The 144179-nt window shown below is 42.2% G+C and overlaps 5 protein-coding genes across 6 annotated transcripts in view; 1 reads left to right on the top strand and 4 right to left on the bottom strand.

Moving 5' to 3' along the window:
- Positions 1–20776, bottom strand: part of pitpnc1a (phosphatidylinositol transfer protein cytoplasmic 1a) — an 82351-nt gene extending 61575 nt beyond the window's left edge. Inside the window, exon 1 of the mRNA XM_072693131.1 lies at positions 20108–20776. Within this exon, the coding sequence (XP_072549232.1) occupies positions 20108–20155 (48 nt within the window). The 5' untranslated portion in view covers positions 20156–20776. The remainder of the gene's footprint in view (positions 1–20107) is intronic.
- Positions 20777–28067: 7291 nt separating this feature from the next.
- helz (helicase with zinc finger) lies at positions 28068–76679 on the top strand. The gene is made up of 31 exons (XM_072692881.1): positions 28068–28154; positions 31425–31631; positions 32129–32165; positions 32946–33070; positions 33500–33556; positions 33823–33871; positions 34084–34159; positions 37046–37244; positions 37608–37715; positions 40496–40796; positions 41848–42115; positions 43408–43747; positions 46197–46327; positions 46718–46897; positions 47084–47185; positions 47790–47968; positions 50714–50832; positions 52824–52969; positions 53973–54120; positions 54339–54522; positions 55893–56121; positions 60948–61152; positions 65339–65390; positions 68187–68371; positions 70586–70793; positions 71530–71612; positions 72983–73451; positions 73625–73874; positions 74099–74618; positions 75029–75272; positions 75739–76679. The coding sequence occupies exons 2-31, from the start codon at positions 31443–31445 to the stop codon at positions 76092–76094; spliced, it is 5739 nt and encodes a 1912-aa protein (XP_072548982.1). The 5' UTR covers positions 28068–28154; positions 31425–31442; the 3' UTR covers positions 76095–76679.
- A 4925-nt stretch (positions 76680–81604) lies between these two features.
- On the bottom strand, positions 81605–96850 carry cacng1b (calcium channel, voltage-dependent, gamma subunit 1b). Its single transcript, XM_072694075.1, has 4 exons — positions 96610–96850; positions 86157–86231; positions 83660–83797; positions 81605–82361 (listed from the first exon to the last, which is right to left on the bottom strand). The coding sequence occupies exons 1-4, from the start codon at positions 96848–96850 to the stop codon at positions 82129–82131; spliced, it is 687 nt and encodes a 228-aa protein (XP_072550176.1). The 3' UTR covers positions 81605–82128.
- Positions 96851–104112: 7262 nt separating this feature from the next.
- On the bottom strand, positions 104113–116034 carry cacng4b (calcium channel, voltage-dependent, gamma subunit 4b). The gene is made up of 4 exons (XM_072693643.1): positions 115278–116034; positions 106663–106746; positions 106406–106546; positions 104113–106141 (listed from the first exon to the last, which is right to left on the bottom strand). Exons 1-4 carry the CDS (start codon positions 115498–115500, stop codon positions 105621–105623), a joined length of 969 nt encoding a protein of 322 aa, XP_072549744.1. The 5' UTR covers positions 115501–116034; the 3' UTR covers positions 104113–105620.
- Positions 116035–124939: 8905 nt separating this feature from the next.
- aimp2 (aminoacyl tRNA synthetase complex interacting multifunctional protein 2) lies at positions 124940–130625 on the bottom strand. Of its 2 annotated transcripts, none has more exons than XM_072693469.1 (4): positions 130413–130625; positions 128555–128761; positions 127019–127253; positions 124940–125936 (listed from the first exon to the last, which is right to left on the bottom strand). In XM_072693469.1, the coding sequence occupies exons 1-4, from the start codon at positions 130425–130427 to the stop codon at positions 125548–125550; spliced, it is 846 nt and encodes a 281-aa protein (XP_072549570.1). In that variant the 5' UTR covers positions 130428–130625; the 3' UTR covers positions 124940–125547. The 2 variants fall into 2 exon arrangements, with proteins under 2 accessions (XP_072549570.1, XP_072549569.1); XM_072693468.1 differs by having other exon boundaries at positions 130305–130623.
- Between the last annotated feature and the right edge of the window lie 13554 nt (positions 130626–144179).

Raw genomic sequence — 144179 nt, 5'->3', positions numbered from 1 at the left:
AGAAGGAGAAAAATGAAATAGAAACACAGAGTGAAAGCATGAGAGAGTGCAAGCATTCAAAAAATGGAAATAGAAACAGAAAGAGATAAAGTGTGAGAGAGAGAGAGAGAGAGAGAGAGAGAGAGCGAGAGAGTGAGACAGACACAATAAATGACAGGTTCAATAAAACTCCTTATCCTATGAGCCAGTTTTAGTCACCTGATCACACACAGTTCTGTTATCAGGCCATTTCTTCACACACTCTCCACCGGTTGACTTTAATAAGGTACTGATAACCAACTGATTCATTTTTAAAGAGAATAAGGGGAATTTGCTGGAAAGAGTCAGAGAGACTGCATTCCTATCGCGAGAGCTTGTGCTCAGACCACCAATTAGGAATTAGAGCATTCACAACTTTATTAGATTGTTCTCTCCGTGATCAAATGCGACCCTCATTTTGTCTTGATTAAAGAACACTTTGGGTGTTTACAGCGCCCCCCCCTCCCCAGGGAGCTGCCAATTCTCCACTCAATTTCATTCAGTGCAGGAGAGAGAGTCTGTCAGCAGTCAAGTTCAGCTTCCACCAGTGAGTTAAAACAGTTTGACCCGTTGTGTCTATAATGAGCCTCACTATATAAGCAGACTGAAGTGAACAGCTGCAGAGAGAGAGAGAGACCAAGTGGGGAATATGGTGAAAAGCTCCCTGGACATTTTGGCATGAAGGCTGTCTAAAATAACTTGCCCCTGAACTTGTCAAGAAAATGACTTGAGATTAGCCCTACAATCAGCCAAAAAGGTAGCCCGCTATGTAGTACTGGAAAGGTGTCTTGTAGTCATGCTTCTATACTGCTGGAACTAGAGTCAATAATAAAAACAAACAAACAAAAAAAAAACTTTAATAATGTTGGCTTATTTACTATTTTTAAGACTCATTCACCAACTACTATAATTTATTAATTGATTAACTGATATTACCTAATAAGTACTGTGCATTTTTATTAGCATTATAAAGCATTATAATAAAGATTTCTTCTACTAATTACTGTGAATTTAGTAAATACTATGACTTATTTAGCAACTACAATCCATTATTCAGAAAGTACTGTAAATTATTTAGTAACTACACAATGGTCAGTAGCTACAATATACATCATTCAATAGCTACTATACATTTAGTAATTATATATTGTTCAGTAGCTACTATGCATTGTTCAGTAGCTACTATGCATTTAGTAATTATATATTGTTCAGTAGCTACTATACGTTTTTAAACTATATTATTTAGCTGCTATTATACACTGTTCAGTAACCTTAATTAATCAGAAAGTGTTATAAATTTGTATAAATAAAAATAAATAAATAAATAAATAAATAAATAAAAGATGGAATTTAGTATGGTTCGATATCTGACGTCAAGATTTGACAGTTTTTTCTTGTGTTAACAAAGCCTTGTTTCTATACAGCATTAACTCAAATTTCACACATTTTCTATCCAAGACTCAAAGCCCAATAATTAAGAGTTCAGGAGTTTGACCACTGCACTGCCAGAGCAGCACATGGTCGGGGTTCCAAGAAAGCCAATGTCAACATCTGTTAGTGGACAAAGCAGAACTGGTCCTTTTCCTGAAGCCATCATGGCGGTGATCAGTGCACTGCGGTTACCTGGCCTGGAGAGAAGCATGTCTTCAGGTGGAGTTTTGTTCAAATGTTACTCTTCTGCTTTGTACCCAGTTTAGTTTTGTTTAAATGAAAAATGACTAAAGTTACACTTCACAACTGAATTTCCCAAAAGCTTTAATTACCACAATAGTATCAGGGCTCAAGTACCGTGATAAAACTGTACTGCGGGACTCCAGTAAGTCTTGCTGTACCAAACGTGTCCAAATGGCCTGAGCTCCCAGCTGTGACAATAACGACAACAGAAGCACTACTGCGTAGGGTTTGTATGCTAAACAATGTTCTGTCTTTATGGATCAGGCAGCAGCATGAGCTGAAGCAGACTGGCATCTGGGCTGCTCCACTGGGACAGCATTAGCTCCTAGGCCAGCGAGCCTTGCGTCATGCTCGTTGTGTTTCCGAAACACGGTCAGTTTCCCGGCAAAGGCAGACATGGAGAAGCGAGAGGTGCAAATATAGCGCAGCCTGTCTGTCAAATGGAGATCCACTGAAATCCTACAGGAATGCTTGTTACAAAGGGAAGGGAATTACCACCAATGGTCTACAGTCACTCTTGACTGCCTGGTTGCATTTAAAGGCTGGCCACCAAGACTGATCCAGGACTGGTTCGCTCTGCAAAGCTTCTGCCTACCAGCATCAAAAGGCAATTGGAATAAGGCGACGGTTCGAATCCTGGTCATGCTGCAAGCCATCGGCAGCCAGGGCCCAGAGGGAGCACTATTGGCCTTGCCCTCTCCCTAAATCACTCAAATTCAATGCTAGCTGGTCGTGGCGTCTGCTGACCGATACATTAGAGGCGGGTACACAATGCTTTCCTCAGAGTGTGCCTTTTCCCCCTGACGTTGGATTGGAGACAGTTGTGTCTGTCTTCACTTTCCCAGTTGTAACGACTGGAAGTATGGTGTTAGGTGGGTGCTCTCGTGGAGAGGGGAATACTTAGCTCCATTAAGAGACACGCAGGGAACACGTCGTGCAGGGGTTTCAGAGACGGTTTTAATGAGCAATGAGAGCACCTCCACTTCACTCGTCACAACTTCCCAGACAACACCAGCTGGAGAACCCAGGCTACAACCCAGCACAGTTCACCATACGCACACACTCTCCCGCGCTTTCCTCCAAACTCTCCATGCACATGCGCACTGTACCCCACCTTAAAGTGACCGTTACACAGTGTTGAGAGCATTGCATGTGATAGGGGGAGAATATGTATGGGTTGGGTAATTGGTGTTTCTTCAATTTGGGGAGAAAAGAAGTAGAAACAAGGGACAACATGGCAAACACATGGCAACATGTTCAGAACAGGGCTGTAGATATGAACATACCCCACACTGCAACTGCTATATACACTGCAGTATGTCTCATGCTATACTTCAAATGGTTCTTTGAGCAATGCCATAGAAGAACCAGGTTTGGTTCCATAAAGAACCATAATTTGCTTCTATGAACCACTTGAATATACTTGAGTATACTACAAGTATATCAGTAAACCCTGGACCGGACAAGCTGATCAGTTTCAAAGTTAAAAAAATACAAATCAATCAAATCAATCAAAATACAGGAAAGTACTATAATATAAAATATTATTTTGGACCATTAAAGCCTTTCTGGGTCTAATTAGTGTAATCAACATGTTAATGAAAATTTTGACTAATTTACTGTGTTTACCAACCAACCCCCACCTCCCCACCTCCGTACTTTGAGGTGATTAAGCATGCACCAGGTCATTTTGACCGGGGAACATTATTGCTGTTCCGTACAACTGAAAAGAACACCAGGATTAAAAGATGGGCCTTTTCTGAGATCAATCTTGCAAAGGCCTTTACCACAATAACATGGTAACCAACTCTATACTGTATGGCCCCCCTCCCCTAGCTGATTCCAGATCAGCAGAAAATGGCATTTAAAAAATGAACATGGAAGCTGCACCGCTGAGAGGCTTATGACTTGGGTCAGGGCCGAATGCCATTTTCCTGTCTATAATGTAGTATTATCAGCACGCAACTCCCTCAGCCATGAAACAGCCTGCTATTTCTGTCCTGCTCTGACCCAGTTCCTGACCGTGACCCCGACTATAATCTCCTGCTGACACATAAAAAAAAAATGGATGGAAAACTCGTGCACGGTGCGCTGTAGGACTTCACCAACGCACCTTGTGAAAATGACTCTCGACAGGGGAATGATCCAAAGCGATGGCTCAATTTAGTTCTACAAGGCCGTTCAGAACTTTGAATGTCGTGCTCTTCAAGTCTTCAAAGGCATTTCGGATTCACGACAACAGAAATAATATACAAGTCGGATGGTTTCATGCCTGTGGACACATACAGCGATCATGCCCTGTAAAGCAAGGACGTTTATCGGAGATGATATTTAATGCAAACTTCCCGGGCATTTAAACGATCATGATACTCTGAAGGGAATTCATGCCACAGTTGTGAACCCAGTTTAATTTAATCATAGCCTCATGACACCCCTTATGGCAGCGTCATCAAAACGCCAGTTACTATGGTTACATCTGCATCTTTTTGCCTTTTGTTTAGCAGGACGAGCTAGTGTGAGAGGGCACACCGTGAAAACCAAGAAACCTGGTGCTACAGAGGAAAGAGGAAAAAGAATGGATAATCAAAAATCAGGCTTTTTAAAGGATATTGTGAAAGAGAAAAGCTTTTTCAGAAGTCCACAGTTTGTTTTTCCAGTACATTTCTCCTTATGTGCGTTTGTCTGCATTGTAAAGGCTACAGTAACTCAAGACAGCCATTTTGCACAACTGTGGTGAGCAGAAGAAGCATCTCAGAATTCACAACGCCTTCAACCAACAACAGCAGCAGATTGATCATGTATCATGTTCCATCCATCAGTCAAGAACAGAAGGCTGAGGCTGCAGTGGGCACAGACTTGCCAAAGCCAGACTGCTGAAAACTGGAGAAACGTGGCCTGGTCTGATGAATCTCGATTTCTGCTCACGGAGGCACACTGATGGTAGTGTCAACAATTGGTGTCACCAGCATAAATCCATGGACCCAGCCTACCTTGTGTCAATGGTCCAGGATGGTGGAGGGGGTATAATTCTGTGGTTAATGTTTCCTTGGCACATTTTGGGTTTGTTAATACCAATCATTGTTCGAATACCACAGCCTGTTTGAGTAGTGCCGTTTACCCATCTTCTAAAGGCCATTCTTCAGGTGTGTGACTTCATGGACCAGAATCTCAAATAATTGCTTCCAACATCTTGTGAAATACAACCCACAAAGAAGTGAAGCTGTTCTCGGAGCAAAAGGAGGCCAGTGCTCCAGTGCACCAGCGGCTGGTGAGTGTACATTGCTCTTGCGGTTCTGCAGGATTTACTTGTAGCTAGAACGCAGACTTTAAAGCAAAACCGCTAGTGAGTGCTCTTTGTTGGTTGCAGATTTCAACTACCCTCGAGTGCTTTACTGATTACAGTGCTTTCTCATGTGCACACACACACATACACACCAGCTGTGGTAACATATGCATAGAATAATTAGGGGCCAATGGCAGGAACCCAATCAATGCTAATGACAACAATCACTTTGTACCTCACAGCACGAGGTCTGAATGTAAAGCTCTATGGACACGACTCTGGTGGATGCTGTGCAATAAAAAGAAGCCAGCGCTTCACCAGTGTTCCTGATGCTCCTATGGCTCTCAATTCCCATTTATCACTCGACCCTTTTATATATATATATATATATATATATATATATATATAAAAAGTACACAACATGGCAGAGCGAAACACCATGAACTCCCAGATGAGGATGAATATTCATAAAGGTAGTCAGAGCTTTTCATCAGGTGCAAACAAGCTTCTAATAAAATCCACTTATCAAACAAAGTGGCTGCTCAACACAGGCTAAGGACACAAGCTATTACTGTGACTAATTGGGCAGCTGAGAGACAAATCATTAGACAGCTTTGACTGGCTGGGGACCGGGAGAGCGTAGAGATGGTTAGCAGGAGCATGCCGATTGGACGCAATTTTGTCAGGAGGCAATTCAGATTTTTAGATAGTGATAGGAACTGGTTAGATGCCTATGTAATACTGTAATAAAGTTCCATGCTTGATATACAGTTAACTTTGGAAATTCAAGTATTAAAAAGCAATAACCAATTTCTAATTGTTTTGGGTGCCAAGTTAAAGGCCCTCTGTAGGATCAGTATCTGGGAGGTCCATATGAGCAACGCCCATAAACAAACAATATATTGTGCAGGGCTAACCTTTAGCCTAGGTTCTTTGCGTAGCTCAGGGAGCTCTCATTTTACAGAGCAGCTGCAACATATGACATAACACACCAAGATAGCCACCCCCATATATCATTTCTGAATGACCATCAGCACTGCCCTGGTCATCCACCTAGAGCCCCGGGGCTGAGCTGGGCAGCTGTGGGTCAGGTGATTGGTGGTGAGCCATTTGCTCAGTGCTTTACTGAGGAAAAAGTTCTCGAGCAGCAGCGGCAGCAGCAGCAGCATCTGTGTGCGGTCACCAGTCCCACTGTCTCTCCCAACAGCTGACAAATCGATTTCAATTACCCTCGCGTCACACCTCGCTAGGCATCACTCCGGCTGCTGGGCGCACGCTGCTCGGCAAGAGCTGTTCCGTGTCACTTTAGCATGAACTCTGGATTGAAATGCTCCATGACCCATGAGGAGAAGCTGCCAAACGGCAAAGCGCTCTCTGGGGGGTTTTGTGCAACTAAAGGGAGGCAGGTTTTGTTTGAAATTTGCAATGGCACTCTCCACTGTGAGGTCAGTGGAGATGGAATATTATTAGGGATACAAGCCTCTGACCATACGATTCACTTTAATTATAGTTCTTTATAAACGACTCCGCTCATCTTAACATTTCCTTCCATGACTGGTACAGCATGTAGTAGTACTAAGAGTAAAGCACAGGGATTCGGACCAAAACAACCACACTGAGACCCTTTGAGAAGAGGCGGTCTCAGTCTGGTCTCAAACCAACTAAGTAAGAGAATCACAGACCTCAGATAAATAAATGGCTTAAATATTACACTTGAAACTGTCTGTATGTTTAAGAACATGTGAACGAATAACAAGAAAAGAGGAGATCAGACCATGATCTGATCTCTTCCAGCGGAGTTGCATACCCTGCCAATCACAGAGGCTCAGCACACCCTCCATCCTGCATCCTCTGCTACAGCACTCAATTTTACTAAGGACCAGTCGTGTGCTCTTTCGTTTGAAGTAGAGGGTATACTGGGACTAGCTGCACAGAGGCAGTAAGACCAGCATCTCCTTTATTTCTTTGTTTTGTAGAACTTTGCATTCACTTAAATCATGTCACTGGGAATCTTTAAGCAGGCATATATACAGTCACCAAACAGCCAATCATGTGGCAACAGTGCAAAGCATAAAATCGTGCAGATACAGGCCAGCAGTCTAATGTAATCACATCAACAGTCAGAATGTATTGGACACTTCGTGTCAACAGCATGAATCCATGGACCCAGCAGACTGTGTGTCAACAGCCCAGGCTGCTGGAGGTGGTGCAATGATGTGGGAAATGTTTTCATGGCACACTTTGAGCCTGTTAATACCAATCAATCGTTGCTTAAATGCCATAGTCCATTTGAGTACTGTTGCTGACCATGTGAGTCCCTTGATGGCCAGGATGTACTGATCTTCTAATGCCTCAATTCACAATGCAAAAGTCGTCTCAAATTGGTATCATAAACGTGAACAATGGGTTCGGTGTTCTGATATGGCCTTCCCAGTCACCAGATCCGAAGCCAGTAATATAGCAGCACTGGCAGCATGAGTGAACTCCTGAAAAATCTAGAGTGACTCAATCATGTCAACATGGACTCAAAGGAATGCTTCCAACATCTTGTGGAATCCATTCCATGAAGACTCGAAGCTGTTCTGAGAGCACAGGGACTCCCTACTCAGAATTAGTATTCTAAGCAGTAACTGCAAATCCCAGTGGAGTCTACTTGCAGTAAGGGCATAGACTACACCTCTGATATAGTCACGTTTTATCCTCTTGCTCCTCTCTACTCAGAAGCAGCCTCACCTTTGTACCGGACTCCCGCTGGAGCGTCGGTGTTGAAACCCTTCCTACCCGAGCTCAGTTAAGGGCTGGTGGCCGAGGCCTCGCTCCGCAATCCCGCTGCCTCCTGGAAGAGCCGCCTTGCACAGGTGGTGCTGTCAGCATGGTGTTTTCATCACCGACTGCATCTCGCCTACTCAGACATCTGTTGCTTTTGTCTGTAGGGAGATGATGTCCATCCTGGCTGACAAAACAGTGATAATGAAGGCTGGCTTGACCTTGTTCCTGTGGTCAGGCTGATTGAGTGAGCTCTGCGTTCCCTCCGGGCCGGCAGGAAGAAAGGAAGGGGACCAGCGGCCTTTAATGTTCTTTGAAAATATGCCACCATCTCCTTCCATCTGCTTTGACTTCGCCTCACGACTCGGAAGTACGTAGCTCAGAAAAAAGGCGCAATACTAGGCAGCCAATCAGAACAGAGGTCATTAACATACATCAATCTTAAAGGCACAGTAACAAAACCAGTGTGTTTTGCAAGTTGTGAGCCATAAAGGAACTAAACTACTCAGACATCGGGTTCCCATGACTGCCAACAGGTCCGGTCTCCTTCAGATTCTCTATTGCAGTTCCTCCTCATTGACACAAGGAGTTTGGGGGTGAGGGGGGGGTTAATTGTGACTTTATTTTAATATATCTTAAATATTCCAAATTCCATGGGAAAGGAGTCTTTTGTGGATTTTCTCAAGAACTGAGACGCTTACAGAGGCATTACAGGCATCTCTGGTCGACCAAGTTTGTGGCAAACGTCAGGTACAACACTCAAATCTAAGGTGGTGATTGAAGTGCAGAATTTAAGTAGCCGGCACACCTTAGTCGTTTATGCTGAGCTTCCTTATCCTGTGCGAATCGGTCAGAAAGTTTACAGACAAAAACTTTTGCCGGTAGCAAAAAGACATTTTCCCACCTCCCCACGTAAAACTAATCCCATCCAAAAATGGCTTTGGCCTCTCTTCTGGGCTTCTGGGCTTCTGGGCTGTCCTGCTCTCAGAAATCTACATTGACTTGATCACTCTTCCGTCCAAGGGGGTCATCTTACAACCTTCACTTAAGCTAATAAAGTAATGGAACAGATGGAGTTTGAGGTTTCGCCTAAGAAGAAAGGTGGAGGAAAGTCAATAACAGCCTGTTAAAACCAGCATTGAAACGGAGAGAGCTGCTCTTTATTCCTTTCAGGATCACGAGTCGGCGTGACCAAACATAGCAACATCTCTTGAGTATACCAAGAAGTGAGTCACGCACTACCGAAGGAACACACTAACAAGCTGGTCTGTGTGACACAGAGCAACACGATGGCACTTGTCTAGTTTAGCAAGAGTCAACTCTGCAGCTCACTTCTGCAAGACCAGAACAGCACATTCCCAGGGCTGCCCCTCAGGTTGAAGCCTCCGCCAAGGACGAGCCCACTTGGAAAGGAAAGGCTTTCTCTCAATCAGTCCAGTCTTAATTAAGCCTCCAAAAAAAAAAAAAAAAAAAAAAAAAAAGCCCTAGGACTCCCCACTGGGCACGCTGATGCCATCAGCAGGGCTCCCCTTGAAGGACACTACCTACCCTTAGCATCACGTTAACGAAGAATCAAGATCAAGTGTGAGAGAGAAGAACAAGGGCAATCACTAGGCTACGATTTCCCCACACTACGAAGCTCCGGATTTGATGCCAATAATTTGGCATGAGTCGACTCCCTGATTGAGACACTTCATTAGCAGGCCTTGTATGGGAGACCATACACAAGACCCTCAAGAACGTGCCAAGAATAGGCTGACTCATCACCTGGAGAAAGGGAACACTCCGTCGACCTTAGGCCAGCCTGATTCGGTCAGCCCAGCATACTGAGATGAGTAAGGAAGTGCTGCTGCTTTGGGCTGATTAGTCATGAACTTCAGGTATAAATGTTAATCTGCTGCCTGAAGAACAACAACAACACAGGGTGGTGATGGGAAATAGGCCTATTGCTCTCAATCATGGGTCTAGCCATAAGCTGCCTGTCCTGAAATCAGCAACAACATTAATTCTTAGTCTGGCGTTAATTGTTATACTTCCATACATTTATTTAACGTTACAAAATTACTAACAAGTAACAATCTATTGTGTTAAAAACAATTTAAGGACCCTGTGGATATTGACAGTGTTTAAACAAGTTACAGTGTAATTAGCCCTGTTAAACTGGATGTTGTGCAGAATATTAATATAATAATAATATAAAATAATAATTTTTACCATATTACCCAGCCCTACAGTCACACAGTGAATTACATTTGCATCAAATATGATTTGGACAGGTTAGAGGCTGCACTTCAGACCACCCCCTGTGAGCTCTACTGCAAAGTCAGTTTGTCATCTTTGAGAAGGAAGAAGTGCTACCTGTTAGATGTTTTACTTATAAAGACGTGTCGAAGCAGCTTCCAGCCTACATCTCATCTCTACATCAGATTAATGTCAGAACACATGAAATTTGCATTACACAAAATGATTGGCTAGTTCTGAAATGTTCTCATCAACATAATTAAGAGAGAAAGTAGTTTGATCCAGGGCCTCTTTAGTGAGGAATAATTTCTAACTGAGTGCCAGAATGAAAACATTTTTATATTTCATTTACATATTTCATTTTTCATATTTTCATTTTTTTGTTTTTTTTTAACTGCTCAGAATTGTTTCACACTTTATTTTTTAATAGAAAATCAAAATTTTCTTTCAAACAATTTTTCTACCCAATTTGGTACTGTCAATTAACACACCCATTCATAACTCCCCTCACCCAGAGACAGCAGGCCTGTTGTGCCATTTCAGACTCTGGCCGCTGATGGCAAAATGGCATGGCTTGGGATTCAAACTAGCAACCCCTGCATTAGACCGCTTAACCACCGGTAATCTTAGTGTTAATAAAACCTTTTGATAATAAAATATTATGTGAGTAAGGTCTGGCTTATTTTATTATCAAATTCACTAGAAAATATCTCCTCCTCTACTTCCACTCCTTCAGCAGAATATCTAGTCAAATAGCACATAAGAGGCATTGCCCTAAGGGAGGGGAACGTAGGGCCGGCAGCCTTTATAACCCCAAGGCACGAAACAAGACATACATGCCACGCTGGCAGAGCGTCATAGTGACAGTAAGCAATTTTGTTGATACATTTTTCTGTGAAATTCCTCTAGAACATACATACCACCAAAACAACATACAATTTCCAATGACAGAAAGGACCGCACATTTCCCTGGGGCCCTCAATAATCTATTCCCACATCAAATGATGTCAGGTGAACCACAATCTACTCACAGGAGCTACAGGCAATATACAGCCTACAAGGGGACACACCACTCAAACTGAACAGGAGAGTGTGTTTAGGTGTTGCAGACATGCCATTAGCACAAAACCACGAAAGGTTGACCAGCTGCTCCTGCTGCTCGTCGAGCTGTGCTGTACAGCGTAAAAGAAATTGACCATGACCATTTAGGGTTCTTTCACAGCTTGTTTGGTCTAAAACGTCGGGTTTTTCAGTTTGGCCCAAAACAAAATAGCAGGTAGCTATATATATAGTAGCAGGTACCCGAAGCCCAGTCTAGCACAAAGGATCAAAATTTGGTGCAACCAAAAGAGGTTATGAGGCAGGCTATGTGGAAGCACGTTGCCCAACTGAAACGGGGATGTGCAGGCGCTGCCAACCTAATACTCTCAATTACTTACCGATTTTCAATTGAGAGAGCACCATACGGATGAAACCACCTCTCCTCCTCCACTCCTCCGCTATCAATTTCTGCAGTGTTACAACACATATTTGCATAGTCAGATCTGAGACAGTCTCTGTGAAGTACTTGTCTTGCAGTAATAAGCAAAGAGCAGCTTTCTGGGGCTTTGTCTAGGCCTGCGTTATTAGACCGAAGTGTAGCCATGGCTACAAAGTGATACAAGCTGCCTTTCCTCTCCCTCTCAACAGGGACCGCAATTAGGAGAAGAACAGAGTAAAGTTAATTCAAGCTGTGGTCCAGTTCAGGTAAAGTGAAACCCATCTGCCAGGCTGATGGCCCTTTTCATCGGAGACCCTTATTAGTGACCTCATCTCTGCTGAATAGGATCTGGATCAGGAAAATATGAAGATCATGTGACATTTTCAAAAGGTCTTCAACGTCCCTGTCAAGGCAATCAGGTTTTGTTGTATTCCTTCGGATCCTGGAACGTTTTCATACACTCACACAAACCGAAAAAGCAATCACAGAACAGTCTCTTGGTAATTTAATAAAAACATTAGTTGAAGGGTTTTAAGTACAGCATCCTGCACACCTGGAAGCAAGGGCAAAAGGTATGTTTTGGGAGGAAAAAAAAAAAAAAGGTGCCTAATTTCATGAAAAGAACACTTCTCCAACTGTTAACCACTGGGGTGGATCAGTCATGCTTTGGGCTTGTGTTGCAGGAAATTTAAAATGAAATGAAATTAAATTAAATACTTGCAAACATTCTGTATAAAAGAGAAAATGGGAAAATGGAAAATAAGGTGTAAACTAAAGATTTTGCCAAATCTGTGGGAAGACCTAAAAAGGGCTGTGCAAGATGGCCCAAGAATCTCACAGAACTAGAAACCTTGAGCAACAAAAGAATGGGCAATATCCCCTCTGTAGACCCCGTTTACACCAGGTCACTTCATGTGACCAGTATCTGGATTGCGTCCAGATAAGACTGTAACCACATGCTTTTACACCGGGCAGTCAAATTCGTCTCTATTATGCGTCTCTATTATTCTATTATGCGTCAGACTGGAATCTGACGCTGCGTGGGACCAAATATGTAAATTTGCTCATTGCATGGCAATCATCACTGGTGTTTTAGTAGTAGTGGGAGGGGTTTAGGTTGTGGAATGTGTCTTGGAGAGACTGAGGTGTTCACACTGCTATAACATGTGACCCAAATCACCTCCTGAAGTGGTTTGAGCGATCAGATTTGTATTTGGTTTGAATGAGTGTTTACGTTGGCTTGGCCTTTTACAGATATAATCCTGAACATCAAGACGCATTAAGTGACCAGGTCTAAATGGTGTACCAGACCCTCATTACCTTTTTTATTATTTTATTATAGTCATTAACATTTTTAAATAAATGTGTGATCTTTAAGTTTAACACCCTTTGCATGCCACTTTATACAAAGGGTACTGTTTACCTGGGTAAGTAAGTATTACAAAGACAGACAACGGAAAAACTCCAGAACCAAGGTTTACAGACAGCTGAAGTAATGCATTATACCCCGCACCCTGCTGAGTGAAGACTTAACCTTGGTGGTACAAAACCACAGAAAAGCTGCACGATGTGCAGACATCAAGTTACACAACACAAAGCGACAGCAAGAGCTACAGTTACTTAAAGTCCTTGGCCAGGCTTTCCATTATAATTAAAAGGCACTACACACAAGGTTGCTGGCTTTAACCATGTTTTCAACTCACTTGACCTGAGAGGCCACACGCTGTGCTACTTCTGAAGGCTCACGTTTTGAAATGCACGCCACTCAGGCCTGAAAAATGTGACAAACATATACAAAAAAAAGTGTGTGTGTATATATATATATATATATATATATATATATATATATATATATACACACACACACACACACACACACACACACACAATATATATATATATATATATGTAACAATATTAATGCATGGGCATAGACACATTGGCCTTAATTCATAATTAAATTCATTAATTACATAATGTCATAACCAATTACCGAAATGCTTAGGTCTCAATCCACAATATTTCTGGTTTCTTTCTAGTGACACCAAGGTTTCACTGGGTCAGTGGATCACACGCTTACCCTGCAATGGGAATATTGGGACTTCAAGCTCACCTTTCAGGAAGCATAACATACCAAAATGAGCAAGGGGAGCAACTCTCCTTACACCACATTTACCAGCTATTGCAAACTTGCTCTGGATAAGTCCAATTCGTTAAGAGTCCATTTACACCTGGTCACTTCATCTGTCTTGAGTATCAGGATTATATCTGGATAAGGCCTCGCCAGTGTAAACGCAAGCAAGAGATACAAATCCGATCACTCAAAGTACTTCAGGAGGTGTTTTCTATGATGCAATTGAGCGTTACAGCAGTCTAAACACACCCGTCTCTCCACGACGCATTCAACAACCAAAACCCCTCCCAGTACAACTGCAACTCCTCCCCATGCAGAGTTAATAAGGTTTAAACAGTGGCTCTCATCAGCATGGACCACAGAACCCCCAGTGTAAAGAAAGGCTGGACGGCATGTAAAATTGTGAATTTCGATGCAGCAATCATCTTTAGACAATCTTGTTACATGGTACACAGCCAGATTTGCATATTCTGTCTCCCACAGCAATCAGGTTTCAGTCTGACTAACCGGAGACGCTTGTGGCTAAGATCTTAGACAATCCAGATAAAAATAAATAAATAAACAAACAAATAAATAAATAAATACACAAACAAAACGTCACAAGTGAAGTGAACATGTGTAAATAGAGCAAAAGTTACAGTGGCAGTTCTCTGTCCAGGGTGCCACTTGTTTTTAAAAAAAAAAAAAATAAAATAAATAAATCGTAGTGTTTTTACATGTGACCTCAGTAACAGCCAACTTTGGGTGCCAAAAAGGACCAAAACAAATTTCAGAATCAAAACCACATATCACTAATAAAAGACTAAAGAGATACTACAAAATGAAGCAACAAATAAAACACCAGACAAAAATAGATCAAAATATTTGCTAAAAAAAATACAAAAAAAAATACAAAAAAAAAAAAACAGGTAAATATGGCATTTCATGAAGCAGTACATTCCAACCAGAGTGAACAGCAGTCACAAAAACAGTGAAAGTAAAAGTATCCAGATATACAGGTAGTTTCAGTGCTCAACAACATTTGCGGATGTGCCACAGTTAACTAAAGGTAGACTTCAGTTGTTTTCAGTCCTCACAGTTTTCAAAATCTTCAGTCTTATTTGAACAAATTGGCTGAGCCTCAGTCAGAGCCATAAAACACCTCAATTCTGTACAAATTCACACTCAAGAAAGTTAGGTTCCCCTGACAGTTAAGATTTTCACTCACTGAGGCTTAAAAGAACAGTTACTGCAGTCCAGGTTGGACATTCTGTCCCTGCTATTGTATATCCACTGCTCACACACACGCTCACACACACGCTCACACACACGCTCACACACACGCTCACACACACGCTCACACACACGCTCACACACACGCTCACACACACGCTCACACACACGCTCACACTCCACAGTACTGTTGCCAGGCAGGTCAGGCCTCCATAAAATCTACAAATGGCCTGTCCTGGCAATCATGCATTAGACCTATCCACGACATTCACACACCACACACTATAAACATGGTAATTGTTTTATAATGACTCCATTAGATCTCAGCCTCATGGGATTTCAGGCTCAGGATGCATTAAACATCTGAGGGACAACAATATAAGCTAACCCTAATCCTATTTACATGATGCTTAAAAAAAAAGGGGGGGGGTAATTAACCACACACAGACACACTACATTTAGACCACACTCAAGCTCTATACACTATCTGAGAAATGCTAAACTTTTACATTTAAGAAACTAAAAGTCCTTGGGCCTTTTTTTTTTTTTTTTTTAAACCAACCGTCCTTAAGAAGAAATGTCCCCGTTTTTTTCTGACAAAAGGACAATGGGATCAATTACTACAAGAGCAGAGCTTCAAATCAGTCAGCTTTAATTCCACCAGTTCATCTAATTGTGCTCTCTCAGACTCCAGCCACTGATGGCAAAGCAGTATGGCTCGGGATTCGAGCAGTGGTAGTGCAAGTTTCAAGTTTAAGTTTCAGGTTTATTTTTTATTTGTACAACATGTCAGGACATTTATGCATTGAAATGCTTGTGGTGAGACTCAGGTTGATACTCTACAGGAGGACAAAACTATATACATACTAAACATATTAAAATAAAAAGTTATATAAAAATGATATTAAATACAAAATACACACAAAATACAGAATATACAAAGACATTTATGAGACAGGTATAGTCAGGGAGAGTGGAGCTAAGTATAAATATGTATGTTTATGTCTATTCCTGTTGTATAAAGTGACTTAGTGCATAAGGCCGCTGACCACCTTCCCAACCACCCAACGATTTTATTCAAAGTCATTTAGGAGCATTTCTATTGGTCCGTCCACCATGAAATATTGACAAAACATTAATAACAACTGCCAGATTCAAGTTATATCAAGAAGTAAGAAACAGCAGAAAAAGAGGTACAGGTTACAAGTTAAATAGGTCAATTCCTTGACTTTCTTTTATAAATGTACAAAAGTTAATACAGATTTGAAAGGTGAACCCATCACCTTCACCTTCACACACTCCATCGTCAGTAACTGCTTTAATCATTTAAAATGATGCGTTTTAGCAGGATACACACCCACCACAAAACGGCTGTACATCTGTGGTGTCACTCAACAGATGGCTTGCAAAAGAACAAAGCTATTGTAATTCTGAAACGGCTGCCAGTTCTGGTCGTTTTAAGAGAAGAGTTGCGGGAGATTTGTTGCAATCACAGACTTTCATTTCACAGCAAAAGAGCAGCCAAGTCATCTTTATTTGAAAGAGAAAATACTGCCTTTACTGAAGCCAAAAACAACTAAGAAGTTTGAAGTCAAACGTCCCTCGAAGAGAACCGCGTTCACTCTTTCAAACACTTTCGTCCTGGCAGAGAACAACACAGGTACATCAGATCAGATAGAGCGCTAATGAAGCTAATGGTGACAGATAAGCAACAAATCAATCAGGTAATACAATTAACCTCAGCTTCATCAGGCTTTAATTGGCATTTACACGATTAGTTTTATATTCAGACTACAGTTTATGGGAAGATGATGTGGTTGGAAAGAAACGGAACAGCTTCATTAAAGGTCATGTACAACGCCCCTGTTCAAGCTCGCCCGTGCAGCAGTTGGCACAGGCCTTGCTTTTTACAGTCTTGACTGGTTGAAACCTAATGTGATGGGACTTGACTGTTGCTACCTGGGTGGGAGCTCCTCATATTTCGGATGCAGGTATTTACAATTACCATTAACCAGGTACACCCTTAAAGAAGAACCTTTTAAAAGGTCTACAGAACCTTTGCATAGCTAAAACTGATCTTCTGTGGCATCAATCAATCAAAGAACCATTTGTAGCGGTCTTTATTTTTGAGTGGCAAAATATTACGAACCATCTTAATCCTATAAGATACATTGAAATAATTTCGCCCATGTAAAAGGTAAGCAAACTTAAGAGAACCTTAGAAAAAGGTCCTGGGGACAGTTTCTAAAGAAACTTTCCAAGATGTAAAAAGGTCACAACAAACGATTACATTTACATTTACGGCATTTAGCAGACGCTCTTATCCAGAGCGACTTACAAAGTGCTTTGCTATTTACCAAAAAAACCCTTAGCTAGTTAGAATAGACTAATAGTTCAAAGATACCTCTAAGCTTTAGACATTACTAAGCACAAGTCAACAAGGTGACCATAGTACTCTGCTATTCGTCCAAGTATTCTCTGAAGAGGAGGGTCTTCAGTCTGAGTTTGAAGACTGCGCTCGACTCGGCCGTTCGGACACCCAGGGGAAGCTCGTTCCACCACTTTGGTGCAGGACAGAAAAAAGCCTGGATGCCGGTCTTCCGTGGATTTTGAGGGATGGCGGGTCGAGCCGAGCCGTACTTGAAGCTCGAAGGGCTCTTGGTGCGGATCGGCTTTTGACCATTGCCATAAAGTATGGAGGGGCTGGTCCGTTCTTGGCTTTGCAGGCCAGCGTCAGGGTTTTGAATCTAATGCGGTCAGCTACAGGAAGCCAGTGAAGAGATTAAGAGAAAAACCCCTGAATCTTCAGCAATGCCATGGGATGTTTGTTAAAGAGCCTGTGACACAGTTTCCACAACTTAACACAGTTCTCTGTGTCTTAATGAAATACCTGAGACATGCTTTGGTCAAAATAAACAACCCAAGGGTCCACAACCACAGTTAAATTGACCTACCAACCTATGCCACAACACGAACCACAGGAGAGTATAAACCAGCGGCATCCGAAAACACGTAGACCTCATGTTGGTGCGTTAGCGTCCTTCACACCATTATCTTGAAAAGCAAATGCTAATGCTAAAAAGACACTGGCCCTAAAAAGACCCAGTAGGACCTTGTATAAGGGCACCAAGACAGCCACAGCTAGGCCCTTTGGTAAATCGGTTGGCGTGCAGGTTTTTGCTGACTGTAGCTGCAACACTGCCATTACAAATGAACTTCAACCGCTCAGCTCGGGGCACAATGTAGCGATTTCTGCTGTGCTTAGCTCTTAGGTTTGACATAAGGCTAGCAGGTCTGGCACTTGCAAAAAAAAAAAAAAAAAAAAGACCATATTCAGCAATTTTAATAGTGCGGGTTTGTACACAATATTAATGTACTGACTAACAGGAAGTGATAAAGCATTACTATGCCGAAATACGTCACTGCACATAGCTGCACTTTATTGTTGTCCACCACTACTTTCCTAATTTTTCCAGATGTGAAGAACCTCCCTTTACGTTTCACATTGCACTGTGGGATAACTGCGCCCATCAAAACCACACTTCAAAACCGAGTAGTTCCAAGTACGCATTGTGAATATTTAAATACACTCAATTTTGACACTTAAATCTATATTCTATACTCAAAAACTGACTCGTTTCACTTATTAGTATGCAATTGGGACACACCCTAAGAGTCATTTCAATCCAGGGGTGGAATAATTCTGACGTGACCCCCTGTGACGATGGACAGGGAGCCATATCTGCACGCCAAATTTGAGCTTTAGGGTTTAGAGTTAGTGATAGGATTAGTACAGCCAGGGGATTGAGTTTATGATTGTGAGACTCTTAGGGTTTGGAGCTAGGGATAGGATTAGTATAGGCTTAAGGGTTGTATCTAGGGTTAGGGTTGTGAGACTCTTAGGGTTTGGAGCTAGGGATAGGATTAGTATAGGCTTAAGGGTTGTATCTAGGGTTAGGGTTGTGAGACCCCTAGGATTGAAAATAGCATCGGTTTAAGGTCTGGAACTGTGGGGATTAAGCAGGGGTTAGGGAAGTAATAGCCTTAAGGTTTGGAGCTACATTTAGGGTTGTGGAAGCTTTTGAGTTTGGAGATAGTGTTTGGGTTAGTACAGCCTTAGGGGATTAAGCTAGGGTTAGGATTGGGAGAGCCATATGACTTGGAGCTAGGGTTAGGATAGGCTTAAGGGTTGTATCTAGGGTTAGGGTTGTGAGACCCTTAGGATTTGGAGCGAGGGTTAAGGTTAACATAGGCTTAAGGGTTGTATCTAGGGTTAGGGTTGTGAGACTCTTAGGGTTTGGAGCTAGGGATAGGATTAGTATAGGCTTAAGGGTTGTATCTAGGGTTAGGGTTGTGAGACCCTTAGGGTTTGGAGCTAGGGATAGGATTAGTATAGGCTTAAGGGTTGTATCTAGGGTTAGGATTGTGAGACCCTTAGGATTTGGAGTGAGGGTTAAGGTTAACATAGGTTTAAGGACTGTAACTAGGGTCAGGGTAAAGAAAGCAATATGACTGAGCTAGGTGTAGTACAGCCTAAAGGGATCAAGCTAGGGTTAGGGTTCTGAGACCTATAGGGTTAAGGTTAGCACAGCTTTAAGGAGTGGAACTATGGTTAGGATTGGGAGAGCCATATGACTTGGAGCTAGGGTAAGGGGTGGGAGCCTTAGGGTTTGAGGTTAGGGCTAGTGCAGCCTTAGGGGGAGTGTAGTAATAGCCTTTCAGAAACACACATATGCTACTAAAGTCCTACAAACAGACCTGACTGTTTGCCAGAGCTGTGTTTTCCAGCTCACTGGAGGGGCCAGACCAGCATCCTGAACAGACACTGAAGTTTCTTACTTTCAGCCAAACCTGCACTAGATACCGTATGAAATTCCAACAGCACCACCATGTGGATTTCAGTCTGGCTGAGCAGCTCGATCACAAGTCACAAAGTTAAGCCTGAAACCGAGGTATTTGCCTCGTATGAACTGAGATAGCTAGATAACGGTTAATGTGGGTCTGTGCTGCGACCTGCGGTGAAGGCAGGGGAGGGGATATAGGAGCCGGAGCGTTAAAGCCTATAATCACCACAGTCTCCCACCCCATTACCTTAATGCAGAGACAGCCCAGGCAAACACATAGGATGATACACACACACACACACACACACACACACACAGTCTTCCCTTTTTCTGAGTTATTATGTAGTACAGGACCACTCAAGCTAATAAATACACTAAAATGAGTTCAGTCTTACACATATAGGGTTTCAGAGCAGTGCTTTCACCGTCAGTTAGGAACATAAACAGTGGCTTACCTCCTCCACCGTGAGTGGCATACATATCCTGTACTCCTTCATCAACATGGTCCTCCACCGCACGTTTTCTGCACTTTGTAAAGGAAAGGACTTCGCTCGCTGGCTGGATGGTTGATTGTGCTTTCTTTTAAAACAGTTCGGACATTTACTGATCAAAATAAAGAAATAAAAAAAACTAAGAAAATCAGAAAAGTGCTGAATCCTCACCCTGCTGCTGTCTAAGCTGGAGTCCCCTCATTAGAGCCCCCGCAGGCACAAACACGTTCACCTCCAGTTGATTAGGGGAGGGGGGTTCAGCGATATCCCTTTTCACACAGCACACAAGACTGGCCTTGCTTGATGGAGGAACAGTTTCTGCTCTCATCCCGTACTCCACTTCGCGCACCTTCGCATGACTATGAGCGAGACTAGCCTGCTACCTGTCCCAATCCGGACCCAGCGACGGTGTTGACAACATTGCAGAGTACAAAACACACACTCGAACTCGGTGGCAAGCGAGGTTTCGTCTCAAATCGAGCCAGCTGAGTCCCTTTCGCCGTCCTCCAGAGAGTGGACGTGGAAAAAGCAGTCCTTCCTTCTCGGACGTGTGGTGGGATGCTCGGTGTGTGGATGGGAGAGCAGGGAGCTCTTCTGGCACTACACGCTGCTTCCCGCTGCAGTCTCGCCAGTCGACGCAAGGCGACGCCAAACAGCCCGTTGTCCGCTGCAGCGGAGCGCCCTGTGCCCCCCTGCACTGCAGAGTGGGGTGTGTCTCTTTCTAACACACCCATATCACGCCCGTTTTAAAGGGCCCATACCATGAAGCGAATCATGGCGAAGACCGTTCCATCGATATAAAAAGATAAACAAATGTTCCCATGATTTAAAAATATACCTCAGTCTTTTTAATTTAATAAATAATTCCGTCAATTTAACATTTTTATTTAACATTTAAAAAAGTTTTGTTCCGGCCGTGACCATATTCACCTTATTTTCCATCAAACAATGTGGGGTGGCCATCTTTGTTTACGTTGTGTTGAACTTCCGGTGCGGAAGCGGATCCACTGGTACAGATTACAACCGCAGCACAAATGAACACCCAAAAGATCGTAGTGTTGTGAGGCCCCACATAACTAATGACCACCATCTCCAAAAGAAGTCAAAAGGACATTTGGACATTTGTGTGGATGTTTTACATTTAACCCCTTCAACCACAGATGCAGGTCCTCCTCTTTTGATAGGGTGCCCTGCATAGCTAGCAGCCTTATGATCAGTGTCCACAGCAGTCGTCTACTGTTCACTGCATTTACTTCAAATATGACACAACCATAAACAATTTCATGCAAAATGTCCGGAAATTCTGCACAAAAACGGAAGAAACAAACACTAGTAGTAACCCCACTTGTTTATGTTGAAGTTATAAAAGCTCTGTCTGAAATGGAAGGCTGTGCCTCAATGCCTTGCTCCCTATGCTGTCTCAAAAGTTCCCCTCGAAGGCAGCATTGTGAGGGGACGCACTTCGAAGGGAGCAGTAGGCAATGTTGTGAGGTTACTGACAACAAAAATCATAAGACATAAAAAGACAAAATTCACCTATTATGCTGATTATTTTCTAATTTATGTTCAAGAAAATAATAGTAAATAGCTTTTAACATGTGTACACATTGCTGCTTAAATCCGCCATGCTGCTTTTTCTCTCAAGTGGAGCCAGTGCTAACCCAGAGGATCATGGAATATGTAAAGCAGTGAATGATGCATCTACGCTGCCTTCACAAACTGGCAAGATGAAGGTACCTTAGCAGGCAGTATTTTATACAAAGATACAATTCAGACGTGATTCTGTACCTTCCTGTCTTTGAATCCTGCCTGAAAAAAACTAAAAGCAAGAACTTATTGTGTCTGGTTAGGAACTGTGGGTTTGGATGAAAACCTAATTCTTGCTTTGTTTATTATTTTTCTTATTATAGATGGATGTTGTACATTCATTTTGCCCAATGAAAAGGTTTTAACAGTTTTAAAAAATTGTGCAAAGCTCAATATTGCCAAGTCTGCTCATGATTGGATGCTGCTGCCTGCCTACTCCCTGGACCAGGCTCTCTGGCTGTGTTAACTCACCAATATTTGTTACAATCCTCATACCTCCTTTGTTTTTCCTTCTTTCTGTATCTCTTTTGAGATGCCCTGTTCTGACTGTTCTGTCCCTGTACCGCCCAACCTGAGATGCTGTCCTGCTCTGGATCCTCGCATTGATGCATTCACACCACTCTAGATACTATATAGCTGTACATATGACTGTTCACCAGCATAGACTTTCACATGGTCACTGAGCATGTGTGATAGGCTCACAACCCACTGTCACATTAGCCAAAGCTCTTCATTATCTCACTCTTTCCTGCCCAGTTGTTCTTGTTCTTCTGTTATTTGTTGTGCTACCCAGTGTTGACCAGAGGAGGATGGGTTCCCCTGTTAAATCTGAAAAAAAAAAAAAAGGTAAATACATAGATATGAATAAACTTGAACTGAATGATGACTGAATGTCTGTAAACCTCTGACCACAAATGTAAGATTTATTTTGATAAGCATTTATATTTTTGGCTAGCAATATATTTTACGCTCTGCTATCCTTCCCTGGATCCCATTTTTGCCTAGTGTTTTTCTAATGGTTGCCTAATGAAACTGGGAAAAGCTGAGGCAATAAAGGCCTACAGTTCTTTAGATGTTGTTAGATGTTAGTTCTTTAGATGATGGCTTTGATTGTAGTAACCAACAATGTTTTCTGAGGTTTTCAGGAGTCTATCTTTTCTGTGGCATGATGTGTCTGACTGGACAACCTCTGTGCTGCCAAATTCATTCTGATTTAAACACCTAAGATTGAAACACCTAGATTTAGCCTGGACAGGGCAGGCCCAAATTGCAGACCTGGTTGGACAGAATCTATCTACAGTATATACTACGACAATCCACTGCAAAATCAGGCCTTTTTTCACAGCAAATATGTGACAACGTGAAGATGTAGTCATTGTGGAGAGCTTAGATCAATTATTAACAACAAAAGGATTTAACAGTCAAGAACTACGACTCAGATTGTCACTCAGCAGAACAGGATAAAAGAGCTTGAATCTTCAAGGGTAATGACTTGCCTCTAAAAAGATCAGAGTTGTCCAGGCTGTGCTCCTTTTTGTGATTCTTCATAAATGTAAAAAAGCAGGCCAGGAAAAGCACTAATGCCTTTGAACTTCTGAGTTGGCGAAAACCTTTACAAGCACCATGGATGGCAAAGAAAGCAAAGAAAATGCATCCTTAACCAAATCAAACCTTAGCTCTCACTCCAAGCTCAGATAACCAAACCGAAGCTCTGATTCTGGACATTTTATGAGAAACTTTAATTCAGTGGTGAACATATTTATGGTGGGAAAAGTTTAAGTTAAACGAGAAGGATGACAGCCAGCAGCAAGATGGATGCATACAATCTGAGGAAATTATGGAGCAATTAAAAAGCCTAAAGACCCAAACAGAAGACAGAATATTCTGCAGTTCCCACCATCCAGATGAGTTGAGTCCACATACTGGATGGGAAACATGGTTTGATCATGAATGTCACATTTCACAGTGCATTATGTTTCATTACTGGTGATGGACCTTAAATTCACCTTAAGGTGTACTACTTTACAGTGGGCTGGTCATTGCCTTACATAAGATGTATTTCTTATGGTAGATATTACATAATATTTACAATTGTCACAGCAGCGCACTGCATAACCTACATTAGAGTTCTAAATGTGCAAATCCCAGGTCATGCCGTTTTGCCAGCCAATATGTCCATGTGGGGCCTATATGTGTAGCCCAACTGGGAAGCAGAAAGTTTCCTACTCAGGTTTCACATTGGATGACCACCAGGGGAGGCTAACCATAGGCCCCATCTGGGTTGTACACTGCATACAGGGCTTAGATGGGATCCATGTGAGGTTAAGGTGGGCTGTTACGATAGGGCCCATTTAGGAGCCCACGCCCTAGAACCCACCTAGACCATGTTCAATGCTCCTGTGCTTTAAAAATGATGTTCGGCTGGGTGCAAAAGTCTGGAGCATTGCTAGTGCTAGGGGGAACTACGAATAGGTGGGTCAAATGGCAGTACCAAAGTGGGAGAAAATGGGAAAAATTTGACAGAAAAAAATGCATAATTGTGTTGCAATTTGTGATATTTAAATGTTCTACCTTTTTGGAGAATAACTGTGATTCATTATTCATACACACTAACAGGATCTCACAATACCATAAAAGATCCATGTGAAACTCTGGAAATGGCATCACAAAGAAGTTTTGGAATTTGTGATTGGACTTTCATACACAGACATAAACAACTTTGTTCTAAAATAAAAAAAGATTCCCAAATTTGGCAAAATAGAGATTTTTTCTTAAAATGTAAAACCATTTTTTTTGGGATTGCAATCGCTGTTTCTGCAGGCACTGAATCTAAACATCATTTTGATGTACCAGCTTAAATATTTCCATACCAACATTTAAAAAAAAAGTGCCCCCAAAAAGAAAATCCAAAAAACAACTATAATTCTTTTCTAATTAATTAATTCATCCTTTGGGATCTTTTTTTCAAAGGTTCTGACAAAGTGATTCCACTTCAGTAATTATAAAACAAGATTTCTTCTAGAAGTGACTGTCTTGTTGGAATATCATATGAAAGCATTGAATAATGTCTTGGATGTCCAATGATTTTAATGTATAGGAATTCTCATCTACTATTAGATCCTATTTTCAAATGTATGATAAAGTACTTAATATAATTGAATATATATATATTGTATTTCTTCTCTGTGAGGTATGAGTGTTGTGTGCTTTCTATATTATTCTTTTATCTTCAGAATTCCAGAGCTCTCAGAGAGCAATTGTTAATTAGTTAAAAAGAAAAAAAAAGTCACGGGAATAAGATAAGGAGTTATACCCGGCTCCAAACTACACAGTCATGGCGACACACCCCAAGGTCATGAAATTATGTGAAATAGTGAGTTTTTTGAGACAATGTAAGACCATGGAGAGGGGAATCCCACCATTTAAAAAAAACAAAATAAACGTACCAGTGTTTTTGTTTTAAGTGTTTTCTAAAAGACACTTACCTTCCCAGATTTTCTTTAGGAAACAAAATCCATAATATTTACAAAATAAACACAATGTCTTGTGCCATTGTGCCAATTTGCCATTCAAACATACCAGCAATACTATATTTAATATTGATGAATGCAAAATGTGGTAAATTGGTAGACTTTTCTTTGGGTGCTATTTGGTTTTATAACCCAGTGCCTCTCCACCAAACTACTAAAAATAGTTTCTTGGCTAAAACTTTATATTAAAGTTATTGAAAAGTTACTGTCTCCAACATCAGGCAACTTTCCTATAACATTTCCAGGTAGATTTAAGGAGGCATCATTGTGAATGAGCGCATTGTGAGTCTGAACTTAACCAAAAGACCACTGAATTTCCATATCCATATTAGATGGAAGCTGGATTTCTCTATAAAATAGATATCATTTTCGATACAAATACATTTTAGTTTTAACTGCTGTCGCGCCCGGTGGTAAACAAACTTTACAAACGAAATGTTTTACCCTGTGTCCAAATGTCAATAGATCTTCTGAAATATGAGGCTGAAAGGAGTCTAAATATGAATAATGCTATAAGTCAAGTCAAGTCAGATTTATTTGTATAGCGCTTTTTACAACTGTTGTCGTCACAAAGCAGCTTTACATAATTAGAACTTAATAAAGGACAGAGACAGAGAAGAAAGAAGAAATAACATGAAGCGTCAAAGACCCCCGTGAGCAAGCCAACGGCGACAGTGGCAAGGAAAAACTCCCTCAGAGCTGGAGGAAGAAACCTTGGGAGGAATCAAGACTCACAAGGGGGACCCATCCTCCTCTGGCCAGACTATTTAAACATTAATGATAAAAATTACCAAAGCAGATACAACAGAAAGTTGATAGTGGTGCTATTAATAGTGTCAGACAGACACGAGTCCATATAGGTTTCAACACGGCCACCAAACAGGCAGCAGCGGCAGGCGGGTGAGCCATGGGTGGTGGCGGGTTGGGGGGGACCCGCTACCCGGACTGGTAGGTGGCAGCTGGTTAGACGCAGGTAGAGGGGACCTCAGCGGGCAATCTTCCAGCAGGTCGGGCTGGGTGGCCATTTACTCGAAGAAGGTAAAGAGAGAAAAGTTAGTTCTAAGAGGAATTTTATGGAGGGCAGAGAATGTTGAGCATCAGCATCAGGGTATGTCTGATGACTCCGGCAGGTCTGATTATCACAGCATAATTAAAATGAGAGAGCCAGAAGGTATAAGTAAGCCAACACTTCTTTTTGTGAACAGTTTCAATAATATCTTTAGTAGCTAGGACTGGGTAGCTAGAATGGGAGTTCTTGCAATGCTCAACATGTCGTCCGTTTACAAATAAAGTCCTGCTTTTCAGCAAAATGAACAAATCAGGCCGCTGGTTACACTGTGAGCGGAGGAACCCCCTCTGACTGGGTCATGCAGATTTCTTCTTTTCAACATCCGGAGAATTCGACCCTTCCTCTTTAAAGAGGCCACCCAGATGCTTGTGCAGTCTGTTGTTGATTACTGCAAGTCCTTCTGGCTGGTCTCCCTTTGCACACCATCAGGCTCCTACACTTGATCGAGAATGCAGCGGCACAGGTCGTCTACAACGTTTCTAAGTTCTACCATATAACTGCATATCGCTGTTTCCCGCATCAGATTCAAAACCCTGATGCTGACCTACAAGGCCAAGAATGGACCAGGCCCTCCGTACTTGATGGCAATGGTCAAAAGCCGATCTGCACCAAGAGCCTTTCGAGCACGGCTCGGCTCGACCCGCCATCCTTTAAAATCTTTACAGTTTCTTCTATCCTGGCCCCGAAGTGGTGGAACGAACTTCTCCTGGGTGTCCAAACGGCAGATTCACTCGCTGTCTTTAAACGCAGACTGAAGACCCACCTGATCCGAGAGTACTTGGGTGAAGCGTAGTGCACAGTATTGTGGCCGCCATACTGGCTTTTGTGTTTAGTAGTATCTATGCTCAGAGGTATATTCTGTCTAGTCTATACAGACTAGCTAAGGGTGTTTTCTGAGAAATCAGTGAAGCACTTTTGTAAGTCGATCTGGATAAGAGCGTCTGCTAAATGCCTTAAATATAAACTGTCCCCCGCCCCATGTGGAGATCTGCGCAAGCACATTAACCAGAACAGGCTGAGAAAGGTTGTTCGACCTTCAGTTTTCAGTATTGTGGTGTATCTTCATTCACAGGGACCGAAGCCTTGGCTCATATGATGGAAATAACTGCCTGGTGGCGTTGCAAACACGGCAGCCAAGTTAACAGACTTGCTTCACTCCTGGGCCAGGGATGGCTGTCAAACCACCCCTGAAACTTCCACTGATAGGGCCAACACTTCTACATGCTAGAATGAAGTGAATCAATATGAATATTATTTTTTATTATTATTTTAGATGCTCTAATTGTTTTTTATTGAACTACTAACATAAAGCACCACTCATTTTTGCTGTCTTACGTCGCCCCTGATCCCGGTAGAAAAGTAGCTAGCTAGCTAATATTCAGGGTCTCTGATCGTCCCCCCTGCAGAAGAAGTAGAAACAAGAAGCAAGAAGCTTAATAAAGAAATGATGGCTGCTCTTGAGAGAGCGGAGGAAACGTGGTGTTTCTATGGTGTGTTTATGTGTCCAACAAACCAGGATCTCTGCTCTCGGAAGAGACCCACCAGTCCACCACAACAACCCCTTAATCATGAAGTCTACATTTTTATTCATTTATTTTTTTTACATCTTCCACAAGGGATTTTTTTTTTATTTTTTTAAACTAAGCAGCTTCTCTAGTACAGAGCACAGCCCTCTGCCACGCTTCAGGCCACGGCGTTGTTGAAACCCTCTGCTGCTCTGTTGTGTCGGTAGCAGTTCCAGGAAGCCGGGCGCAGAACTATTTGACCATCATGCCGTGCGATAGGCTGACAAGTGGATCCAAGATGGCGTAGAAAGTAAAGCTAGGTAAGCGCAGACTTCCTCCTACACCTTTTTATTCGTGCGCCTCTCGAACGTGCGGAACCGCTGACTCGCCTCGGTTCTGGGGCGAAATTACGGACGGTAGCTCGCTCTGGTGCTGTGAAACCCGAACGGGTGCTGCTCTCCTGCGCAGCAGCTTTCGCTGCACAATAAGGGCCTCAGCCGCGACCCTCCGAGCAGGCTAGCTAGCTACATGTACAGCGTTAGCTCACCCGCTAGCACTGCTAGCTGGCTCGTCTCCCCGACAAGCTCTGAGCCAACGTTGCTGTTTTGTTGATTATTATTTCCCCCCACACACACACAAAAAAATGGCGTGTGTACAGTTGTGTACAGAGTGCGCGCTTGTGAGTATATCGTGGACGTTGTGGGGCTTGGTGCACGGCGCTGTGTGAACTCGGCTTACGGGGGCGTCGGTGGCTCAAGGCCGTGAGAAGCGGCCAGCTTCAGCCCGCAGACCGACCGGCGACGTCGCGGTTAAGCCGAAGCGGAGCTGGAAAGGCTGCAGGGCTGCTTAATCGGGGGCTCCTAGGGGAAGCAGGTGAAGTGGAGGAGCTGTGACGGTTGTGTGGGGTTTTTTCGCCTTCGTTTTTGTTTATGTGCCGCTTTCTGCAACAGACAAGACATTGTCCCAAATCAGCCCTGCTGTTTCCGAATCCGGGTCCAGACCCCCAGTGAGCTGGGCGAGATAGATAGGTAGCTAGCTAGCTAGCTGGCTGCCTGGCTGCCTGGCTGGCTATAGTGGAAAGGGGAAAACAAGCCAAAAGCGTGAGGGAGAGAGCAACACGAGAAGAGGCCAGACTCAAAAGGGGAAGCCATCCTCCTGTGGGCCGCCCTTGATGTTAAGCTAAAGTTAAAACACACAGTCAGAATAGAGCAAGTTTAGGAGTGAGTGGCTCAGCAGGCTGCGCTCGGGGGTTGGTGAACGTTAGGCGTCCATCTCTCGATCGGTTCCTGATCTGTGCGGTGGATTCCCCTTTTCTGTGCCCTGCTACAACACAGCTAGCTAACTGTAGTTGGTGTTTTTTTTGTTGTGTTTTTTTTTCCCTCTGTTTTTTTTCTCTTCTGACTTGACGGACGTGCAACACACACTCGCACGCCCACGCGGACACACACACACACACATACATACACTCAGACGGGACATCTATTATTAACTGACCCGGAATCCAAAGATAGGCTGTTTATATTTTTCTAAGTCTCTTGTGTTGCCTTTTTTGGTGTGATCGGCGTTGATTAGATGGCCACGTTATAGCTTGTTGATGTTGTAGTCGTGGACGATGCACGGTCGGTATCGGTGTACCGTGATATTGACACACTGTGATTCTGGCGATCAGTGTACAGGTGTTGATCAGTGATGAAGGTCATATTCATATGTGTGTATTTTTCATAAAATAGAGAGATCCAGTTTGGTTATTTATTTATTGATTTTTTTAGTTTTGTATACTTTGTATACAAGAAATGACTGTAAACAGTACTTCCTCAGGACTTCAGACAGCTCAAAATGCACAACAATGATCATAATAATAATGTATGTACGTTGTACATACATACAAACATTTCTGCCTGATTAACCTTCGCAATTCAAAAGATTTTAAGATAAGCAAACATATCATGCATGTTTTTCTGCGTTTAGTTTTACCATAGATTGGTCAGGGCCCATTTACTCTGTTCATGTACACTTTAATATTATTTGATACTGTATATATATATATATATATATATATATATATATATATATATATATATATATATATATGAAATACTGATATTAAATTCTGTCCATGTCAGCTGCCTTGCTTTTTGATAACCCACAGCTCTGTTCTAACAGTCAGCTTGGCAGAGCTTTGAATTCTTTGTATGACGGAAGAGGGTGTCCCCCCTTAAAAGCACTGGCCTTGTGTTTATGCGAGTGTGCTTGATCAAACAATAGGATGTCACATGACTTGTTTTAGCATGGTTTTTGAGTTGCCGTCTTGTTGCCGTATAAATTATTCGTATGCAATCCAGTCGTTACACAAACGTGTATAGAGAACTGTTACTCCTGCCCTTTACAGGAGTGATGCTCTGCTGTTGTGTTCGACGGGAATTGGTGTGGTTTGTAAAAGCATTCCTGATTTATCTGTTTCAAATGGGAAAATGTGGAAGAGGCTGGAAAGGCATGGCTACACTCTAACTCCCGACTGAAACGCCAACGGAAAATCGACTTCAATCTTTCCGAGCCAACTACTATGAGGTCTCATGACTTCTCATCAGTTGCTCCACTGCAGATGTAGCAATGGCATGAATACCAGAATTATGAGGGGAAAAATATTTGATATGCAGATCTTGTCTTTAGTGGCTTAAGATCCTTTTCTTACAAAAACAACAAATTCTAATAGTTTTACAGCTAGTTTATAAGATGTCACCACATTTTTGTTTCTGTAGTGTTTAAGTCAAACAAGTGCCCTCATGTCAAGTTTCAGTCAAATGGCCTGTCCCAAAGTCCTCACTTTCTGACTGTTTCTCACAGGCTGATGCTTTGGTTGTGCTTTGTTGGGGAAAATCAGGGGGGGAAAGGTAGTATCACAGGAATGTCCGCAGCTAGCTTTAGCCCTTTCTGTGGATAAATCCAGGGATGTTACCAGGTTCATTTGACTGGTATTGTTTGGAATTTCAGGCGTTCACACATGTAGCTTTTAAAAGTTAGTTTGCCGGTATACACGTGTTCTTACTTGCCATTAAAGTCCTGTTAAACAGGGTATGATCTCATCTGTATGAGAAACCAACAGAGCTTTTGGTTATGAATCACGTATACAATGAACTCTGCGACATTTGTCCCTCACAAGAACTGATTTCTGCATCATGTGCACAATATAGTCTTGCAATGTTTTTAAAACAAAATAATGAAGCAAGTTGTACAATCTAGGTGTCACGGTCATACCTGTTTAATTTACATTAAGCTTTACTGGGATATCCACTCAGATACAGCTGCCTTAAAAACCCAGGCAAACGTGCATGTGCAAAGAGAGTTTCTGATTAAAGACTAGATCTTCGCACTTGAAGTCTTGACCAAGTGCTTGAATGTAAATTTTGATATACGTTTTATAAAAGGAGTCCATGAACTGCTAATGTGAGCGCGGTCACACCTAAATTGCCTTTTGTAGAGTTTGGAGAAACATCTCCAAACTGTGCAGGTCTGTGGCATTGCTATGCTGAATTTAGACTCTTTTTTTTTTTTCGTCCTTTCTCCCCTCTAACCTATAATCTCTTCCTCAGACACTCTGTCCCAGAGTCATGGAGGACAGGAGGCCGCAGAAGTCATGTGAAGAAGCCATTGGATCATTAGTGAGGCGGGAGTATGAGGCGGTGGTGGCCCACAGCACGGAGGCCCTGCTGGCCTTGGGGCCGTGTCCCCCCACCCCCAACACGGCCCTCCTCCGCAAGCGCGCTCTGCTCTACCGGATTGCAGGCCTGCTCCAGCTGGTGAGCTCCATGGCCCAAGATTACTACCATGGATTTTTCTTTGGGTGAAGAAAGCGCTGTGTGCTTTTGAGGAATGCCTTTAATGTTCAATAGTTTGCTGTTCGCGGTGCCTTGGGTTGCACCCAATTTTCACAGTTTGAATTCACATTAATAAATAGTTCATAAAAAAAAAAAACGTAACAAGTAGCAATTGACATTTTGAATTCTTGTTTACTTATTTATTTATTAATGTATAACCAAGCAGCTGGTAATGGTTTAGATGCAGAACGTTTCCTTATGTTGGCTGAGTGAGCCAGAGCCTTGACTTGGCATCCGTTCTTGGAGGGCCAGAACCCAGTCTGAAGGTTTCTTCTTCCAGTGCTTGATAATTAAGATGATGGATTGAGTCAGCTTTGTTAAAGAATGGTAAACACTAGGTAGGGTAGAACTGTGGAATATAAATGGAGTTGCCCATTCCTGAGCTGGAACGTAACTTTTGGTGTCTCTTACTTTTACAGAAGGACTATGATCAAGCTGATGAGGACTGTAAGCACGGTGAGTGCCCATTTCCAAGAAACCTGCGTCTGTACCAACAAAGAAGATAAAAATAATCAACCAGATGCTTAACCAGACAGCGGTGGTTGGTGTGGCACAACAGAGAACACAACTACCTGCCAGTGAGCTGCCACACCATGTGGGAGATTGGGGTTTGGTTCCCGATCTGAGTGACTATTCTGTGCTGCACCAGTATAGTGCAGTCCTTTAAATGTCATCAGTGTGTACTGGTCACACTGGACCATAGAAAAGTACAAGTTCCTTGAGGAGCTTTTTAAAGGTTCTTCAATTTAAAACTGTGGATGATGCTCTTAAGGTTCTTTGAGGAAAGTTTTTAAAAAGAAAAAGGTTCCTTGAAGGTTCTCCTTAAGAGCTTCCTCCACAGTTTCAAATTGAAGAACCCCCAAAAGTTCCTCAAGAAACTAATACTTTAAACAGTGTACTAGGTACTTCCTACGTTCTGAAGGACGTTTGATGATGGGCATCTTTAACATTGGACTAGCATGTAATCCCTTTATTCATTAAATTCCATTGTCCAGGACGTTTGTCCCTCAAACATCAGGCAGCATTTCAGGGAGCAAGGACATTCATTTGAAACTGCGTTTTCAGGACAAATTGAACAAATCCCAGCTCAGTTTTTCTAGAACATGCAACTGACATCAGCCAAGAATAAGATCTGATATTACATCAGTGGTTTAATAAAGATGATAAATATTACCACCAGAAATTCAATGCCAGATTTGTTCATGTGTAGTTCTCTGTCTTTGTGTTTGCGTGTAGTGCTTGCTGAAGAGTTGGGGAAGGGAGAAGGGAGTTTCCGGGTTGGACTTCAGAACATGTTGCTGGATGGAAGCCTACAGGAGGTGTTCAGCATTCTCTCCAAAGCTCTGTATGGAGAACCACTGGTAAATGAATATATCTTGCTATCAGAGCTGTACTACCACACACACACATTTGAAATGAATAAAGTCAGTGTGATTGCAGTTAAATGTGTAAAATGTTTCCCAAATGTCAGTCTTTCACTTCTCAAGCTTCAAATAATTCATAGTAAGCTCAGAAGATAAATAAGTAAAATGGTTTCACAGCTCTAAATAGGATTTAAAAGTGGCAGAGAAAGCTCAATAGCATCACCAATGAAGTTGAACTAAAATGAATTCATGTTAATGTCTAGAATGCCTCATTTAACTAGTAGAAGTTAGAACTAGTGATCCAATCTCAAGCCAGACAAAAATGATTGTAGATTCTCTCATGTTTCAGAGCCCTTGAAATTGTTGTTTTATTACTTAAATGTTTTGTCTTTTTAATCAACAATCTATCCTCTTATTGTGTTTAAGAATGGAATGATGGCTAAGGATATGACGAGACTGAAAATACTCCTTTCTGAAATTGAGGTACGTTTACGCTACTTTCATAAGGTATCTGCATCCTGTACTAGAGATTAGACTCTGCCAAACGAGGCATGTCTAAATAGTCTCCGGCTGTGTACCATACTGCTTTCTCTCTAGGCTTTTTCTTTTTAGTCGTGCAGAGAAAGACATCAGTACCTAACTTGGTGTTAGAATTTGTGTTCCTTCAGTTTTTTGAAACTCTGTGGGGTGTTTTTGGGGACTTTTGTCTGAAATATGAGTTTGAGTCATGAAGCTTGTTTGACTGGCAGGCCATAAACAGTAAGATGACGACGCAGCTGCCGGAGGAGAGCGAGGAGGGTGAGTTTCCTCTACAGACCATTTTAGTTGCACAATAAAAATCAAAAGTCTGTTTTCAGCTCTGGTCATATGACTCGTAGCGCTTCTTGGGCGTATGTGCTGACATGCTGTCTCTCTCTCTCTCTCTCTCTCTCTCTCTCTATCTCTGTCTATCTCTCTCTCTCTTCCCCTTTTTCCTCTCCTGGTCTCTGTCGGCATGGCACTTGGAGCAGATGTTCTTGAGGGTTGGCAGTTCCGGCCTCCACCTCGGGGAGTCACTAGCAGTGAGGAGTACACATTGTGCAAAAGGTACGCCTGACCTCTCTGCTGCTGTTTTTTGACATTTACACTTTCACATAGGATATGAGCACTGCACTCCCTTTTAAGATTTACAGTAATTGAGGTGGAGCTGTTTGCTCTTGTAGGTTTAAAAAAAACAAACAAAAAAAAACATTTGAGCTTCTCTTTTTTTCCCTCCCCATGAGTTTAAAAAATTTAGAGAGTTTGAAATGGTTGAAGCTTCTGGAACCAGATCTGATCGGTTCACTAGTTACATTTTTATAGCAGGGATTTAACACTAAACTAAGGACAATGGCTTTAATCTGTGAGTTTCTGCTGCAGAAAAGTTTCTGGAGCAGAATTGCAGCATATTTGTTCTGCTCAATAGCTGGGAGTAGTATTTACTCCTGGTTCTAAAGGGCTGTGGTCCAGCTCAGTTTAGCTAGTTTGATATTCTGCCTTTTCTCAGAGGATGGCCAGTAGAGTTGGGCAGTATCCACTTTTATTTTGGTACGGCCTCGAAATAAGATTGCGGTATATGTTTAATTGGATGGCATGGTTCTACATCTGTGGCTTCTGTACAGTCTTATCCTGTGTTATTTTAAAATGAAGATTGATCAAATACAATGTTCAGTTTGCTCACAGGGTCACAGACTAAGTGAGCAATGTGCACAATTTTAAATTAATCACTTATGTACACAAATGTACCTGTCAGTTTGATAACTGCAAAAGTTAAACTGCTCTGAATCAGGACCGAGAAGCTGAGTAGCGTTATCTTAGTTAGCATTATAACAATCTGCTCACCAGTCTTGCTGACTGAGAGCTCACTTATAAATGGTTAGATTACCATGACTCTGATGGAGTGACTAATGCTGAAATTATAGTTATTTTTCTATAGTTTGTAACTCGCTCACTAAGCTAGGCATTGCTTGGCTAGCTCACCTACAGATCCACCGAGAATCAGACGGCTCCAGTGCAACTGCTAGTGTTGACTGGAAAAACTGTTTCCAGGTACATTTAGTGGACCGATTTCCTTGCTTGCTACCTTTTAATCAAACTCAGCTTGTCGCTAAACTCACAAGTATGGCGACATCACCAATCAGTGAGCTCTCACAGCACCTCTCACCCTGTGGCTCTCTTAAATGCCCATGGAGGAATGAGATTATTTGACAATGTACTAGAAAGACACAGAACAGAAATTTGATACATCAGATACGTTGTAATTTTGAGGAGCTGCCATCAAAAAGAGTTACCTGAGGATCCCATGTGAATTTAAACTTGGGTTTAGTAAGTTTATACTACTACTCAGCAGATGTTTAGTGTAACCAGGGCTGTATTCTTATTGGTCTACTTAGGTTCTGTATAATCTTGCATACTCTGACTTCTACAACAGCAGACCTTAGAACAGAAATTGGTGTGCACTCAACCACAGTGGGACTGTAAGACCACAGCAGACTCATATGCTTGTTCAGCCACACTGGCCGTAGTTTTGTAGTCAGAATGCTTGCAAGTGTAAACCTCCTTATCCACCAGTACGAAGTATGGCTAAGACCACTTCACAACACTTTAAGAACACTGTTTGATGATGTCATTGCGATACATTTACTTAAGTTGCAAGCAGCGGATGTGGCTGGCAGCATTCAGCTTGTTGAACATTAGTTAGCTTCTACAAAAAAAAAAAAAAAGGTTTACTCAGATCAGTACTTAGAACCCAGGTTAGTACCACAGTAGAATTCACTGCTCTAGAAGTTCCTAAAACAGTACTTTGTACTTGGTGTACCGGGTGTACCTGGTACACACACGTTCAGGTGGTTAATGAATTCTGAGAACAAAAAATGTGTTACTGCAGTTTTCCAGCTACACGAACCAAATTGTGGCATGCCAGCGGTCTGGAGCGCAGAGGTGTTGGCAGCTAGAACTGTACCCCATAGCTAAATGTTTTAGTAAGAGCACAGTTATAGATCAGCTACATCTGTCTAATAAATTAAATCAATAAGAGCCAATTATTTATTAATTCAGTTTTCTTTTATGCCATCCAGGCTGGTTTATTGTACTAGACATTTCATAATGACCAGAACTGATATTTAAAAAGAAGTACATGAATGAATAAATACATAAATATAGAAGAACAATGGATTTTTATTTATTTATTTTTAATGACAGTTTAGTGGTTAGTGATTTGATGTAAAATGGTTAATTGCCAAGAATCTGACCAACCAACATTTTCTCTATAGTGGTGGCTGCAATATTTAAAAATAAATAAATGAATAAAAAAATGGAGACGAGAAAAGAAGCAACAATTCACTATCCTGTTTACTGCTTTGTGTGTAATTCTGGTGAAATATTGGTAAATATGGAAAAAATAGCCTTTCTTTGAATACTCTTTTGCCTTACAGTGTTCTGCATGTCCGTCTCTGTAATGACTGGAGTATGAAAAATGCATTTTGGGCAAACACCTTATCTCAAAATTGTGCTAAACCAATGTGTTGGACATCAAGAATTCATTACCACTCCCTGTGATGTCTTTCTGTGAGAGCTTCTATAGCCAAATATTTCAACATATGAATAATGCAAATCAGTTGTCTGGTTCCCATCATCTCTGAATAATACTGGCTTGGTAAGCTTCTCTATAACAGAGCATTCAGTAAACCACTCTAGATTACTTGGCTTGCATCTTAGAGAGTGTGCAGAAATTCTGTAAAATTGGTGGAATTTCCCTATTTTTTCATAATAAAAAAAAAAAAAAGGCATTACTGCTCAGTACCTGTTACTCTGGGTCAACAGTGTAGATGTTTGGTAGATAGTAGAATTAGTAGATGTTTAGTGCTTTGTCTGATCTAAGATGCTCATATGCTTTAAAATGTGAACTTGTGCTCTTGGAGTGGAGTTTCAGTGTACCTTTCTATATCCCTGTAGGTTTCTAGAGCAGGGTCTATGTCGGTACGGGGCTCAGTGCACATCAGCCCATTCTCAGGAGGAGCTGACCGAGTGGCAGCGGCGCTATGCCTCCAGACTCATCCGCCTGAAGCAGCAGCAGGAAGGGAAGCACTACACAGAGAACTACATGGAGGCACTTATTGAGAAGTGGATCAACTCCCTCACCCCAGAGAAAGTGGTATGCTCTACAGTAGTGATTAATTACAGCTCCCAGTTCGTTAGTTCCCAAGTTTCTTCGTTGTCCTTCACCAAGTTCTTTGTTAAAGCAACCATATTATCTTGTGTAGGTGGTGCTATTACATATTTCTGGCTAAATAATGTGACTGTAAGAAATGTACAAATGTTGCTGCCATGGTTGTGGACTGAAAGAGACGGCCATGCTTTTGAGGAAATTCTTCAGTCAAATGCTGCCTGACTCTGTGGGATCAATCTGGTCAGACTCGATTAGCTCTGTTGCCATTTAAAATGATGTGGTAGTGCCACACGGAGGGTGTGAATGTCCCTGTATTGATTCTTTTTTCCCCCTCTGATATCATTTTAGCTCAATGACTGTGTGGATGGAGTTACAGTGGAACATAGCTCAGATCTTTCAGTCACGGTCAACACCAAAAAGTCTTCGCATTCCTGGACATTCTCACTTTACTGCAAGGTGAGTGCTTTAGAGTTTTCCCTCATGAGCGTTTGATAAGGAGGATGAGAACAATAGATCACCTGGTGTACCTAAGGTTTGGTATATTTTCTGGTTAGTATGGAGTGGTGTTTGCTTAGTAGTCTCAGATATATGGTCAACAAAAATGAGGACTGTTGAGAGATAGAGGTAATATAACAAAGAATGTAACTGAAGAAATGTCTTACACAGCCTGTGCCCAAATGTGCAGGTTTCTTGCATGCCCAGCCCATTTTTATTATCACCTCACAGCATCTCTACTGAATTAAGATCTGAGCTTTGGTTTGGCTATGCCCAAACTCGCCATTTCTTTCTTTAGTGGCATTCCTTGCTGTATTTTCAGGAACGTTTTGGATCATTGTCATGCTGCATGGTCCCCTTCAGCTTCAGTTTTTGTACAGATCCTCACATTTTCTTCATGCCCTCTGATATAATAAAGAACCACCATGTTTTTAAGGTCCTTCACACATTTCTATTACAAACATGGTTCTTTATGGAACCGAAAGTAGTTCTTCTAGGATTATTGCTTAAGGAACCATTTATAGCACTTTTATTGTAATGTTTTATCGCCACAGCCCCCCCAGTGATATATTTGTCATGGGCACTCCTATCCAACACCTAGTGTTGGCGATGAAAGTGTGAATAAGAATTATAATGCTACGTTGCTAGCTAGGTGGCAGGATGTTTTTAGCCTTTCTGAATGTGGCCCTGCTTTCCCAATCCGTTAATTAATGGTACACTGTGGGCAAATCTGAACTGTCTTTTATTTCAAAACAAGGGAATAAAGTGTATTGAGAATTCCTTCCAAGGGAAGTGCATTGGCCACTGAGGTACTGTTTTATGGTGCTCCTTGAGTGGATTGGAGTTAAGTGCTTTGCTCATGGGGACAGCCGCAGTGAGCAGAGGAAGAGCAGGAACATAAAATCTGGCAAAGCTCCTATACAAACAGTATAGGTACACAACCAGTATAATTCTAATAAGCCACCTCTTTGTGGTTCACCCCATATTTTGTTGTCTGTTGGTTCAAATTAGGATTGCTCTTTTCTAACTTTAAATACCAATATCAAGCCAAACAACTTTTCTTAAACCCCCTGGTGTAATACTAATAAGATGATTAACACACCAGCATGTGGTCCCGTTAGAGATGCCTTGTCATGGTCAGAGCACTAAAGATTTGTTTCCATCCTTATTGACGTTCTCCTCCTTATTCTGGCTGTTCCAAGCCATTTGGATGCACTTGAATAAACAAATTCTTTAAATTTTGGGCCATTGAAAGTTTTTCCAAGAGAAAAGGCAAGGTACAGCACTACTTCCAAGCATAAATTGACTTGAAGGAGTCTTAAAGATCTCGACAAAGTTGCACTGAGCTAAGTGGCGGCCGCAGACATGAGCGTTGGTTGGTCTACCCTGGCAAAGCATGCAACCGCAGTGTATATTTGCAGGTGCAGCTGCCTTTATGCCTTTAGGGTATTTGATCAGCTAGAAAATGCGAAAATGCTCCCAGCAGAAGTATAGGCAGGGAATTTGGGTAGCCTAGATCACTGTATCAGAGAAAAATAAGGAGGTGATAGAAGTGATGCGAAGTTTGTTTTTATTTAATTTGATTCACAATGTGCACTTTTGTTACGCTCAAGCTAATAATAACAGAATAAAGCACCTGAGGTCTGCACGTGCACAGAGTCGCTAATTAGCACATATCAACTCGACAGAACAGACAGAGCTTACCGACAATTTTCTTGGGAAATTGACCTTCTACTGCAAAAATCCTTTTACATCTCAGCATATGCTTGGTCAGAAATTTATGAACACCCAGGTGTCAGTGGTTTCGTTTAGAGTTGTGGCACTGAGAAACACAGCAAAACATCATGAAGCTGGATTACGCAGTTTGTTTTGGTTCGACCGGAAATTAGATTACCTGCAAACAGAAAGCGATGGAAATAAGAACCTGGAAATGTGGTGTTGGAACCAAAAGAAGTTTTTTTTTAACCAAAATACATAAAAATGCCTCCGTCAGAATAAATATTATTTTGTGAAGTGTGTCAAATCATGCAATAGAAGACCTAATATAAGAAAAAATTAAACATTTATATCTTTGTTTTGATTTAATCTATACTTAAAACATTAACACTGCAACTTACATAGGGTGGAGGTTTTGGGGCATCTCTCACTGTTTATGCTGTTATGCCTAAGCCTGTTGTGTGGAAGCTGTATTTTTTTAGCCTGTGCTGCTCTTACTGTGAGTTATTTAAATGCTTCCTATACTATATTATAAGCAACAGGAGGGTGATCACAGCTGGGAATTCCATAGCTTATACAGACCACTGAGTAATCGATCTTGACAAATACACTGTAGTGTACGTTTTAGGCACCAACATTAGAATTGAAAAGCTCCTTATCTGGGCAGTAAGTGTTTACTTGTTCAGTAAAACACTAATATTAGAATAAATACAAATACCATTCATAAAAAGTAATGAATTTTACATCACTGTGTTCATTTAAAACATCTCCAAAGCCCTCCTCAAAGATGTCTAGTATTATTTATAGTTATCGAACACCTGGTTTGATATATCAGTGCTTAATGATGTGAAATCAAGTGAGCTGACCGTGGTATTTAACTAATTCAAGTGCTGGCTGGGAACGCTTCATGATACTAGCTGATGATCGCTGTTTTATGCGTGTTCTCCTCCAAATTGTCTTAGGAGCCAGTTACACTTGCTGCGTTGCGTACATGACTAAGCCCATTCTCTGCTTCATGTTCCCAGCCTGCCCGAACCCTGCACCGGATCGCCCTGCTCTACGATGCCAACCGGCCACATTTCTCCATCATGGCTGTGTCAGCAGGGGACACCTCCACCCAGGTGCCTCAGCAGGTATGCGAGAGTGGTTGTCAGGAGTGGAGCGGAGCGGGCCTTGTGCAGAATGGCATGGATCACTGCCTGTACACCGTGGAAGTGGCCTTCAGCACAGAGATCTTTGGGACCTTCCGGCAGACGGTAGTCTTTGATTTCGGGTTTGAACCGGTGTTGATGCAGAGGGTGATGGTGGACGCTGCGTCTATTGAGGGTAAGGCTTTATATTTATTTATTTATATATAACTAATTTGTCTTCCATATGAGTAGTGTTTGAGTTACAGTAATGGATTACTATGGATAACCTCCATACGTCCAATAACAACAGTTATTTCTGAAACCACTTCATTAGTAGTTGTTGTGGTAATCAGTGGTGTGGTGCAGATGTGACACACAGTGATTAGGTTCCAAAATGCTGCCCTATTCATTTACTCAAATTATTTTACAGACACTGTCCTAAGGACGGACACTTTATCCTATATAAAAAGAGAAAGGGGTATAAAGGGGAAAACGTCTAGGCCGGTAAAATTATCCTTATTTCTGTTGCAATGGTATTTATTTGTTTTAAGCAGTGAAATGATTATTTTTTTCTTTGTTAGGGTATCTTTGCCAACTGCCCCTTTTTTTGTACACATTGTATATTTAAAGCATGGGGACACCACTGGTAAAATTCCATGAGTTTTGAAGTTGAGAAATGTTTTTGACCTCTACATTCACACGTTTGCACATTCTAGCTTATTTTTTTTATTTAACATGGCAGAGTAATTAATTGTGCTGTGTGCAAATTGTGTGGGGATTAAATGTTACATTTTATTTCAATATGTTCAATTCTAAAATAAAAATACATGAAAATTGTATATAAAAATCTGCAGAAATGCTTACATTTTATTTTAGTTCCTTGTAGTGGATTTGTTCACTTACTTTCACTTGGAAAATCAACAAAATGTGTTATTTGAACAGGGGAGCACGAACATTGACCAAGACTGTAGTTCATTGCTAATGAGTTTTGTAGGTGGATTGTAAAACTTGCCTTTTTTGTGCCTTGAGGGCGATTAATACTGGTGGTACTACCTTTCATGCTGTGGAAAATGGATTCAAATATTGCTACTTTTCAGAGTATTGTATCAGCATCTGAAATGACAGTATCATGACAACACTACTACTTAATTTACTTTCCTGCTGCAAAAGTTGGTTAACGGATCATTACTATGTCAGAACAGTGAACGATGTGTAATTCCTGTTAACACTTTTTGTGCCCCCTGCAGACCTGGAGCACTTGTTGCAGGCCCGTCAGCAGCTCCTGATGACAGCAAAGCGCTGGGACTCCTCCTGCAAGACCATCGTGGAGTTTGTCCCCAGCGAGAACATGGAGCTGGAGCGTAGCCTGCTGAGCCGCTATCAGATCCCACTGTCTGCCGACCAGCTCTTCACGCAGTCCGTGCTGGACAAGACGCTTACCCGCGATAATTACCAGTCCCGGCTCCACGACCTGCTCTACATTGAAGAAATCGCTCAATACAAGGAAGTCAGCAAGTGAGCACTTCCTCATAATCCTCTCTTTGAAATTTAAATATTTAAAACTTAAAGTAGCTAAATACATTCATTAGAAGGGGGTGTCCACAAACATTTGGACTTAAATTATACTAGATACACTGTATCTATTTTAGTCCATACTTGTATGGAGGGCATTATCATCCTCACAGATTGTTCACCTATGGTGAATTCTGGAGAAAAGTTCTTAAACATGCAGTCCTGGTTTGCCGGTCTTCCTCCGTTCTGAACCACTAGAGGTCACAATTGATCCTTGTGGCATTTAAGGGCCTTAATGGTTTTCCAGTTGCCAAGGGTACGTGCAAGGGAAAGCAGTTGAAGTTATGTAATGACCGGGAAAATATGGGAGCTCTGCCACATTCAGTCTGATTTGATATTCAATACTTGGTTGAATGTCGACTTGAGCCATTTAACAGCAGTACTGTAGGAGTGTAGCACAGGAGATCTACTTTTACTCTCCAAAAAATGCAACTTGGAGGTCAGTCAGTTTGAGCTGAAGTGTGCTGCTTTTTAGAGTGGAGGCTATGCAGGCTATGCTAAGCCATCCCTGTAGCACAGATGAGGTATGGCATTTAGAACATGCCAGGCTGCTTGGAGCATAGGTATTTTGACGTCCAGTGACAGCAGTGCCACGTTGAATAAGGAAAACAGCAGCCACCACCACCCTTTCAACCTGGACTCCCTCTTGCTTTGTTTTTGTATGTTTGGGAAAGAGTTGCTAAACCATGGAATGGATCCAAATACACTACATTGAGAAAAGTATTTGGACACCTGTTCATTCCTTGTTTCGTCTTCTGAAATCAAGGGCATTAAAAAAAGAAGGTTTTGTTGGAGTAGCTGTCTTTACTGCCCAGGGAAGGGTTTTTACTAGATTTTGGAGCTTTGCTGTGAGGATTTGATTGCTTTCAGGGACAAGATAATGAGTGAGGTCAGGATCACCACCAAATCTCATCCCCAACTAATCCTAAAAGTACTGGATGGAGCACCATCGTTCCAGAGAACACAGTTCCACTGCTCCACAGCTCAATGCTGGGGGGCTTTATACCGCTTTAGCCCACACCTGGCATTAGGCATGGTGCCAATAAGCTCTTGTTATTCTGCTCCAGTCCTATTCTATTGGCAGTACTTCTCTACAGACTAAACAGGTTGTCAGCCATGGATGCTACTTAAAGTAGCTGAATGCATTCATCAGGAATAGTGTCCACAAACATTTGGACATATAGTGCATCTCAGCAGCATTATGATAAGTCTTTTTTTCCCCTTCCTCTTCCCAGGTTCAACATAAAGGTGAACCTGCAACTAGTCTCCAGCTTCATGTTGACCGGTATCTCTGGGGGCGCCAAGTATGCTCAAAACGGGCAACTGTTTGCTCGTTTCAAACTGACGGAGACGTTATCAGAGGACACCCTGGCCGGAAGGTTGGTGATGACCAAGGTGAACTCTGTGCTCCTGTTGCCCGTTAGCCGGGAACGGGCAGGCCAGGGCCAGCCCACCAGCAGCAAGGAGCGCGTCTATGAGGCGCTGATCGAGGAGAAGACCAAGGACTACATCTTCCTGCGGATCTGCAAGGACTGCTGTGATGAGCTTAGTCTGGCGCCCGACAGAGAGCTACAGGTGGGGTGCTGATTAGGACATCAGTCTGTTAGTAAGATTTGTGAGCGAGCTAATCATGCGTTGGGGATGCACGTCCAAAGAGTTTGCTATCCTGAAGGATTCACTTCTCTTGGAGCCTCACAGCCACATTTATTTTCTATTTTACCCTAACCCAAGGTGAATTCTATGGATCCTCTAACACATTAATAACCTATATAAATAACACCCACAAAGTGCAGGTTATAGGTTTACCTCTAGGCTACTGTAACTAATGAGATTTTGTGTGAGTTTATGTAACAAAAACACTCAAAATTCAATTTTACACATTTGTTTTCCAATTTTCTCTCGCTTAGAAATAAACAGTGGGGGGCTCTATTGTGCCTCAATTATATAAACAAAAAAAACAGTTCCTGCTGAAACAGTTGAAATGAGACTGACCTTTATAAAAACAGTGATTTCAAAAAACTAAACTATTTACTCTTTTCATAATTAATGTCAATAACTAAATATTATATTATTATATAAATTAAAGAAGAAGAAGATTTCTTTTCCTTTTGCATTGTTCACTATCTTCTGGATCATATTTGCAAAAACAAAAAAAGATGACCAGTTATTTTAAATTATACTAGAATTTACCTCTAATAAAAAATACAAGATGTAGACCATTTAATTAATTATGATAAAGCAGAGATAAATTGTTTGATTTTTATCATAATCACATTGACCTTACAGAGCACATTTACATGTATGACATTTAGCTGATACTTTTACCCCGATCAATTTTGGCCTTGTGTGACTCGTGTCTGGACTTTATCCGGATTTTAGCCACATGCATTTACACTCTGTTGTGAAATGCGTTTTTGGTTAGTCAGACTGAAATCTGATTGCTGTGTGGGACGGAATATGCAAATTCGCTCATTTTGTGCCAATTATGACTGATGTTTGGATGTTTGTACTGGGAGGTGTTTTAATTCTGGATTGCGTCTTGATCAGATTCGTATCTCTTTTAAATGCGTCTTGGGTGCGTTTACTGTTGCATTTTATGTGGCTTGTCTTTATCCAGATGTAATCCTTATACTCAAGGCTCATGAAGTGACCAGGTGTAAACAGGGTCATAGTGTTGAGAGTCTTGCCCAAGAACTCTTATTGGTGGTGTTTTTTGTCTGGCCAGAGAGTAGTACCATAGTCTGGTCTTGGAAAACAGTATTTCTGAAAAACTGGACACAGTCCTTAGCCAAGCTCATTACACAAGAAAAAGCCAAAGAATTGTTTTTGTTTCCTGGTGACTAAAAGCACAAATTACACTTTCAGACTCTAGGGGGAGCCCAGAAGCAAGAAATACCATTTTTCCATAATGCTGCTTTAACTAAAACTGAAAATTCAGATCTCTTTCCTACAGTTTAACAGTGGTTTAAGCAGTTACTCACTGTGCTGAGGTTTCCTCATGTTTCTGCATGGATCTCCAGATATTCACATAGTCTTTAAAGCGGTATTAATGTGAAGCATTTAAAAAATTCTGCTTGCCTGTCTCTGACGTCTGTGTTGTCCGTCTTTCCAACAGATGATGTAAATGGGACACGTCATAGTGTGATTTGCAGAGACTTAAACTCCCAGTGTTTCAGTTGCTCATTCACCTATTATACTACTGGGCATCTGGCCACTAATAACATTCTGTGTGGGTTTTATGTAACAAAAAAAAGGCTGTCTTCTTATCTTACTAGGTGCACAGCATGCTACTTTCTTTTGTCTTAAAAGGCAAAGAAAATGTAATTTTACATAATATCAGCCCTTTAATCTTCTTTCTTTGCTGTTTTTAAGCACATAACTTGCTGAAGGCACATTTTGGCATTGAGCATCCCAGCACTGAACCCGCTTGTTTGAGAATATAAGCTCTGCCACCTCTTCAGAAGCAGCCGGCACCGCTTGAAGCACTAATTGAATTGTGATGGCAGAGTCCCAGGGCCCTTTAGTCATAGGCGAGCCCTATCCGCCTGGCAGGCTGGCCTCCAAACAACAGGCGTTTGGCCCAAATTACCCGTGCCCTACCTGCTTAAAGGCAGCAGAGCGATCCCATTCACTACAGCAGCTTTAAGCCTCACGCACCCACTAACTGTACTTAAGCAGCATTAAGACTGGAGAAACGAACCTCTTTGTCATGTGGAATCCCTGTGGTATCCTTCACGGCTGCCTGGCGTAATTTGAAAAGGCTCATTAGTGGATTGTAATGTGTGTAGTTTTGTGTATGAGCCTCTGGCTGAGGGTGTTCATGGGTTCGCTTGTGCTAGTCAGTGCATTGAACAGACTGTGACCACTTGTGTAAACGGGCTTGAATCGGAGATGATTGCTCTTTTCAGCTGCACATGCATCTCCTAGTTTTAAAAGGCATGTAAGGGAACACAAAGACGCAGCAGGCAGACGTACGCTAGCATGTGTAGGTGTATGTTAATCAGGTTCCTGTGTGTTTTGCTAGGTGGAGCTACAGTTCCAGCTCAACAGGCTGCCTCTGTGTGAAATGCACTATGCTTTGGATCGCCTCAGAGAGAACAGTATACTCTTCCCCGACATCAGCCTCACCCCCACAATACCCTGGAGCCCCAACAGGTAAGGCGCGGTACCTGCTTGGCCGCACGCGATGGCGCTCACTTGGTTCTGTGTAGAAAAATACAGATATTGAGGTGGTAGTAATATCCTGGTGGTCCTGGTGGGTTTTGTGGTTCTTCTGCTCAAACGCACCTGATTCAGCCAACCAGTTAATTACCATGTTCAATAGATGTGTTGGAGCCAGAAAATCACCAAATTCTGTTGGACTCCAGCCCTTAGTTCCCCATTTCTGAGTTATAGGCGTGTGCATTAGTACACAGACATGTGGAAGGTGACTGGCTAAACAGAACTGAATGTCCAAACGTTAGAATATTAAATGGAGCTTCTCTTTACTACTTGAGTAGAAATGGTGCTAACAAGCTTTAGAGTCTCTTCACTTTCTTGCTGCAGGCAATGGGACGAGCAGCTGGACCCTCGTCTGAACGCCAAACAGAAGGAAGCCATTTTGGCCATCACCACACCCCTTTCCATCAACCTCCCTCCTGTGCTCATCATCGGACCCTACGGCACAGGCAAGACCTTCACATTGGCCCAGGCCGTCAAGCACATCCTCAAGCAGCCTGACACACGGTGAGTAACTGACTTGCCTTAGCTTTCAAGACAAAATCCGATCTGCAAGAATAGTCAGCGGAGGTTCTCTGTTCTCTGTTACAGTTTTTTTATTTGTGAGTTTTTGCCTACAAAGAAGTTCAAGATGTTCTGTTCAAGTTTGAGACGTTTTAGTTTATTTGTGCTGTTCTATTTATGTCCTCTCAGGGTCCTCATCTGCACCCATTCGAACAGCGCCGCAGATCTGTACATAAAAGACTACCTTCATCCATATGTGGAGGCGGGCAATCCACACGCAAGACCTCTCAGGTAGCACCAAAAAGCCAAAAAAGATCTCTTGTTTTAGGAACTATTATTCATACCTGAAGAAGCCAGTGAGAGATACAGGTCTGTGTTACCTTTGCCAACTATTAAACATTGCAAGAGCTGCAAAATCCTGTGTTGCATATTGAGATTGGTTATGTGAATGTATTGATGGATATGGAATTTAATTACATCTGTGATCAGCCAGGATTTTGACAGCACACACAATAAAGGTGATGGGTATAGTGTAAAACTCAGTATTGCATAATATTTGGTTCCACATTAATAAAAGTAATGCATCTATGCTACCTGAATGCTGGTAACATTACAAAAACCTAAATGCTCATTTGGATGATATGTTAGTTCTTTTTAAAACAATAAAACAGCACATTGCTCTTAGTATTAACTACATTATAGCTTACATATTGTTTAATTTAATGTATTCTGAACTATTTCAACAAATGACAACTAACTGTGAGGTTTTGGACACCTTTCACAAAGACCACAAAAAGTGTTCTGTAGCCTTAGCGCATGCTGTACCATTTATAAGCATCTGTTAATCACAGTTCCTGATGTGTGCTTTTCTGTTTGTGTATGTGTGTGTATGTAGGGTTTACTTCAGGAACCGCTGGGTGAAGACCGTGCACCCAGTTGTGCAGCAGTATTGCCTGATCTCTGGAGCTTACTTCACCTTCCAGATGCCCACTAGGCAGGACGTAGAGCGCCACCGGGTGGTGGTTGTGACCCTTAGCACCTCCCAGTACCTCTGTCAGCTTGATCTGGAGCCTGGTGAGGACACATTTTCAGATGCACACAGTTTTTGTCAATATTGGGCTTTTCAGGCTTTTTTTGGCCTAATATTTGGGTAAATGTACCATAGCAAATTGCACCATGTCCACATACTTTTAGTAGTCATCAGTGCAAGCTTCTGGAAGAATTCTAGTTGGATATTTGTGCACCTAGTACATGTTTGTTTCCCCCTATTATAGTTGAACACTATGGACAAACATATTGGGACACCTGCCTGTTCATTGTTGTGTGTTTTTTTTATTTTTTTTATTTTTATTTTTAAATTTTATTCTTCCCTGAAATCAAGGGTATATAACCATCTCTACCATCCAGTGAAGTCTTTGAATCATTGTTGTATGAATTTGATTGCGTTCCGCAACAAATGCGATAGTGAGCTCAGGATGTTGGATGATCACTACCCCACCTCACCCCCAAAATGTTTTGGATGGAGCACCACCATTTCACAGAACACTGTTGCAGTGCTTCACAACTCAGTGATATTGGGGGGGGGTGCTTTTTAACCATCTAGCCCACACCTGACATTAGTGCCAACAGGTTCATGTTTATCTAAAGAGAGTTCTGTTCTATTGGCAGTACTTCCCTAGAGGAACTGGACAAGTTGTGTGTGTTTGCATGATTTATGTATGTGCTGGATGAATCTTCTCTTCCATACTTGCACCTAAACGAAAGCGGTTAAGGGTTATTTTTTTTCCCACTTTTCCCCCCACTTGCTCTGCCTTTTCTTGTTCTCTTCTGCTCTTTTTTTCGCTCTCTCTCTCCCCTGTGAGCTTGTTGGAACTGAAAAAAAACACTGCAGTTGCTTTTGTACCGACCAGATAACTAAAACGAGGATGTAGACCAAAAGGCACACAGCAGAACCCTCCCTCTAGCCCAAACAGTCTGACAAAAAAAAGGAAGAAAATTTCCCCTGAAAGAAGGGTTGGGGTCTGTAACAGTTTATTAGGAGAGGCTAATTCCTGCCTTGTATGTGTCTGCTCGCAGGATCATCTGTTGCTAAGAGACCCAGCTTGCCTGTCTAACACGCTCAGCATCATTAGCTTCTACTGTTGGCTCTTCTCCTTTCCTCTTCCCCCTCTGTTCTCTCTCTCTCCAGTGCTCTTGCTCTCTCTCTCGCTCCTGACTTTTCTTTTTTTTTTTTTTTTTTTTTTGCCTTCCTTTAACCGCTCGGGAAGAGTCGGTGCTGCTGGAGCAACATGACTGAAACAAGCTCTTCGAGTTGCAGTATTAGCCAGAGGTGGCGAAAGCACAGTGGCACGACACCTACTCAGTGTAGAGTTTTCTTTTCTATGGCACTGGTGCTGTGGAAGCTCAGGGGACGACTTGGTGTGGGCGGCAGGGCGCACACAGGGTGAAGTGACTGTGGATAGACTTTGGAAAAAAAGAAAACAAGTTCTGAGTTTCTGTGTTTAGCAGGCTGGCTCTGACTCTACATGGTGAAACTTTCACTGTGCTAGTGAAACTATATTCTTGTGACTTGATCTCTCCACGAAACAACTCAGAAACACTCAAAGCCTCAGGCAGCGCGTTTGATTATTGCGCTTGTTAGCCAAATTAGCAGGTAGTATTATTAATGTTTCTTATTATTTCTTAAAACAATTAAAACCACATGGAAAGACAGTCAGGTTAACAAGATTTGTGGCTAGCATTTCATTTATTTCTTTATTTTGTATCCATTGTATCCTTCCATTGTGACTGCTTTTCGGCGCCCTTTTGTAATAAGTGTCTGTTTAAAGTTATGGGGTGTCAGTCTAGATACGTAGATTGGGTTTAACAGCAGGCTATAGAAGGCAGAAAAGAAAGTGTTTTACAAATATATCCACTGTCCGATCTGATCGCAGTGAGTACTAGTCATGTGTACACCTGGCTTTTCATGTGGTCAAGTGAAGTCTGAATGTAATCGCAACGCCAGAAACGCACGTTAACGCCAGGTGTAAACAGTTTCGTGATCTGAAATGTTGTCACAGAGCAATGCCTAATTAACTCATTGAACCCTAGGTTTATTGTGAATTATTTGGTAACAGTTTGCTTTAGCATATCTTTTGGAGTCCAACAAGGTTCTATTTTAAGGCCTGTGAAGTTGATGATATTTATGACCGTAATGTAGCTGTAAGAGTAAAGAACTGGTGTGTTGGCTCACATGCAGGGTCAGTCTTACATACAGGGCTTAGGGCTTTCAAGTAATTATGCATGTAATTGTTTTTTGCTATTTATCTTCTTGATAAAGTTTTAAGTCTGTTTGGGTGGCGTGTGTATTTGATTCACAGCACATTGTATTAGAACACAAATTTATATTTTCTTAACAGCCCTACTGATGTATTTGTGGCTTTTCCTACGCAATCAAAAGAAAAGAATTGTAAGCCGTTTAAAGTATGTTTTAATGTAACCGCTCTAATGTTTGTGTGTATTTTTTTGATGGAGGCAGTTTAATCTGTTTTGTATAAAAGTCTCCTCCGTAACACTTGTGTGACCTCAAACTGTCACCTTTTGCAGTGAACTACCAGATTGCTTGTGTAGAAATATTTGATCAAGAGTTGTTTGGGTTAATAACTGCTTGGTGAAATGATTATGTATATGTACACTTGTGTGTAAGTGCTCATGGGCAGCAGTTATGGATTATTAATGCCCACTTCAGTGAAGCGCCCTATAATGAATATTTTATACTGTGTGTGTGTGTGTGTGTGTGTGTGTGTGTGTGTGTGTGTGTGTGTGTCGTTCCAATCAAAGGGCTTTTCACACACATCCTGTTGGACGAGGCGGCCCAAGCCATGGAGTGCGAGACCATCATGCCGCTGGCGCTGGCCAGTAAGAGCACACGCATTGTCTTGGCTGGAGATCACATGCAGGTACAGTGATGAACGCAAAGCTGCTGAGAATACATTCATCCCAGAATGGTCACTCCATGTCCGGATCTGACCAGTAAAGGCACATTGTACCAAGACAGAAATCCATCATGACGCAACAAACGATGCAACCCTTCCCGCCTGTTTGCAACGATCACTCATGTCATAATGATCAGTGCTTTTTGCAGGATGGCTAGGGGTTATTGTCTGCTGATCAGTGCTAGTTCAGGCTTCCCATTTGACTTGCCAAATCTGGAAAACCTGGAAGCTTTGGAGATTTCTTTCATAGAATTTTTTTTCATTTTTGTCATAGAAATCTCTGGAAAATAAGGAAATTGCTAGAGTTGTGAAAATATTGGAGAATTTCTTGGAAAGTTCCTGGACATCAAACATCTTTTTAACGAGCTGGCATCAGTCATCTACATTAAGTCTTTCTTCATGTCATTTAGGAAAGTCCTGGAAAATGGTTTCCATGAGTTCAGGAGAAAATGAGACTAGGACAAAATAAATGGCTGAGCAGGTTGGTTATAAGAAGGAATCTCTAAAGGATTCATTAGCACACAGACTGCGAAGGACAGGAGACTAAGTTAAGGGAACAAATCATTTTGCTCTGCGACACACACTGCTCAGATTTGGAAAATTAAAAGGAATGAAAAGTCCTCACATGAAATCGTGAAAGAGTCTGACTGTGGAATTTCAAAATTCAAGTGATTTCGGAATATTTTCTGTATCTTTTTGAAAGAAATCAGATGAGCACCTGTTGTTTTTCTTAAGGCTACCAATGATATTAAACTGGAGATCACATTGAATGGCAGATGTGTGGTGCGTACGTGTCCCAGCAGACACTGGACAGCAAACAGGCTGCTAATGAACTGCCCTTTAGATAAAACCCTCATATCCTCCCTCAACCCCCCAGCCTTAATTATTCAGCTCTAACCCCTCACATGCCTCTTCCTCAGACTATCTGAGGACTACTCAGATGGGCTACAGGAGTGCATGATACTGTGCAAGTCCACAGTACAATTTGGAGGAAGACTGTACTGAGCTGCCAGCTGCGAAAGTAATAAAATGGCCTTGAGGAGTTTGGAGGCTTTGGCAGAGTTTTGATCTGCCAAAAGGATGAAGAGACCTCATTAGAAGCAGAGGTGTAATTGGACATTAGCTATTGTAAAAGTGTAAAGTGGATGTCAGGATTGTAACAACTTGACTGTAATAACTTGATTATAAATAAATTAAATGAATTATTTGACTTATTAATGATTATAATTCTGAAGCTGGTGCCCCTTACAGCAACACATGGATCCCAATGGACTGTCTTGAGTATTGTGTTGAGCTCTCACAAAACCTTGTATCCAAATATTTAATATAATATTAAAGCGAATCTGGCAGCTGTTCTATGTGGTCATGCAATGTCATGAAAACTAGACCAATAGAAATGCTCCAAAATTATTTAAAAAGAAATGGGAAAAATCTCCCCGACTTGCATAAAAAAAAAACCTTCTATGAAGTAGAACACACACACAAACACCAGTTTAGCCATAACGGTTTACACATTAACAGTAATAATTCCCTCAATCCCGTGAAAACTCAGTAGTGAGAGCCCACTAATACTCACAGACAGTACTAATACAGACAGATCGGGTTAAAATAAGTCCCTAAAACAAACAATCAGATTGTCACAGTAAGTAATATATACTAAGCAGTCATTTTAAATTTTTCACTTTTTTATTTTTATTTTTTTGTTTTTTTTTGTTTGTTTTTTTTGGCTGATTTAACAATGATCCAATCCATGCCTCAAAAACCATGATCCGATCTCTAAATCCAGCCTTTAGTAAAATTCAGTTTCTTAGTCCTCTAAATAATCAGTAGATTACAATGCTGCTAATATTACAGGTTGTGACCGCTTTCAGTATTTAACCTCAGTGCTACAGATTAAGCAAACCGTAGCTCGTACTTAATCTTTCTGACTGTGTAATATCTCTTATTGTCTCCAGCTGAGTCCGTTTGTGTACAGCGAGTTTGCGCGGGAGAGAAACCTGCATGTGTCTCTGCTGGACCGGCTGTACGAGCACTATCCCTCGGAGTACCCCTGCAGGATCCTGCTGTGTGAAAACTACCGCTCCCATGAGGCAATCATCAAGTAGGTGTGAACTTTTTCACATCACTCTTCCTGAGGAGGCAGACATGCAAACACAACGCCAGGGGTGTGCCGCTGTGTGGGGACAACACATGCTCATAAACACACAAGATGAATGTGAAGTCTCACTCCCCCCTCCCTCTGTCTCTATTGTATGTTGTCATCTTTCACTGTCATGCTGCAACACACACACACACACACACACACAGGTAGCAGCTTGAACATGTTTTGTCATGGTTCCCTTGCTCTACTCCCAGTGATTTGTGCCAAGAGTGAGTAGAGACCAAACACAGCAGTGCAGTCCATTCATCTGGAGCTCTGACTCTGTAGATGGTCAGCTTCGTCACTCTGGCCACATCCTGATCATAGTGAAAGTTTCTCCTTAAATGCTCCTGCCTCCTGAATGCCTCTGCTTTTTGGAAGTCGGTAAAGAGCAGCGAACTGTCCTTGATTGGTGTGCTTGGGTGCCGAAATGGTAATTCCAACAGATACTTCGAGTGTCATCTGTACAGAAATTTACATAGCATCTGTTTGTAATGAATCTTTTAGCATAAAATCTACATGCATTGTTCTGTGGCAGGTTTTCTTGGGTTTAATAGGGAAGGTAAATCACGCATAAGGTGTGAAATTGATGCTGGAAGTTTCATTTTTCATGAATTTTTTTACTTGCCTGTGGGTTTAAAAGCCCCTGTCCTGAACACTGTCCTGTTTCATAATGGGGAACAGATTTCCTCTCAATCCTCTCAATTTCATAATGACTTGAGTTCTTCAGAGAGCTCCTTTGAATGTGCTGAAGGCCATCACATTTGATTGCCTCTTTGCTTATAATAACTTGCGTAGTACAGTCTATTATCTCTGACTGACCTGTTAAAGGGCAGTAGTCGGTAAGTGAAGCCTTCAGTGTAGTTAAATATGTTCTGAATAGCAGAGAGGGATGTGCGCTTGTTTAAATGACCTTTATGAAGCAGCCGGTACTGACTGTGTAGTTTTCTCCCGGCGGCCGCAGCTATACGTCGGAGCTGTTTTACGAGGGCAAGCTGATGGCCAGCGGCAAGCAGCCGCCCCACAAGGATTTCTACCCTCTGACCTTCTTCACGGCCCGTGGGGAGGATGTGCAGGAGAAGAACAGCACGGCCTACTACAACAATGCTGAGGTAGCGTCCCATTCACCAGCCTGACACGGTCATGGTGACAAGCTTGCTCACACACTAACCCTGTTTGTTGAGTTGATGGTCTGCTGTAATATTTTAAAGCACTTTCACTGCATAACAGTCTGCACAATTGGTCCTGTGGCCTTTCTGTTACTTTCTGTTGCCTTCTAGGTCCAGCCTCTGTAAGCAGATCTACAGTAAAGCTGTTTGTTTGTGTGTAGGTGTTTGAGATCGTGGAGCGAGTGGAGGAAATGAGGAAGAAGTGGCCAGTGGCCTGGGGCAAGCTGGACGAGGGCAGTATCGGCGTGGTGTCGCCATACGCGGATCAGGTCTTTCGCATCCGTGCCGAACTCCGCAAGAAGCGCATGCCCGAGGTCAGCGTGGAGAGAGTGCTCAATGTTCAAGGTAAGTGTTGAAGGCCCCCCTCAGAGCTGAGGACTGGCCTGTAATGGAGCTTTTCATGAAGTAGTTTGAGATTTTATGTTTTTGCTTTTGCAACATTTTATTTGAGCTTTGAAGTTCAATATTTTTGGTTGGTCGGAACATGTTGGTTTCTATTAACTGGTATAATTGCTATAGGAATTTGTAAGTGTCCACAATTGCAATGCATTTGGCAATAATCAGGGTTCTAGCACCAACATCATTAAGTAGCCATTAATTCACAAATAACAGTAATAATAAGTGTTTTTTTTTTGTTTTTTTTTTTTTGTTTTTTTTGGACCTGACTTGAATTTGCAAAGCAAATGTCCCTGGCTTTTAGGCTGAATGGATCAAAATATACTATTTTAAATGTTTGCTAATGGACACTGGCTTACTGTTACCTATAAAATGGACAGATGTGGACTGAACTGAAACTGTAACACTAGAATGCAGATTTGTCAGTTTTTGTTGATGGGAATGCAGTTTGTACAGTTGGTTTGAAGTTACAGTAGCCTTGTGGCACCAAAACTGAAAATGTATAATTCAACTCTTAACAGGTTTTGGCAGATCTACTGCATTTGGAGAATGAGGAAAATTGCGTTGTAAATTTATTTTTATATTTACGACACAGATCACTTTAAGTTTGCATTAAAAAGTAGAGCCGAACTCTATTGTGATCAGCCCAAGAGAAAACCAGATGGCAATCCAAGTGAAGCGTAAGTGACACACGTGAAGTATTTCAGGTTTTACTTCAGTGGCTGCCCCTGATAAAATGATGTAATGCTGAGTAGGTGTGGACAGCACAGCTGATTAAGATCAGTGGTCTTAGACCAGCGTGAAGAGTCCAGGAGAGGAAGAAATGTGCTTTAAGCCTCTTAAGTGCTGTGAGTTTTAGCACGCTTGCAGGAGCAGTGGTGGTTGAAGAGCTAGATTGATTTGTGCATAATTGATGAGATGTTTGACTACCTGGGCTATTGCGCCAAAATTGCCTTTTGAAGGAGTGCAGGTCCTCAGGTGCTCATTCCCAACAGTAATGATGAAATACTCTTTCGTTTTGTCCTGCAGTAATGAAGGGAAAGTCAAATCCCTCGTACGTCTGATAAAACAGACAGTGAGCTCGTCCTCTAAAGTAACATTTCTCAGTTTTAAATGGGTTATTTTCTTTTCTCTGAAACCTAGCTAACTGCTAAATTCCTCAGTTTTTGAATGGTGTTATGTTTTATGTTTTAACCTGAGTATTGTAAAAAGTTATTGTCATTTATGTCTGTATAAATGTGTTAAAATTGTACCTTTACCTTACAGTGCCAGTCTACACTAACTCCTCTTCTTTCTCCTCCTCTTCCTCTTTACTATAGGTAAGCAGTTCAGAGTGCTGTTTCTGAGCACCGTACGCACCCGCCACACCTGCAAGCACAAGCAGACCGCCATTAAGAGGAAGGAGCAGCTGGTGGAGGACTCCACGGAGGACCTGGACTACGGCTTCTTGTCCAACTACAAACTCCTCAACACTGCCATCACACGCGCCCAGTCCCTGGTGGCCGTCGTGGGAGACCCCATTGCGCTATGCTCAGTGGGCCGCTGCAGGTAATCAGATACGATCAATCAGCCAGTCCAGAAGCCAATCAGTCTGAGTAATTTAATTATTTTTTTTAAACCCTTAAGCAGTGAAACTAGAGATGAGGGAAGATGTGATTGGAGTGTTTCTCATGCCGCTGCCTTACTGCTGTTGTTTTGAACAGTGTTATGATCACTTGCACTCTCAATTAATAACAGCAATTAGTGTATTTTGATTAATAACACAGCGCACCGTTGGCACAGAGACGACTATGATTTGTCAAGCTGCCTGAACACCTGTGAGGATTCTCCCACAACGGTTTCCAATGATCTGCATGGTTGTAGGGCGCATGCCGGAAAGTCTGATTGATTGGCACGCTCAAGTGATGTGCTGTTTGGTAACTACAAGGTTCCTGATTGCGATGCAGCGGGCACCTCACTAATTGGCCTGCATTATCTGCACCCTTTTCCCAGTGAGCTCATTTAGGAAAGCAAATCTTATGGCTTTAATTACCACCCAGTTTATTAATGGGGATATTGTTATTTGCAATTTATTAATTGGGTTAATTATTGGGCAGCCAGAGCAGGAAGCTGGAGGGGCAGAAGAAGTGCGGCCAGCTCTTGAGTGTTTTCCTCCCACTTCTGAATGTTTTTTGGCATCACCCTGCGCTGTGGCATCGGCCTGAAGAAGGCCGGGCATTCTCAGCTTCCGTCCCAGCTTTCAGCCTGGCCTGGCACGCCACGGACTCACGCTGGGCCCTTTAGCGTCAGGCGCTAGCGAGGAAAACATAAACGCCTTTGGCACCTTTTCCCAGGGTGCCGTGGGAGGGAGATGGTGTGAAGCTACTTGCACTTGCCACCGAATGGCTGATTTACACTGGCTGAGATGGTGTTCCCATTTGGCAGTGTGTAGTTATGCATTCGTTTGTGTGTTTATAATTGTGGTGAAGCTGAGCTGCAAAAGAGTGTTTAGAGGAAACAGAGGCAGGCTTACATACAGTGGACAGGGGTCGGTCCTCTGCGTAATACAACCATGGATTTGTAAGTTCCATTTTGTCTTCTCAACATGGCTTTTGCTGTTGCTGTTCAGTGTGAGGTGATTTGCAGAGGAGGTACGTTGGTACCTATGTGCGTGTGTTGACACACGCTTCTTGAGAGGACTGTCCATCAGCCCCTGCTTCCCGATCCCTATCCTCCCTAGCTGCAGCTCCCTGGTCGCTATGGAGACTGCCTTGCGTCAGCCAATCGCTGGAGCCCGGCCACAGGAAATGTCAAGCCAAAAGGCCCGGCAATTAAATCAATCTGTGTGTGCGTGTGTGTGTGTTGTGGTAGGAGGAGATGCGGAGCTCTGAGCCAACCTAATGCTCAATAGCATGTTTAACAGGCAGCGCTGGCATCTCTGTAATCTAAAGACCCCAGCAACCAGGCCCTCCATTCTCCACAGCAGCTTCCCCACCAGCAGACCAGTGTCGTCTCTCTTCGTGTTTACGAGCGATAGTGAGGTCAAGATGTTGGATGATCACCCCACTTCACTCTTAACTCCCCATCCACAGTTCCATTGCTCCATAGCTCAGTGTTAAGGGACCTTATACCCACATCTGGGATTAGGCATGGTGCCCATGGGTTCATGTTTTATATGCTCCTGAGAGTCCTATTCTATTGGCAGTACATCTCCACAGGGACTAGACAAGCTGTGTCTGTTAACAATGGGTGCAGCTTCAAGTACCTGGATGAATTCATTAGAGGGGGTGTCCGCAAACATTTAAACATGAGTGTCCATCAGCTGATTCAGAGCTCATGAAAAAACGACAAAACACACATCCACATCTTTTCCACAAACCAAAGAATTTTTGCAAGCAGTAGCCAAGTTCATCTTGCGCTCGTTCTGTGCAGACGTACTCAGTCCATGTTGTGTTCGACTAAACCTCAACAGAGTTCATGTTTAGAGTGTCCTATTCTTTTGGCAATGCCAAGATGGGGGGGGGGGAAAAGAAAGAAAAAAAATCTCCAAATCCCTCTTTATTTTTTGCTTGGATGTTATTGGTGTCTCTTCAGAGCCTAGAAAACTTGTTAAACTCTTATTTATTCTTGGGGCAGCGACTTGATATGGTTTATAGACTGGTTCACATGACTGCTATAGCCATCACATCTGATTTGTATCTTTCGCTTTCTCATTAAGGCTTTGATTAGATGAATCAGATATGCCTCTTGGAAGCTTCAGCGCGTTATGTGAAACGGTTTGTGGTTCTTGGGGAGAGGGGATGGAGAGGTACTGCGTCAAACATTAACATCAGATGGCACACAAGATAACCCAAAGTGACTGCTTTGGTTATTGCATTTCCTACCATATACTGATAAGGAACTGCGGAACTGACGCTTATTTGAATATTTATATTTCATTAAATTATTCATAGTGACTTCTGTATTCTGCTTCAGTTACATATACCTGGATTGAGAGAACCTCTATGAATGGCCTTGCAGCAATAGCCCATGCTCCCAGTCCCCCCTTTCATGGTGTGAGGAGCTGTCTTGTCCTCTGCTTGCCCCAGCTGCCTCCCAGTCAGAGTTAATGGGGCTCGTCTTCAGAATGGCTCTAATGAGTTCAGCAGAGATGCAGGATGGTGCCGTCTAGACCATGACGCAAGCCTCCCTCACTCCCCTCGTTCCCTGCATTAGCATCGACGATTAGCACTCCCATTTCCCCAAATTAGACCGAATCTTAATCGCTAAAGCCCACCACCCGTGCTACAACACTGCCCAGCTGAGAATTGGAAGGCCTTTGATGTCACTGACACTTATTGAGATTGAGCGCTGTATCCAGAGCTTCTGAAAAGAAGGCCATTGTAAATCCTATTTGTCCTCATTTTCGGTTGGGTCATTCGTTTCAGTCTGGGTTTGATGTCCATCTGTCCAGTCATTCCAGTGAATGTCTCCTTCCAGAGCAAAAGCGACATAAATGTAACCGAAGGCATCAAGGACCAGCTATGTTTTCGGCCTCTGTACTGAGCTTAGAGCAGCCACGTCTACCCATTAGATTAGATTTGGTTATTGACTTTCAGATTTACAGCTTGTGTGCTTTTTGATTGATGTGACAGCCCTGCTGTATGTGGATAGGCAGCAGCGATCGTGCTCTGTTGCTTTCCTTCGCTGACATTTCTGGACTGAATGCTCCGCCAGTCGTGCCTTCGAAAAAGCAAGGCACCTCATTTGTTGATGTGAGATTTTTGTGTTCTCTGGGTTCCAGTTCTCTGGCTTGTTTTAAGTACTGACTTAATAATGAACCCTTATTCCCCGTGGGCTCTCGTAGCTTGGGTGGCTGCGGTGCATGAGTGCTCCTCATGCTCTGACGGTGTTATCAAAGCCTGAAAGAGCTCCGCCCGCCCCCTCTTCTCATGTTCTCAGCTCTGACTGCTAGTGACAGCCACTAAGCATAACAAGTCTGCTTGTGGGATGCGTTCGCATAATAGTATGTTGCACAATTTTAAAAGGTGTTTCCTCACGGTTCGACAGCATGAATTCCCTAGTTGGCATGAGTTTTTACTTTGAATCCAGTTCTCTTTTAGTTACGCGATAGTTTGGAGGTTTCTTCAGCTTTTGGTGACCACAATTCTTAATGTGATACTGGCTAATTTGTTTTTTCCCTTCTGTACGCTATGTTCAGATAGCTGAGCTTATTGCGCTCGAAGCGGCATGTGTTACAGAGTTGTGTTCTACAAGATCCAGTCCAGTGCATCATGTGTGGTGTGTTTTCTACGCCATAACCAAATCGAGTTGTGTCGCCATCAGCCTGGTAAAGCAAATCCAATGGCTTTTACAGGTCTGGCTGTTATGACTGGTTTGCTTGCAATTGTGATGTTTTGATCCATGCACTTAACAATGCCCTTAAAGCTCTGCTCTGCCTCCTTATCCACGCTACAGAACTGAATACCGTTTATTTTAGTAGTTGAGTTCCTATAAACACACCATTTGCATTTTAGCTCTGGTTCCCTTAGTGTTCACACTGGCTGACCTCTTCTGGTTCTATGTGTCAAACATGTCAAAGTCACCCAGATATGAAGCCCTGAACTGATTGGGTAGATTGTGATATGCGTATGGCGACAACAACCCCACACTCTGGCACAAGATTGTAGCTTATGTGTGTATTTGTTTTTGTTTTTTTGTTTGTTTTGTTTTTTTTGGCCTTTTAAGGCCACGTTACCCTGGTTTTCCCACTGCTGGGTGGGGTAAAATTGGTTATGCTGGCCTTTTAGTAGATTGCTATTTTATAAAATGGTGAAAATTTGGTGCATGACTACCGAACCTAGTACATCTGGCTTTGAACGTTCCTCATCCTAATATAAACTGAAACTGTCTATTGTATAATCACTGATTCAGGGCTCATATAAAAATGACACAACACATCCATGAGTTAAAAACAGCCATACCAAAGCAGGTCGTCAAAGAAGTGACTGTCATTCTGTGTTCTGTACGTGTAGACGTTCTCAGGCCATGCTGTGTTCAAATGAACCAAACCAGAGTCTTTTTGTAAGTGGATGGAGACAGTCCGATGTCCGGCTCAAGCGCTGCGTTTCTCCAAACCACACCTGCAGGGTTTTATCACACTGTTAAACCGTTTGTTACTGTGATTTTCAGACCTAGTCTAACACAGCTTACTTTAGAATTTCAACAGTTCGAAAGACTTTAGTGATTAGAGAAGTTAGATCAGGCTGGGAACTAAATTCTACAAGAGTGTGTCGCTCCAGGAGCAGATTTAGAAGTGCCTGCTTTACACAGGGCAAAGTTTTGTGTATTCTGTGCACACATCTGCGATTGTGGACCGTCTCACTCATTGTACACATCTCTGTGTGCTTGTACAGAAAGTTCTGGGAAACGTTCATCTCCATCTGTCACGAGAACGGCAGTTTGCATGGCATCACGTTTGAGCAGATCAAGGCCCAGCTGGAGGCTCTGGAACTGAAGAAGACCTACGTGTTGAACCCCCTGGCCCCAGAGTTTATCCCCCGCGCCCTGAGACCCCAGCACCCCCAGGGTCCCGGCAAGCACCAGCACTCCCCACCAAAGGTACAAACTGCTTTACACTACTGCACTCCTAAGCTTGATTCAATCTCTTCCAGTTCCGCATAGGTGGTCTCTAGACTGCTTAGTTGGCTTTATATAAACAAATAAATTTTAATTATTTATTTGTTTTAAACCTGTCAGCGTGTAGCAGCAAAATGTTTGCATTTGTCTGGTTATGCCAGCATATCATCCTGTTACTCATTCTGCTCTTATGCTTTACCACCCTTATTAACTAGATCTATTGCTGCATTGTCTCGCCCAGCCAATCAGGTCTCAGCCTGTAGAGAAATGGGTCCCACTGCTCTGGCCGTTTACAAAAAATATTTTGCATACCTTTCACCATCTCTGTGAGAGTGGGGGGAAGCAGGGTGAGTGACCGGATAGTAGGGCTAAGCAAAATGGTTTGATCGTATTGTGCTATACATTCATGTTTTGTTACACAATATTTATGATCTTGCTAATACTTAAAGGCCACCCTAGAATGTTACCTTAACATTGCTTAGTAATGAGAGTTTGGTACATGAAAGTGACCTAACATGAACCTCAAACACTGAGTCTTCCTTCAAAAGAAAATCTGACAATCAAAACGGAGCTGTAAAAAGAGTAGATTCCTAAACCCCAAAACTGTGATGTAATAGTCTTGACACTCTTTATTTGCGCCCCCAAAATTGTCATAAATCCAGCCCCTTAAAGCCTTCCAAGCTAAAAGCAATGCTCCCTTGGTAAGACTGTGGAATTGAGTCTAAAAAGGCTCAAACCTAATGCTAGGCTTACTGACGAATGGATAAGGGCTGCCTGGAGTAAGTCCTGCTGAGAGTATTCACTGCGCACAGAGGGCTAAAAAGGCTTAAAAGCTAACACTAGGCTGACCGATGAAGGGAGAAGGATGGAGCGAGGGCCAGGCTAATAGTTAACCGGGCCGGCTGAGTACAGACTCTTCAGGTAAAATAACCGCAACCCACACAGAGAGTATACTGAGAGAACAGCAACAGGACTTCCCCCACAAGCTTGTTGTGGGTTGTAAACAGCCTTGTAAAACCACATCTGAGCATTTTTCACCCAAACCAAGTCATATGTATGCAACTGACACGTCAAGACTTAAACACTTAATTATTCAATGGTATGATGAACAACTATTTTTTTTTTAAATCAAGTATTGTGATGACTGCTTGGCACTGGAGGTGTATGGTGGTCAGCGGGTATTACTGGACAGCGGCAGCAGCGTAGGCTCTGATCACAGGCAGATGCTGACAAGAGCGGAGCCGTGCTCACGCTCGGTCTGTGTGACATTAATAAAAGCGGCTGGGCTCTGCTGGGCGGCAGGGAGCGTCCGTCTGAGCACGAGCGTGCAGGAGCGAGCCCTCAGACGAATAATACGCCAATCAATCCTGCTCCCTTAGGGGGAGGGAGGTAAACATGCCAGAGAAGATGACTGAGGAGACTTCCCTCCCTCTCTATCTGTCTCCATCTGCCTCACTATCCTTTTCTCTCTTCTCCCTCTTTGCCTCTTTGTCTGTTATCTCTCTCTCCCTCACTTGTGCTCTGATTCACTTTTGGTCCCCTCATCTCCCTTTTTTTCTTCCCTCCCCTCACTCGTCTTATTTCTTGAATCTCCTTCCTCTCCTTTCACCCCCCCCCCTCCCTCTTTTACTTGTAAATTCATCTCCTTAGATTAAAGCAGACTTGCCCATTAACTCACAGTTAACTGGATCTCCATGGTAGCTTTGTGAAGCTTCTTGTTCTATTACTCGGTGGCTCATCAGCTTCTGTAATTTGAGATCTACTTTGAATGAAAAAATATTGAATTTACGGCTTAATAGGAAGAGTGTCTGATTACACAGTATTCCGTCTACCCAGTGGCCCTTGTTATTTATGGTTGTGTGTTGCAAAGCGGTGTCTGGTTTAAATCATTCTTCTGTTTTCTTATTGTTCTGCTGGATTTTTGTCTAATACTTTATCCTGCTGTTTCTACGACATCTGGGCTGTTTCAACTCCAGATTGTTTGATTCGACATGTTTTCTGCATAGCAATGATTTTCCCTTATGAATGAATTGGATGCAAACGTTTGTGCACCACTAGTAACACCCAATATCAGCCATTGTAACCACTAAGCAGCACAATAGCAACGACCTAGCAACATTACAGCACCGGTCTAGCGAGCAGGTCCATTAGCAACATAATAGCACTAAGCAACACCATTGCAATCAACTGGGATAATATAGCAACCCCACACCAACCACCTTGCTGCACCCTAGTAACCACTTATCACTAGAGCCACCAGAAATAACGGTTTCATCCTCTTTGAAATTCACATAGCAACGGCCTAGAAACAGCCTAGCAACTGCCTGGAAGTTGCGCCAGCTTTCTGTGTTTTTCCTTCAGGAGATTTATGGTAATTGTTGTGGTTGTTCTTCGTCACTGCACCAAGTTCCTTGAATGAGCCTTTCTGAGTGTGTATGATGTGCTGTGTGACCCGCATCCAATACAGCATCAACACAGCTGTTCTCTCGTTTGTTTTTTTGTTTTGTTTTGTTTTATTTTGTATTTGTTTTGTTTTTGTTTTTACTGGATTTACTGACAGCTATCCCTTCTGAGAGCTCCCTAATAGCTTGAACCTTGATGTGCTTTCCCAGACTCACCGAAAAGGAGTGGAAAAGGCCACCTTTCTATTTGAGGTGATTTGATTCCGTGATTAATGTGCTCTGTTGCTATAGAGACTGTTCGTTTTAAAAGCCAAAGCAACTTTCTAAATAAAAAGCATGAATGGGTAAGGTGTGTGTGTGTGTGTGTGTGTGTGGTGGAGGGTGGTAGTGATATAATATATATATATTGTATTAATAACCTTCTGAAACGGGCTCCATTGTCCAGAGTGGCCGTTGAACATGCAGTGGTTATCTTGTGAATCAAGCCTTTTGTTCTGCCCAAGATTAATCTTTTGTTTTATCCATTGATACATAAACCATGTATACTTATGTCTGGAGTATGTATGTATCTATGTATATGGGTGCTAATGTTTTTTTTTTTTTTTCCTACTAATTTGAATGTTCTTGTAGAAATCAGGGTGTTAACATGTACTACTCATCATGTGCTATTGAAATTAAGTGCTGTAATCTGCGAACAGCGAGTCCCTGACTGCCTTTAAAGGCAATTGAGCTGACCCCTGAATGGCAGCGCTCGGCTGCTGGGACTCAGACCAGCGCCGCCGCTGAATCGGCCGCTGATGCCATCGGCATGTCATTCTGTATGCACACAAATGACATTGATCCGTTGTGAAAAGGCATGCCTTCCTGCAGGATTACATCAATGTGCTCTGATTTGGGAAGTCGTAGCCAGCACCGCAAATGGAAGGCACTGGAGCCCCATGATACCTCTAGTGCTGTTGTTCTGCATTTAAGCCAGTGAATGAGCCTCTGCACACACAGTGGGGCTTGTCATCACTTCCCTTACCTTTGAGCTCTCTCTCTCTCTCTCTCTCTCTCTCTATATATATATATATATATATATAAAAAACCTCTGACTCCTTTCTTCACCCTCATTGAGCCCATTCTCTCGTCTCTGCACTCCCCATCTTCAGACATGACAAGGTTTAACCTTCCATGAGGAACGAAGCTGTTGCTACTGTTGCGTTAAATTGCTGTTGTCCTGTCACCATGTGTTTCCTAGAGGTCAGCACTGGAAATAACCCCATATTTCCCCATATTCAATCTTGTGGCCCCTTAAAGTACAAGTGTAGGTGGACATTTACCCCTCATATCTAATAAATATAGTAAACCATCATGAATGTAATTCACTCATGAAGGAGTTAATTTGGCTAGCCAGCAGGCTGGTTAACACTGGCTCATCATTTTTAAAATTAAAAAGTTAATGCTGGCTGATCATTTATTAAAGGGTTAATTTAGCTACCAAACAGGCTGGACAAGGCCGGCAAATGATTTATGAATGGGGCAATCTAACTGCCTTACAGGCTTCTAACACTGGCCGTTATGGCTTCCTATGTGGCGCTGCTGGAGGACATCTTGCCTTCAGTGTTTTCATTCAGCTGAATGTGCAAGACCCTCCAACTCCAGCCTATCTAGCCTGAAGCCTTCTGCTGTGACTGATGCAAGACATGAGACCAAATACCTGTTTGTTGTTGTTTTTCCCTTCTCTCCACTGCTTAACTCAATCCCTCCTCTTCTTTTCTCCTTAGGCGAAAGGACAGCTTGTCAATCACGCAGAGCATTTCCCTCCTGAAGGCTTTGGTAAGTGTCTCATTGACCTCTTGTCCTGTAATGCCTGGACGTATTGACCCAGCTGCAATTCATGACTCTTTTGATCCTGCATGCTCTTTATAATGGAGGCTTTGAGCAGTGACTACAGCCTGGTGTTCCACTGTTGTTCAACTATGGCTAAATCTGCAAGTGTGATGTAGGTCTAAGTGACTGTTTGTTTAGTGACTTTGAAAGAGATTTTCTGAAGCCAAGATATCCAGAACTGAATTCACAAAAGTGTTTTAAGAAAAAAAATCCTTAATGTGCTTTTTGAATTGTATATTGTATTATACACCGATTGTATTATTATTATTATTATTATTATAATAATTATTATTATTAAATTATTTAAGAAAAATGTTTTACAGTCAATGTTTTTTCATTTTTCTTTTTGAGAAAAGTTCTAACCATTGATTTTCTTCAAACAATGTTCTTAAATATCTTCTTAATTCAGAAGATCAGCCTCTAAAATTATATGTTGAATTACTACAATTAAACAAAGAAAATAATGACTTTCCAATATTACACCACGTGTAACGTCCTCATATTGTCCAAGGAACAATTTTAGCCCGTTTTCAAGTCGCTGACTTTTTTGGAGGTCAACGAAATTTGCGTTCAACACGTTCAACACTTGCTCCGTCTCTGTGAGTAAACTGCTGAAACTTGTGATCCCCCAAAAAATATGTAGCAGGTTTAATATCTGGACCTGTCTGCGATACAGTAGTGTAGAAGTGATCGAAGCGACTAGCTATGGCCAGTAAGCGCGCAAGAGACACTGAGAAAGAAGACTTGGAATTTGTCTCTTAAGGATGCCCACTATGGAAGAAAAAAAATCTGTCTTGCATCATGTGACACAAAGCAGACAGACTCTAAGCAGGTTCCTCCTGGTGAATGGTTTTTTGGATTTGTGGCCTCGTGTCGTTGGTCAGTTGTGTAGTGCCCAAACCACTACACTACATGCTGTGTAGTGTGAATCAGGTCCACATGTCTTAAGAAAATATGAAATATAATAATTAAGACTTTTAGAGGATATTTATAAACAACTTTATCGTAAGATTTAAATGTTTCTGAGAAAAGCTTTTGTGAATCCAGCCCTGGGTAATGTTGGTTGTTGTTTAGTGACTTTGCTTTCACTAAGTTAATACTAGGGTCTTTTCTAGTTGCCCCGGCCATCCCTGTTGCAGTTGGTGCTGATGTGGCTTTTTTTGCCCATTGCAATGAGAGTCCGTAGCTTTATGGCTGCTGTGGCAGTGAATGATGTAGATAAAGTGTGCTTCAGAGTGTCCACAGCCCTGTTTTTTTTTGTTTTTTTTTCTGTGCGCGAGGTCAGGAAAGATATTAACAGCTGGGTTGGGGGAGTGTTTTCCCTGCCTTTACCCTCTGATAGGAGTGTTTGGGTATATTACCGGTGTGCTTTGGCAAGTGCCGTCGCTGTGAATGGAGGCCATTAGTTTGTGGATCGCCGCTTGAGTGACTACTGAAGCAGAAAGAGGGAGAGGGAGAGATGCCTCAAGCTGACAGAAAGGCTACTGCAACCCTTATGCACAGCGTTTTGAACTCTGAGGCTGCAGTCTAAAGGGTTCCAACAGTAGAGAACAGAAAGAGGCTGCAGTGGAAACGGGCTCACTAAAACTGGACAGTTGAGGACTGGAAAAAGTAGCCTTTTCTGATTACATTTGATTTCTGTAAGACACAGATGATCAGGTCAGAATTTGGCATCAACAGCATGAATCCAGGGACACAACAGTACAACAGTATTATAATAATGCAGCAGGTCACTAAGCAAAGGTCATTAAAAGCTGGTTTCCTGAACATGACTAAGTCAATTATTCTTTAATGGCCTTCCCAGTCAACAGATCTGAGTTCAATAGAACACTTAAGGGGTTTGTGGCTCCTGAAAAATCTGTAGGATTTGTGTGGAGCGATCATGTCAACATGGACCAGAATCTCAAAGGAATGTTTTCATCTTGTGAAGCCCATGCAATGAAAAATTATGAATAAATGATCAAGTATCTCTTTACCAGATCATTTGAAAAATTTATGACTGTAGTTTTTTCTGATTTGCATGATGTGACATGCCTAGATAGTATCACTCCCCAGTGTTATTTCAGCCTGTGGCAAGGCGGCGTGACATGACTGGAAGACCGTGCAAAGTTCAAAGGCACAGATGCAGAGATCGATGCGAGTCAACCCATGTGTGTCTTATTTACCCATCGTCTCTGTGATGGCTCTCGTTCCCGGGCCGGGACACTTGGGTCCTCTTGCTTGGTTTTCGCTACGTAGCCAGGAGGCTAGTGTCCTCTCTCTTGTGCTGGCGAGAGACATGCTTATAAAGCTGCTGGGAACTGGCAGCATGACTCCCTGCATGACGAGGCAAGCGAAACAGTGACTCCGCCGTCCTCCTGTCCCACTTGCTGAAACCTTTTTGTTTTAAATGTTTGCAAACTTAAGTCACTTAATCTGAAAGTCACAGTCATGTTGCAGTAGTTCTTGTGGCTGTGGAACAGTGCGTAAAGGAAGGCCTAAATGCTCTGTCTGTTGCTAGCAGATACCCAGCTATCTCTCTTCACAGAGGCAATCCTTGTGGTGTGTTCGGTACACTGTGGTTTCTTCTCTAGTAATAGCCCAAGTCAGTGACTAGATTCAAATAGAAAGTGTTCACACTCCTAATACTGTTGCATGTGCTCCTGGCTGCAGCTGTTATTTGACTTTACCCACATCCTGCTCTGAAGGACCGTGTGCTTGCTGACTGAGCTTTTTCCTCCCTCTGTCTGTTTCCGTCTACAGTTCAGCCTAGTGGTGCTGTGTTGATGGGGAATCCCATCCAGGCTTTCACACCACCTGGAGGTGCAGCACCAGCCGCCGGCAAGTCCCCCAGCCCAGTGCAGCGCATCGACCCCCACACCGGAGCCAGCATCCTCTATGTGCCCGCTGTTTACGGAGGCAACATGGTCATGCCCATGCCACTACCGGTGAGTGCTTGGTAGCTTGTCCTTTCTCTGCAGAGCGCCAGTCCTCTGATGTGGTCAGATTGTGTTTCTGCTCAGGTTCAATCCCAGTTTCAGAACTTCATAGATCTGAAAGGCAGCGTTTTATGCGCCCGTATTTGGGTTTTCATACAAGTACCCTAGCAACACCTGGCAACAACCTACTAACCACCTGGCTTACCATAGCAGCTACAAAGAAACCACCTTGAATAGCGTAGCAACTAGCTAACAGCACCCTACCCATCATCAAACAACCTAGGATTGTTCTAGCAGCCACATGAGACACCATAGCAGCTGCTTGGTACAGCATAGCAACTGCTTAACAACAATGTAGCGCCCATCACCCTCTCGGCAACCACCTGGGAATTATTTAAGATGTGTCCTCTGCATTTTCTTCAGGAAATGCCCTGATCTAGTTGTTTTATCCGAATTTTCTAATGGCAAAAACATATTACGTGTTATGTAATTGTTTAAGTTCCATATTGAAAAGTTTGATTCTGCATTTTTTTTCTCTGCATTTAATGTCAAAACAGTGAAGCTTCTACTAATGAACAGAATTTTATAATCTGTATTTTCAGTTTTTCTGCTTTTCTAGGCAAATGTTTGGAGGATTTAAACATTCTTTGCAGAAACACTGCTTTTGATATACCTGATATGAGTAAGAAATGAATAATAAAAAGGTATGATAATATATCTCTAAATCCTGGTTAAACACAGTAAGCCTTTCCCGGTGGATGTTTGACAAGGAGGCTGTGTGAATATGTATGTAAACTGTGTTTGGAGTCCACCCACCACTCTCTGTTCAGTTACTTGTTTTCCTCAGGGCTGCTTTTGCATGTGACCGACAACTCATGAGCTTGTTGGCAGATACGTCCTCAAGGTTCACTCACATATGCTAACAAGCTTCTTGACTGACATTTATGATTCTTGGAAAGGGAGTAAGCAGCAGCCACAGAGATGGCAGTGTTGGGACATGGTGGAGTGGATGAAGTGCGTTCCTGACCCACCCTAAAAAGCCATTCAGAATAGGGATGCACCAATACCACTTTTTCCCTTTCCGATACCCATGAATTTCAAGGATCTGCTGATATCGAATACCCATACCAACACTGACTTTCATATTCGATATATGGCTATAAATCTTAATATTTATAGTGTTCCACTTTTCATAGGTTGTACTAAGCTTTTAACTATGGAAATACATTGATGCAGTGCAGAAGCACATGCAAGTTGGGAAGCATCTTGTTAGTTTTTTTTTTTTTTAATTGCTGTTAAAATTCACATATCAGAGCAGTGTAAAAATGCTCATGTTGCAATTTCACATTCAAATACATGTCTCTATGTAAACGGTACTAAACTTTAGTGTGTGGCCTTAAACAAGCTGCTTAAACTCAACTTTTGTTTTCAGAACAAAACAAACACCACAAGGAAACAAAAAGTGCTAATCTATAAGTGCTAAGTTCTAAGTTATGACTGACTTACTGGTTAATTAAACGTTTGGTTTCATAAAGTATGCAAACTAAAGTAATAACTGAACTAAAGTAAATAAATTTAAGCTTTTGTAAGCTTTTTGGTTTCAGTGCTCTCTATACCAATACTGTATGTATTGGTGTAGAGACAATAGTGTTTTAGTTTTCTGTGTTGTAAGTGTATTATATACTGTGAAATTAACTGTTAATATCTGGCCTTTAGTCAGTTGATCAATCCATGCTTTTGCCATTGTTTTTTGACAAAGTGTAAATGTTAAAAGCAACTCAGTTTCCATAGGACATCAAAGGACCTGCAGCAAGGTTTAGCTGGTACAGCAGTGGCAGTGCACCCTTCTACTGTGCAGCTATTCTTGCACTACCTGGATGAAAACACAATCTGCCTGTGATCTTAATAAGACAGTCCTATTGGAAAGAAGTGCTGTGGACTGAATAAAAGTTGAAGTCTACAGAGATCAAAGATACACTTTGTGTCCAAATGTGGACACCCCTTCTAATGAATGTGTTTCGCTTCTTTAAGCTGCTCCCATTGCTGAGACAGATTTGCAAATACACATCACATTAGTCCCTGTACAGAAGAAGTATTGCCAGTATAGTCAGACACTCTGGAGCGCACCTATTTGCCCCATGCCTAATGCCAGCATGATATGAAATTTGGCCTGCATACAACTGCTCTTCTTACCATTTCTTTTTCTCATGTGTCCTCTCCCAGTTGCCATGGGCGGGCTACCAGAGCCGCTTTGCTATGGACCCCCGTATCATGAGCCACCCAGCTGCAATGGCGGCCTATAACCTGAACCTGCGGCCAGCGGCCAGTCGGGCGTCTCCCGTTTTGTATGGCTTGAGTCAGCCCTCTCCACTCGGCCTCGCCCAACCACTTGCTTCCGACAAGGAGCTTCTGCAGGAGCCCAGTGGTAACGGTACTGTACTCTCAGCTGGAGCTGTTTTATTTCTTTATTTTTTTTAAGAGCATATTTTACAAAATTTGACTCTTTTGGGTGCCAGACATGAAAAAGAAAGAGGCGGATGAACAGACTACATGATCTGCCAAAATTGCCCATCACCCAAGTTTGCAGATACTTGGTGTAAATGAGCTTGTGTGCTGTGAGCTGTGGATGCATGTTGAAGGGGGCGTAATAATGTGGCTTACGTAAGGTGCTCTCTTTGAGTGAGCTTTCAGCACATGAAGCTCTAGCCTGCTTAAAATATCCAAAAAAGCTGCAGAGTGTAGGCTATTTGACACCATAAAGGTCTAATGGTTCCACAGCTGTGTTTTGGCAAGCTTTACTCTTCCCTCAGGTTTTATTCAAAAAGGGTGAATCATTTTTACATTGTTGTTTGTTTTTATGCAAAAGTACATAAATGTTTATTTTAATTGCTTGTCCCAAGTCTTGCATTGTAAATGAAAATGCCAAGCAGCCACTGTAAAGATCTTAGAATGTTCTGAATAGCACAGCTACATTTCAATGTTTTTCTGCATTTTGTTTTTGTAAGGAGGGGGGGTGGCATGGTGCTCTTTGATTAATTTGATCCCCCCTCCCAACCACACACAAGTCTAAAAGCTGAATTGACATGGTGGGGAGCTTTCACACAGTGCTATTTACATGGCACTCTGGTTTGTGGCTCTAATGTACTGATGTGCTGTGCTCATCACAGGGAAGGTTGACGTTAATGGAAAAGTGGAGCATGGCAGGCTGCTGACACCTGAAAGGAAAGCCCCTGAGCTGAAAGAGAAACAGGTAACTCTGCACCCTTCCATTATTAGATAGCTAGGGATTTGTACCTGGGGGAGGGGGATTCATTCTTTTTAGCTTCTCTGCAACTCTTACAGCTTTTATCATTAAAAGGTAAACTTGCATGTTGTAAAAATGAAAAATTCTGTGTTTCGAGCTGGTCTTTGAGCTGGTAAGAGGGCAGCATGATTAGGGGTGTTCATTCCAGCTCCTTTTGGTATTTGAGTTATCATATTCCTTGTATATTAGCACCTCAAACGGATAAACAGGTGCTCAAGTGCCCTTGCACATCCCTGTGAACGATACGACATTTTTCCTCAAAATGAAACTTATTTTCCTTCTAAGGAGGGCTTTTGAATAAAAACAACATGCTCTGCTTTTTTAGGCTGGTTACAAACGCTACAATGGGTTTAGCGAAGCCACATATATTAGTGTAGCTTAGTATCAACACTAACAAAAGCTGTTGCATGTTTAGTTGTTAGTTTAGTTTATTTACTTTAAAAGTGTCCTCCAAAAATGATGTGCTGTTAGCTTGATAAAGAGATGTTGCTGGTTTAGCTTTTTAGCGTTGAACTCACTCACTTCCTTGGGTATGACTTACTTGAGTCTATCCGATTTAGATTGAAGAAAAAAAAGAAAGAAAGAAAGAAGCTGCCTTCTGATGTGTGTTTCGCTCCAGCTTTGTTTGCTGAGGTAGTCCAGTGTGTTGTCAGTGAGGCAGATGACTGAGAGAAGAGATGGTAAAAAGCTAATCTGGTTTGCGTCAGTGGTTTGTTTTGTCATATCGAATTTGCACTCCCCCACTGGCCCAGTTAAAGCTGCAATCACACAACCTTGGTAAGGCCTGGTAGCAACCTGTATTTACCTAGAAGAGTCTGGTGGAAATGTACTGCAGTATCAACAACACTGTATTCTCCTGAAGTCATGGTAGTGATTTACTGCATTGCTTTTCGTTGCTTTTACTAAGGATTTGTAGTTCACGGGTATGTGTTTGTTTAACTGGTTATGTTTGTTTTATAGCTCTCAATCTACCTTTCTCTACTTATATTTTGTGTGCACACAAATCTACAACCTGAAGGATTTAGCTCTGGTGGTGGGTGTGGGTGTGTGTAATGAGTAGTGCTATTACTTTCAGACTTTACAAATCTTGAAACCTTGGCTGTGCTGTAATCGCAGCTCTTTAAAGAAACACTTGCTGCAATTATGACAAAAACGATGTCTCTGTTTGTGTCTGTAATCAGGGCTGCCCTCATCCCCAGGCAGAGTCTCAGTATGTTTTATGGCAACTCTTATTACAGTGCAGAAAAAAAAAGCACAAAAAAACCTAGTCATAAACTCATTGTCACTGATTTTGAGTGCTGTGCTCTTTTTCTCAGGGAGAGGTAGAACCGGTTCAGAACAAAAGCCCCGAGACCCACGCTGGCATGGGCTTTCCTGCCAGCCGCCTCCTGCGTAAAGAACTGCCGGCCCAGCGTTCGCTCAACTTCCACCTAGCCCCGCCCCACCCGGGCTTCGCTCCCCATCCTGCTGCCGGTCCCTTCCCACAGCAGTATGGCCTCCCCAGACCCCCTCTCCGCATGCAGGCTCAGCACCCAGGGCCAATGCACCCGCAGCCTGCCACCTTTCCTCCTTCCTTTTTTAGCGGCCACCCACTGGGCCAGCGCAGCCTGCATTCCCCTGGGCTGGAGGGGCTGGACGGAGGGGAGGGCCTGGTAGGGGGAGTGCCTGAGGAGCTAAAGAGTGTAGTGAGAGGCCTGCCCCCTCAGCCCCAGCCTCATCAGCAGCCCATGCGCCTCAACAGCTTCGGGGAGGAGAGCCTGGACTCGTTGCTTGGAGATACCCTGGGTATGCCTGGATGCCCTTTCATTATTTTATTTAGTATTATTATTTTTGGGGATTCTTAGTGTTTATATTGTAGTGTTCTCACTATTGCAGTATGTAATATGTGAATGTGCTCATGCAAATCTGCTTGATAAATGTTTTGCTTATTTAGCTGACTCTGATTTAAATGTTTTCAGATGGCCAGAGCTGTACAGGCATAGATACTCTGGGTCCCCAACAGCAGCAGCAGCAACAACAACAGGCGGCACGGCTGAGCCAGTGGAATGAGCCTGGGCCCTTCCTGCAAGGAGCTGGGCCTCCGTTCCCACTGGCCCAACAGCTAGCTCATCTCAGCCAGCCAGGCCTGCGGCTTCCACAGCAGCTGCTCCGGGCTAACTGGGGCCTGGGTCCCACAGCTGAGGATGAGCCTCGACCCCCCATGCCTAGGTATGATATGTTTTTTTTTTCAAAATTAGGTTAGTGTGCATCAGTGTGCATGTTATGTTCTCTGAACATTGCGGATCTTTTCATTGCCAAAGAAACTATGCGATTCCTCATAATGAATTTGGAAATCCTGATGAAATTCGTAATAACTTTATTTATTTATTTATTTATTATTCCCTCCTTCCCTCTTTTGTTCCGTCTCTGACTCAAACTCTCTCTGTCTGAAGGTATCCTGGTCTACTGCGAGAGATGCTCCCTCAGGAGCCGTTCGAGCAGCGCGAAGCTGCCGACATGCCGCCCCCTCAGTCCCGCCTGCTGCAGTATAGGCAGGTCCAGCAGCCCCGCAGTCCAGGAGAACTGCCCTCTCCCTCCTCCGCACCCTCCAACACCCACAACCACGCCCCTGCCCCGGGAGCCTTCCCTTATCCAGAAACCAGCCGTGATCTCCCCTCTGCCATGCAGCCCTTCCATCAGCATCAGGCCTTCGGCCAGGCCGCATTCTCCCTACCCCCTGAGCACGCAGCCGGCCCCCTGCCCGTCAAGTACCTCCTCCCTGAGGCCCACTGGCCTCATGCTGGCCTGCAGCAGAGCCAGGTGCTAGGTCCGCCTCTGCCCTTCGGCCTGCAGTCCATGGGCCCCCGGCAGGAACAGGGTCCACTCGGTCAGCTGCAGCACCAGCAGCAGAAACAGCAGCAGCAGCAGCATCAGCTCCAGGCCCAACAGAGTACCCTGCACAGCGTAGAAGAGGTGAGGCCTTATTTCTTTTTCTACATCTCTGATGCAGTGACGTAGGATTTCTGAGCCAATAACTGATCATTGTATCTTTAAGTGTTTCCTATAATCCTTATATAAAGTGCAGTGATAGTGAGGCATGTTAAAGCTTTCAATGGCTTAATCTTACATAGGTGTGACAAGTATACGCATTTGCATATAGCACATCATATTGTATATTTTCAGTGGCTATAAATAGTCCATGAATGTTAGGAATCTTGCCCAAGGACTGTTGTTGGAAGGGGTGGTGTGCCAATATTGGACCAAAAAAATAAAAATATGAGCCAGGAATACATTTTGCCATTTATTGATCTATGAGATCAGGAATCCTAGAAAAAAAGAATGACCAACCTTGATCCTCTCCCTTGCTCTCATTTCCTGCTTAGTATGAACCACGAGGGCCTGGTCGGCCATTGTACCAGAGACGTATCTCTTCCAGCTCTCCTCAACCGTACCCTGAGAGCATGGTCCAGTGTAAGGACCCTCAGGACCATCCCACGCCCTACAGATACCCCCCAGCAGACCTGTGGCCCGGCACCAGCGGCCCTGGCCCCAATCCGGGCCCTGCTCCTCTCCACAACATTCCATGTAATGGAGCGAGCCACCTTGTCCCTCACAGGGACATTTCAGGTGAGTAAAGTGTGGTTTTAAGCTGTTGCTGTTTTTATTTTAATTATTCATCTTTTTGGAGCTATGTTGTGTATTCCTTTTGAGGTGGATGTCTGGTGCACTACAATCAGATATTTAATAATAACAATAATAATTCTACTTTAGAAAGTTACAAAGACCAACCTCAGGTTTTCCCCAATGTCTGTTCTGATGATGTGTAAGCTCACAAATCTTCACGGTCAAGACGAGTGCCATTTATAGAGGTCTTACCTTTAGCTGTGGCAAAGCTTGAGTTCATGTGCTCACTCACAAGGAGGAGACAGCAGTGTAATAGCTCCTGGTGGTTGGGTTTAAGGTCTGTTTGTTTTTGTGTGTGACACCTCTTAAGTTATATTAAAGCTGCCCTTTATGTGCTATGAAATGATCCACCCCTGACTGAACAGTTAAATGTTACCTCAGAACAACCTTGTGCTCGATCCTCTTTCAGTTTCTAAGGCGATGAACGCTGCGGAGGAGCACAGTCAGGCTGAATGTCTGCAGCAGCCGCCCCACCCCACTAGTCTCACGTCTCTCCAGCACCACGGACAGTTCCCACCTCTCATGCCCAGCAAGCAGACGCCTCCGGACCCCGGAGGAGGAGGCAACACCAGCCCAGGAGGCTCCCAGGCCCCTGCTCACTCCAAACCCCCCACCATGTCCTACGCCAGCGCCCTCCGAGCCCCCCCGAAACCCCGGCCACTGCCCGAGCAGGTCAAAAAGAACAGCGACCCCATCTCTCTGTTAAAAGACCTTAGCATAGGGAGTTCAAATAGTAGCAATGGGTATTACTCGTATTTTAAATAAGTGAATATATATGAAATATATACACCTGTTAAAGTGAAAACGATGGAAAAAAAAATAGAATAACAATCTTAAAAAAACTCAACGATAAAAAAAAAATGTCTTTTGATTTTGTCGGATAGTTAGACTTTTGCGTTTTATTATTTTTTACTTACTTTAGTTAGTTGGTTATTTTACAGTTTGACATCTGTGGTTTTACAAACGGAAATCAGCATATATATCAAGAAATACCAAAATGTCGAAGAAAAACACAAAAAAATTTATGAAAACAAAAAAGGATTTTTAAAAACACAATGAATTGGTTGACCACTTGGCTGCCTGTCTTTCTTTTCCTCTAATTATGTCTGCTCTCTTTGCATCTACTATCAGAAGTAAACTTGTTGAAGTGATTTTTCTTTTTTTTTTCTCCCCAAGCTGGCTTTTTGTTTTTTTGTTTTTCAAATGATGATTTTCTTAACCATTATCGGTGTGTTTTCTCGTGCCAGCAGCTGAGTGGTGAACCGACTCGGACAAAAATATTATAAAAAGTTGTATAGCTGTAGACAGACTTTTCTCAAACTGTACATAAGAATAAAGGAATAAAAGAGACGAATGCTGTGTGCCTCATTTCCTATACCACAGTAAAATCAACCCACTTCTTTCTTTACATTGCACTAGTGTGAATGATGTGCTTGCTAGTGTTGTGAAGATTTTCAGACAGATGTTCTCTATACTGTACAATAGTAGCATTTCTACAAATACGAAATTACACAGATTAACGTGGATCTGAAGTGCTTCTATGTGTACTGATCCTGTCCCCCTCATACATGGGCTTTAGGAATGCTGGAGCTTTTTTGTAAATACAGAAGTATTGGGAAAATTGTTCATTAAGAGCATTTGTCTCTCCCAATTCATAGAGATAGAAGCCTGGGTCTTGTACAGCTAGCTACATCCAGTTCCAGACACAGCCTGCTAGAAAGCACAACACATTTATTTGACAATTGGCACACTTAATCAATTTTATTTTATACTGAGAATTCTTTTAATAAAACAATAAATTAAGATGTGCAGAAGCTCAACGGGCTGGAGGAAGGAATACAAGAGCTCAAGACCTTTTGAGATTTGTTCTTGGTATTTCTAAAGTTGTAGATGCAAAGATACAAACAGTATTCATAAAAAAATTATACAAAATCTTCACAATTGCACAAGTGTTTCCCACTCTTATTGTAAAGTTTGCTTCAGGAACTGGAGGATAAGGTAGCTAACAGGTATGTAATGAAGGCTTCTATCCAGCTGCTTGCAGGCAAGTGCATCCAAACTTGGATAGGTTTGGTAATGTGGTGTCAGACACTGTCACTGCACTGTGCTGTGCAGTGTTTTCTCAAAACAGTCCTCAGAGACCACCAGAGAATTCCTATCTTTGCTGTGATGTAGGACACCTCGCAGGACACCTGTGGCAGGCAGCATATGAATTTTTGTGTTTTTTATTATTATTATTATTATTTTTAAATAAATATATATAATTACTTGGTTCAATAGCATAGGGAGCTGAAATAAAGCAAACCACTGCTGTTGTCTATAAGGCCTGATGAGAATTGTTTGGTACTAGGTATGATACTAAACTGGTGGCAATAATCACCTATTACTTGTTCTCTACATTAGCAACTAAATGAAAGAAGCAAACTTTAGACATCATACTTATCTTGGCTGATTGACTTCTCTCTAGGATGAGGTGAAATTGTCCAAATTAAGTGTTTTTTGGGGGGGGGCTAAACTATTGGTTTAAGAAACAGCCACTGTAGGGATGTTTACTGGAGCAATTTTTGGAGGTGGCTTTTACATAATTTTGGAAGGGGGGGGGGTGTTACGGGGTGGTTTATCATCAAATAATTTCCTGGTTATATATTTTGCTAACATTTTATAGCATCATTGTAGATTTGACTCCCCCACGTAAACATTTTCCAAACTGAACTGTAACATTTGTGTAATTGTCGTTCAGAAATAACAGGCATGACTCCTTGTGACCTGATGGCTGCTCTTTAGAGGGGGATAATCAGGCTGTTGTATTTCATGAGAGGTGCCCTTTCCACCAGTGTTGACCCCTCAGCTGTTAAGAGTAGTCGATTTAGCTTTTTTGCGTGGAGCCTGGCTTGCTAGGACACACCAGGCAATATTCTGTTCAGATGAGTGAGTCACTTCAACCTAGAAACAGCAAAGTTTTCTTTATGGTGTGTATAGACAGATCATCCATAACATTAAAACCACCTGTATAATATTGTGTAAATCCCCTTTGTACCACCGAAACAGCGCTGATCCATCAAGACATGGATTCAACAACATCACTGAAGGTGCTGTGTGGTGTGAAGCACCAGGATGTTTGCAGCAGATCCTTTATGTCCTGTAAGATGCGATGTCGGACCTCCGTGGATCACATCAATAAGCCTTGGGCTTCCATGACCCTGTTGCAGGTTCACCGGTGGATGTTCTGCCTTGGATTGCATTTGGTGGGTGATGACCACTGTATACCAGGAACACCCCCCCCCCTCCCCCCACAAGAGCTGCCTGATGTTTTGGAGATGTTCTAACCCATTTGTAATCTAATTTGACCCTTGCCCGTTTTTCCTGCTCCCAACACCTCAACTTCCAGAAATGACTGTTCACTTGCTGCATAATATGAAGATCCCACCTCTTGACGGATCAGTGTTGTTCATTTTGCTTGTCTGTGGTTTTAATATTAAGGGGTGATTGGTGTATGTAGCCTGCGGTAGAACGTCTTTCCTGCATGCTTAGAGAACTAATTCTACAGCAGGTTTTGCATGTCCTTATGTAACAGGGTGGTACAGCTATACAGAGCAACCTTAATACAATACCTTAATCTAAAATTACAAACCGTTGCTAAAAATCTCAAAACAATTAGAGAAATGCTTAGAGAAATTATGCAAATACAGAAAATGCATACTTACTTAAAGTACCAAACCTGAAAGGAACAATCCACCCATTTGCAGGATTGGGAGGAATGCTTCTTAAAATGATCTAAAAGTACACCAAGTTGCCAGTTTATTAGATACATCTACCTTCTAATTCCACTCATTTGCCAATTTATCAGAAACACCAACCATCGAGGTGAACTTTGTAGGTTTACAGTTGGAGTGTAGCTGCACTGTTGATAAGCCACAAGGCAGTGGCGTCTCAGCCGTTAGAGCAAGGCCCTTAATCCTCTCTGCTCCCTTGGCACCGCAACGGCTCACTGTCCACTGTGTGTGTTTGCTCACTGCTGGGTATGCTTGTGTGTGGGTTAAAGACCGGAGTTTATTTCTGGAAGACAAAGCACTGTACATATTCTGATCACATTAGAGTTCAGCTCTTCTTTTTGTCCGTCCACAGTGTGTTAGTCATACTCCGGCCTTAATCAGTGCCCATGGCAATTTCTGACTGCTGTTGACTCGAGGACTATTATTAACCCAGCAGTGACATTTTAACACCGCAAAACTGCTCCACCTGATACACACACACACACACTGCTGCTGCCATGTTGAGTACAGAGATAAGGACTTGAGACTCTTGAAATTTCATTCAGTGCAGAATATAAATACAAGCACTTGTTTCAAACTCTGCATTGAGCAGCTATTTGCGTGTGTTGCTTTATGGATGTTAAAGTGAATTTACCACAGATGTCTTGAAAACTGACCCCCATTTTTTCCTCATCCTTGGTTCTATCATTGTAGTGCAAAAACTGCTGAACTTCCACAAAAAGTGAAAAGGAAAAGTGCCAAAAAAATGTAGATTAGTAGTAGGATCCTCACTGTAGAACCATAAAGCCGGTCTTATCCAGAGCAACTTACAAGATTACTCGTATTACAGCGATGGACCAATGTAGTGTTAGGAGTCTCGTCCAAGGACTCATTATTTATTGGTGTGACCGGGAATTAAACCACAGTCTCCCACATGGTGTGGGGATTATTCGTGAGTGTTTTGTCTGATTCTATCTGTGATTTAAAATGGACATTTAGTGTCCAGCATTTCTGTCTCTCCCAATTCATAGAGATAGCAGCCTGGTCTTGCACAGCTAGCTACATCCAGTTCCAGACACAGCCTGCTAGAAAGCACAACACATTTATTTGAGTAAGCTAATGTACAACGGGGGAGTGTTGGATCTGTTGGACCATTTAGGGTGGAACAGAAAATTGTTATATAATGCAACTTCAGCTTCAGTTAAAAATAATGTTAGACTGTGTTGTCAATAATTAAACAAAAACAGTTAATTAATAAATCAGAATATTTCAATGTCTGTTGATTGAGGCTATATAAACATGTATTTCCAAGTTTAAGGGCATCCCTCCATCTTATCTTCTTTAGGAATTATATGGTATGTTATTATAGTCTCACTAAAATTCTTTCAAATTAAAAATGAAAAAATTGATACATTAGTTAAAAATATCTTCTGTGTCTTAGAGAATGAAATGCCTTTAATGCTGTTAATGTACAATTTTTCATAAGTTGCCATCAATGCGTTTTGTGATTAATGTCGTAGTGTCGTGCATCGGTCTGTAATGTAATGTTGTTCTGCTGCAGCTTCCATTAATGTCCGGTTCAATACTGTGCTTTTCATTTTAGGACAACAGGGCAGGAGAAAGTGCTGCACACAGCAAATTCTGCTTCTGAGAAGAATAGGCTAAACAAATTTGCTGCCTGGTGGTTTATTTAGCCTAACTAGCCTAACTATGCTAACAGTCAGCTAATTTATCTGAGGTTTTGTTATGCCTCCAACCTTATGTTGAAAATACTGTGGGTGTGTCAATTATGTACTACTTACTAATACTAGTTTTTGAGTATGTAGTATGTAATATATATATATATATATATATATATATATATATATATATATATATATATATACCTACTAAACCTACACTGGTAAGATTAGCATAGTATCTCATGCACTAATACCCTTTAATAGTATTACTGTGTCGTGCACAGTTGGGACGCAGCCCTTAATAATGTGAAGAGCGCTCCTGAACACCACCACAAAGTGTTTTCTGAGTTGAGGTGTGTTTATAAAAAACACTGTTGTGTTTTAAACTGGTTGTAAGTTAGTTACATGAATACAGCTAGCTTTCACTAAAAAGCACACCAAACACTAAAATATGTTTTAATGGTTTACTCTCACCCACACATTAAAACTCCTAAAAAGGTTATGCTACTAAAACTGAAAAAGTGCACACTACTAATGCTTCTTACTAGATAAAAATATTGTTCATGGAAAATTTTGGAGTAAACTGAAAAAGCATTTTCCCAGAGTGTTCATGTTGTTGTTTCTGAGCAAAACCACTTGAACCGAAGTCACGTGATGTGTACAGGCTCCACAGTCATAAGTAGGATCTTCCAATGAGGACTCAGGAAGTATAGAAATGTAGAATTTGGGTTTTTGCTCAAATGAAACCCTTATTATTTGAAACCGTGAAACCTGGCCGTTTTTCAGTAAGCTATGATACAGTGTCTGCATCTAATAATAACACTACATTAAAATCCTCTACTAAACACTAGAGACTTCAGTCAGACTTGCACCCCAGAGACTCCAGACTCCACTCAGACTTGTTCCCCCCCGAGAGTATAGAGACTCCACTCAGACTTCTACCTCAAAACTCGGGACTTGACTCAGGCTTGCACGTAGCATCTCTGGCGGAAAATGCTCCACCACCCACACAGTATCTGGTCAGCTGTGGTCCTATTTTGGTCCCTTTGCATTGGGCTACAGTCAGTAGTTACAAACCTACAAAACTCAGCTATAGGTTCGGTGTTTCTGACAAAGTGGACGTAACTAACTAAACTGGCAACTCTGTGTATAATGTAGATTAGACTTAACCTCCATGCATTTGCTTTTAGGGAGCAGAATGACAGAATACAAAATCAATGTTATAAACACCTGTGGGCAGATACAAACCCCCTATGTCTAAGTGACGTTTTCCTGACCTATCATTGCATCTTGTCTCCTGCTTGTGTTACTAACAGAATTCCACCGTCAGCTGTGTTGTACATTCTTACTAGGCGCTCGTCCATGCTAGTCCATGGACTCGGGTTCAGCATCCATGCATGTCTCCCACGGGTTCCGAGGCATGTGGGGCATGGAGATGATGAGCAGGCTGATGCCGCTGAGGAAGAGGAGGATGAAGGCCGCGCAGGCACAGGCGAAGGACCACGAGTAGTAGTACTCGATCCAGATGGTTTCGTCGCTGTCAATCATGCGCTTGACGGACTGCCTCATGACCTCCACCGAAATGACTATGCAGAGACCTGAAGGGTGAGTGACAGAAGTTCAGAGGTTCAGGAAAGGCAGCGGTTTTTGCTGTGGTTTCTTAGGTTTCCAGATTATTGATCAGTGCGTATTATGTCACGCCCACCATTTCTCTTGTGTATAAAGCAGAATGTGTGTTCTATGACAAGGAGCATTCAAGTACTGACCTCCAAGTCCTGTGTGACCTCTGCATAGACTCTAGAGCAGGGGTGGGCAACAGGGGCCTGATTATAGCAGAGTTTGCTGATTTCCCTCCTCTAACAGACCTACTAAGCCTGGCAGTTAACAGGTGAGCTGAATCAGGTGTGCTGGGAGCAGGGAAAGCAAAAAACTGTGCCCACATTTTCTCTGCATTTTGGGGTTTGGAAATGCTCTCCAGGCTGGACATTTTTAAAACCTCCGTTTGTAGTTTTTTGGGGTTTTTTCGTGGGCGGGCAAAGCACAGCTTTTTGGAAATGCTGACATCACAGTGTTAACTTGCACGTGGGAATAAACATACCAGTGTCAGAATAATTAAACAATAGCAGTTAAATAATACATCATATTTCAATTTCTGTTGATTGAAGCTATATATTTCCAAGTTTAAGGGCATCCCTCCATCTTATTGGATGGGCAAAGCACAGCTTTTTTGGAAATGCTGACATCACAGTGTTAACTTGCGCGTGATTTACTGGAGTTACTGTTGTAAATGGGTTGTGATAGAACGGCCTGCGCTCACATTTGGGGAATAAGCTAGAAAAACTCTCAGTTCTCTGCCTGATCAGTGGTGTGTGGGTGTCTGAGACGGTGGCGTTGCCGTGGCAACATGAAAACCCTATGGTAGTTTTTATTTCCAATTTTAAGCTTTTTCTTCCTGATACAAATCAGGTTTTGAGTCTGTGTGTGAGATTGAGTTATGCAGGCCAGATTCGCTGCACTTGGTTCTTGATTTGCGTGGACTGGTATGTTTACAGCAATGTGTAGGGGTCAGAAGTAACTGAAGCGCATACCCTACGAATTAGCATTGTGCAAAGTGCGTTCCTAAATCATCACAGACTGGCCTGAAAGTCAAAAAGACTTCTATATGTGCTTGCTGACACTCTGTGACATGCTGTTGTGTATAGAAAATGGATTTATGGCACACTGCATAGCTAAAAACAGTAGTTTTAATGCCTACATTTTGTCCAGTTTTATCGCTAACATGCTCGGCTAACCGGCTGACTGCCTCTTTTGCCTTCAGGATGAACTTTAGCCAGTAAAACGAGTTCAACTTGCTCAGTGATAAGCTTCGACATGTCCGTCCAAGCTCTGACCTCACCTGCAAAGGCGAAGAACATGCCAGCAGGTCTTAGTAAGTAGTCTCTGCCCTTCCCAAAGGCTCCCAGGAGACACAGGCTGCCCAAGGTCATGAAGGCCAGGCTGAAGATGGCTATAGCAGCTGCTGAGATGTTGTACTCTGGGGAAAAAAATCAGTGCAGTCAGAAAAAGTTAAAGGTGCCAAATAGCTAGAGCTTCTCAAAGTTGCCATGTGAGGACCTTGGATTTTGTTCTGCCAGAAGGTTCCTCTTAGCATTTTTGGGGGGTAGGAATGCACTGAAAACTTGGGATACCACAATGCACAAGCACGGGGGTGTGCATTGTATAAATATGACAATACATTGTGGCGAATAGAATTTAGACACTCTTAAATACGATAGCCCCATGAGTAGGTCATGTGACATCTTGGATACAGTCAGAATCATTTTTCTACATTCAGATTTTGTTCACAAAATCCCAAAATTGTGAGAATATTGAATTGTGAATTCAGTATCACAAATCTAATGGAATCATGGGCTGAGTGTCTTGTTAGACCCCTAATCATTTAAACCATATGCTTTAACAGTTTGATTTGAAAACGCCTTTCTTTACTATTTCTTTACCATAGTTTGGGCTTTTTTTGCCTGTGTGTTCCTGATAGAATCTTTTAACAGCAGGTGAGAAGAATCTTCACATGATGTAAAGGTTGTATATCAGTAAAATCAGTCAGTGATTGCCCTAGAATTGTATGTAGAAGCAAAGAGGCATTTAGCAACATTGACTTTTAAGAATGAATGCTTGAAATGAAATCATCTTGTCTTACTTGGCTACACTGAGACTACACTACACTGGAACACAGTGGCTGTTCATGTTAAGGTCCAAGTCTTAGTAAAACCTTTTAATAAAAGACCTTCAACGATCCTAACAGCTTTAATTTGCGAGCTTACAGCTATAATTCATTTCCGCAAATTTTGCTGTACCGACCAAGCTTCATTACATGGGAATGGCTTCAATTACCACACTAATTCACATTAGAGCACTAATCAGTCTGACCTCCAGACTGCTGTTGCGTTTAATGTGTCATTAATTAGTAATAGGCTACAGACGTATTGATTGTTGGAGCAGCTATTGACACTTCTAGAAATTCGGAGAGAGAATGTGAAGTGCCTGAGAATACGATGTGTCTCTGCTCCGGCGTGTTGTCAGATTGAGATAAGGAGAGTCTTTTTCCTCTTTAACTCTATGGCTGCTCTGGAGCGTGGGGCGTGAAATAGGCAGATCCTCTCTGCTTGACTAACTCTGTTCGTGTCTGTGCTGGAGACTTTCCTTAGCTGGTGGATTGCCCTGCCTCCGGGCCAGCCTGCCGGATAACATCCCAGCTAATATATAGGTCAAAAGGGTACGGCGTGGCTGGGAGGGTGGGGAAGGGGTCATTTCCGGAAATAGCGACCAATTAGGACAAAAAGTGAGGATTAATAGGAAATTGGAAATTCTGCACTGAGGGTCGTGGGGTCGTTGGTAAGGAGGAATTGCTTTACACCTTTCCGTCAATCCTGATCAGATTTAATGTCATGTACTTTAAGGACACTTACTTTGTCAAAGGAAGAGGAATTTTAAATCTTGGGAAAGTCATAGCTTATTTTACATGGGCATTTTTCAACATTCTCTGTTCTGATTGGCTGTTCTGGCACTGCTTTAGATATAAGTATATGTAAATACATGTTAATTTCCTTAGAAAAAACAAAGGATATACTGACTAGTGTATGTAAATGTCGTCAGTTCTGATTGGCTGCCCTAGAATTCTAAAAGCTGTAGGAACTAAAACACTGCTTATAAATTCAGTGTGAAACTGGTGGAACTAAAGTGCTGTAGGCTGATTTGGCAAGCATATCTTCACTGTCACCCAAAAGTCTTGTCTCTTCATTTTTGACATTTTCACCTTCTGGATCATTTAGATTGGGTAGTTTTTTGTTATTTGTTTCAGAATTTAATGATGAATGGACCAATAGAAATGATCCAAAAGGACTTTCATTGACTTCCATTGAAATTGAATAAGGTTGTTTTTATGGCATTAAAAAAGAAAATTAAAAAAAGAAATGGACACAGTAAAGAAGATGGCACTGGAGAGATATCCTAGTGGTGAATGAGCCCATATGTCCATTCCTGGAGACGTTTGACTATGACTACAGTTTGAAGTGTTGAGTTTTATTCCCACACAGGCCAAGACGTATGAGGATCTGGTGTTGAACCAGCCTCTGGCATAGCTCTTTTGAAGCTTTTTTGTACGCACTTCAGCTCTTGTTCATCTTCATATATCTGCATCTGCTACAGCTCTGACAACTGTGGCTAGACGTTCCCATTCCTCTGCTGTTCTAAGATCAGAATTCTCTTAAGTGGGAAAAGAGAAAATGTTGGCGCTAGCCCCTTTTTTGTGTAAGAGGGAAAAAGTCCACCACTTTAATGTACAGCGTCCATATGGTTCCTGGCGTGAGGCAAGGTTGATGTTGAGGGCCACTTACCTTTTTGAGTCTTGACTTCGAACACTTCGGCCTCCTCCCCTGACGTGAAGTGTTTGAAGTAGGAGCAGTTCTTGACTGCAAAGAGAGATGAAAACAGTGATTGTAGCTGAGGATAGCAGGTGCTGCCGTGGCCCATCGTTACGATGCACTTGCACTACCAATGAGCCCCGCTGCCATTTCCTCCTGAGACTAATGCTGGAGCTCAGACACAAGCCAAGCATTCAGGCTGGTCTGCTGGGTAGCGCATTGTGGGGCAGAGGGCATATCAGTGTGCTTATTTTCTGCAGGCGTTTTCATTTTGTTGACAGCGTGCCAAGATAAGATTTGAATGTGCACAGTGCTGTGTGCTCTGCTCAAAAGCACATAAATGATTGGGCTTCTACAGATTAGCTATCTTTGCTGTCTTATCAAAACCTCGTTCTACTTTGGAAAAGTACAATTCAAAGCCCTTGGTTGAACTTTGTACAAAAATATTTTCTCACCAGTTTAGTCATTTCCAATTCACACCTGCTAGCTAGGACTCCCCTTATTACACGATGCATGTGCTAACAGGGGCAGTGGTTGCTCAGCGGTTAGAGCACCGGGCTATCGATAACAGGGTTGTGGGTTCAATTCCCGGGAAGCTTGAGCAAGCTTGAGCAAGGCCCTTTACTCTCTCTGCTCCTCGGGCGCTGGCTGCCCACCGCTCTGTGTGTGTGTGTACTCACTGCCCCTAGTTCACTAGTGTGTGTGTGTGTGTGTGTTCACTGCCACAGATGGGTTAAATGCGGAGGACACATCTCGCTGTACAGCAACATCCTTGGACTGCTGAGCGTGCTGCTGATCTGCCAGATCAGACAGCAGTTACATCAGTGAGCAGATGTCCACACTGGCTAGCATCGGCCATCGTGCCCGTGCCCCCACCCAGAGAGAATGAAGCCAATTGTGTTTTGTCTGGGACTCCTAGCAAGACACAGCACATGCTAACTTTCACACTCCCAGCATTGATGACATCATGTAATAAGGGGAGTCCTAGCTAACAGGTAGCTGGCAGTCTCTCAATGATAAGGCAAGTGCATAGACAGCTACACCACTCAGAAGCCTTACACCTACGAGCTAGCTCACCTCCTATCACACAGTGCTAGCAAGCCTTTTCTTAGACATGTGTAGCACCACCATATCCTTTCTAACTGCCACTAACACATCATCATCAGACACCTCAAGGTGTTAACTGGCAAATCTGCTACGTCAGATAACAGACACACATTGTATTGGGTGATGGGGGAGAGGGAGGGCAGTTCTACTCAACTAGAGAGAACAAGACCAATTATTAGACACGTTATTTACCTTCCTCAGTTCACATCCATGTTTAATGAGTGATCTCCCTCCTCACTGCACAAGCCAGTGTCTTGTTTAGTTTGCGAGAGGTTCCTCATTGGTTTGCTGTTGCTATGGGTACACAAAGACCAGCTAACACACACATGGACCGGCTATGACTAACTAGCTCTCACTCACTCCTTCAGAAGGCTACGGCTGCCGGTCCAGAGTGTTTAGTTAGTAAACTACAGAGATCTGGAAGCCAGAAACTATAACCATTAGTCAGATTCCTTCAGAGGTTGTTTTGGAAGGTGACGAGGGGTCATTAAAATATGTGTGAGAAATGGCAAGTGTGGCGTGAGAGCGTGAGATTAGGGCTAATTGTGTGAGTCTCGCGGCCAGTGTGTGAGAGATGGCAGCCATGCCCAACTTTCATCTCATCAGTGCTTCGTTACAGTAAATCAGGTGAGCTGCTGGAGGAACTGAACACAATAGCTGAAGTTCACAGAGTTCACAGAGAAGTCAGCAACCAAACCTCTGTCTTCTGTGTTCTTCTAGCCAAGACATTTATAACTTTAGTGAAAACTACACAGTCTGTCTACAGACTACAGCAGTTTGTGTGTGAGAAAGCGCGTGTGTCGTTCGGTTTGGTGTGAAGCCTGCTTTATCACCTTCTTCTTCACCTTTTAGGAAAATCGAAACACCATTGCGAGCGACACTTCACCGCAACGCAGTGCGCACCAGATCCCCACCCCCCAACATCTGCTGCTTGATTCAGAGGTGAAGATGAGGACTGTGGCCTTGCGTGACTCTAATATTGCATTAAAGAGCTGCAGCGGTTGAATCATTTCATTTTATCGAATAATAGCTCCAATATTTGACTACTCTGTGAGCAAAGCTAATACATTTTAGTCTCAGCTTTAAAAAAAAAAAAAACAGAACAGAATTTTTTAATGAAAAAATTGATCACATTTGACCAAATGTTCTTTGGAGGACTTGACTGCAAAACACTGTGACCCTGTTCGGCACGCCTCGCCACAAAACCGTCTCCCAGCCACGCCACTTCTCGCGGATAATGCTTCCATTTTGTGACTCCCATGGGGCGCGAGCACAGGAGCCCAGTTATGGAGGAGTGTAGACAGTCTGACACCTCTCCGTTAGATTAAACTCATAAAACAACCCTCTCGCTCCACTCTGTCCAGAGAATGAGAGAGGTGGAGAAATAGCAAATCAGACAGGGCAACAGAGGAGCTGTTTGTTACTCAGGACCCAGAACCTCCATCGGGGGCAAGGAAAGAAAGAAATAGAGAGAGTGAAAAAAAGACATGCTGTGAGGAGGTTACCTAGCAACAGGCTGCTCCTAGCTACGTTATTAGTTAAGGCTCAATGAGGAGACCGAGGGAAGGGTCTGCTGTGCTGCTTTTAGGGTGGCATTTATTAACCGCGTTTGACCGCTTCTATTACAAGGAACTTAGTACTGGGGATTTTCTGGATTTTCTGGATTGTCCTTCAGTTGACTTGGGACAACATCCCAGAATAGGTGTAAAACACAATGTGTCTAGTAAGGATCTTACAGCAGGAACGTGAAAAATAGTTGGAACACGGTATACATGTAATTCCGTAACCAGTGTTGCTCATCACCTAATTATGAGTTCTGTAGGGGCTTAAAATTCACTGATACCCTGATGCACTGACTTGAAGGTAGTGATCTAAAAGGTATCCAATATATGGGCATTAAAAGTATTGGGACATCCACAGAAGCTTTAATGACATTAATATGGAGTTGGTCACCTATTTGCAGCTTCCACATTTCAGGGAAGGCTTTCTACAAAATTGTGTCTGTGGAATTTGTTTGTAGCTTCCATTTAGAAGAGCATTTGTGAGGTCAGACACTGATGTTGGACGAGAGGGCCTAGCTCACAATCTCTGTTCCAGCTCATCTCAAACAGATGGAGTTGAGGTCAGGGCTCTGTGTGGGCCAGTCTTGTTCTTGCACACTGAACTCACCCAATCATACCTTTCTGGACCTTGCTTTGTCAACTCCAGCACAGTCATGCTGGAGCAGAAAACAGTCTTCCACCAAACATGTAAGCATATGTCAAATGTCTTGGTCTGCTGAAACATTTCCCTTCACTGGAACTCAACCCCTGAAAAACTTTACAGTTGGCACAGTGCAGTCAGGCAGGTAACGTTCTCCTGGCATTCTCCAAATCCAGACTCGTCCATCAGACAGACAGATAGAGAAGCGTGATTCGTCTCTCCACAGGACACGTCGTGGTGTTCTTTTACGCAACTCCATTTGATGGAAAACCATGCCATGAAGCTCCTAGCGCACAGTTTTTGTGCTGATATGCGCCTGCTCTGTAACTTTTACATGGTCTGTCACTTCATGCCTGAGTTGCTGTGGTTCCCAAACACTTCCACTTTTCAATAAAAGCACTCACAGTTGATGGAGGAATATCTAGGATGGAATAAATTTCACCAATTTACTTGTTTTTGTAAAGGTGGACTTCAGTGAGCTTTGTAGAACCACCCAGTCTTTCACAAGTGTGTTTAAAGGCTGACTGCATGGCTAGGTGCTTGATACACCTGTGGCAATTGGCCTGAATGAAACACCTGGATTTAATGATTTAGTGCTGTGTCTCAATATTATTTTCCTTATATTTACATTTAAAGCATTTAGCAGAGGCTCTTGTCCAGAGCAACTTGCAAAAGTGCTTCACTGTTTACTCAGAAAATAACCCACAGCTAGTTTGTATAGACTAGGATCCAAAAGATACCTCCAAGCTTAGACACTACTAAACACAAAAGTCAGCATGGAGGCGACAATACTCTGTACTACACTTCGCCCGAATACTCTTGGAAGAGGAGGGTCTTCAGTCTGCGTTTGGAGACAGCAAGCGACTCTGCCGTTCGGAAACCCAGGGGAAGTTCGTTTAACCACTTTGGTGCCAGGACAGAAAAAAGCCTGGATGCTTGTCTTCCATGGATCTTAAGGGATGGTGGGTCGAGCCGAGACATTCTTAAAGCTCAAAGGGCTGAAGTATGGAGGGGCTGGTCCATTCTTGGCTTTGTAGGCCAGCATCAGTGTTTTGAATCTGATGTGGGAAGCAGCTACAGGAAGCCAGTGAAGAGAACACAGCAGAGGAGGTACATGGCTGAATGTAGAACTTATAGTGTAGGTATAGGCTGTGGGAGATGGTGGGGTTAAAAGGCAGCGTCGCTGAATATGAATTGTAGCAATTCTTCATTTTTACTTTGTAGAATTTATTGCATGTATTGCATTATACATTAAATAGAATGCCCATTTGTTTGTATTAGGGGTGTATTGCGGTGTCCTTATCTGTAACAGTGCAAAATATATGTATCAGGACTCAGGACATGAACAGGAAGTGGGCCTGGCCTAAATCTGTAGGGGCCAACTTAATATACCTATGTAATATACCAATGTATTTATGTGTATTTATTTGCTGGAAATAAATGATCGAGATAGTGCCCTGTGCTCAGCGTGTGGTCTACATGGTGTGGCTGTGCTGGAAAGGGATAGGGGAATGTTTTATAAGGTAAATGTTAAACTGAAATCAAAAGGCATTTTTTTGTGATTTATTTTAAGTATTTAGGCCAGTTGGAGCTCAGCAAGGCAGCGTTCAGGTCAGGTTACTGGAGCAAAGTGTTGACGGCCTACTGTGTCCAAATTAGTTTACTGAAACAGAACTATTTGGGCTCTGCCGGAGACGCGCATATGCTAGCTGAGTTCATGGTGGTTCACGAGGTCGTGTTTGAAGTAGAGAGGAGTTTAAAACACAAGTAAGTTGCAGGTTGTTTCCTATTGATTAGAAACTACATTTTAAACAGTAAAAAAACCTTTTGTTTGTGTCTGCATTTTGATCTGTTTAGAATGTACTATTTGGGCTAGTGCATGTTCACTCCTTTTTCCTGGCAATTCTACAGACATTGGACTTTTGTTTGGACTCAAAACCATCCAGACGGGCTGGAAAATTACGATTTTTTGAGAGCAACCCTTTGCATTCACCTTCAAATCATGCTCTGTATGAAATGGAGTGCTTTGCAAATGTAAACATGGCTCAGCCAATTACATTCTGGAGATGCATCTTTTGGTATCACTACCACAATTTATAGCATATCGTTTATAATCTGAATAATATGCTCATTTTTTGGTCCAGATATAATTCTCAGGCTAATTCAAACACATGGATCCTCTTAAATGCAAATTTCATTTAAGTTCTATTGAATTTTTTGCCCTTCTTGAAAATGGATGTAATTCTTCTGGGTTTCACTGAAGGCTTCAACAAGCTTCTGGCGTTATCCGTTGTACCACACCAACCACAAGGTCTTTCACCCAGTGACTGTTCTGTCTGCCCACATGCTAGAACTGATGTAATGCCAATGCGCAAGACTTTTTGAAAATGGATGTGCTGAGAATGTGAGGTGTATTATTTTTGTTGCCTGTATTTCACCGCTGTGTAAACAGCTCCTCTAGCCAACGTTAGCCTATGTTAAAAATAAATTCTGAATCACAGCAAAAGAAGTGAATAATGCTGAAACTTTAGGATCCGTGATGCACTTAATCGTTTCCTAAAAGTTTCCAATTGCATCAAATCATATAATAGATAGTTCCGCCCCCGCTATTTTGTGTGCTTGTAACCTCTGCTAACCGTGTGATCTGTATCTGCTGTGGTCAGTCTGCAGCAAGCTGTTTCCTACGCACAGGCAGGCCCCGACATCTCTTTGTGCTCTTGTTCAGCTGTCCCTGCCTCAGCAGCCCTGTCTCGCCTTCATCTCGCATACAGAAAGAGACTCAAAGCCACTGAGCTCCTGTCAGTCTCAGATTAAAGGGCCTCGGCTGACAACTCTGGCATTTTTGGACCTTACTCCGCATCCCTCGTTCTGCCTGTAGTCGGATCTGTTTATCTGTATGACGGAAATGGCTTTGGATGAAACCCAGGGCAGCAAGACCAGCCGCGCAACTGCTGCGACTCAGACGAGCGAACAACGAGGAGCTGTAAATAGTGTTTTGGGCCGTATCATTGACCTTGTGGGTCTGTTAATGGAAATGGTAACCTATTCCAGTGAGGAAGTCAATTACTAGGTTGCAGTGGCTGTCACATTAGGTTTCTTGGTTCTTGATTAAAACTCCCTCACCCTCAAAACAAGCGTAAACACACACACACACACACACACACACACACACACACACCTCTGGACACAACAGTTGCTTTGAGTGTTAGCTTTCTGTGCTTTGCTGGTCTCTATTGAAGGTAGACCCATGGCTCATTAAGATAGGAGTGTCCTCTTTTGTCCATGCACAGAATGACCGTCAGATTCTGGGTCAATTTGAATGGAGGACACTTTTAAAGCAGCTAAGCTGCTAAGTTAGCTCATATCTGGGTCGCAGCAGCGAAGCGCCGTCCTCTGGGGCCTGCTCAGAACTTTTACTGCCAAGCCTCCGGAGGAAACAGTGTTACAATTGTGACTGCTGTACTCGACTCATACTCTACATGGCCTAGGTGGCCTACCATTCTCCTGGATTCTTCTTCAGGTGTCTTTAAGTGTCTTTGCAAGTTTTCTATGGAATCCAATGAAGGGTTTAAAGCATCTCTTTTTCCTCTGTGTTTTCGTTCCTCCTGTCTAGGTAATCAAACCATTCTACTGGACTCTTTGGAGGTATTACCTTCTGGGTTCCACTGGAGGGTTCAAAAGCTTCTCTTTATTTCTTGGTGATCTATTATTTTAGGTATCTAATGCCATGTACACACTACATGACTTTCAGAGTTGTCAGATCATTGTACCCTTCACACTACATCACTTCATCCTGTACAACAACCCATTGCTGTGTTCAGAGAATCGACTCACAACTGAGAGTCAATTTGTCAAACCCAACGTTAACCTAAACCTAACCTTACCCTACATCTTAATCTACACCTAAACCTAACCTTAATCTACACCTAAATCTAACCTTAATCTACACCTAAACCTAACCTTACTCTACATCTTAATCTACACCTAAACATAACCTTAACATACATCTTAATCTACACCTAAACCTAACCTTACTCTACATCTTAATCTACACCTAAACATAACCTTAACATACATCTTAATCTACACCTAAACCTAACCTTACTCTACATCTTAATCTACACCTAAACATAACCTTAACATACATCTTAATCTACACCTAAACCTAACCTTACCCTACATCTTAATCTACACCTAAACATAACCTTAATCTTCACCTAAACCTAACCTTAGCCTACACCTAAACATAACCTTAACCTATATCTTAATCTACACATAAACCTAAGTTTTTTTCTAAGCTCTGAGAAGTTCATAAACAGCAGGATTTTCTTGTCTATTTGGTTTCACTGGAAGGTTCAAAGGCCCTCTCTGTCACTTTTCCTCAGGTTGTTCAGGTGATCTGTCATTCCTGTGGATGATTATCAGTACTTCGAAGGGCCTCTTTTTCTAGATGATGTATTTTCATAGACCTCTCTGACTAATCTGTCTCTTTAGAGCCTCATTTGCTCTTTCTCTTGTTGCTCTTTTCACTTTTCTTTCCCTCTCTATTTACTTTCATTTCTTTTTCATGCATTTGCTCCTGTTTTCAGTTTTGCTCTTTCTCTCTCTCTCCCTGACTTGCTCTCTTTCCTTCTTGCTCACTCTGTCACTGACATGCATGCACACACACACACACACACACACACACACACATCCATATACACTCACACAAACAAACATCTCTCCGCTGGAGGTAGCTCTGGGAGTGCAGCCATGAAACTGCATGAGTAAGTGTGAAGTAGGGGGAAAGTGACTGCCTAAGTGCTAACGTGTTTACTCATGGCTTCATCTGTACCGCGGGAGAGGCTATCAGAATCAAGCCCTCCTCCAGGCCATGCGGATGCTAAGCTGGTGTGAAATTGATCACACCTGGCCTGCTGGGAGTCCCCCCCCCCCTCCACCCTCACTGGGTTCTGGAACATCTATGAGGCTCCAGCATCATTATTGACCCTTAACTGCAGGAGCATCCAGAATCGTTCAGTGGTGCCAATTGGGTTCTGTGCCAAGCACCTGATTGAACTAATCAGTGCCTAATGTGAGCAAATGACCTGAACCAGGGGGTGTAGTGCTTGGCTAGACCAAACACAAATACTGGATGGATTGCTGGGTTAAGTAGCTCCTGTACTACAAACCCAGACTTTTTGATTGTTTTCCCTGTACTTCCCAATATGAGGGGAACTAAAAAGTTCTGGCTTTGTGGGGGGACTCTAAACTACCACTATGGCCTGAGGGTTGCAATGCCGCTTTGCTATTAGCGGCCGGAGTCCGAAAAAGCATGATTGGTCATGCTCTCTCCTGTTGGGTAGTTGGCGCTCTCTTCCCTCATCACTTTTAAGCAATGTTGGCCGACACAGAGGTCTGTTAGCTGGTGCGGTGGAGCTGGGGACCCGAGCTTTCTTCAAAAAGAGGAGGTTGCTGGCTTTGCATGTATTGGAACAGGTATGTGTTAAGTCCTTACCCTTCTAGTGTCGGGAGCTAGTGCTAGTGCTAGGGGGTGTTAAGAATGGGCCTTCTTCTGTGCTGGTTCATCAAAAACGGTCATATCCAGCACTCTGCCACACAGCATATTTACATGATCCTTTTTGATCGGTCAAGTAGGTTTTGACCGTTAAGAAAAAACTTAAAAGCCAAAGACAAACCCCGAGTGTGCCCAGAGATCAGGTCACATAAGAAAGAACATTACGTGGCCAGTGGAAAAGGTCCTCAGGGACTTGTACATGGTTGAGCAGAATAGGGCAGCGGCTGTGGCCCTCTATGAGACAACTGCCATTGTTATGGTCAAATCTCTGGGCCCGTGCCCAGAGGGACATCTTTCCAGCACATCTACTGGAGCACAGGGGCTCACTGCATTAAACCGTGTAGTCAGTGTGGCATACTGAAAGTGTGTGATATCTCCATTTATCACTTCCTGAGGAGTGACAGAGGGTTTACATTACTGCTCAAGCAGTGTCTTGCTTCACATGTTGGACAGAAAGACTGATAAAGTCGTCACCTCTACCCTATCCATCTGCCCAAGCATCGATCCAGCCATTTATTTATCATCAAAATCAATGACGGTGCATTTCTCTTTCTTCAGACTTGCACCTGACATCAACAGGTTCCTCTGTGAACACAATGAGTTTTAAAAATAGGCTGCCATTTAGGGTTCTTTGGATGCCTGAGAAGAACCACTTGCCCAAAGAACCTTTCCATGTGAAGTAAAGGTTCTACAGCCATTACTGAGATACCAAGATATTTCCTAACACTGTCCATCCAGGCCAAGAACCAATAGTAGTTGGTGTAGCATAGTAGGTAAAAACACAGCCTAGGGTTTGATTCCTCAGCCAGACAAGCCCACCATGCGAGACTCCTAACACAGTATTCTCCTACCTGTGTAACTTCTAATTCTAATGTAATTCACTCAGATGCCATAAATATTTAGGAACCTTTTCGTTTCATGTATTATTATTATTCACCATGTGTCACGGTGCCAAGACCTGATGGTTCTACTTCTGATATTATTTAGCACATGCAACGTACTGAGAACAATACCGACGCTTGTCTAGATCAGTCCTAATCATACCATGCCACTGCACTGTTGTTCCTAATTCTTCCATTTATATAGCCTTGTGAACTGAGACTTAGCAATGAGGTCGCTTCTTCCCCAGAGTGCCATAAAGGATAATGAGATGATCTAACCCTCATAAGCAGATCCATCTGCTTTCCATTTATCTGCTCTCGATTGTCGACCAATACAACAGTTTAAGGTACTGTTTTATAAACGCAGAAATGATCTCACGTACACTGAAGGCGAGTCCAGTTAACCTGCTGTCTGGACGGTGGCCTCACAGATAAGCAAGTATAAAAGAGAGGTGAATGGAGCTGCCTCAGTATGTATTACTTCTTTACACTGCTTCGCTCTGTAGACTGCTGATTGCCCTTTGGTCCACTCCAGATCAACAAGATTGCTATTGTCTGGCAATTCTGCCACTAACCTGCATTGCCTTCCCCTGAGCTAAAGTAGCACAGGTGGAGTTCGTCAATGCCTGGAATGGGGCGAAAAGCTCTGTAAATGACTCGCGGCGCTCCCTTTGCTTACCTCCAGGCAGGCTGATGGGGCCACAGCTTTTGCCCTGAGGGTCTTCCTCCACAATGAAGATGCTCTTCTTGCACAGCCTCCACAGCCCAAAGTGGGCCGCCTCACAGGTGGTGTTGAGCTTCTCCACCCTGGGGCTCAAAACCGCCCAGTGATCTGTCACCACAGCGGCCAGCATGGACGAAATGCCTACCAGGATGACCAGGAAGGTGATCTTCACCTTGGTCTTCTTATCCTCCAGCATAGCGGTGGGACAAGCTCACTCAGCGAGAAACAGTCCGAAGGTTCCTCTTCTCCTTGGTGTTGGCTTTTAGTTGCAAAGTTGACCTTTCCCCTCCTTACTTTTTATTTGTTGGGTCTAGGTGGTTGGCAAATGCAAAAAACTCTCAACACCGCACCCACAGCTTCCTCACTGCTGCTCGCTGTCCACAGATCTCTGCTTCGGCTTGGAAAAAATGGGGCCAGATAACAGTGCCCTAGTTTCCTCTCTCTCTCCCTCCCTGTAAGGTGTTGAGTGTGGTGGGCTGTGGCTAAGGCGCACTGGCTTTCTGAGGTGTGCTGAAGAAGTTGATTAACTAATATACTACAACCTGCTGTTGTGTGGACAACACTCCTGACAGGTCATTATCGCTTGCCGCCTCATTTTAAGCTGCAAAGGCTGTGTGAGGACATTTGCTGATATGTCACCAGGAGAAAGCAGAGATCTAGGAAATGAAGATATAACTGATTCTTTTCTTAAAGGACTCGAGAACTTTGGGATATCCCTGGTTTTCTTTAAGTCTTGTTTTTTTTTGCTACGCAGTTACGATTTTACCATGTCTTGTACCACTAGCTCTCATTCCATCTGACGGACTCATGGGAAATCTGCCTTTATTAGTAGAGTAGGCGTTGATACAGGCTGATCTACTTTCCCCCAATCAGTGAGGGGGAGAGGCAGTGACTCCTCCAATACCAGGAGGAAACCATCACTACATTCATTCCTCTCTCTGCTAGCCATTATTTACAGATTATCCAAGGAGGATGCTCTTAAAAGCATTGCACAGAAACATTGCTACCAAAATGCTAATTTAGCTGATCAAGAATGAAAGCTGTTGTGAGCCAGTTAGCATCCATGAAGCCTATGTCCAGAATTACACAATCTACACTATATAGGCAAAAGTATTGGGACACCTTTCACTATTAAAAAGGGGTTTATATATTTTAGAGGAACTGTCTCTACTGTCCTATCTATCATCTGCATTTAAAAAAAATTGACCACCTGGTGGAGAGTTGGATATAATCAGTGTTTAGGTACAGTACATATCAGAGGTGCCCAATGTTGCTTCTGTCCATCCACAGGCCTGGAGAGCTTATCTCCAGCCCCAATCTTACATCCAGTTAAGGAATGCCTCAGGAGCATCTGCATATTAAAGCCAGGTGTATTGGAACTAAACTCTCCAAGGTGATAGATTAACAGAGCTGGGTTTGGGCACCCCTGATAAGTATGTTTAATCTGCTTTTAATGGACATTTCATGAACTTTTTAACCGCATTTGAAGATTGAATAGTACTAGTATTACTAGTAGTACTAGTATTAATTGAATAGTACTAGTACTTTAAAGCTTGCATATTAAAAGCCCCTTCCTTATGCAGTTGACTGTTTATTAAATGTTGGTAGAAAACAAGTTACACACTGCAGAATTTGTTGATTCTTAACCTTTTTTGCAATGCCCACTTGAATCCACCTTAAATTGTCTTATGCAAAGCCCACCATCTATGATGCTGCTACTTTTTATTAAGTAGCATGGCCCACTTTACAGGACGCTGGCCCATTTTTGGTAGTGACAAGTCTTTCAAAGCCTTCAGTTTCAACAGAGAAAATAGAGAGGCCCTGTCAGAAGACTGCATGCGTGCCAAATATGGAACAATTTGCACTGAAAAGATTTCCTACCCTGGGGTGCAGTCTATTACCATTTAGGAAACATCGCTGAGGATTGTTCATGCGCTGTGCCCTCAAATTTAAAGTTGTTCAGATCCAATACACTAGACCACAATTTGCATTTTCAGCCTGGAATATAGCATAGCTGCTCCGATATTACAGATATTGTATTTTGCTGGCTTGAAAAGCTTTAATGTGCAGATATATAGTATCTTCATATCAAGGCTGTCTAGGGTGATATTTTTAAACAAGCTCAAACGTCCTGTCCTCATTCAGCAGGCAGAGGGGGTTTTATCATTATGGTAAGTGCCTTGAATTGTCTTCAGCAGTCTGTGATCTATTTATTTTTGTCTAAAATTGAATGTTCAATGTTCAGTATTGTTTGTAGTGGTTTGTCAAGATTATTTGCCAGAATTTGCTGAGCACATTTGTTGGAGGTTAAACTGCTTACTAACACAAATACTACTCTACGGGTCCCTGTAGAAAAGTATTGCCTAACGAGTAGGATTCTTTATAGCATATTAACATAAACCTATTGGCACCATGCCTAATGCCAGGTGTGGGCTAGAGGGGTATAAAGCCCCCCAGGACTGTGGAGCTGTGTTCTCTGGTATGATGGTGTTCTATTGAATGCTTTTTGGATGCGTTTGGAGAATTGGGGGTGAGGTGGGGTGGTGATCATCCAACCATCTTGATCTTACTAATGCACTAGTCACTGAATGCAATCAAATCATAAAGCCCCCCAGGATTGATCAGTGGAACTCTGGAACTCTGATCATGCCCTATAATAAGACGTGTGATCACACTTTTTTTCACAGGATCACACATTTTTCGTGTGTGAGAAAAGTAACATGTGAAGTGTATTAAAATTACACATGCAATTCATGTTATTTCTTTAAAGAACTTTGTTGTTGTATACAGAACAGGAAAAAACTCCAAGTTATTACCAAGTCATGAAATCCTTTTTGATTATATCGTCATTTTCACTACAAAAACCTGTGCATACACACACACATTTTGTCTAGTCACTGTAAATATGTATTGTCAAATGAGTAGGACTCTCTAGAGCAGAAAAACATGATCTTGTTCCCTGGAATGATTGTGCTCCATCCAATATTATTGAGATAAATTCGGGAGTTAAGGTGATGAGGTGGGGTGGCGATCATCCAACATCCTGACCTCACTAATGCTCTTGTCACTAAATGCAATAAAATTTTCACAGCAGTGCTCAAATATCTACAAGATACCTGGACAATAGAGACAGTTACAACAAAGGATAAACTCAGGATAAACTCTTTTTAATACCACTGATTTCAGAAGAAAAGAAAATGTATGAGCAGGTGTCCCAATACTTCAGTCACTTAAAAAGATTGTAAAAGATTTCTATTGGTCCATTGGTTCATTATGACATTTTGATATAATGTAAAGAACACATGATGTTAAAAAGTAAAAAAAACTTCTAATGAGTTCTGGATTGAATTTGGATTAGATTTTGTTTAAAATGTTGCCTGCATTTTTGTTCATTTTATAAAAATGACATTCATATTTTGTAGACATGACAAAAATGTCAGTTCCTGTTGAAACACTGGAGAACCACCAACTTGCAAGGCCTATTTTGAAAGCCTGCTGTTGTCTTGTCGTCCAACCCCTATGTGACCTCTGTCTGTAGCATAATCAGTGAGGGTATCCCAAGAGTGAAAGTAGGCCTAAACAAGACTGCCGTAGAGACCAGGATCAGCATGGACAGAGGTAAATCTGATCCTAGCTAAGCAGCTCCCGTTCTGACATGCCTTCCGGATGCAGGCCCTGTGGGTCACCAGCAACAGCTTGACTGACAGCTGGAAAACATCCAATCCAGTCTCTAACAATCAGCATCAACACGGTGGCACCTTGATTTGTGTTTGACAAGCAGGGAGAGCACAGCTGAGGCCAGTGTATAACCGCCTCATGCACTGATCCTCAATTTGGTAATCCTTCAGAGCTCATCCTTCAGAGAAGGCCTCTTAGCACGTGCTTTAATGCAAACTGCCCTGATCTGCACAAACATGTTTTCTTTGAAAAATGTGATATCTGTATGGAAACATTTATACACATGAGCATTAGTGTGGCCAGGTACTGACATACTGGATTAGCTCTGGAACACAAACGTCTTTCCAACTCATACCAAAGATATTGGGTGGAGTTCTCCAACTGATGCTTGGCAAGTGGACTATGCTGATCTTGTGCTCATGTGTTGGTGTACTATAGCTTTCCCATTCTATTGACATTGCTTGTCTAAAGACGTTATTTAAGCTGCAGGCGAAAGCCTGTATCAGCAAGGGGTTCACCTTAAGGTTCAGTTCACTAATTAGAAAAGGTGTCCGGATACTTTTGGACACATAGTAAAATAAAAATGTAATCCTTAATGGTTCTTTAGTAAAAGCAACACATGCATAATTGCCTCTTATGGGGGTTAAATGGTTCTCCTCTTCAATGGAGAGCCTATCATTATACGGCTTTAAGAAAGAACCTTTTAAATAGTTCTGCTAAGAGTTTACATAACAAAGTGGTGTTTGAGTTTCCAACATTTCCAACTGATGGGCAACATCATTTGTGCTAAATTAGATTACTTAGGCCCCTGGGCCATCAATATGAAGGTCAGGTAGGCTAAAACAAAGCCATCATGCACTAAATTGGTTTTCACAGTTTGCCATTGAGTTTACAGCTTGCCATGCAGTGGACTTGCGCAGTGGCTGCACTAATGACGTCAACTGAATACACAACCTGTTAGTGTGAGTAGCGCCAAACTGCTTTAGGCAAGGTCATTATAAAACCAAGAATTAGACATTAATTTCCACCTCAACTTTACTCATTCTGATGTTCCTTTTAGGAAAATGCGTCACACAACGCTAAACTGCATTAACTGCAAATAAAAGGTTCCCCAGGTTACTCTCACTTCCTCGGGTGCCTATTATTATCTCAGCAGATCTGACAGTGAAGGACAAGTAATGAAACAAGTAATGAAAACTGATGTTCTAGCTGTATGAGATGTAAGGAAGAAGACTCATGCAATTAACACCTATTAACATCTGTTAAGCCCACACCTTACCTTACTCTCTATTACAAGCATGGTCCTTTATGGAATCACAAGTGGTCCTTCTATAGCAATGACATAAAGGCTTAAAGAACTATTTGTTGCACTGACTATTAAGAGTTAAGTTATTTTCTGTTGCTAGCATAATCAGGCTGCTTTGTAACCAAATGTAGCTTGGCTGGCTTCATGACCTTGTTTGCCAGAACCTTGAGATTCATGTTGTCTATACTGGAACTGGATGTTGCATGATGATCTTGTCATTGTACTTGAAATGTAGTTGGTTTAAGTTGGCTTAAAGAGTGATGAGCGCAGTGATGGTATGGATATCATAGAAACTCAGAAATAAAAACAATATAAACACAGACCCCCTGGCTATACATCATGGGATCCCTAGTCCCCAAATTTAAAAAACATTTTAAAAAATTTAAAACCATTTGTTGTAAATATGTATGAGTGGGAAGAACCTAAAAGATAAAAGAAACTCCCTTAAATGAGTACAGAATCTGTACCTTATATAAATGTTTCTTTAGCATTTACGAGGTTTTATTACACTGCCAAATCTATTTTTTAAACAGGGCTCTTTAGTGAAACAGTTGTGATTCTTCTATGGCATTTCTCAAAGAAGCTCATTTATGTTCTTGACCCATTTTCTGAAAAGCTCCCTGAGATATAGCAGGACCTGGCAGCCGAAAGATACAGGTCAACATCAAAATTTGCAAGTTTAACAGTGGGTCAAATTAACATATTAACATTTTGGTTCGAATCTAAAGGACACATGATCATATATAGAATATAAGTTCTCCCTAACGAAGCACAGGACACTGAGTGTTATTGAAAAGGGCATGGAGTTTTTCATCAAAGTGGTTTGTTGTATTTAAATTGGGTGATGGAATTGCTATTACTGCTATTTTTGGATGATCTGATTTCTGATCCAATCTTAACAGCTGTTGCTAAAAATATACCTTAGACCTCTGTTGTTTTTAAATGTGGATCTCCACACATGCTTTTAAAGTGAGTCTGGCATCAAGCCAGATTATAAGATCTTTATTGATAATGTGTGTAACATCACTGGTGGCATTTTACCCAGGAAGCGGATTCTGAGAAGGCCTCGTCATTTCTTCTGCTTTGTAATTTGGTACATGACAACAGATGTTTTTATTTGGATGTAAACTCTTATAATGTACTCCTTATATGGACAATGCCACAGAAGCACCAATTGTGGTTCCCTACAACACTTTCAATGACCAGTGTTGTTAAGTAGTGGTTCTCTTTTTAATGCAGTAGTTCACATTTCCCTCTGACCATGTGAGTTGGGTTGGCACAAACTTTGATGACCTGTTTGAGAACCACTGATTTAGAGAACCATTTTTTTAGAACATTTTATGAAACTACACACTATGTAAAGGTTCTAGGTAGGTTCTTCTATGGCACTGCTTTGAAAAAGACATTATCCTTTTTTTTAGAGTAATCACAGATTTCTATATTTCTACAGGAAACGGCCATCCAGGAGAACAGACAATCATGAGCATGACAACATGTGCCCTGACTTCATTTATTCAAATGAGCAACAATAGGGTGGCATTGTTGGTGAGAGAGCAATACTGAGAACAACAACATCAGCAAATAAAGATAAGTTGGGGGGTTGTCTCTCTTGAGAAAGACGGAGAGCGTTTACAGGCAGGTAATAGTGATTATGTTACCAGAGAGTAAGGCATTAGCGCCACTCTGTAAATAATAGCTAAAGCACACACAGTCAGTGGATCATTGAAACGTCAATATTCAAGACTACCTACCATATGCCTACCATGCTATGCTGAGGTATGGCTCTTAAGCTCATGTAAAAAAAACAGAGTTACTATGTGAGTGCAGCTGTATATGCATTTTAACCCAACATCTTTCAGTTATGTACAAGTTCTTGAAATCCTTTATTCCACACACTTAAAAATGAAGGTGCTAGAAAAGTGTTCTTTGGACCACTGTTAGTTCCCCAAACAAGCTGTCCATGGATGGCTCTTTGCACAACCTCTACATGTTGTAAAGACTTTAGGCTTCTCCTAGAGCTGTATGTCCAAGCCAAGAACCATTTAGGAACCTTCACTTTTAAAAGTGCATGAGGAATCACTTCAGCAACAGGGATCAGACCATTAGCCACAGGGCGTTTCATCACCACTCATACTGATAGCAGTGTACTAATAATGCATGAGAATGAGAAAGTAAGAAGCTGTCCTTCTTGGAGCCAGAGAGACCCTGGTACAGTGAGAAAATAAACAGTGACAAAGCATGTGGCTTGCTGGCGCACTGATTTGACAGGAATTCCAAGCATAAGGCTCCCAAAAAGCTAAGACACGGATGGTCTTCTGAACGGCTGGTTTGGCCACACTGATGTGAGACTGACAGTCGTTCACTCTTCTTAGTCCTAGATTGTTATCAGCAAACGGACCGCGCCATTGAAATGCTTTGCAGTGCCGATGGGCTTTAAGGAAAAAAAGGAAAAGAAAAAGAAAAAAGAAACGGTCTTTCATTTCTGGATGTCTGACATTTCTCAGCCCTCCGTTTATCTGCAGGCTCACACAATGTCACAGTCCCAGTGGCACACAGCATTCAGATTTACACAGGGCTGCTGTGGCACGGAGCAGCAGCATGGCCATCATTCACATTCATTGGGGTGGGGGTCTAGATTTAACCCGATTTTTTGGCGGAATGTCGGCGTGTTTAGTCCTTGGTGACGAGTGACAACGATGGCAGTGGAATAACATTAATCTTCAACCCACTCACGATGACAAACAACAATACTGGCTGGTTTTCTACTGACAGCTGATGACATTATCCAACGTCAGAATAAAAACAGTAAACAAATGTAAAGCTTCATTGAAATACTTTTTGCCTACCACTGAATTTTACTATTGACCACAATTGACCCTTCAGTGCTCCGCCCACAAATGCAGCCTTCTGTAGTTACTATTGCATGATGGGGCAAGCTTTACACAACATTGGTGAGAAGATCTTGTTCAACCAAATGAGAAGCACTCTAAATTTAATCAATCTCAACAGGCCACACTGCAAGCGTAGGTCAGGTGTAGGTTTGTCACATTACCAAGCACTAGCATGGCTGCAAACCTCCTGCTTTCTAGTTTTAAACTAAAAAAAAATGAATCGACTGGACCAACATGAATCATTTGCATACCTTCACAGAACTGAGTTAGCACTAAAGCTCACATTTGTGGGTTGAACATGGATAGGTCAATTGGTCAATTACTCTCTAGGAGTAGATTAAGAAGCTGTAGACCTATGTTGATTTCTAGTTTCACAACAGCAGAGAAACCAAAACACAGGTTTCCCAGCAAGCCAGTACCTACAGCTTAGGTCAACTATAGCTTTAGATACTGATAAGCACACAGGCACACAGTACAGGGTAAGACAGCTGTGGCTACCAATATGTGACACAGACAAGGCATATGGGCTTCAACTCAAGTATGTACAAAATCCACAAGAAGAGAAAGGCTTGAGATGTGAGACTACTTCCTTTAGCACCAATTTTTAGATACTCGGGTAGTTGTGTTCAAAGTGGTGTGCACTGAGAGGAACTCATCTACAAACTTTATGTAGGACTAATTTGGAAAATGTAATTAATCTCAAAGTGTGTTCGTTCACTGAAATTCTACATCCTTTATGATACTATGGTGTACAGTGCAAAGACCTCTGTGAATTGAATGGTATTGAATAATATAGGTCTTGTAGCTGTGCCACAGCTCATCTCTCAGGTTTTTCCCTTTAGTGATACTGTAAGAGAGACTGGGCCAAAAGTGTGGTCCATAGGTAGAGTTTAAGGAATAAATGCTGTCTTTCAAGCCCATTTAAATTCCTTTGTCAAAGTCATCATTAGTTGTAAGGTAGCTGGTTCATCGCCATAACCAGAGAAGTGGTTCTTCTACCATGCCGTTATGCCATTTGGCATAAGTAGTGCTCCTGTACAATATGGCCATTTTACATTGAATTTCTAGAACATTCCTGTCAGCAAGGTTCCTCATACTGGCGTGGTCCTCCTGTTGGCGCCATCATTTAAGTCTTTAGGGAAACAGTTGTGCACCTGCAGAAATCCAGAGTCATGTTCAGGGCTGTAGGAGCTATCTGTCCCTGACTTGAGTTGGTCTCTGGTCAGTGTGTACATGTTGATCTCCCCTAGAGGCACAGAGCTGACCATCTTCAGGCCAACGGGAGAGGCCTCACGGGACGCCTCTGTGGAGCGCGAGCTGGAGCGTGAGTGCCTCCGCCGATAGCGGAAACTAGGCATGCGTGAGTATGGAGAGGAGGACGAGGTAGACTTGACAAACTCCCGGCGTGCTTTAAAGCGCACTTCTTTATTCTTCTCAATGTAGATGTTTACAGCCAGTACAGCCACTGCCTCAGCCACGATGAAGGAGAGAGCTCCAAAGTAGAAGGACCACCCATAATTGTACTGGTTCTTCTTGTCCTCATCACGCTTGTCGCTGGGGTCTCCAGCATTGCTGGAGATGTAAACGATGATGCCAATGATGTTACTCAGACCTGTCACACAAACAGTTGAATATTAGACAACCTGGTCAAAGCAATTTGTATTGACTAGTTAAAACATTTTAATTTAATTAGTTTTTGTTCTGTTCATAAATGACACTCACTGACTTTCATTTAAAAAAAAAAAAAGAATTAGCCCTATAGAACATTCATTCATCAGTGTTCCTGGTTGACTGACTGTGTGTATCTATGTATTTGTGTATTATTTCAAGTAAATTGCTTAAATGAAGTTGTTGAACATGTTGAAAAGTTATTTACCAGCTGCCACAAACAGAATGCCCGCACTGAGAAGGATGTTGTTCCTTTTGTTGTAGACACGTCCCACTCCCACACACAGTCCCCCTAGCAGCAGCAGAATTGTACTGAGAATGGGGAACACACTGGAGGCACGGACTATACCTGCACAAATGTGGAATGAGATCACAGGTGTGTCTTCAAATAGATGAAATGCTGTTTTACCAGATGTCAACCCATCAACAATGACAATAGCCTAAAACAGTGAGAAGGTCACTCACGTAAGAGGTACTCTGAGCTGTCGGTGTCGTAGTCATTGTCGTCTGGAAAGTGATTGATACGGTAGCAGCTTCCTTTGTTGAGGCCTAAAGAATAAAGAAGTCCACATTAGAGGCTGGATGATCTCTTATATTAGTAGGCTGCATCTCAATTCCATAAATAAAATCCAGCTGCAGCTGCTGCATACAGTGACATTAAAGTAAGTCTCCTGGAGAACCACATTTCTAAGCAGTTATTGGCATTGATGTATGTTTGTACTTAAAAACATTAATTGGTGTAGAACATTTATGTTAGATAGCTTCAAAAAGGTTCTTCTTAGTCACAAATCTTATTACAAAAATGAAATAATAATAATAATAATATCTTGACTAGTATCTGGACTGGGCCCCAGTGTACAATGTAAAACTATGACTGATTAAATCAATAAATGGCAGTTTAATGTTGTTTCTTTCTTTTTAATGTCTCAAACAAGTTGATGCTCTCAGTGCTTGCTACACCACTCCCTGACATCTAGTACCAACCTAATTTTGCAAATTTCTCCTAATGTTTGAATTGCAATGGTCATATTTAGTTTTCGGATATAAGGGGGTAAAAACTGATTCCTGAGAAGGACTGATGTGCATCATACATATTTTTTCAAAAATACATATTTTGATATATTATTTCAGTATAGTCACATTGATCTTTTACCAAAAGCTAGAAATAATAACCACCAAGGTTAACATTCTGCTCTAAAGAAATAAGGGAACTCCTTTTGGTGAAATGTAGAGCCATTTCAAGAACCAAGACTCTTCTAAGAGACATACAATGGTTACTTGTCAGTAACCAATCAGGTTAGTTCCTCTTAACTAGACAAGTAACCATTAATGCAGTCAAATGGTTTGTTGGGCTGTCATGGTTCTATATAGAACCAATTGCCTTTACAAAACCCTTGAAGATGTTGTGTGAGTTGTGAATAAGACGGAGATAAATATGCATCAGGTCTTTCTGTGTAATGTTGATGGAAACTAACTGCTGAGGTAAGACTCAGGTAAGGTAAGGTAAGGGCCCATGAAGATTTTAGTGGGGCTGTGTTGTCATGGTCCCCCTGCACCATAGGCCCCTGTGTGATTGCCTTCCCTGACCCACAGCATTTATCCCACTGACTGAAAAGTTCTTTAGGAAAGCAAAGGAACCCCTTTTGGTATCTCTCTCTCCCTGAGTTCTAAGTGAAGTAGAAGGTGGTCTATACCCTGTGACACAGCTTTTGTGGCCCAGCGTGGCATTAATTGGGTTGGTGGTTAAAAAGGAGCATCAAATTAATTAGTATTAAATAGGTCTGAGAAACTGGGCCACGTTTTCTTGTCTAGTCATTGTAAAACACACCCTAATTCAGGATGGTTCTGGGAATTGACCTCTTATAGCAAGGCCTGCAGGATAAGTGAAACATTTTTATTTTTATGCCTAATGTCCTTATGTTTAAACGTCAAAATGAATACATCAACAAATTAAGCTCTTTACAGGGCCTATAAGCCCTACAGGTTGTAAAGAAATGTTTAGTAGGACCATTATCCTGTGGCGACCGTGAGCTGTGTGATTACGAGCGTGCCAATAATATGCCAGAGAAATTAGACTAATTAGCATATTTCTGAAGCTGTCAGTGGCAGATGGTGTTCAGTCAACAAAGGGAAAAAAAACATAGTGCTACTTTTAACAGTTAACCCTATCCTACCTAACACATCTACTGCAGAACATGCAAAGACTTTGTGTTTTCCTATTTTAAGTCATTCAAATTTGGACTTGGAGTGGTTTATGCTCATATTAGTTGAACTAACATTGATCAGCATGGGGGACTGGAGCTTTCTGTGTGCTTCCATGTTTCCTATCCATTTATAAAAGAAGCAGGATGCTGTCTTTAGTGTTGGATGCACTCCTCAGGAAGCTACAGGCGTATTATTGATTTGTGCCATCAGAGTAACAATAACAGGCAACTTAAATGTAAAGTATATTGCTATTCATGTTACTCAAAATGCAAGTATTTGGTGCAAACAAGATAAAAGGTAACACTACTTTCAGATCACACAGTAGATGTCTTGTAAACGTTCACTTTGTCTTTCGCAAACGTTCTACTACTACGGCAGCGACTCTCCATTGCCGCACAGAGGTTTCCCTGGCTGTCCACTAGACTCCTGAGGGCCTTTCGAACACTTTGGACACTTTGGACACTGTTGATATACAAAATAAAATTTTGTTTTTTGAAGCAAAAACATTGAAGAACCGCCTTTCAATAAAATAACCTTTTGGAGAAAGACCCTTAAAAAAAGTAAAAAAGTAAAATGTAATTCAATGTAACTGAGGTTTAAGCTTTGTAACAGATTCTAATAAATTTAACACTACATCTAATGTTAAAGATATCAACTGAGTTTCACCAGTGCATCCAAGAACAGTACATAGACATCAGTCTACTGAAGATGATGGGCAGATTAAAGGGCAGAAATAGCCTTTTTACCTTGACCATAAAGAGATAAAACTCTAAATTTGTCTTGGTCAAATTTCCACTTTACAGTGTGTGCAGAATTATTAGGCAAGTTGTATTTGAGATGATTCTTTTTATTATTGAACAACTATGTTCTCAATCAACCCAAAAGACTCAAAATATCAAAGCTTAATATTTTTGGAAGTTGGAGTGGGTTGTTTTTAGATTAGGATCTTAGGAGGATATCTGTTTGTGCAGGTAACTATTACTGTGCAGAATTATTAGGCAACTTAATAAAAAACAAATATATACACATCTCACTTGTTTATTTTCACCAGGTAAACCAATATAACACAAAATTTAGAAATAAACATTTCTGACATTATAAAAAAAAACCACAAAAAAATCAGTGACCAATATAGCCACCTTTCTTTACCATGACACTCAAAAGCCTTCCATCCATAGATTCTGTCAGTTGCTTGATCTGTTTACGATCAACATTGCGTGCAGCAGACACCACAGCCTCCCAGACACTGTTCAGAGAGGTGTACCGTTTTCCCTCCCAGTAGATCTCACATTTTATGAGGGACCACAGGTTCTCTATGGGGTTCAGATCAGGTGAACAAGGGGGCCATGTCATCATGTTTTCTTCTTTTAGACCCTTACTGGCCAGCCACGCTGTGGAGTATTTGGATGCATGTGGTGAAGCGTTGTCCTGCATGAAAATCATGTTTTTCTTGAACGATACCGACTTCTTTCTGTACCATTGCTTGAAGAAGGTGTCTTCCAGAAACTGGCAGTAGGTCTGGGAGTTGAGCCTCACTCCATCCTCAACTCGAAAAGGTCCCACAAGTTCATCTTTGAGACCAGCCCATACTAGTACCCCAACTCCACCATCCTGGCGTCTGAGTGGAGCTCTCTGCCCTTTACTGATCCAGCCTCGGGCCCCATCCATCTGCCCTATCAAGAGTCACTCGCATTTCATCAGTCCATAAAACCTTAGAAAAATCAGTCTTAAGATATTTCTTGGCCCAGTCTTGACATTTTATCTTATGTTTCTTGTTCAAAGGTGGTCGTTTTTCAGCCTTCCTTACCTTGGCCATGTCCCTGAGTATCACACACCTTGTGCTTTTTGATTCTCCAGTACCGTTGCAGCTCTGAAAAATGGCAAAACTGGTGGCAAATGGCATCTTGGCAGCTTCACGCTTGATTTTCCTCAATTCATGGGCAGTTATTTTGCGCCTTTTTTTAAACACGTTTCTTGCGACCCTGTTGGCTATTTGCCATGAAACGCTTGATTGTTCGGTGATCACGCTTCAAAAGTTTGGCAATTTCAAGACTGTTGCATCCCTCTGCAAGACATGTCACAATTTTTGGCTTTTCAGAGTCCGTCAAATCTCTCTTCTGACCCATTTTTCCAAAGAAAAGGAAGTTGCCTAATAATTAAGCACACCTTATATAGGGTGTTGATGTCATTAGACCACACCCCTTCTCATTACAGAGATGCACATCACCTGATTTACTTAATTGGTAGTTGGCTTTCAAGCCTATAGAGCTTGGAGTAGGACAACATGTATAAAAAGGATGTGATCAAAATACTCATTTGCCTGATAATTCTGCACATAGTGTAGCTTTCCCATTCTCATCCCTTCTGTAAAGAAGCTGAGAAAAATGTTGAGAAGATCTACGCTTAACGTCCATTCCTTCTAACTGATTTGGAATAATTTCTCTAAGCAGTCAAAAAGATGGTCTTTTTAGGGGGATACAGACAATCTAAGAACCATCAAACAAGCAGTTTACCCCATTTCTCTCACTATATTAGAGAGTATTGTGTGTGAAGAGGGAGCAGATTGAGAGCTCAGACAGTTGATTTATGAGTGGTGGTTATTAGCCCAGTGTCTAAGGTGTACCCAGTCTCATAAAGGAGAAATAAAGCTCCTCACCTGACTGACACAGACACTCATCAGAGGAAGATTGTGGCGTGTGTGTGTGTGTGTGTATGTATGCGTGTGACAAAAAGCGACGGCCCAGTCCCTCAGGCCTGCCTGGAGGTAACAATGCTCTCTGCTGAGCACATCTTCTCCATGGCAACCTCAGGGCTGCTCAAACCGTCTGATTTCCATAACGTCTCCAAGGATGCCTCTGACATCTTCATTGTGGTTTAATGCAGCAGGCACAGACACCCCCCTCCCCATCTCAAACAAACCCACCTCCCCATCTCACACATGCAGTGCCAAAACAGCTGCCACAGCTGCCTCAGCCTGCACTGAAGGATCACCTTGTTGTTACTGTGAATTATGGCCAATCACAGACATAATTGAAGATTCTTGAAGTGACATGGACCAATCCTGGCTTTGCGTGTTGCTGTTACATGCACGCCTTGTTGGAGGGCATAATTGAGGGGCTGCACTAACCATAATAAAAGAATACATAGCTTGTAGTGTACTTCAAGTATGGACAGGAAATAGAGACAATTTGGCATGGCCAGTTCCCCCCAAAGGTGGGAGGAAACCAGAGCACCTGGATGAAAATCATGCGTAGAACATGCCCATCTCCTCACAGACAAAGGTCAGGGTGAGGTTCAAACCCACAACCCCAGTTCCTGAAGCTGTACAGCACAGACACATTACATGCTGCACCACCTTGCAGCCCTCTTCATATCCAGCGGATCATTGGGTCATGCATGTTACCGACAGCTGTCTGTTTATGTATGCTAATGAAAATCTCCTATTCAAGAAACTATAAGAAGCAATTTCCCCAGTTTCAGTACTGATTTAACAATGCCTTGTCCACTTGGTCTTCTCATCCCCCTTCAGGGGATTCCCCTAGGCTGTTCACGTACTATATTAGCTGATGTTGATTAAAGGAGCCCTTGGAGGGACAAGGGATCTAGTAAACACCATTGTTGACTTCAGCAGCAGAACGTGCCAAGAAATCACAGCGATCTTAGGCATTTTCCTTTAAAGCCTAAAACGCAGGCAAAGCTTTTCCTAACATGGAGCAGCAAACTACTGTAAATACTTAAATACTGTAATCTGTATCCTGTAATACTGTACACTTTCAACTGATTGGTCAAAGCTGGCGAAGGCTTTTTGTCACTGTGCCTTTAAGGCTGATATATGTAAATGAGCGCTGTTCTGCTACCCTACTGGCTACCCTATACTCTGCCTTATTCAAAAAGCAGTCTTGGCTAAAATGCTGCTAACTTCAGTGTGATGGTATTACTGCAATGCCACAGAACCACTTTTCAATGGAAGAACCAATGCCATAGACAAACCACTTCTCTCTAAAGACCCTTTCAGCGGGAAAACCATTCATGGAAATGATATTACAAGAACCTTCATATGATGTAAAGGTTCTATACCAAAAAAAAGGTCCTTCCTACAACCATACAACCATCAAAATCCCATTTTTTCCAGGTGTAGTTACAATTCGTGCCATCAGCCATGACTAAAGATACAGCATTCTCCTCATTCTCCTTATAAGGCTGTATGTCTTATGAATGACCACCATGTCCCTCTCTTATTATGATCTTGCACTGGTAAGGTCAGGAGGTCGAGGGCCTGCACCTGGCATGTGCTCCTAGCTTGTTATCACTACGCTCCTCAGTGTGATACAGTGGTAGAATTTGAGGCCAGTGGCTAATTAGAGACTACGTGGCCTTTCAGAGCTGCATTTTAATTACAGATTGGCGGCGCATGCTGGGAATGGCAAAGTGACAGCAACCCACCCCCCCACCCCCTACCCCTCAGCAGAAACCTCCCCAGCGATACTGCCAGGGGAAAACAAACCCAAACACTCCAGACTAAGATCCATATGGAACTAAAGCAAACGTTATCTCACAGGCTACGATATGTGCAGCTGATAGAAAATGATTGAAAATTGATGCTCTAGATGATTTGACCTTTGCAGGGGGATGAATGACCTTTAAGGGTCAACACAATGATTTAGATGATTGCTATGCAAATTAGGCGTGATATTAGGGCTCCATTGAGTTCATGTGTGCACATTCTTGAAAGACTACCAAAAAAAGGGTTCTACACAATAAAACACACTTAGTGGAACAGTAGTGGAACCCTTTTGGGTGCTATATAGAACCTTTTTTTATATTCCATTCACTTGTATATGAAGAATCTTTTAACCAGGTAAAGAAACATTGAGGTTTTCACGGTTTAACGTAGAATCATTTGCTTTACTGAAGCCCTATGCCCTTGAAGGACGTAGATTGAAGGACATCGATTTTAAAGCATCCTTATTGGTCTTTTCAACATGGCATGCTGTAAATGGCATTTTCATAAATAAACAAATAAATACACAATTTTGATATGACAGCGATGATATTAAGATATCAGTTAGAGGAAGGCCTATATGTGGATGTCAGTAACTACGCAGTATCCAGTATATCTGAATTGAGTTTTAAGTCTAATACCAATGTTTCAGCACCACAATGGCTGGACAGCGCCTCAATCTCTCAAGTCTTCTTCACTCAGGCCTGAATCAGACACAATTATAAAAACTGTGTATAAAATAACACAGCCCTGGTTACATTTCCTGGAACAGTAGGGGCTTCAGTATTTTCAGTCGTGAGAATCTGTTGCTTTTCAACTAGTTTGCCATTCATTTCAAGTTGGTCATTTGCATGTTGTTGGGTTTTTTTTTTTTGAGAGCTTTTGCACGATTTCGTGACAGAATGGCACTTGTGTGTTCGCGTCTGGGTGAGGCGACGAGTGGGACACGAGTCCTCCTGGCTGAGGGTCAGCAAAGCCTCACGTTGCATCGGTGAAAAAGAGAAACAAACAGGGGGGAAAGTAGATTATGTCTCTCTTTTTTGGTGGACAATGACAAGAAGCAACAGATTCATCTATTTTTAAACCTTGGTCATGTTACCATAGCGATTTCAGACATGTTGTTGCCAAGCAACAGCATCAAATACAATAAAGACATGAATGAAGGCAGATACTTAAGAGGAGACTCTTGACTGCATATGCTTTGCAGTCCATTCAGGAGGGAGGGGGAGAGGGGGGGGGGGTAATGAGATGAAATGAGAGGGATGAGAGACTGAGAGAGAAAAGAAGAGGAGAGAGGAAGAAAGTGAAAAGGATAATGAGATAATGAGAGAGAAGTGAGACAGAGGGGAAAAGAGGAGGAAAAGGAAAGAGAGAGAAAGGATGAGGGAAGAAAATATAAAGAAAGAAATAAGAGGAAGAGGAAGGAAAGAAGTAAAGATAGAAAAAGAAAAAGTGAGAAGAGAGAAAGAGAGAAGAGAGGATGAAGCAAGTGAAAAAGAGACAGAAGAGAAAAGAAAGAGTAAAGAGAGAAACATGGAGAAAAAGAGAAAGTAGGGAAGAGAATAAAAGAGGAGGGCAAGACTGCAAAGGATGAGAAGAGATAACGAGGGAGTGCAAGAGAAAGAGAGAAGAGGTGAGAGAAACAGAAAAAGAGATAACAAGGGAAAGGAGAGCTGGAGAGAGAGCAAAGAGGTGAGAAAAACATCATCAGAGAGAAATACTGAGTGACAGGGGGACAGAAGACAGATAAGGGGGTAAGGAGAGGGTGTTCCAGGTTCTTCTGAAGGCTGAAGTTAAGTATGCTACAAAAAAATGTGGTGCAACAAATGGTATTTTCAGTGACGGCTTAGAAGAACCACTTTTGGTTAGAGGTGTCAGGTGTGTGATTTTTGATTTTTTTTTAAGGTTTATGAAGGTAAAGGTTCTCACTTACTCACTTCTCTGATACTAACGTGGTTCACTATGACACCAAAGGGTGGTTCCTCTATGGCATCCCCCAAAGAGCCCTTTGAAGTACCTTTATTTTTAAGAGGGCAGTGGGTGGCTGAATTCTGGCCACTTTCTTAGTCTGTACTAGAGCTTCTGAGCATGGGAGCTTGAGGTGCGTTACCCCCTCTCTCTCTCTCTCTCTCTCTCTCTCTCTCTCACACACACACACACTTTATATGTCTCTCTATCTCCTTCTCTCTGTCTTTCTCTAGGTGTCTCTCCTCTCTTTGCTTTGTCCACTCGCGTTACCGCCACCAGCCAGAACAAACGAGGACCCAAACCCACCAAAACGCGCCATGAGCCCACCGGCAAAGCAAACAAAGCCACCGGCGCGCGCGGGACCTGTCTCCACCCCACCGTGCCGGGGCTGCTTTAAACTCAGTACCTTCTATACAGCAGATCCTCCACAGCCCGGAGTGCGTCAGGTCGCCGCGGCTCTTCTTGGGCTGCGTCTGACTCTCGTCCGTCGTAATGTTGGTGGCGTTGCAGATGTGCGCGCGCGAGTACAGCCAGTAGTCCGTGCCCACGGCGATGCTCATGAGGCTAAACGCCAAGAACGCGCCCGCCGTGGCCAGCAGCGTCTGGAGCGCGCGGTCGCACCGAACCATCGCGCCTCATAACGGTGTGCGCGGCGCGTCTTGGTGAGGGGTGGAGGGGCCGGGGAGAGCGAAAGAGCACGCGAGGAGAGGCGACGCGCGCGCGTCACGGCACGAGCATTCCTCTTCCCGCTTGTCGCCGCCGCCGCCGCCACCGCTGACGCGCCTGCTGCCTCCTCCTCGCGCTCCTCTTTTGTTCCCGCCGGCTCAGGTAGAGCGGCGCGCTTTCACACGCTCGCGCGCTCGCGGCCACGTTAAGAAAGGGTGGGCGTGGCGCGCGCGCACTCTCTCAACTAAGCTTTAGCCATGGCCGGTTCGGATCTTGGCGGTCTTCTTCTGGACCGAAGCACCGGTCCCGCTCGCACTAACTCCAGTCTTGGAAACTCGAGCCTCGCTCAGTTCGCCCGTATCTGCGTCTTGACGGCGCGGACCCAAACCCCACCTTCAGTCCAGCGAGCCAATGGGAGGAGAGCGGCTCTGAGAAGCCCCTCACCAGCTTTAGTGGTGGGGGAGAGGTGGGGGGTTAATGGCAGAGCTGAATCGAGGTTTAACTCCCAGAAATGACTTCATCCTCCATGGCTCTCATCCTTGCGCGCGGTGACCAAACACACAGAGCAACAGTTATCCTTAAACAACTCAACACACAAATAAACAACACACACACACACACACACACATCAGAACACAACACACCCAGACGACAAAACACCACCTGGGTCATCATGGAGCATCATCCCGCATTTCCTCTCTCATTGGAGAGACTTGGATTTGATCTGGTTAACTATACAATCCTGTTTTACCTTCTTAACTGAGAGATATTGCTATATTATCTGCTTTAACTGGATATCCTGTTTTTGTTATCTGGTTAACAGAGAAATCCCGCTTTTGTTATCTGGTTAACAGAGAAATCCCGCTTTTGTTATCTGGTTAATGGAGAAATCCCGCTTTTGTTATCTGGTTAACAGAGAAATCCTGCTTTTGTCATCTGGTTAATGGAGAAATCCTGCTTTTGTTATCTGGTTAATGGAGAAATCCTGCTTTTGTTATCTGTTTAATGGAGAAATCCTGCTTTTGTTATCTGGTTAATGGAGAAATCCTGCGTTTGTTATCTGGTTAACAGAGAAATCCCGCTTTTGTTATCTGGTTAATGGAGAAATCCCGCTTTTGTTATCTGGTTAACAGAGAAATCCCGCTTTTGTTATCTGGTTAATGGAGAAATCCCGCTTTTGTTATCTGGTTAACAGAGAAATCCTGCTTTTGTCATCTGGTTAACAGAGAAATCCTGCTTTTGTCATCTGGTTAATGGAGAAATCCTGCTTTTGTTATCTGGTTAATGGAGAAATCCTGCTTTTGTTATCTGTTTAATGGAGAAATCCTGCTTTTGTTATCTGGTTAATGGAGAAATCCTGCGTTTGTTATCTGGTTAACAGAGAAATCCCGCTTTTGTTATCTGGTTAATGGAGAAATCCCGCTTTTGTTATCTGGTTAACAGAGAAATCCCGCTTTTGTTATCTGGTTAATGGAGAAATCCCGCTTTTGTTATCTGGTTAACAGAGAAATCCTGCTTTTGTCATCTGGTTAATGGAGAAATCCTGCTTTTGTTATCTGGTTAATGGAGAAATCCTGCGTTTGTTATCTGGTTAATGGAGAAATCCTGCTTTTGTTATCTGTTTAATGGAGAAATCCTGCTTTTGTTATCTGGTTAATGGAGAAATCCTGCGTTTGTTATCTGGTTAATGGAGAAATCCTGCTTTTGTTATCTGTTTAATGGAGAAATCCTGCGTTTGTTATCTGGTTAATGGAGAAATCCTGCTTTTGTTATCTGTTTAATGGAGAAATCCTGCTTTTGTTATCTGGTTAATGGAGAAATCCTGCTTTTGTTATCTGTTTAATGGAGAAATCCCGCTTTTGTCATCTGGTTAATGGAGAAATCCTGCTTTTGTTATCTGGTTAACAGAGAAATCCCGCTTTTGTCATCTGGTTAATGGAGAAATCCTGCTTTTGTCATCTGGTTAACAGAGAAATCCCGCTTTTGTCATCTGGTTAACTGAGAAATCCCGCTTTTGTCATCTGGTTAATGGAGAAATCCTGCTTTTGTTATCTGGTTAACGGAGAAATCCTGCTTTTGTTATCTGGTTAATGGAGAAATCCCGCTTTTGTTATCTGGTTAACGGAGAAATCCTGCTTTTGTTATCTGGTTAATGGAGAAATCCTGCTTTTGTTATCTGGTTAACGGAGAAATCCTGCTTTTGTTATCTGGTTAATGGAGAAATCCCGCTTTTGTTATCTGGTTAACGGAGAAATCCTGCTTTTGTTATCTGGTTAATGAAGAAATCACGCTTTTGTTATCTGGTTAATGGAGAAATTTTGTTTTTTTATTATTTAGTTAAGTGAGAAATCATTCTTTATTAGCTGCTTAACTAAGAATAATGGCTTTGTGTTCTGGTTAACAGACAATAGAGCTGTTCATTCTTTTAGGTTATTTAAAATGTAAATGAAGATGATCATTCATGTGGACATACAGTGCCCACCATAATACTTGAGATAACAGCATATTCCTTTTCCTCTAATTTCTACAGTTTTACATTCAAACAACTTGATTACGTGATTAAAACATGTTGTAATTCCTGTGTGGTAAAGCTAAACTTAGATAAATAAAATACATCTGAGAAATCTGAGAATTTACACCTAACTACCTATTGACTGAGCACACATTTAAAACTGTTGAGTTCAGAGGCAAAGGCAATGTTTATTTAAATGAGCTGTGAATTTACTGATTATGGTGATCGCTTGCTTCTTGACTGCTTCTGACTGAAAGCATGTCTTTGAATTATTTGATGATCTCGCTGATCTCCAGAGCATAATTAGGCATATCCCTCATTGGGAAGCATTAAAATTCCATTGTTTACTGAATCCTCGCCTGCATCAAGCTAATGAATCAGCCTATTAATCTGTTCCTGGCAGGCCCGTGGAGAGGCTACTCACTCACGCTCTCCTGGGAGCAAAGCGTTATTCATAGGTGGATTATTTTACTAATCAGCCCGAATGGACAGCATTACAGTGCCAACCTGTTGTTTGTTTGCTTGCAAGCTCACTCAGATAGAGCAATGCAGAGCAAAGAAGACATCGTTTGTTAGCTGAAACTCATTATTTCTACCACAGCAGGCTATGTACAGGGCTTTCAGGGGAAAGGTGTTCATTAACCAGACAGTGTGATATATGATGCATAGTGCTAATGTGACCAGATACAGTGAGGGTAAAAAAAATAATGCACAATCTATATGTATTTATACATGGCGACAGACTAACTACAAGAGCAGAATCACTTCTCTGACATAGACATAGGCAAAAGTATTGGGACACCTGCTCATTCATTGTTGCTTCCAAAATCAAGAATTGTGTTGCAGTAAATGTCTGTACTGTCTAGGGAAGGCTTTCTGCTAGGTATGTGAAGCATTACTGTGAGGATTTGACAGCATTCAGCAACAAGAGCATTAGTGAGGTCAGGACCCGACTACCCAACTCATTCCAAAAGTCAACAAGTACTGGATGAGGCACCATCATGCCTGGCATTTGGCATGGTCCCAATAGGTTCATGATTATCTGCTCCAGAGTTCTATTCTATTGACAATACTTCTTCACAAGGACTAGGGACCATCTGCATCAGCAATGGGTGCTACTAAAAGTGTATTCGTTAATTGGGGTGTCCAGATACTTTTGTACAAGTCAATTAGAACAGTAACCTGAAGTGTGACCCCACATACTGTATTAGTCCTTAGGCCTGGTTCACACACACACTACGTCTGCATGGCGTGAATGACGCAAAACATTGTGTTTTTCATTTCGGTGCTCATGCTAATGAGTTCAGACGTGCCAAAGTGGGCTCTTTCCGGGTCACATCTCTCACACTTCAGGTTCTCACAAATATGGTTCCCAAAAGAATCATATTTGTAATAGAGGAATGGGAGTTGTTTAAAGCTGCATTATGCAAGATTTGGTTAACCATCTCTTGCACTTGGGCTCTGCCTACAAGTAGAACACGCTTTTCACGTGCATTTTACAAGCGACAAGTGGAGATATAGATCCGTCACTAAAAATGAAAGAAGCATGTGGACTGAGATGATGGAGTATTATTACAGAATGTCTAACAATATGACTCGGGTTACCCAGCGTTATGCAGTTCTAATGAGCGTTATCTTGCCCGCTTAGCAGCGTCCCCAGCCTAGAGCCTAGAGTAAAAACAGTGGCGTTACTCTCCCTATTACAGGTCAGTGGAGCATCAGCATGTTTTTACAGCTGTCATTTCAAAGTTAAAATGCTACATAATGCTGCTTGAAACCTTTAAAATAGGTACTTCTATGGCATCACTCAAAGAACCTGTTGTAGCACCTTGATTTGTAAGGGTGTGTATTCATTTTTGCCCCTCAGTCTTCACCAAGAGGTATTAAAACAGCACCAACAGCAATTTTTCAGGATGCTTCAGGACATCCGAACACTGAAATACATGACTGGACACTGGAAGCTTTGTGGAAGCTCAGTGGATCAATGGACGATGTGTGACTAGGAGTGCAGTGGTGCACTCGACTAACAGAGCATTTACAGAAGAACACACACACACACACACACAATCAGTCTGTGATAGACAGGAATAAGCAGTTGGCAGACATTTTTCCAGCTGCTTCTGTGCTCCATTTTGGAAAGCAGACATTTGTTTTTTCAGCAAATACACAGGTATCATGTTCTGGGCAGCAGAGTTCAGCTTTGTTTAATATTACACAACATCTGTTCACACTAAGAGCTTTCTGTTGGCTTTTTAATGGTCTATTTAGATGGATTTGATGTTTGGATTTTGAAAAGCGTATGCATGAGGGCCATGGCACAGGGGTGGGAATCTCTGGTTATAGAGGGCCGAGATGCTGCACAGTTGGTGATTCACCTGCTTGAACACACCTGATCCAACTCAGCTTTTAATAACCAAGTTTAATTGCTGTGTCACAGCAGAGAAGTCAACCAACTGTGCTGGACTCTGACCCTCTGGTTCCTACATTACAGAAATAGAAGACTGATTTTCTATGAATAGTTTGAAGAACCTGAAATCACTCAATAGAAAGGTGTTTAGGGAACCAAGGGCAGTTCTTCTAAAGCTAAGGGTACCCAACCTTGGTCGGGATGATCTACCACCCTGCGGAGTTGAGCTCCAACCCTGATCTAGCATAGCTGATGCAGATGATAAAGGCCTTTAACGGCATCTGAATATCAGGGCCAGGGGTGTTGTATTTGGACTCTCTTGGGCTGTAGTCTCCAACCTTCCTCCTTTCTTCTGACATCAGGGGTTTAAAAAACTAGTTTATCCTGCTGTTATTGGAGTAACCATCTCTACTGTCCAGGGAAGGCTTTCAGCTATTGATTGCATTTAGCGATGAGACGCAGTGAGGTCAGAATGTTGGATGATCACCACTCCACCTCACCCCAACTCCCCAGCTCATCCAAGAAGTATTGAATGGGTCACCATCATTCCAGAGAACACTGTGCTGGGGGGCTTGTACCACTCTAGCCCATGCCTAGCATTAGGCATGGTGTCAATAGGATGATGTTTATCTATTCTATTGGCAATACTTCTCTACAGGGATTAGACATTGTGTGCTTCATTTCGGTGCTCATGTTAACGAGTTCAGACATGTCAAACTGGGTTCTTTCCGGGCCATATCTCTATAGAGAGTTTTCCTTCATCTAACACTTCAGGTTCGTAAAGATGCTATAAAGTGTTCTATGAATGATGTCATTGAAGAACCACAATCTTCACATCTGTGTCAGCAGTGGGTACAACTTCAAGCAGCTAAATGCATTCATTAAAAGGGGTGTCCACAAATATTTGGACATATCACCACCACCACCATGTCAAATGTTTAAAAAGGCTAAATTGCCCATTAAATGGTCCTGTAAGCCTTTTAGCTCTTTTAATTAATGGTGTGTAAATTGAAGCACACAAAATCATATTTCAGAGATTCCAGATGTGCAGGCAAGAGGTCTCAAAAGTCTAATTTGCGATCTCAGGTCAACAAGGCCGAGAGAGGAGTTACCGCATTGCTTGAGAAGCTGCACAAACAAGCCAAATGTCAGCACTATGTCTTATTTTAGAAGAAGCACTTGTTCAAACATGCCTGGAGAAAGTGTGTGTTGGACATGGGAACTGTCCACCACATTTTTTCCTACATATATTCATAGTCTAGATGTTAAGTAAGGTATTGTAAAGGCCTCTTATTCTTCATACTGTTGCTAAGATGGCTCTTAAAGTGACCACATTAGAGGTGAGATATGAGCTCATTTTATTGCTACAACAGTTAGTTCTGACCTCACTGACCTCTTATTGGATTAGGAGTGTTCCAACCGTGCTGATGTTTGTGATACCAGCACGGCCTTTGCACACTATACCTGTATCACTCCGCTGAGTCTATTCACTGGGTGGCCATCTTTGCAACACCGCCACTCAGTAATTTCAGTCACACAAGATCAGGCTCCCGTCTGATCTGGGAACTGAAGGCCAGTTTACCGTTTTAAATACCTAGTTTAAATTACTGATACATTCTCACAAAAATCTTTCAATTAAATGGCTCAATAAAACACACACTTTTTTGACGTGGTCTCCACATCGAGGGGGGTTTTCCCCACCAGCATGTCGACCAGCCTCGGCCATCTTGAGCGTTAGGAGAACTCGCCAGTCTCCTCATTTATAACACATCTGGCTGAACTTCGACAGTCCGATGGCTCTATCCATACAACAGGTGAGCCTTATAGCTCCAGCAGTTATCTTGGACTGTGTACAGGGCTTAACATGTAGCACCTAGCTTAACAAACCTCCACTTAGTCGTTCCTGATGTTTTGGAATGTTTCCGTTGCATAGTGATAACGTTAGCGCCAAGTGAATTGTTGTGGAACTACTTTTTGGAGGATGGATCTGACAGTATTAAAGTTTATATTAAGTTCAGAGCTTCTTGGGTTATTTGTTTTTCTATTTTTGTAAAACTCATTGTAAAAGCAGTAGAGCATTCGAGGTTGTGTGTTATCACGACTCGTTGTGACCTTTTCTTCGACATTCTTTCACTCACTTCTCTGTGGCATGATGTGCCTGACTGGGAAACCTGTTTCCACGTTTACTCTGATATAAAGATTTAGATTTAGACTGGACTGCACAGGGCAGGCCGAAATCCAGGCTGGTTGTTGACTCAAGCTCTCACACTGGTTTCTGATCACCTTTCATGCAGACAGACTAAATATATTGTGAAAAATGTATATATTTTTGTTCATAATTTTATTTAGTATTATAACAATAAAATGGGGCTTAAAATATTAACAAGAAAAAGCCTGTTAAGCAGGCTTACACTGAGACATGAGCTCAAGGCAATACAGAATGACTAAAGTGCCATCTAGTGTTTACAGTTACATATTGCAGAGCTCACAGAAAGGGCCACTTTGACATGTCAAGTCAAGTCAAGTCAAGTGGGTTTTATTGTCATTTCAACTACATACAGAGTACACAGTGAAATGGTGCAATGGTGCAACATAGACACAGTGCATACAGGACACAAGTGCAACACAGTACAAGTGCAGACAGACAACACAACACAGTACAGTGTGGGGCAGTGGTGGCTCAGTGGTTAGAGCGCCGGGATATCGATAACAGGGTTGTGGGTTCGGTTCCCGGGCTCGGCAAGCTGCCACTGTTGGGCCCTTGAGCAAGGCCCTTTACCCTCTCCAGCGCCCAGGGAGCAGAGGGACAGTGCCCAGGGACAGCTCTGGGTGTGTGTGTACTCACTGCCCCTAACACACGTGTGTGTGTGTGATCACTACCAGATGGGTTAAATGCGGAGGACAGTGACAAATATGTGCACCTTTACAGACAGAGAATAATAAATAATTGGGGGTAGTTGAGAAGTCTGATGGTTTGGGGGAAGAAGCTATTGCAGAGTCTGGTCATGTTGGACTGGATGCTGTGGTACCTTCTTCCTGATGGCAGGAGGGAGAACAGTCTGTGTGAAGGGTGGGTGGAGTCATCCACAATGCTGGTTGCTTTGCGGATGCAGCGGGCAGTGTAACTGTCCATGGGGAGAAAGACTCCGATGATCATCTCAGCTGTCCTCACAATGCGTTGGAGGGTCTTGCGGTCAGATTCTGTGCAGGTCCCAAACCAGGTAGTGATGCAGCTGCTCAGGATACATGTGTACATGTACCGCTGTATGTTTGAGGGTCAGGTGTATGCTTGGTCAAGTGAAAATGAGTACACATGCTTTATTTGCTTAAAGGCACTGTGTATGATTTCGACTCAATACAATACATTGTGAAACTTAGCGAATGTTTGATCACGATTTGCTAGCTCTCAGCAGAGGCTGCGGCCTATTTGTGTACCACACAAGAATACTATAAGGTGGATCCTATACACTTAGATTAATAATGTGGGTTTGCCAGGTTACAGGAAATATTAATGTACTAAGCCATTTTTTACTTACAGGAACGGATAAAGTGTTGCTTAGCCAACATACGTTACTGCAGGCTGCACTGGAATTGTTATCCGCCAGCAGACGTAAGCAGCTCCTTACCTTTCGTTTTCGCACTGCATTGTGGAATAATAGTGTCCATCATAACTACACTCAAAAACAGGTTCTAAGTATGCACACTTACTTCATACTCAAAAACTAGTTTGTAATTAGTAATTAGTATGCAATGTGGACACACCCAAAGTCTCTCAGGCTGAGAAACAGCAATATTTCAGTCAAGCAGTAAAAAGAGGATGAGGATATCGCCCTATTCCTGCTCGACTGGGGTGGAACTAACGTCCTTTTGCTGTTTAACAGAAAAGGGTCACTATTGTTTTGTCCCATTTACAAATGTTCGTCATTGCAGCACCGCTTGTAGCAACAGTTTGCTAATCCACAACCTAGCCAACACCATCACAGGTAGAGCAAATTACTTGCCATGATGTTTAATTTGGCAAATAAATAGAAACCATGCTCTGAAATTTGCAGGAAAAGCCATATCTAAGTTTCTTGTAGAGGATGTGTTCAGCTGTTTTTAACTTAAAGAAGGAAATCTGAACAGGAGCCTAAACCTTTGCATGATAGTACAGAAATACTTGCATAACAAAACTTTTTATAATGCAAATTTTCCCAGCCAATCACATTTGTATCATTTGTATTGTGTCATTTTACAACTGAACACTCGTCGGCAAACACTAACCGCCGGTTGTGTCACATCAGCTAACTATCATTACTACCATCACACTTAGTAATGAGGGATAGAGGAAGCAAGGCCCACTTTGCCCTCTAGGGTTCCGGGATACAGGGATCGAACCGTCAAGCTACTGATGATCAGGCCAAAGCTTAGACGGCTGCAGCGCTCTGGATCCTTTATGGCTCTCACCATTTCCGGTTGAAATTACGACTGCATGCATCCAAAGTTTGACCCAACATGAAAATTTTAATAGGCTTTAAGAAAAAGACGCTACAAAGTTTCTCACACCGCTCATACAATACCAGTAGGTCCACAGCTTCACTTAGAAACCCAAGTAACATTTGGTACATATTTCACATATTACACACAGTACAGTATCATGTTAGGCACAAGGTGGAGGGGAGACGTGTTTGCAGCATTCATACCCAGCATCACCTATAAGCAGAATGACCGGCCTGCTCTTTGCTCTGAGTGCATTACAAATATGACCGTGGTCTGAAGTCAGTTTCAAAACTCCTCATGAATATAACAGAATATTAACATTATTCTCAGTCAGAGCACTTGCATATTCATTCTGAACTCAGGTCACTAAGGACCTTCTATATTGGCTTTTTATTTCTGTGTGGGTCTGTCTGCATTGAGATGACTCAAGAAACCGCTCCTGCAGATCTGAACCCTTTCATTAGGGCCTGCTGTAGCTCATCTGCAGTGTATGATATCATCACCTTAACGTGCTTCCCTGCAATTCATATAACTTACTGGCATGGATAAAGGTCTTCTCTTTATTTGTTACTAAGCCCAAACCCCTTTTTTGTAGCCTCCTCCCTGCTCTCCTCACTGCAGCAGGGGGTACACACAGTCGAAGTGGCCTAGGTTGCGGCAGGACTGGAGCCAGCGCTGGACGTTGGCGGGGGCAGACGCAGCCTGGCCGGCCCGGAGGACGCAGCACACGCACACGATGTCGGCCAGCGAGAGCTCCTGACCCAGCAGCCAAGGCGTGCGGCCCAGGGTGCTGTTGAGTGAGCGTAGGACGGCCGCCCGCTCCTTCGCTCCCCCTTCGGCTAGCTGGAAAACGGCCGTGTCCACCCAGGAGTCCACCTGTGTGGCAGTGGACGCGTCCTGGGGCTCGGCGCCCAGGAGACGGAAGAGGAAGCGAGCGACGTTGGCCTCGCCCTCAATGGGACACATGGTCTGGGTGTTAAACTTCATCTGGAGTTTTGGCACTAAAGAGGGAGAGAGAGACAGAGAGAGACAGATTTTTGATGTCATGTTGAGTGAGCAAGTTTGTGTACTTAAATATATAATATATAAAAAAATATATATATATTAGATATATATTAGAGTGTATTAACTGGACTATTAAAAACATTAACTATATTCTGCACAGATTACACCCAAGATTAAACAAGACTATGGTTAGCTCAACTGGGAACCAGAAAGTTTTGTCCACAGGTTCCATGATGGCCCGACATATGGATGCCCACCAGGGTCAGTGTTGAAACCAAGAGGGCATACACATGTGCCCTATCTGGGTTGTACACTGCACATGGGGTCTAGATGGGACCCATTTGAGATTAAGGGGAGCTGTAACAAAGGAGCCTATTTGGGTCCCAGTAACAACATGTACAAACCCACTCAGAGCCCATGCCCACCTGGAGCCCACCTAGGCTTTGTTTAATGCATGTGAGCCCTACACAAGCTCATTGGCTGGGATATAGCATCTTCGTATCTACTTCTTCCTGATCAGGGTCACAGTGGGCCTGGGGCCTACACAGAATCATTGTGCGCAAGGCAGGAGCACCCCTGGACAGAGCACCAATCCATTACAGGGTACCACACACACCCATTCAATCACACCCAGGGGCAACTGAGCATAGCCAATCACCTATGATTGGAGTTTTAGGGCGGTGGAAGGAAATTGGAGTACCCAGAAGATGAGCTTCACGGCTATACAAATCACACAGATCTGCAGAATCACTGCTCTTTACACACTGTATTCTTTATGCATTGCTAACAGGCCTCCACTAATGCAAGCAGAGAGAAAAATGATATGAACGATCAGCTCTCTTATTAAGCAAGTAGCAAAAACTGCCTTTACAGTCCTACATGCCTGTAAAACAAGGTGACAACAGTAGTCATCAGTATTAATCACAGACTTCCAAGACAAAATAAGCCTGATCGATTCCACTAAGCACTGAACTGTGCTGCGAGGATGAACACTGAAGACATAATTACCCTCCAGAAAAACTGGGATACATAAACAAAAACCTCAACATCCTCCTCACTCTTTTTCTGTCTCTCTCACCGTCTTTCCATATGAGCGTGAAGCCCAGCTGGAAGCGATGGCGAGTGTAGCTGTCGGTGTGGCGCAGCCCCAGACATGAGAGCAGCTGAGGGGGCACGCTGGAGACGGATGAGTGTACGTGCACGGAGGAGAGCACACGGTAGCGCTGGCACAGCAGCCCGTGCAGCACCAACAGCGAGAGGGGTGGACTGGCCGGGTTAGCATTGATCACGATGTCCCTCAGAGCACCCAAATCCTGCAATAACATAACAGCACAGCTTTCACACACAGCCAGGCGGAACAATGTTAGGAAGGCAAGTGAAAGCAGGGGAAGGTGATGTGACATCAATGTCATCAATACTAGGGCTGTGTATAGGCAAAGGATAGGATAGGCATGATACAGGGGTTACAGTTCAAATATATTGCAATACTGTCTGCCACAAATCTTTGCATGTAATCTATTAATTACAATATGAGAGAACAATATTGTCTTACACCCCTAATCAATACTGTAATAAACTACAACACAATGTACCTTTTTGAATACATCATTAGCTCTGTAACACATTCATCATTAAACCTTGTAGAGAAATTAGCAGGAACCTACATATTTCCAGCATTTGGAAACACAAGGTACTCTTTTTTTTTTTTTAACATTGTATGAACTTTCTAGGACCTCTGGACATAAAGATGTGGTCCAAAATTTCTCAAGTCTTGTTGCATGACCGTTTTAGGGCTGATTAACCAATGCACTTTAAATAAATGCACTTTAATACCTTTGCAAGACCAAACATCCGGAAATAATAATATTTCCAAAGATAACACAGAAAATCAAGGAATGGCGAGTGTTCATTTCACCCTCACGTGGCCTTTTCAGTGTGCTTGACTTTGTTTTTGCCTAGCCTATCAGTGGTCAGTTTGGTTGTTGAACTCTTCTTACGCACTTTAATACACCAAAAATGCAGTAAAATTAATTAATGATCTAAAAAGATGTTAAAACAACACATTTTAACTAGATATTTCATGATCATAATATTTAAAAAATCTTTTTAAAACTTTATTTTTTGGATTTGTGGGAGCCCTGCTTTTATGTGTGTTATTTCATTTTTGCTGTTTTAAGATCTGGATTCCTGCAGTAGTTACTAATATAACCTAATAAAATATTTTTTTTTGGAATTTGGAATTTAGATTTTATTTTTTTATATTTAATGTAGTTTTCCTACTGGATTTAATCTGTTACAATTCAACAACAGAAAAACTAAAAAACTCAACATGGTGGCATCACGTGTCAAAAATGCCTTCAGGTGTAATGGTACACTTCCATCTTGACTGTTTCTAAATGAAGGCTGGCAGTCGTTACACAAATGCCACATTTGCTTTACAGCACAAGATCAACTTAATTAACCAGTCTGCTCAAACAGCACCTGATTAATCCATGCCTTTCTTGACTAGGCCCGTGTCTGTTGCCTTTTCAGTTCCATCCAAAGGAGTAAATAGAGGGCAGTTGATTAATTGCCCCCATAATTCTAAGGCACATCAACTGTCCACTTTGCTCACCTTGCCGAGAAGGGCGTCCAGATCAGCCGTGCCCGTGAAGGCAGTGGCTGCAGGACTCTGTGACAGGGTGGTGGCATCCAGGTCGGCGTCCGGAGTTGTAACAGTCTTGGCCAGGCCGTCCACTGCTGCTTTCAGCTCATAGAGCTTGCGCATAATCTCGTCCTGACGAGCCTCCAGCACTTTGAGAGCAGGATCGACCTCCCCATTCTTAAAAAAGAGAGACAAAAAAATGAGAAAAAACAAAACAGACATGAAAGAAAAAAGCATGGGTAAAACCAACTTACGCAGGAGCCTTCTGCAAACATTTCGGAGGGGAAAAAAACCTACAGAGCTATTAATCTTGCTGGCAGTACCAGTTCTAGACTAAGTTCAGTCAGAGAGATTGAGAGTTTGTTAGAGAACTAGCCACGGTCATTCCAGTCCTGCAAGTAAGAGAAGCTATAAACCCAAATTAAATCAACTGCCAACGGAATATCTCTCATATTTCTAAAACACTGCTTTTACGGGACTTAATATTAATAATAATAATAATAGCAATATTAGCTCTATTTATTCTGAAATAGCAACTTCTACACAGTCTCACTGATGGATTAACCATTTTTTATCTACGACATGACTTGTTTTAGCTGAATAACGCTGATAAGTGTAAGATCTCATTATTTACTGTTAGAAATCCTTCCTACGCCTCAGAAATGATTAGGAAATCTGTCAGGGCAGGGGATCAAACAGTGCTCTTTTCTCTTCTAATAGAGCTGTAGGAGAAGAAATTCAGAGACCCACATCACTACTGATAAAGAAAAACTGATCTCAAGAATGAAACTGTTCCTCTGGGTAAGAATGTACTGGAATATTGTGAAAACCAGGGGCATAACTATGATCTTAGGTGATCCAGGTTATGTAGATTAAGGGCTGATTAAGTTATTGTGCCAATCCCCTGCCACAGACCCCAGGGCAAACACCCTGCCTGTAGTTACTCCACATTTCTGGGATGTTTCTACAAAACATCTGGCAAAGAAGGGTGTATCCCATCAAACGCTCAAAGAGTAAGCTCTGATTTTTTTTAAAACTAAAATATAGAAAAATAATATACAGAGGCATCAAAACGTCCAATTTGATAAAACATGATGTTTCCACATCTGGCAAAAAAGGGTGCATCCCTGAAGGCCATCAAACACATCAAGTGTAAGTTCTAATCGTCTGGCTGATATTTTGTACTAAAGTATCAAAGTAGAAAATTAATATTTAGAGCATTTAAAACATCCCCATAATTTAATAAATCAGAATCTCTATTTATCTCTGGAATTTGGCTTTTTCGTCCCCTCGAGTCAACAGTCCCTGCAGCCAGAGGTCAAATGTTCCCAGTATTACAGTCATTAAGGCACATTTTGTCTGAACCATCACTCTGGACTGGGATGGGAGCATGACTATTTCCAACTGATCAGGCAACCACTGCACTGAGAAATAAGCTCCCCTCCGTCTGCGCACAAATCTGCCTTCCTCCCTTGACGGCCTGTATGAATGCATTTGCGTAAGCAGCTGCGCAGACATGATCACCCCGAACACAAACTTACGGCCAGCGGCTTCTCTCAGTTGCATCAGCCGCTGCTCTGCTAAAGCTAAAGCGCGCTAGCTCACATTAGCCAGACTGACAGCTGCTCTCCGCTGCTGCTGCCTGCTCTGACTGCACCGGTACAGAAGGTGACAGGGTGGTTGGTTTGTGGGGAGCACCGGCAGGTCGGCACGGATTTACCTGGAGCGCGTGGTCGCCGCAGCTGCTCCCCTGCGCGTGGACATTCGGTAACGTGTACATGCACGTCGGCAAATCAACCTTTGTGTCACACCCACAGACGGGCTTTACCTGGTACATGGGCATGGTGTCGGACACGCTCCTGGAACAAACAAACAAACCAAACAAATGAGAATAAACGAACGCGGGTTTTTTTTTTGATGGGTTTCTGGACAGATCGCCTGTAGCCGCGAGCTTACGAGCTCGGTAGGAAAGAGGCAGTGGCTGTGACGTCACTTTCCGGTGAAAGCAAAAGTCCCCCCTGAGCGACCGGGAATAATCCGACCCCGGATTCAGAAAGAAAATACCTGGATAGCAGACAATTATGGGTCATATTAGACGTAGTTCAGCTACTGGTTCGGCAATGGCAAGAGCATTCCCCGCAAACACACGCCATTATTACAACGTCGTGTACTTTCATATAACGTTGCTACAAAGCCGTCATAAGGTGGCGCTGTTGGCGTCTTTTATTTATTAAGCAACGTTGCCATATGATATGACTGCCTATAAGCACCTCAGTAAACTTCAATAAAGGTTCATGCTCAACATAAGCAGCACATGGCTCCAGCACATGGCTCTGTCCCCTCCCGTTCATTAGTGTTCCCACCTGTGCCTCCTCTGTAGCCACGCCCCCTTGTGTATTAGTACCCGTTTGTTTCAGCCTTCCCTTGTCCGGTCTTGTGTATGTTAACATATATGTTTCCAGGCAGTTTACGGTTTGCAAGCTGTTTGTGTGTGTCTTTAGTTAAGTTTCCGCGTTAGCTTTCTGTAGCCTGTTTGCTTTCTTTGATGTTTTGCTTGTTGCTTAATCTGTTTGTTAGCTTTAGTATTTAGATCATGGCCCCAGTTTGTGGAGCCTTGCAGCCTGGCTTGTTTGTTTGTTTTTTTGGGGGGTTTTTTTGCTTTGTTTTGGTTTTGTTTAAGAAATATCTGAGTTTGCCTCCACCTCCAAGCTCCTCTCACCATAACAGGAATAAGATATTTTGAATGGTTGTGCCAAAAAAACAAGCCATTGCCAAATCATTGAGCTTTCCAACTGCCATCCAATTTGGCTGGTTAAAAAAAGTTTGGACTCTACATTGATTGGCTAGAGGAACTTTCCTTACTAAGCTCTGATTGGCTGATCAGTGTCCTGCTCCCTGCAGAGCTCTATAGATAAAACTCTTTTATAGGCTTGTTTCTGATCTTCAATGTATTGATCTAAACTCTTAAGATTTTAACCCCTTAACACTACAAGGCTGATTACACACTAAGGTGTATTATTCAGTAACGACAGACAAGGACTTCTGTAAAACTGCTGGGGCTGTTTTACACCAGCGGGCCAAAGGCTGACTAAAAGGTTCAACTTAGCTGCAAGTAAATCAGTCCTGTTATTTGTGAGAAATCTGAACCCAGTTTTATGCCCGTCTTTCATAATTTGTTGAAATCACTTAAAAGAATAACCAAGTTGAAAGCATTTTGGTGGAGATTATTCTGCCACAGTTTTCTCCAAAGCTAGTCCAGCTGAACAGTATGTAAATCATCTCCTGGTCTTCTCAGGCAATGTATCATAGGAAATCTTGCTTTAGTCACATTTCCACTAGAGGGCAGCCAGTTACAGCGCTTGAGTCCAGGTGTTATGGGTAGAGAATTCTTCGAGTTGTTGCCGACCCTGGGTAAATAAATCGGATCTTTCTAAAAGCTCCTTCTTACTCATAAGACACTGGTTCTTAAACTTAAAGGGACTGTATTTTGGACAGCACTCCAGATCCTCGCTCTCATAACTACATATGTTTCATATTAGTTCAACAGTAGTTATTAAATCATTTATAAAAGCTGGATGCATATTAGTGTATAAAGGTCTTCAGATTATTATTATGAATTGTATTATTATTATTATTGTGATTATTATTTATAATAGTCATAATAATAATAATAATAACAACGTGCAATTGAATTACTCCAGTTGAAATGACTCCAGTGGAAAAGCCTAATTGTTTTATTGACAGTATATAATTGACTGCCACATCTATGCACTTTGCTCTGTGTTGTAATAATTATCTAGATAATATTCACTCATTATTTCCATTATTTGGTCATTAAATGACAGCATACATTCAACCTGGAAAACTCTTTGACATGATTTTCATTTCCTGTCAATTTCTGTAAGATTCAGGCATTCCCAGGTATATTGGGCCTAGGTGCCCATTAGAGTGTGTGTGTATGTGTGTGTGTTATCATCAGCATTCTTGAAGGGACAATGGCTGTTCTGTCAGCACACCTGTGATCTGTACTGCAGCCAAAGCTCTATGTGTGCTGTTTAGCTGCTGAGCCTGGATATCTGTTTGTGTGTCTGTGTGTGTGTGTGTGTGTGTGTGTGTTGGTGACACTGTTGTGATCTAGAGAGCTGAACCTCACATGGGCATCAAGGGTTATCAATTTATTTCATGACCTTTTAGAACAATGTTTATAACCTGTTACTATGCTGTTGGGAAGCATTGTAGTGTAAATTGGTCAGGGTCTACAGACGGCATGTCCATACCAATGGTACCAGGCTAATATCAATGGGCAATGCTAGTCTTTGAACCGAAAAAGGGATGAATCGGTATTAGTGGTATTTAATAACATTTATTGTCATTATACTAGTGACAATGATCCCCAACACCCAAACCGATGCACTGTAATTCTCAATGTCTAGCTTGTTTAAGGGGGAAATATTGAAATGCCTCATGCGTATCCTCTAGTATCCTCTATAACGTGCCAGTGGGAACGATGGGATTGATACACTGTCCATACACTCTTCAATGCTTATGGACAACCCTTCTAATGAATGCATTCAGCATTTTGAAGTTGCACCCATTGTTGACACAGATATGCAAATGCACACACACACACACAGCTTGTCTAGTTCCTGTAGTGAGGTTGTGCCAATAGAATAGGACTCTCTGGAGCAGATGAACATTAGCCTATCGGCACCCTGCCTAATTCCAGGCGTACACTAGAGGGGATAAAGCCCCCAGCATTGAGCTGTAGAGCAGTAGAGCTGTGTTGTGTGGAATGACCTTGCTCCATCCAATACTTTGGAATAATTGGGGATGAGGTTGGGTGGTGATCATACAATATTCTGACCTCAGAATATGGAATATATAGATACATGGAAGTCAATGCAGAAAGCATTTCTATTGGTTCGTCATGAATTTTTGAAAATCAGCAAAAATGGAGATACAAGGATTTTGTATAAACCCCCCTAGCACTGGACTGTGGAGCTGTGGAACTGCATTCCTTGAACTGTAGGAGCTTTCTACAGTACCTTTGAGATCAGCTGGAGTGGTGTTTGCGATCCAGAAAGAATCATGCAACATCAACATGTGACCTCACCAATGCTTGCAATGTGGCTGAGTGCAATCCAATCTTCACAGCAGTGTTCTAACATCTACATTGAACTTCCGATATGATCTCTGTGAGTCTGGGCTTCATTCTAGCATTTGATTGGAGAAATAAGTTGACAGATGTCGCCCGACCTCAGGGGCAGCGAGAAGGACCAAGTGAGAGAAAGAAATTTAATTAAAACGCACAATTGGGTTCGGTGTTCCAACAGCTTGTTAGGCTTTAATAATTCACCGTTTGGTGAGGTCCTGGAGATGTGACGCCCATGGGCAGCAGAAGCCTGTGAGGTAATGGACAGATCTGATGGCTGCACTCGGAGCATGGGGACGAAACTGAGCCGCTGCTGAAATGTAACAGTGAGCAGTGGGTCTAGTACAAGGAAACGGGAGCTGCACAGGAGTGACACAACCACATGTGCCAGCTCTTTAGACAAGCTTGATAGGAGTCATACTCTAGCAAGTGTGCTGAGTTCCTAGAAATGATAAAATGGGGTTAGGCCAAGGTGAGAGAAAATGAGTCTAGTCCTGATAAAGCTGGAGAACAGCTAAAAGTACAAAAGTACAAAGCTCTGCATAAATCATTCTACTGTGCCTCAAAAAGTAGTCCAACGTGAGCGGGCCTACCTGCAAATGCATTGGTTTTAATGACGTTACGAAAACAACAAATGCCAAACGGGATTCGTCCCAATTATGTACTACACTGCTGTTAACTGATCTTAATGGTGCAGGTTTTGCAAGTTAGTTAAAAAAGATATTAATTTACTAATACTAATAGAAACATATGTCATTGCAAGCTTCCTGCTGCCACTGTTCTGCACTTGCATCGTTGCCTGCCATTTGTTTCTTATTGTTCCAGGCATGACAATCTCCTCCCTTTCCATTTCACATTGCATCATGAGACAACAGTGTCTTTCAAAACCATACTCAAACACCATCCAGTTCTAAGTATGCATTGTGGGTTTTTGAGTATACTCAAAACTTTGACACCGTTATCTATACTACACACAACAGTATGATGTTCTATAGTGCTATAACTTTCTTATGCTGTTTTCGTGATGAGACCTGCCCTAGTAATGCTGTAACCTTAACAATATCATAGTTTATTATACTCCAATATCATCCTGAGGTCTTTACAACACTGGCTTTGTGATTCCTGATTTGGTATTTAAGATAATGTACATATTGGAAAACTAGTTAATATTAGTACTTAGAACGCAATCGGGATGCACCCAGCATAGTTTCGCACCGTGATTTTAGTGTAAGGAATAAATGGACTGGGTGCATGGAGTGGTGCATTTTGAACCAGTGTTTAAATCCTGCTGAATGCTTTGTGAAGCCATGGAAAGGGTGGAAACCTAAAAGTCTACAGTGCACCAAAACAGAATCTGACCCTTGGTTTAACTTCTGTACTTTTATAGTCCAGTTTCCTGTTATCAGTGGAATCTTATGCTGTAAATGGAAATTTCTTATGTCATAAGTGGACTCATATTGTCAATGGAACTTTCTTTTGTTATCAATGGAACATTTTTATATGTCAGTGGAATTGAATGTTGTCAATGGAACAGTCAAATCAGTGGAATCTTATATTGTCAGGGGAACTTTATGTAATAAGTAAAACATTCTTGTGTTATATATGGATTCTTACATTGTCAATGGAAACGTTCTTGTGTTATAGATGGACTCTTACATTGTCAATGGAACGTTTTTATGTTATAGATAAAGTCTTACACTGTCAATGGAACATTCTTGTGTTATAGATGGACTCTTACATTGTCAGTGGATCATTCTTATGTTATAGATGGACTCTTACTTTGTCAATGGAAAGTTCTTATGTTATAGATGGACTCAATTGATCGCACTTGTGTTATAGATGGATTCTTACATTGTCTGTGAACTGTTCTTATGTTGACTCTTGTGTTACTAGTGAAATTGTATGTTATCAGTGGAACTTTCTTATGCTGTCAGTGGACTCTTATGCTGTTGTGATCTTAATGGGACCAGTGCAGCCAGTGCTGGCCTTGTTAAACTGTCCTAGTAATGCTATAACCGGAGCCCTGTATATCATAATTTATTGTACCCTAATATCGTTCTAAGGTCTTTATGACACTGGTTCTGTGATTCCTGATTGGTCCTTTGAGATAAGCACAAACATATACATAAAATACTTTCTTAAGCCGCCTGAGGGAATGATACGCAAAACTTTATCTGGGCAGTAAACCTTGCAATTTACAGTCTGCAAAAAAAACCCTTAGATTTAAGGAAATACAAAAGATACATAGTGGCTATATATCTGTCAGTGTTAATCATTTCCAAACCTCTTCTTAAGAAAGCTGAGTATTTACACATACCATTCAACATTACTTGTAATACTTTGGTTTATCTAATCATGCCTTCATTAAAGTAATTTAGGTGAGCTGCTGGTGGAACTGAACAAGTTCAGGGGCATAAAGACTATGTTCAGGCAAATCGGATTTGTTTCTCAAATCAGTTCTGGTGAGATGACTATACCCACTGTTATTTGCAAGTGACCAGATTGGATTTGCGTGTCCGGACATCACAAACCTATCTGCATAGATTGCTGCAGTAACCATGTATGCAGTAACGAGCTGCTTTTATATGTGGAAGCAGAAGAGATGGGGATTGCTCTGAAATTGACGTTGTCGTTGTCTGTCACGTTTCGAGTGACGTAAAAGACACTTCCGAACAGCCAAAGTGGTCAGACTGAGGCGCATCTGTACATATCAGATTGTTCATTTAAAACCTCCAAATCTCTAAATGTGGTTTAGATTTCATGTGGTTTATAGCTGTCCATACTTATAGATACAATGTTCCTTAAATCAAATTAAATTACGCTGACTGTCTGAGCGTAGTCAAAGTGTCTGGAGAAGTCAGATAACTTCATTTCTAAGTAGCATATTTGTATATGCACTAAATGGACAAAAGTATTGGGACATCAAGGGTATTAGAAAACCCTTTATCCTGTCTTTGCTTCAGCAATTTTTTCAACTGTCCTGGGAAGGCTTTCTACTAGATTTTGGAGTATTGCTGTGCTCTGCACACCTTTCTTTGTTTTTAAACCAGCCACTGAAATTCAGAACCGAGTGTAGATTAATGCTTATGCTAATACACACCTGCTGTAGAAACCAGAGTCCAGAGTGTGTATCACTACACACACACAGGAAGTGATTAGTCTGCAGTGTTGTAAAGGAGCTAGGAGCTGATTGGACAGGGGGGAGAGTCAGACTGGATTATAAAATATTTATCACACTAGAAAACAGTCATTTTAAGAAAAGTCTTGACTAAACTACATCAGTCATTCCAGAATGTCTCATAATAGAAACTGTTACTGAAAATAAAGGGATTTCACTGCAGTATTCATCAGCAGCTCATCTTATCTAAACTCTGTGTTTATTGTATTATTTATTTAAACACAAAGATCATAATCGGTATCGGCTGATACTATTAGGAGATATTGATTTATTCAGGAGTTAAATGACTTGATTGAGACATCCTACAGGAGACACACATTTTATTTGACCTTATATACTCAAGACACTTTCTGCGCTTTGTCTGCACTGTGACTGACCTTTACCAGGGTCATTTCTACTTTTAGTATAGGATTCCCTAACAAGAGTATGAATATTCATACAGATGGGAAATCATGTGTGGAAATGTGGAAAAAATCTAGAGCATCAAAGTTTTTGTCTTAACTGTGCATCTACCTTATAACTGTATTATAATTTTAGTAAATCAATGCAATGCAATTACTTCATAAATACTTGGTCATCTCACAAGAACTGGGTATAATCCGTTTATAATTAAGTATTGCTTAAGTATTATACATTATTATTCATATTATAAAACATATTGTTCAATGCTCATGTACACTATATGTCCAAATGTTTGTGGACACCCCTTCGAATCAAAGCATTCACCTACTTAAAGTACTTAAAGTAAATGCACACACGCACACACACAGCTTGTCTAGACCTTGTAGAGAAGTACTGCCAATAGAATTAGACTCTCTGGAGCAGATAAACATAAACCTATTGGCACCATGCTGCCTAATGCCTGGCATGCACCAGAGCGGTATAAGGCCCCCTGGCATTGAGCTGTGGGCAAGTAAGAGAAACAACTCTTTTCTTTGGAATGATGGTGCTCCATCTAGTACTTTTGAAATGAGTTGAGGAGTTGGGGATGATTATTGGATTGGTGATTATACAACATGCTCTTGTCACTGAATGCAATCAAATCTTCACAGCAAAGCTCCAAAACCTAGTAGAACGCCTTCTTCCCTGGACAGTAGAGACAGCTACTCTAATAAAAGCAGGATACACTTTTTTTATATACCCTTGACTTCGGAAGAAATAATGAATGAGAGGTGTCCCAATACTTCCCGTCCCGTCTCTATAGTGTATGTATTATTAAGCCCCTATGTAGATAGAGTTGTTGCTAAAAGCAATGAAGTATCTATATTTTTTTCATTGTGCACAAAAATATCATTGGTGTGAACGAGAGGTCTCGACATGACAGTGAGGATTTGTGACCTGTGTGCTGCTGTCACCTTATCTGCGTGCCTGCTGCTCCTTTGTGTGTGAAGCGTTGCGTTCCAAAGGAACTGTATTTGGTTCCTCACGCGACACATGACTGAGGTGAAAAGGAAGGACAGTAGAGTTTGACTCGGCTTGACTCGCTAGCGGCCAAGATTTGTTATAACCTAATGCACAGGGATCAGTATGTAACCTTACACACAGATTAAACAATAGCAGCTGACTAACCAGCCCACCTGCATAATGCATCAGTTCCTGCCACACAGTTCTCACTGTACCATCGTTCCCCTGTAACGGTTAAAACTTTTATGACTTTCGTCCCCTAGGTCCAGTAGATCAGGTGGCTGTGAACTGAATCAGATCAGAATGGTCACGCCACGGCTTTCCAAGAACAGTGCTCAACATGTGCCTTCAGTGCGAAGCTCACACTTCAAATCCAGGGGTGGAAAACACTTAAGTGATTGTTCTTTGTTTCTAAACTTGTGTAATGCTTCAGAAGATTTGGACTTTACTCGGATATTACTGAAATTGAGTGCTTGTGCTTTTACTCAAACCATTTGCAGAAGGAAAACACAGTTTTTACACTCAATTTTTTTATTGAGGCCTTCAGAGTGCTCATTTTAGTCTCTTGTCAGTTTAGATTCTGCACTTTCTTTATTTCCCTGTAAAATGATACTTCCCATAACTGTGCTAATCCTCTTTGTGCAAAGGCCAGACTGCTTATGATTGCCACACCACCAGGGCTCCCGGTGTTACATGGGGAATTTGCTAACTCTCCTTACAACATGGATCCTTGCATTTTGTTTTTTTTTTATGACTCAACAGACAGTTTATGTTGGATGTTGGTTTACTGATTTATTAATCCCCTAAAAAGCCCCTAATAAGTCCCTGTAGTCACTGAATAACACGTCTTAGTGTGCAATAAGACTTATGAGCCATACGAACCAGTTTTTCTGATTGGGAATATTATTGTGGGGTTTGGAAGACAAGCACAGAAGCATTAATTGTAGGTTGTGCTATGATCAAGCCAAATGGTCCTCTGAGCTCTGTTCACCACACAAACACACACACACACACACACACACAGAACTTGAAACTTAAACTTTAAGACAAAATAAAGTCACCTGTCTGGATAACATAGAGTTGTATGCAAGAGTTGTGTGTGGACATCCTTGGTCAAATGACATGTTTTGTTGGTGGTTAAATGGAAGAGATGTAAACACAACCTCTGCAGCAAACTAATTTAAATTTAAACTAATTTAAACTTTGACGAGGGCCTATTTGTGATGGCTAGACGTCTGGGTCAGAACATCTCCAAAACATCAGGTGGGTCTTGTGGGTGGTTTCCTGGTATGCTGTGGTCAGTACCTTCCAAATGTGCTCAGAGAACATACAGCTGGTGAACCGGCAACAGTGTCATGGGTACCTAAGGCTCACTGAAGCGATCCATTAAGGCCCCACCTCACAACTTACAGGACTTACAGGGATCTGCTGCTAACATTAGTCTTGGTGCCAGATACAGCAGGACGCCTTCAGAGGTCTTATGGAGTCCATGTCTCAAACAGTCAGATCTGTTGTGGTGGCACAAGGGGGGCCTAATATTAGACATTTTGTATATTATGTTAATGTACTGTTATTAAGGGTTTTGTTTATAGATATGATAGCCAACTCTCATAAAGAGAGTTTTCTGAGACAGTAATTACACAATTATGATTATGGTAACCAGCTTTCTGCACTTCATGATAGAACATCTAAACAAGCAAACATTCAGAGTAAAAAAAAAACACTATTCAGGCTTAGGTTTTTAGCCTACGTTGAATTCAGTCATCATTCGACCACATTCATACCTGTGACACTGCCTCTCCATGTGCTTTTTCTTTGTCTGAGCTAATACACGGTTTGGTTGCTTCTGTCACCTCACAAAATAACACACTGACGCAGCCATATGAACAATGAGCATTACCAGTATTGCTGACTCACTCTACACATTAGCAAATGAGATATTTTCTTTAACTTTTTGTAAAGCAGCTTTACAAACTTTTCTTTTTTTGGCTGCCATCCTCACTGAGCATACCACCAAATTAGGCTATTTGCCAAACACACATTAACCTTTAGGGTTGCCACCAGTTTCATATAATAGCGAGACACGATTTTTGGCACAATTTTGGATGGTGTCTCACTCAGCCTACAAGCACATCTAGTTGACAGTGCTTTGGAACTTCTTACAGCCACAGCCTCTCGGACGTTAGCAAGAAACAGCAAAGCCAATTCTGTTAGCGATGGGTTAGAGAGGCGTGACTCGTAGTAGAGAATGAGATCTGTTAAACGTTTGTGTACCAAATACATCGACTAGACACTGACCCACCGTTGTATTTACATTTTTGTGATCTAAATTATTGCTAGGGACAATTCAGTAGTCGCTGGATGTTGGCAGGGACATATCCCAACTGTCCATACCTACTTGTTTTTATTGTTCAAGGGATCAAGATAAAGTGCATACTGTACTGCGGCTAGATCACGAAGGCTTTTGTGAAAATGTACACAAATGTCTGCAAATGTACCCCAAATTATGTTGATCAGTTGAACAAAGTCATGTTCACTTCTTTACACTTCTTAATACAGAAGCTATGAGGCTAATGTAGCTAATACACAGCAGAAGCTTGCTAGTGAAAAATGCACAGCTACATCATTACACTCTGGCTTCACTGAGGTCAGATGTTAGTTTTTAAAATGTGTGATATATGTTTTGCAGTTGTAGAAAAAGTCATTAAGTGTTAATACACTCTTAGTTAATTTGATATGTTGTAAAAAAAAAAAGTATGGAAAGAAGTTTGCGTTATTTGACTTTTAAGGACTTACTAGGCAGGTGAGAAACTCATTAGTAACTGTCAGCTAAAGACAATTATATTAAAGCATAATATCAAAGCAGTTCCATTTTTCGAAAAAATTCCATTTTTCAAAGCAATTAAATTAAATTAAATTAAATAAAAAATATTTTGCACACATTTTGCTCAATTTCTGACAACAATATTATACAAAGTAATTTAATACAAAATAACTGCATTAACATTTTCAAATAAATAAATAAATCGTTATCTGCAGGGGTTGCGTTCACTTCAAAATCAACAAAACATGTAATTTGTTCAGGGGTGCTCAAAGTTTTGCATTCAGCTATAGCATGTGATTCAACTCAATGTTACAGTCAGAAATGCTCAACCCTTATCACAAGAATGCTTAGTTATAGATACTTTTTTACTCTAGAATATATTTTTGGGGCTTAATGCTTCCACTTTTAACACAGTAGCCATCCTTTCATACTAATATTGTTTCTGTATTTGTTTTTCACCTCTGTCTAAATCTAAAAAGTGGCCTGAGTCCACAGCAGATCAGCGGAGGATGGGGTGCCCATTAAACTTTTAGGCTGCCTTAATAAGAAAGGTGAGCCTCACACTCCTTTCTTGGTATGAGTTTATGGTAACAATGAAGCGAGTGGCCATCAATTATTGACAGGCAGTAAAGCAGACAAGTAAAAGACACTGCGCTGAGCGTTGGTATCTGCAGCTCATCGCCACAGCAGAAACGACACCCGGCCCCGTCAACAGACCTGCTAATTGCCACCCTGGACACAAAAGGAAATTTGGTCAACATGGCTTCTTTAGGTCATTCTTTTTGGGGCCTTGGCTATTGGGTGCTTTTCAGCTCGTCCTGAAAGCTGGGTTTCAGTTACAGGCTGATAACCCAAGCCCCCACGCTTTGTCCTTCTTTAAGACTCCTCTGCCTCCTTGCATGAATGTTAAATGCTAGGTGCTCAGCCCATGCCTGCCTGTGCTATCTATCTGATACTGTTTACAGTCAACAGTATCAAAGTTGAGCCACCGATACAGGCCTGAAGGAGTACAATGGGGTTTATAGTTGTTATAAATATTTATCGCAAACAGTAAGTGAGGTGAAACACTCTGTACTCTGACACTTAGACTGGTGCCAACTGCAAGCAATGCATTCTACTACAACTATCTCACTCAGTTTAGCGATAACTGATATGTTCGAATCAAACGTGACACCCGACTTCAGTTCTCTCGAACCCGCTGAACCCAACAACGAGACAAAAGCGCTTTCAACAGCTTTAACCTGTGCACATTTCCTTCAAAGGCCATCTTTTGTCTGTTAATAGGTGCAGATGTTAGTAAGATAATGCAAGATTACTGTAATGCACACAGATCACAAAGGGTTCTGTGAAAACTGCACAAAATCGCACACAAATTCCTGCTTACGCTAAAAGTTGTTGAACACTTTTTTTCAGCACTGAAGCTATGGGGCTAATGTAGCGAACAAGTAATAGAAGATTGCATGCCTAAATCATTACACACTTGCATCAAAGTGTGGTTAGACGTTATAGGGGAATTCAACCAAGTTGTTGAAATGTCTGCATGTTTCAGTGGTTGAGATGTACCGTCTTTGAGTGTTTTTGTGTGAAATGATGAAAATAATACATTTCCCTGCTGATAAATCCAGTTCAAGCTGGTTTCAGATGGTCATACAGGCAAAAACATACCCTGTGCTGGAAGACCAGTTTGTTTATCATTCAGGTTTGATGGACTAGCTGCTATATCAGCATGATCAACTTGGGTAAGATGGTTGCCAAGCTGGTCATATTAATGAACTTATTTGATAAAGCTGGTTAGCCAGTTTGGTCAATCCAGTCATGCTGGTAGACCATCATGGTAAGGCTGATCAAGCTGGTCAACCAGTTGGTAAAGCATGGTAGAACAGCTAAACTATCAAACACAAAACATACCCTATGTAGGTCAAGGGCTAGGCATAAAACTACACTTAAGTTCTCAACGTTCTTAAAACGGTCATGAAACAATGTCAGCATATTTTTGTTTATAATTTATTTCTAAATTTACACCATGACTGGTCACTCAGATGGTCTAAGCTGGTCTTTGATGGTCAAGGTGCTGGTAGGACAGCTTGTTTACCATATGTTGTCATTTAGGTTTGATGGACTAGCTGGTATATCAGCATGACCAACCAGACTTAAGTTGGTTGCCAAACTGGTCATACTCAGTTTGGTCAATCCAGTCATACTGGTCGACTAGCATGGTAGAACAGCTAAACCCCAAACTCAAACACAAAACATAACCTTTGTAGGTCTGGCTGGAAAAATCCAGCTTTTGCTGGTAGCTGGTTTCAGATGGTCTACCCAATTTGGAACTTACCCAGTCCCCATTCATGTGAACTCCCCCCCCATCACCCACTAGCAACCCCCAACACTAAGGCGATGAAGACTAGCATATGTCTAATGCCGGAAGCCAGCCACCGCTTCTTTTTGAACTGCCGCTGAAGCAGCACTGCTAGAATGCCAGTGTGCTCGGGGGGGAAAGTACGGCACCCCAGCTCCAATACAACAGCTAACAGACGCCTGTGCTGCCCAACATCACACTAGGAGTGATGTGGGGAGCAAGGGCAATCGACCCACCCCTGAGAGAGCCGGGCTAATTGTGCTCTCTTGGACTCTGGCTGCTGATTGCATGCAGCGCGACCCAGGATTCTAACCAGCGATCCTCGCATCATAGCGGCAGCGCCTTAGTCCACTGGATCACTGGTTTCATGTAAAAACTTTAAGTTCTAAGCAGTTAAGAAACTTACATTTCTCTAATATGCTGCATCTCACACCAAACCACTCTTACATCTTATTGGAATTCACTTTTGATTAGTCTTGCTTATGTGGATTCTGTCACTGTATGGGATTCTGTAACCACAGAAGTACTGACAAAACTGAGACCTTCAGATGCTATTTAGAGATTCTCTCACCTTCGGTGACAGTAAAACTGATCCTGACTGTTCCCCCCTCACATTTTCTTGTGTTCTCCCTCCATCTCTTTTTGTCCCTGTCTCACTGAGCTTTCTGCTGCGTGAGGCAG

Source organism: Salminus brasiliensis, chromosome 12, assembly GCF_030463535.1.
Source record: "Salminus brasiliensis chromosome 12, fSalBra1.hap2, whole genome shotgun sequence".
Classification (NCBI taxonomy): domain Eukaryota; kingdom Metazoa; phylum Chordata; class Actinopteri; order Characiformes; family Bryconidae; genus Salminus; species Salminus brasiliensis.
The sequence above is the reverse complement of the archived record's forward strand: the minus strand, read 5'-3'. Positions and strand labels throughout refer to the sequence as shown.

Excerpts from the sequence above, each read along its gene's own strand:
- helz (XM_072692881.1), top strand. The coding sequence starts at position 31,443 with ATGGAGGACAGGAGGCCGCAGAAGTCATGTGAAGAAGCCATTGGATCA. Across the intron at positions 32,166-32,945 it reads TGATGAGGACTGTAAGCACG|TGCTTGCTGAAGAGTTGGGG; the intron begins GTGAGTGCCCAT and ends GTTTGCGTGTAG. Across the intron at positions 47,969-50,713 it reads TCAGCTTGATCTGGAGCCTG|GGCTTTTCACACACATCCTG; the intron begins GTGAGGACACAT and ends TTCCAATCAAAG.
- cacng1b (XM_072694075.1), bottom strand. The coding sequence starts at position 96,850 with ATGCTGGAGGATAAGAAGACCAAGGTGAAGATCACCTTCCTGGTCATC. Across the intron at positions 86,232-96,609 it reads CCCCATCAGCCTGCCTGGAG|TCAAGAACTGCTCCTACTTC; the intron begins GTAAGCAAAGGG and ends CTCTCTTTGCAG. Across the intron at positions 82,362-83,659 it reads CATGTTCTTCGCCTTTGCAG|GTCTCTGCATAGTCATTTCG; the intron begins GTGAGGTCAGAG and ends CTCACCCTTCAG.
- cacng4b (XM_072693643.1), bottom strand. The coding sequence starts at position 115,500 with ATGGTTCGGTGCGACCGCGCGCTCCAGACGCTGCTGGCCACGGCGGGC. Across the intron at positions 106,747-115,277 it reads GAGGATCTGCTGTATAGAAG|GCCTCAACAAAGGAAGCTGC; the intron begins GTACTGAGTTTA and ends TTTATTCTTTAG. Across the intron at positions 106,142-106,405 it reads CATTCTGTTTGTGGCAGCTG|GTCTGAGTAACATCATTGGC; the intron begins GTAAATAACTTT and ends TTTGTGTGACAG.
- aimp2 (XM_072693468.1), bottom strand. The coding sequence starts at position 130,427 with ATGCCCATGTACCAGGTAAAGCCCGTCTGTGGGTGTGACACAAAGGTT. Across the intron at positions 128,762-130,304 it reads GCGGCGACCACGCGCTCCAG|AATGGGGAGGTCGATCCTGC; the intron begins GTAAATCCGTGC and ends CTCTTTTTTAAG. Across the intron at positions 127,254-128,554 it reads TGGACGCCCTTCTCGGCAAG|GATTTGGGTGCTCTGAGGGA; the intron begins GTGAGCAAAGTG and ends ATGTTATTGCAG.